The following is a 144,179-nucleotide window of genomic DNA, read 5'->3' as shown; positions in this document are numbered from 1 at the left end:
CTATTTCTTTTTGTTTGTTTTCTTGATCTGCCCTAGACTGAGAGATAACACATTGACTGCCATGTGAGTTCTATTTAATTCATACTAGTTTTGAGCAAAGGGCCTTGTGAAGAAAAACCCTGCAGTTGGTTCATGAAAATCTTACTTATTGATGTTCTTATTGTTACAATTAATATTAACAAATTATTCTAAAAACATACATTAAATGAATAGAAGTCAATAAATTCTGTTTTTCGTTTAATTAGAAAGGATCATTTTGTTTTCAAAGTTTTTATTCTATTTTTTGAAATAAAACACCATGGCCCCAAGGAAAAAAAGTTTTTTCTAGTGTGGCAGTCAATGTGTTAAAATCTCCTGCTATGGACAACAACATACACTGGGGAAAGGAAGCTCTATTCAATAAATGGTTCTGGGAAAACTGAACAGCCACAGGCAGAAGAATGAAATGGGACTCCTATCTCTCACCATATACAAAAATTAATTTGAGGTGGATAAAAGATTTAAATGTAAGTCATGAAACCATAAAGATTCTAGAAGAAAATGTAGGAAAAACTCTTCTAGACACCAACCTAGGCAAAAAATTTATGATTAAGACCCCAAAGGCAAATACAGCAGAAACAAAAATAAATGAGACTTGATTAAATTAAAAACTTCTGCAAAACAAAGGAAATAATCAACAAAGTAAATAGACAACCTACAGAATGGGAGAAAATATTCACGAACTATACATCTGATAAAAGGCTGATATCCAGAATCTAAAAAGAACTCAAACAAATCTGCAAGAAAAGAACAAACAACCCCATTAAAAGATGGGCAAAAGACATGAACAGAAGTTTTTCAAAGGAAGATAAACAAATGGCCAACAAACATGCAGAAATGCTCAACATCACTAATCATCAAGGAAATGCAAATTAAAACTACAATGACATATCACTTTACCCCTATCAGAATGGCCATTATTAAAAAGTCAAAAAACAGTGGATGCGGGTGAAGATGTAGAGAGAAAGGAATGCTTATACACTGCTGGTGGGACTGCAAATTAGTATAATATCTAAAGAAAACAGTATGGAGATTCCTCAAAGAAATAGATGTAGACTTACTTTGATCTAGCAATCACACTACTGAATATCCACTCAAAGGAAAAGAGGTTATTTTATAAAAAAGACACCTGCCCCTGAATGTTTATTGTACCACAACTCACAATTGCAAAGATGTGGAATGAACCTAAGTGCTTATCGATTCATGAGTGGATTAAGAAAATGTGGTGTGTATATATATATATATATATACCATGGAGTACTACTCAGCCATAAAAAGCAATGACATAATGTCTTTTGTAGCAACTTGGATGCAACTGGAGACCATTATCCTAAGTGAAATATCTCAGGAATGGAAAAACAAATACCACATGTACTCTCTAATAATTGGGAGCTAATCCATGGGCACACATGGGCACAAAGAGATGTAAAGTTCTTTGGACACCAAGAAAGTGGGAGGGGAGAGGAGGGGAAGAGTAAAAACCTATCTGTTGGGTACAATGAACACTATTTGGGTGATTGTCACACTAAAAGCCCTGACTTAAACATTATAAAAGGTATCCATGTAACCAAAACATTTGTGCTCCCTTAATATTTTGAAATAAAAATAAATTAATAAAATAAAATCTCCCACTATGTGTGTTATTTAATTTCTTCTGATTTTTCTGGTAATTTTTGCTGTATGAAATTTGCTACTATGTTGACTGGCATATAAATATTCACAGTTCTTACATCTCAGTTGTGAATTACAACCTTTGGCATTATAAAGTATCTTTGACTTGTTTAATAATTTCTTTGACCTGAATTCTTCCTTTCCTTATATTAGTTTCATGACTCCTGATTTCTTCTTCCTGACATTTACCTGGCATAACTTTGCCCCCACTTTTTTCTTTAAATTTTCAGCCTCTCTGGCTCACTTTGTTCTAGGTGTGACTTTTGAATACAACCCAGAGTTGGGTTTTGCTCTGCAAGTCAATCTATTAATAAAATTTTCTTAAGGGGTGAATTTAGCCCATTTACACTTATGGATATGAGAAATATATTTGTTCTGAGTTTTGTCATATAATTTCATGTCATGTTTCTTATATTTACCTTTTTATTTTTTACATTTGGCTTTCTTTTCTTATTCTTTTCCTTTTAGCCTTTTCTTTCTTGTGTTCTTCTCATCTCAGTAAAGTGAATTTTTGTTGTTTTTCTAGTGTTTAACTTTATGATTAAAACTTTAATATCCTTAGCTTTCTTTAGACAGAATAGTTTTTTTTCTATTAACAAGAATGAAAGTAGCATGCTTCCTCTTCTTTCTTACTCCCCTCCCTTTCCTCTACCATGCTACCTTGGTTAATAACAGTATCTTTTTGTATGTCTCTTTGCCATATTAAATATGCACATACTTCTATTGCTCAACTTGTCACCTTTTTCATTATCACGTTACAGACAAAGCAATTAGCAAACTTACTTTATTTCTGATGTTTTTTTACCTGTCCTTTTCACTTAAAAATAATTGCATCAACTATATATTGTGGGAGCATATATTATTTCTATTTTGTGACTCAAGTCTCCATTTTTCTTTTTGTTTTTAGAATCATGCACTAGAGTTTACAATAAACTGCTTTCAAGTATTACACCATTATACTATAGTGTAAGAAGCTCAACACAGTATAATACCATTTCTTCCCTCCATTCTTTATGCTACTATTGTCATGAAATTTTATTTATTGTAAAGAGATTTTTTTTAAAAAGAACAAAGTCTTTCATATTTGCCCCCATCTTTACTATTTCCAGCAATCTTCATTTCTTTGTATGGATCTAAATTTCCATCTGATACTCTCCTGCCTGCAAGACTTCTTTTAACAGTTTTTATAGGGCAGACCTGCTGGTAATCAATTCTCTCAGGGTTAGCCTGAGAAGTCTTTATTTTGCCTTTGTTTTCAAAAGATATTTTCACTGGGTATGAAATTATGAGTTGACAGGTTTTTGTGTTTTTGTTTTTTTTTTCTGCCAATACTTTAAAGATGTTTTTGTAGCTTCTGGTTTGCAGAGTTTGTGATTAGAGGTCTGCCAGAATTCTAATCTTTTTCTTTTCTATGTATGGCTGCCCTCTCCTTTGGTTGCCGTCAAGATTTTCTCTTTATCTTTGGGTTTCAATAGTTTGACCATATGAGCGTAGTTTTATTTTGTTTTTATTTGTCATGGTTGGGGTTCTCTGCATTTCATGGAACTATGGTTTGTTGCTTTTAATTAACTTTGGAAAATTTTGGACATTATATATTCAAATACTTCTTATGTGCCATTCTTTCTTTCCCTTCTGGGATTCCAATGTTAGATAATTGACACACATTCTGCCTCCAGCTTTTGGATACTCTTCTTATTTGTTGTTCTGTTACTTTGCCTCTTTATGTTTCAATTTAGACAATTTCTATTGATTGACCTGTCTTTAAGTTTTCTTTTTCTTTCCTCTGTTGTATACATTCTGCTTATGAGCCATCAAAGAAATTCTTTATCTTTTTTTTTTTTTTTAGCATTTCTATTTGACTGTTTTATAATTCCATCTCTCCATTTGTTCACATATGGTGTCTGCCTTTTCCACTAGGATCCTTTTCCACAAAATCATAATTATTTTAAAGCCCTTGATAGTTCCGATACCTGTGCTATCTGTGGGTCTGGTTCTGTGAATTGTTTTATCTCTTTACAATAGGACGTTTATTTTCTGGCTTTTTTGTGTTCCTTGTAAATGTGTATATGAGTGTGTTTTTGTAGTTTTCTATTGTGTTCCAAACATTGTGTGTAGAATAACAGTAAAGACTGAGGTAAATGGTATTTATACCAGGAAGTAGGTATCCTATATCTGTCAGGCTATTAGTGTGTGGGGTTGAGTCAATATAATCAGTAGTTGTGCTGGATTTTAGTTTTGCAGTTGTTATAATTTACTTCAGTGCAACACACACTTCAAATCCCTTCAATGGTGGGCTGCTGCTACTTTGCATTTCGTATGGGTCCTGGGGTACCAAAAGATTTTTCTCATTGTTCCTACTCCCCCCTCAGCTTTCAGGGGCCATCTATGCCTACACCACAGAGAAAGACCCTCTATATTCTTCCCCAGCTATAGACTGTTATTGCTAATTACTCAGCATGAGGCTCATGTTAAGGGAAGATGGGGTTCTGGGATTTTCTGATTTCATCTTGGTCTTAGATGGGCTTTATGCACCTAGGCCTCATTATTCTTGCCTCTCCTTTTTGTGGCATCCACACCTTGCCTCCTACCTGTAGGGCATCTTGGGCAGGGAAGGGCTTCCTGCCTTACCATGTCCCCAACCCCAGTGATAACAGACCTCTGCTTTGGATCAGTGCAGGATCCTAAGACTGAGTGTGTTTTTTGCCACTCACCAGTATAGTCAGGGAGCAGAAGGGTTTCCTCCCCTCCTCCAATGTCAAATGGCTTTTGCTTCTACTTTCATCTAGGTACAATGGACTTTTGCCTGGACCCTTGGTTTCCTGTCCTTCCAGTATCTTAAGACTTTATCCTAGTAAAAGAGAAGGGTCTGGGAGGTGGCTGGTATTTTGGACCTGCCCTCGAGTGGCAGCAGATTAGCTTTAAGCCTATTGCCTAATGTAAGGTCTTCTGCCTTCTCCCAATCTTTCTCAATAGTACCTGAAGGAGGGTCACGGTGAAGAGTAGTGAGAGCTTCAAGACCGAGCAATAGAAACTTAAATAGAGAATAAGGTATCCACTTTTCAGTGGCACTGGAACCACTAGATATGCATATGCATAAAACAAACAGGCAAGCAAACTTTAATTCATAACTTGCACTGCATCTACAAAATAACTCAAAATGGATCATACATCTAAATGTGATACCTAAAACTATAAAACCTCTGGAAGAAAACAGGAAAATCTTTGTAAATTTGGGGTAGGCCAAGACTTTTAAAAATATAACACCAAAAGCACAACCCATAAAAGAAAGAATTGATAAATATGACTCCTTCAAAATTAAGAAACTCTGATGTTCAAAAGACACTGTTAAAAGAATCAGAGATAAGCCACAGAGTGGGAGAAAATATTTGCAGAGCACAAATCTGATAAAGGACTTGCATACAGAATATATAAAGAATCTCAAAACCCAATAATAAGAAAGCAAAAAACCTAATTAAAAATGGGCAAAAGACTATGATGGACACTTTACCAAAGAAAATAGCTGCACGGCAAATAAACACATCATTAGTCATTAGTTACATGCAAATTAAAACCACTACAGTAAAATTATCACTACATATCTACTAGAAAGGCTAAAATTAGAAGACTGACCACACCAAGAAAGTGGAACTCTTATACACAGCTTGGAGAAATATAAAATATTATAACCACTATAGAAAATAGTGTGACAACTTCTTAAAATGTTAAACATACACCTCTTATGTGACTTAGCCATTGCACTCCAAGTTGTGTACCTAGAGAAATGAAAACATATGTCTGTAACAAGGACTTGTACACAAATAAGCATAACAGTTTTATCTGTAATAAATATCCACCGACAGGTTAATGGATAAATGAATTACAGCATATCTATGCAAGGGAATACTACTCAGCAATAAAAGGGAACGCACATGAGTGAATCTCAAGATAATTATGCTGCATGGAAGAAGCTAAATATAGAGTTCATATTTCATGATTACATATATATAAAATTCTAGAAAATGCCAGCTAACCTGTAGGGACAGAAAACAGATCAATGTTTGCACAGGGATGGGAGCTGGGGAGGGCAGGGAGGAGAAGCTGCAAAGGGGAGTGAGGAAACATGGGGGGAATGATGGACATGTTCATTATCGTGGCTGTGGTGATGGTTATGGGCATACACGTGTGTCAAAACCTATCAAATTGCATACTTTGAGTATGTGTTGTTTACTGTATGTCAATTGTATCTCAATAAAGCTTAAAAACAAAATTAAATTAAAAAGCAGTAGATATAGAAACCAACATGTTTTTGCCAGAAATGGAACTGAATGTATCAGTCATCTCAGTAAATGCAAATGGACTAAACTTGTTAGTTTAAATAGAAATTACTGGATGGTCCGAAAGAAACAAAATTCTGTTATATTCTATTGACAAGAAACATAAAAAACATAAGGACTCCAAAGAAACATAAAAAAACAAGAACTCCAAAAAGTAAAAGGATGGAAAATATATATACCAATTAAACACGAACAAAGAGAAATCTTACACAGTTTCAATACTACCAGAAAAAATAGACATAGCCTAAGAGCATGTAAAAGAAGAATTGACAAATCCATATTCATAGTGAGTTACTTTAGCACATTTAACACATCTCATAATTGTTAGATCATAAAAAAACTTGTAAGGATATAGGGGATTTGAACAGCACCAGTAACATACTTGATTTCAATGGATACATGAAGAATTCTGCTCTCTCCAATTATGGAATACATATTCTTCTCAAATACTCTTAGAATAAATTTTAGCATCTCCATTTCTTTCCCTATATCTGTCCATCTGTCTACCTATCTCATCTATCTATCCATTTATCCATCCATTCATCCCCCATTATACCCATTTATTTATATGGAACATTTACAAAAATTAACTATGAATAAGCCAAACAAGTCTCAACCACTTATAGGATCAGTATCACACCAACTATATTCTCTGACCACAATATAATTAAATTAGCAATCAGTGATGAAAAATAACATAAATCTCCCCATGCACTTGGAAATTAACATACCTCTAAATAAGTCATGGATAAAAAAATCATAATGGAAATTAGAAAATTCTTATAACTGACCTATAGGAAAAATATTACAGTAAAAAATTGGAAAATGCAGCTAAGAGGGAAAATTAGAGGGAAATCTAATATTTATATTACAAAATTAGAATGACTGAAAATTAATGAGCTAATATCCCACCAAAGAATAAGAAAAGGAGCAATAGAGTAAATACAAAAAAAGTATAGAGGGAAAGAAAAAAATAGTATTAGGAGTAGAAATTAATACAATGGAAAGCAAATGCACATTAGTGAAAATCAAGCCCACTTAGGGTTCTTTGAATAGACGAAAAAGACAGTGAAGTCTCTAGCAAGATTTATCGAGGGGAAAAAAGGAGGCACAAATAAACAATATTAGAAAAAAACAAAAATACAGATTTAAAAAGAATTATGGAAATTTCATGTGAATAAATGTAAGGTTTTAGAAAAAATAAACAACATCCCAGAGAAAATGTATTCAAAATATTGTTCAAGGAGAATTATAAAACCTGAATAAACATCTAAATAAATCACCTAATAAAAGTAAGAAGACACTCTCATTAGATGGCTTGATAGGTTCACTCTTCTCCTTCTCCCTGTAAGATTCCAGGACTAGATATACCATTTTAAAAATACAAACTGTCCTAGAGATGAGAAACAGATGAGATGAGCTACTTAACTCATTTAATGAAATTGGCAAAACCTGCCATCAAAACAATAAAACAAGAGAACAGAAAGTAAGAACTAAACATCACTTATGAACGTGAGTACAAAAATACTGAGCAAAATATGAGATAAAGAAATTCACTAATATATAAAAGAAACACTTCGTGACTAATTTGAGCTCAGGATTGTAAGGATGAGTTACATAACCTATTAATATAACTCACTACATGAACAGATTAAAGAGAAAAATATATTATTCTCAATAGATGCAGAAAAAACACTTGCTAAGATTCAATGTCCATTCATAATAAAAATTATTGGCTACCTAGGAGTGGAAGGAAACTTCCTTAACTCAACAAATGGTATCCATCCCTAACCCTAGCCAACATGACAATGATGAAACATGAGAATTCATGTTATAAACAGAGGTGAAATAAGAATGTCAGGTCCTGGCCAGGGCAGTGAGATAACAAAAAGAAATAAAAGCATAAGAAGCAAACAGGAAAAAACAAAGTTGTCATTTTTATAGATAACAGGACTCTGTACATAGAATCTGAGAATAGCAATTATTAGACACTTCAGTGTGTTTTCTTAATATAAAAACTATACAAATGTACACACAATATTTATACACATTTTTACTCACCAGCAACATTGAGTAGAAAAGATAATTTTTAAAAAGAGCCAAAACCTTACCCAAATAGTGCATTACTTAGAGGAAAGGCAATTGCTATATCAGACTTCCATCAGTGGTGCAGTGTAACAGAAATTTTCTTGTTCATGTATTAGGTCAAGGTAGGTGTTCCTGGTTGTTGGTGATTCAGAGACTTGGGCTTCTCTCCTTCTCTACCTTGTGGTTCTACCCTCCCCTAGCACCTTGAAGTCCTCTGTATCCGTGTGGCAGACAGAGGGGAGGAAATGTTTGCTTTTCTAATCACGTTCCATTGGCCACACTTGGATACCAGGAGGGCTAAGATACTCAGCTGCGGGCTGTGCAGCTGCCTCTGCAACAACTGCACACTGTGGAAGAGGGTTAGACTTCTGGTGGACAGCTGTCCATTCTCTTATTCATGGCATAAAAAATAAGAAAAAATGTTTTTACCTAGAAATAAATCTAGAAAAAGTTGTACAAGACTTTTATGAAAAAAAAGTTATCGAAAGGTACCGAAGAAGACATGATAAGTAGAGAGATGCATCATGCTCATAGGTGCATATCAATGTCACGTGCATATCAGGTGCATATCAAGTCAATATCCTAACAACACTAATTATCTCCTAATTAGTCTATATTTTCAATATAATCCTAATAAAAAACCCATTGTTTTTCATGGAACCTGACAATCACTTCGAATCTAATTAGATGAACAAGGACCAAAATTGCACAGGTGTTTGGAAGAGGAATAAGTGAACTCTTCTGACCAGATATCAAGACTTATAAAGATACAGTAATTACAGCAGTGTAGTATTGGCAGATGGATAGATTAATAGTCAGGTAGAAATGTGATGTATTTCAGAAGTGCCATTACAAGTCAGTGGCAAACAATGGTAACATTTGATCATCTGAATGAAAAAAAAAGTTTATTTTTTGCCACATCAAAAAATAATTTTCAGGCCGGGCGCGGTGGCTCACGCCTGTAATCCTAGCACTCTGGGAGGCCGAGGCGGGTGGATTGCTCAAGGTCAGAAGTTTGAGACCAGCCTGAGCGAGACCCCGTCTCTACTAAAAATAGAAAGACATTATATGGACAACTAAAAATCTATATAGAAAAAATTAGCCGGGCATAGTGGCGCATGCCTGTAGTCCCAGCTACTCGGGAGGCTGAGGCAGGAGGATCGCTTGAGCCCAGGAGTTTGAGGTTGCTGTGAGCTAGACTGACGCCACGGCACTCACTCTAGCCCGGGCAACAGAGTGAGACTCTGTCTCAAAAAAAAAAAAAAAAAAAAAATAATTTTCAGATGGATCCAAATATGAAAAGAACTTAAAAATGTGTTGGAATTTTATATCCAAACTGAGAAGAAAAGAATTTTTCAAAAAAGGCAGATGACAAACTTTGGAAAAAGATTGAGAGTTTTGACTACATTAAAATCAAACATTTCTGTTGCTCACAAAACACAAAAATCAAAGCCAAACATAAGCCACACATTGTCTTGAGAATATATTTACAATCCATAATTAATTACAGAATATATAAAGAACTTCCACAGATAAATAACTCCCCAAATGAACAAAAGATATGAACAGGAGAGGAGGCACATCCTCTTTGTGTCCAATGAATGCAAATAAAGACCATGAGATATTCTTTTGCATCAACAGATTAGCAAAAATTTTAAATTCTGACAATACCAAATGTGAGTGAGGATGTGAAGGAAAGATAAGTTAAAGACACTAAGCGTGGAAGCATAAATTGATACCATATTTTTGGAGAACCATTTGGCAATATTTTATAAAGTAGGAGCTGTACATATTCCCTGACCCAGCTATTTCACTTCTAAGTAAATATCTCAAAGAAACTGCCCCTGGGCACAAAGAGACATGAGTGAGAATGTTTCTAGCAGCATTATAGCAAAAAATAGAAACCAACCTAAATGTTCATCCCAGGAGAATGGATAAATTCACTGTAATATATTCATTTACAGCAGTGAAAAAGAATTGGAACATGCCACTCTTTAACATGGATGAGTCTTAATAATACAATGCTGAAAGCAAGCAACAGAAGAATTTATATACAATTTAAAATATGAAAGTTTTACCTTTTGTCCACAGCAGCTCCCTGCTGCCCTCCCCCCGCCCCATCAGGCTACAGAGAGGGTTGGCAAACTTTTTCTGTAAAGGTAAGTCCTCCTGCCCCACCTCTCTCTCCTTTAAAATGTAAAAACCAGTCTATGGTGTCTCTCAGTGGTATCTTGGCCAGGTGTCATTACTTTCCGGGCACTTTTATTACTGGAGCAATATCATTTCAGTATTTTAGATTCAATTCTGCTCATTTTAAAACTCCCCACTCACGGCCAGGTGCAGTGGCTCACGCCTGTAATCCCAGCTCTTTGGGAGGCCATGGTGAAAGGATCACTTAAGCCCAGGAGTCTGAGGTTGCAGTGAGCTATGATGACGCCACTCTAGCCCAAGCAACAGAGCAAGACCCTGTCTCAATCAATCAATCAGTCGACCCATCAATAAAAATAACACCTCCTGAATTAAGAGCCCAACTCCCCCCTGCCCTGCAGGGTGGTCTATGTCTGTGGCTCACAGGTTGGGCAGGTGGGGTGGGATCTGCTCCTACATGTTTCTTTCTCTCTTTGAACTTCCTTCTTCCCTTCCTCCACTCAGACACTTAAAGCCCCCAGGACTTATTCTCTGGCCTCACTGGCCAGGTTCCCAGGGGGAGAACAAGGAAGTTTTGGACACATATCCAGCGCCTCCTCAGTGATAGTGAGGGGTTGTTTCTGGCTTCATTCTGGTTCTGGGTGTTTGGGGCCAATGCTGGGGGTGCTGACAATGTGGTTGTCCCTGCATAAGTTTTCTGCGGCTCGTGGTCAGCTCCCACGGCCCCCTCTGTAGCTGAGTCCCAGATCCCTCCAGAGGACATCTGCATCTACCTTCACCCCTGATAGCAGTGGACACCCATGAATCCCACTCTGGGTTGGGGGCTCTGTTACTGTCCCAGCTGCCACCATGGCTCCTGCTCCCTGCTCACCTCAGCACCCCTTTACATGCACCCCGGGGACCTTCTAGGGTGTTCATGTGGACTCTCTGAGGGACAGAAGAACTGGCACGGGTGCAACTACCTCATCTTCCTCCCAGAAACACCCCATCCATCTCTGCACTCTGAGCCCTGCTGGCGAAGGCCACGTTACCAGGCCTCTGCCATTTGAAATCACTAGACCAGAAGTAGACACTGGTCTCTGGGCCCAAGTGAACCCCGAAATGTCAAGGGAACCTGCTATGCATCCTCTTCTTCCCCATAGTGGGGACACGTGCTCCCAGAATTGCCCAAGGCTCTGGCTCCAGCCCCACAGCTGGCTTTGGGTTCACGGCTCAGTGAGCATCGGCCCAGCCTAGGAACAAGCCACCAACCTCCCTTGTTGCAGATGCTCCAGTAGCAAGGGCGTCTCTGACATTCCCCTTGCCAGACCGAGGGGGAGTCGCCCCTTGCCATGAACCCCATCCTCCCCAGGGGGCCCTGCCTCTTCCAGCACTGCCAGTGAGAAGCCGGGCGTTTGCTGGGAGGCAGCTCCCTCTCCCCGAGTCTGTAAGTGGGAGCCCACACCACGGCAGGTGGATTTCTGAACTCAGAATGGCAGGGTCCTCAGTGCCTTTTACTGTCAGCTTTGGTTCCTGGCTGCAATTCTGGGACACAAGGGACAATCTCACTCCGCAGCCTGTTTCAACACCCAATCCATCATCAACTCGTTCCTGTGTGCCTGACCTTGCCGTCCTGAGCCGTTATCCTCAGCGTGGACGGCAGGCTCGGCGGACCCTGCCACCTATTAGCTGATGGGTAATACCACTCCCCTCAAACTTCGGTGTGAGGAGGAAATGAATTAATATTCAAACAATGCCTGGCACTTTCTAAGTGTTTGCTATTCTTATCATCTTATTCAATAAGCCACTTCATCTCTCTGAGCCTGTTTCTTGCCTGGAAAATGAGGCTCTCACATTCCCAGGAGGAATCTGAGGATTGAGACGCCTTGTGATGAACAGCAGGCTGCCGTGCAGCACGTGCTCTGTAAGGCCAGTTCCCGTCCATCCCTCTGCCATCGGCATGTCAGAGGCCACAGCTTACAGGGGTTGCCTTAGGGGAGGGGGAGCCACATCCCTGGGAGCTACGGTGCCGGGCAGGCCAGAGCCAGGGATGGTGCAAACAGAGCAGGAATCACCTGTGCCTGCCTGGAACCCACAGGAAGAAGGGCATCATTGCTCCTTCGTGCCCTTCTTTTAAGTGGGACAAATCCTGGGCTGGGAGGCACAGGGCTTGGGTTCTGGCCCCAGCATAGCCTGTGAACCATTGCACAAGACTGCGCAGGAGTCTGCGACCCTGAGCCGCTCTCATGCAACGAGGGGGCCAGGCCAGGTGATGTCCGCCTCAGCCTGCTTCTGGCCAGTGCCTCCCTGCCGGACCCCACTCAGCGCCCACTCTCCCTCTGATCCTCATGCTGCTGTCTCTCGTCCTCCTTTCACTCTGATGATTGCTATTTTGCTCACGGCCACTGGCTTTTGTTACTCTCTGGCACAGCCCAGCATATTCCTTCCTCCTGATGCATGTCCCTGCTCTGGCGAATGGTGGTGGTGAGACATCTCCATGGAAACAGATGTTGATCCCACAGTTGCTTAGCGATGTGCTTGCTGCAGGATGATGTAAGCTGAGCTCTGGTTTCCGGAAGGGCTTGGCATCCTTTGATGTGTCTGGACTACTGGGGCTGGGATGAGTAGGATGTTTCTTTCCTTAAATCTACCCTTTTTTTTTTTTTATACAAAAGTAAAAAGCAAAAAGAACTGGAAATTTGCTTTCTTTAGGAGGAAAGCCATTGTAAGGAGACGAAAGGGTTGGAAAGCAGAGAACTGGGATGGAAGCAGAGACAAGACAGGGAAGGGGACGTGTTCCTCTGGAGGCCCACAGGCTGGGGCTGTCTTGGGAACTGCGTCCAGACGTCCAGACGGGGAAAGCTGCCACCCACCTGCCCAGCAGACGGGGAAAGCTGCCACCCACCTGCCCAGCGCACCTCCTCAGCCCCTCCCACCTGCCCAGCGCACCTCCTCAGCCCCTCCCACCTGCCCAGCGCACCTCCTCAGCCCCTCCCACCTGCCCACCGCACCTCCTCAGCCCCTCCCACCTGCCCAGCGCACCCAGAACAGCCATCCCAGGACCTACACTGCTCCCACCAGGGCACCCCCAACATCTGCGGGGCCTGGGGCAAAAACGCAAGTGAAGGCCACGTACTACATCTCCAAATACTTAACATTATTAATATAAACCAAGACAAGAAACTGTTAAATAAAATATTTTTTTCCACTTGGATCATCTTCAAAAACAAAATAGATTCTATCCTCTGACCCTGGCAATTGTGGTTGGCGGCATAGCGCCTCCCCCCAGAGAGGCCCGCATCCTAACACTCAAAGCCTATAAACACAGTAGGTTATGTTAAGGTCGTGGGTGAAATTAAGGTTGCTAATCAGTTGACCTTAAGATCAGGAGATTATAGCCTGGATTAGGTGGGTCACAAGCGTCCCTAAAAGTGGCTAAGAGTGGAAGCTGGAGTAGCAGAGAGGGTCAGAGTGATGAGATGTGAGAACTCGACCAGCCGCTCGTGGCCTTGGAGACGACAGGGGCCACAGCGAGGGAGGCAGGCAGGCAGCCTCTAGAAGCTGGAAAAGGCAAGAAAACGAATCCTCCCTTAGAGCTGCGAGAAAGAACGCCGCCCAGCTGACGCCCAGCGAGGCTTCTGACCGAGAAACTCCACAGTAATACTCTTGTGTTTAGTAATCGCCGCTAAGGTTACAGCGTAACAGGCTGGTGACAGGAGGCCCTGCCGTAAGCCCTGTGTGTGGGGCCACAGCAGTGCCCCAAGCGGCGCAGCCCAGGGGAGGGTTGTTTTTCCTTCTCCTACCACTGGGGAAAAAAGAAGTAATTTCTTCTTCACCCTTCTCCTCCACTGGCCCCTTCAAAACAAAATATAACAAAAAGCAAAACCTAAAACAAACTAGACAAGCCCAAACCGCTCACTCTATAGCCACGCCCAACTCTCCTCCGAGCAGGAGAGGGGAAGGCAGCTCTCGCGTGTCACAAAGACGGTGGGGCCAGCGGCCACAGTGGACCCTGCTTATCCGACCCCAGCACCAACTAACTCCGCCATCCCAGGCAACTCACAGAACGTTGTTGTGCCTCGAGCTCTTCACCCGTGAGATGGAATCCAGTAATGACACGGCCGGCGATACTGTCTCTTCCTTCCCTCGGCTGTCTTTTAGTTTAGCAAATTGTCTTGCTTAGTCCTGAGGGGCGTGTTCAGTCACAAATTGCAAAGGAATTGGCGGTAAATGTTTTCTTCTCTCTGGTCAGTTGTTCTACTGCAGGATCCTGAAGGTCCAGGGCATATCCCACCTCCTCCAGGAAGCCCTCGCCCATGCTCGGCACTTTCTGGGTGTAGCACTTTTACACTCTCACTCTCGTTTCAGCGTACAGTGACCCACAATGCATATTTAGTGTCAACTCTTCTGTTTGACGACTGTTTCATGCCCCAGTTTCTAAGTAGGTGAAGCCCAGTGCTGGGGACACTGTAGGCCCCAACAAATCATTGTTGGTCCGTTGAGTATCCATTGGCATATTCAGGGCCCCGGACAGCTGGTTACATACCTAAGTCAAAGCTGAAATAACCTGTAACCCCCACGCTTCCCTTCTCTGCTGAGTGCAAGGGCTTGTTTGGCTTCATGCTTTTATACCCTCCCAGACCCTTCCCTGGGCTCCTGGGAACACCTGTGCATAGGTGCGTCCCTGCTGCAGTCTTTGGGTAAACCCCATGCTCAGGTGGGGAGAATTAACCCATAACAGCTACTTTTCATTTTTAGCTACTTAATTTAATATGTGCCGTGAGTCTTTCAAGAAGTCCTGGTTGGGATTTCTTCATATCCAGGAGTTGAAGAGGAATTGCCTTTAGTCAGTTACAGTCCAAGAAAAAGGCGAGATTAGTAACGTGGACAACATCACCATCGTGAGTGGTCTGTGCTGGCAGAGTGAGCCGACCTCAGTGAGAATGAGTGTCTAGTGAACACTGTAAATACACAGCACAGTGAGATGGTAGGTGCCATCTTGCAGCAGACATTGCCAAGATATTATTGTTCCTGAACTATAAAGTCAAACTATATATCTGACCACCAAACATTTTAATCATAACAGGGTTACAATAATTACACATTGAAATACAATTTTATATTTATTCTTAGATCCCAAAGAGTATCTATGATAGCAGTATCTGGCTGTAGCTCAGTATTTATTATAACACTTGGCCACTTTTTATTTATCAGGATGTATAATCGGTGCACCTCCTAAAGGAGCCCTTTGAGCCTTTTGTTTTTCTTTCCTTGGCAGATATTTCATCCCAGCTAAAAATAGAGCCTCACATAAAGCTGAAAACATGTTCCTTCCCTAACTGCTTCTTCACGCGGGTTCTCAGCCTCCTCCTGCCTGAGTCACTGTTGTTGATCCAGTTCATCGAGATCTCAAGGTGATGCAAGTCACAGAGGCTCGCATTTCCTCTGGAGAAACCATGCCACTGAGTGCCCACCCACTGGTGCAAACCAGCCCAGATGAGATGTATTAAGCCAGATGGAGCTGCTCCTTCCAGAACCATCTCCAGGTCTTCTGTGGCCTCTATTATCCCCAAGCAAAGAGGAAGGACCCCAGCTTTTGTCCTGGTTAAAAGAACTCTGCAGTCACTCCTGGGTCACTATCTAGGGACAGCCTGTCAACACCAAGAATGGTCCCTGAGCCCTCCCCTCCACTCTGCGTCCTGGGCAGAGCTCTGAACTGTGATGAAACAGTTCACGAGATGTGCCAAAGGAGGACAAAGGAGAAAGTGGCAGGAATAACTGGCAGGGATGGCCAACATCTGCCAACTGAGGTTCAAACTTCCTGTAAAATTATGGTGAACGGGCAATCTATCTTTTCAGGTTGGTCTGGGTTTCAAATGTGTGATGCCTCTTGCCTGATATGTTCATGGTGTTCTTGTGAGCCAAACCATGCCTCCATCTGGGAATCAGAAAAGGTAGTGACAGCCCAGAGAGCCACCCAGCCGAGTGACAGGACAGGTCTCTGAGTTGGCAGGAATTGTTGCGGAAGCATCGTCCGCACTGCAGATAGTAGTGCCACTGATGAAGTTCACTCCACTCTGGGAACCTCCCAAAGGAACTTGTGCCATTCACATTCAGCCGCGTGCATAGTCAATGTCTTCAGTACGGCTCCCATCTTGTCACAGTTTAGAGAGCAGTTTGCTGTATTTGCCCAGTGGGCCGCCTTGGTTATAGATTATAAATAATTTCTTTCCAGAATCTCAAGACTTTCCTTCCACTTCTGGACATTTTATATTTTTCATCTGGTTTGCCTTTCAGAGAGAATGTCCTCGGGTCTGAGTAACTTATTTTGGCTCCTCAAAGCTGCTTTGGTTTGTCCATATGGTCTTCCTTTCAGCCACTTTCCATGTTTTAATGATCCCTTATTCTTATAGAACTTTTTCAAGTGATGCATTTGATTTGAGGTTTTAGGCTGAAACACAATTTTTTTACTGCTAATTCCTACCCACACGCTGGTGTTTCATCTTTTGGGCCAACTGGGTGGAATCTGTACCTAGCTGAGGTCATCAGGGCTCTGTTTCTCAAAGTAGGTCTGTGCAACTTGGATCCACAGTCAGCTGCTTTCTAAGGATGCAGACTGCTGGGTCTGGTTGAAAACACACTGGTTGAAAATTTTGGTGGGGTTGGGGGTAAGGGTGGGGAGGGAGGAGGCCCTGCAATCTTCATTTTCATAAGTGTAGCAAGTAATACTTTTATACCATAGAATTTCAGAATAATGGCCCCAGGAGAAAAAGCAGGAGGAACCTCTTCCTTCTGTCCCCCCAGGCTGCACTTCCCCACATCTCAACTCACAGGCCCACACCATGAGAAGGTCCCTGGCCTTGGTCCTTCTCACCTGTCCTGTGGCCAGGTATGGCTTTCTGTAACCCTCGTATGGTGCAGAATCCTGACCACCGTCCTGCAGGCGAGCCGCGAAATCGAGCTGGACTCCATGGAAAGGAATCTGGCCACAGTGCTTAAGGTGGGGCTGAGTGGGCAGACAGGAGCACCTAGGAGATCAATGCTTCCCAAATTTTCCATGTAGAAGCAACATAAAAAATGATAATATTTGAAATTGCACACTGGGAGTACCAAACGAGGCTTCCTGAGGCTGCAAGATGCTGCTCCGGAGGCCCCAGGCTCCCAAGCCTGGTCTGGCGTCCCGAAGGCTGAGGAAATGGAACACCGACACACCTGTAGCTTGTCTGTTTGGAAGCCTTGTGTTACATGTCCGCTGCTTTGGTCCAGATCAGAGAAGATGGAGGAGAAAATGAAGCCACAGAACTGAGGGTGGGAATTTTAGGACTTAACTACTGATTAGCTGTGGGGAAAATAGAAGGGAAGGTGTCAGAGGGCTCTAGGGTCTGAGCCCCACTGGGAGGTGACAAAAATATCAAGAGCCTGCCCTTGTCGCTGCTTTCATCCGTCCCTGGGCTACTGCCAAAGGCCTGAGACTTCAGAAGTTGGAGAACTATGACACTCCAGGTCATAGTTCGCCTCCCATCACCTGTGCTCCTACAAAGGCTGGCTAGGGAGTGTTACATTTCCCCATTTTATTTCTTAGTTGAGTAAGGCACACACAGGCTATGTACCTTGTTCCATGCGTGGCTTGCTAGGGGCTGCGGAGGGACATTGTCTTGGACCTTATAATCCCTAACTCAATGCTTTGTGTGTTTTTGCAATCACCATGGGCCTTCTCAGGTAGCTGACAGGTAGCTCAAGCTGCGGGCAGGTCAGGCTTCTCAACAGCAGTTGAGAGAGAGGAGGCCTCCCAGAATTATTTGGCTGCACCCAAGTCTTCCAGCCAGCAGGTGGCAGTGCAGGGAACTCTGACTCCGTAATGACGGAAAGTCCCGACTCCAATCTGATCCAACAAATCACCAAATTTAGCCCACAGGGCAATGCCTGCCTTTAACTTGCTCCCCACCCCCCGCCCCCCACTCCGTTTGCCAGCCCTTAATGGCAACGATAGAGGGGGTAGGTTTCCAGGCAGGGAAGACCCAAGAGACAGCGAGACAGCTTGGGTTTAAACCCAGCGGTGGATTAGGCTTTGTAGCGTTTGCAGCTTACATAATTTTGGAGGGCTTCTTTAGGTTAAAAAATACACACACACACTACTTTTGCAAATTTTACAGGAAACACAGGACTGTGCAGTTAAGAGGTCTTGAAGCTTATGCCTTGATAGCTTCTGGGTAAATCTGCCCCTGCTTAAATAGCTAAGGGACAGTTGACAGTTGAGGGCGGGCAAAAGCTTGGATCACTATTCCCCTCTGTTTGCATCTTGCCTGGCACAGGTGCAAAATTACAGTGCCCTCGCATTTGAAAACAGCAGTCATCCCAAGGCCCTCGAGGCCCTTTATAAATGTCAAGCTAATTATTAGATGATTAGATAATAGCTACAGTGTGTGCTGTCTGGGTGAGCTGAGGCTGCCACTACCAAACAGCCGGAGAATGCCGAGTGACGTGTTTGGAAAGGATGGGGGGCTACGTGTTTCAGGCCTGGAGGGTGAAAACAAGCCCGGAGGCGGCCTCTGTCGGGGAGACACCTTAGAGGGAGAGGATGAGGCGGGAGGAGGCTGCGGCAGGTGCAGACCTCTGCTCCAGAGAAAGGGCTCAGGTTGCAGCAGCCATTTCCTGGACTTTTGCTGGGTCATGCTAAGCTCGTTACAAGCATTCTTTCATTTAATCCTCCAAACTACCTTTTAATGTTGGGACTTTTATTATTGCTAAATAGCAGATGAAAACGGAGGCTGGATGCCACACAGCTGGTAAGTGGTGGAACCAGTATTTGAACCTAGAGCTGTCTGAGCTCATGTTTTTAACTCCTATGCTGCTGGTAAGAGCTTTCTGGGCTAGGAACCTCTCCCTCTTCTGGTCTTTTCCGGGAATACCTGGAAGGCCTTGCCCTGGAGTTGTAAATGACATTCCCGCAACCGCATCCCAGATGTGCCTGTAGGCAGGACTGAGGGCCTTGCGGGGCTGGGCAACCCAGACTTCCCTGGGGAAGGACAGTATGGGCAGTATGGGAAGTTATGCCACCGACAAGGTGGTCCTACACATGTGCTCTGTGGAAACCTAGGAAGTCCATGGAGCTTTCTGGGAGGGACGGAGAGGAGGGCTGGGGGGAGGGGTAAGGCAGTGCTAAGGAACCTCCTCCCCCAAATTCAACTGGAGCAGCTCCATCTTTATATGATGTCATGCTGGGCTTCCTGGTTCACTTTTTGTTTGAACAAAAGGACCTGCATTCAAGAAACGTTTGCAGGCCAACCTGGTTCCCTGCAGTCCTGCCCCCACCACACTGGCTGGCTGGGAGAGTTGTTCAAGGTTATGCAGGGAGCACCTTTGTTAAGGCAGGCTGGTAAGGCTTATGAATTCCTCCCGAAGGCAATAGTTTTAAGTGCATGAAACAGAAGACATAGGATGATAAAGGAAACCAATTAAAATGAAATACAGTTATCAAAATATTTTTTCAAAACCTCAAATTTGTGCTATCTCATCACAGGTGCTTCTTTGTTAACAAGTTAAACGAGATCCAGTGACAGATCTAGCAGCTCCCACAATTCGGAAGTCATGAGCTTAAACAATAACTTAAGATATCTCCAACACGTGCACTGTGACAGGAACAGTACTTTTTATTTCTACTGGCGACAAATCAGAGATGCTGCTAAAATGTCTAGGGTTCATTGACAACATTCATAATAGCAGGAAATGCTAAATTTTGGCTAAAGGTTAGTGAAAATAAGAATGTAAAATTTTTCCCCATCTAAGTCCACACACCCCTGGAATTCTGTCCACGGGCCCCACAGCCCCTGTTGTACATCTTGGGCCCAGCATGTTGGCCATTGGAATCATCATTGCGAGTTACCCTTGTTGGCAGGATTTGCTCTGGCGCAGCTGGCATAGTGGCCTGGCTCGGCCCAGCTCCTTGCTGCTCATTCTCTGCTCTCAGTCCTGGTGACGAGTAAGAGGGAGCGTGTCTCCATCTCCACATCTTTTCTCACTGGGTTTTAGCTGAGTGCCTCTGGCCCGGAGCCTGTGCCCCAACCTGTCCTTGCGCTAGGAAAAGCTGCAAAAGGAAACGTGTGGCCTTTCTGTCCTGGGCCATGGGAGTTCATCCATTGCCCCAGACTAGAACCCTTGCTCCTGACCCAGCGTGTCCTTGTGGGCACTCTGCAAGCTCAGCCCTTCATGCAGAAGGTGCCTTCAGGGGGCCTGCCCTGTCCACAGAGCAGGACGGACGTCTCTGTTACAGAGGCAGGTGGGAGGCGGCGGCGGAGCTCCAGAGAGCCTTTTGGGATGAGTGGCTTATTTTTCCCTCCCTCCAGTGGTTTGTTTTCAGACTCAGTCACAGGATGCCACAGAAACCATGAGACCGAAGAGAGGGTGGAGTGGGGGGAGAACAGGGCTCCCCTGCTTCTCAGGAAGGAATTTCCCAGAAACCCCACAGAGGTTTTGAATCCCGTGCTGGGCGCCCACTATTTGGCGGGCTCCTGGTTCGGGCTGGAAGGTGAAGAAGGCAGGCTGGGGCTGGGTGAGCCCAGACAGAACCAAGAAGGTCGGAGCTGGCAGGGACCTGAGAGGACAAGTGGCTCTCTCATTGCCTGGTTAGGAGCCCAAAGCAGGGTTCCTGTGGCTCAGGGTCACTGCCAATATCGGCCAGTACCACCTCTCCTCTGGCCTGACCCGATCTGAGCCTCGGGTGGGAGCCCATGTCCCTCCTGGCCCCACTCGAGAGCTCAATGAACCCTCTGGGCAGTGTGATAGCTTCTGCCATCGTGGCTCTGAACACGATGACCACAGGGCTCCTGCTGCTTGTCCCTGCCGTACGGAGTGACGCATCTTCCTGACTCAGTGCTGGAGGCCTCCCCCTTCCTGCTGGGGACTCTGACCTTGACGACACCATCCCCGCTCCAGCACCACTCAAAGCCAGTGCACGGAAATGGGCCATTCCCAAGGGTGACTTTGTCTTGCGGCTTTGTGGGTTGGGAGCACCCGAAGTGGACCAGCATGGCCTCTCCACCCTGTTTATTAAGCTGGCCTGGGTCGTCCTGAACCATGCTTCACGTTGCTCTTATGCAAGAGGCCCCTCCCCATGCTCGGCTTTGGGTCACCTGCGCCGTCTGCAGGTCTGCTCTCTCAGCTTCCCGAGACACAAAGCAATGGTTCCGACCCCGCCCTGGCAGGTACCTCCCAGCCTTCTCTCCTGCCTGTCCACGTGCCTTCAGACAGGCATCTTCCCTTTGAATCTGGGGGTCTGCGATACACGACCTTTCCCTCGATTCCTCCCAGCCTCTGGAGTGAGGCTGCCACTGAAGTCCCAGGTCCAGTTTCCATCCACAGCCCCCACCTCCAGCTTCAGGGCCCCAGTGTCTTCACACCTTCCTCCCCTGGTCCCATCCCTGAGAACAGATGTGACCAGCTCAGCGTGGAGCTGACCAGGCTCTGGGAGCTTGCCCCAGGATCTGAGCCATAAGCCTCCCAACTCAGGGAGCGGGAAAGGGGTTCTGAGCCGTAGACTTGCTAGAGGGGCAGTAGGAGCTGCTGGCCCTGAAACGGGCCTCCCGTGCAGAGCTGGTGAGCCCAGCCTCAGCGAGATCGCAGACTAGAGCCAAGTGAAGCCCCTGTTCAACCTGGAGCCTCTGGTGGCTTCACAAGGCCATTGAGTGGGGGCTTTGGCAGGGGTGGTGGGCAAGTCTCTGTGAATAAGGCCTGTTGTTCACCCAGATCTCTAGATCCTGTGGGCGTGGCCTGGACCCATTGTTTCTGTTGGCACTGGAGGTGAGAGAGGGCTGAGAGAGCCTCTCTTTTCCTACACGGCTGAGTTGCCTCCTCACCAGCCCTCTGGTCCCTTCCTCCCCTGAGGCTGAAGCTACGTGGAGAAAAGGACCCTCTGTGTGGGCCCCTGAGGGTGGGAAAGCCACAGGAGCAGGCTGACCATATATCCTCCTGCCTAGAGCCCCCATGGCCATCCTATGCCCAGCGTCCCAGCCTCCTCTCTCAACTCCCTTCCGTGCCCTGAGCTCCAGCCGCCCTGCTGGTGACCTTGCCCAAACACACAGGCTCCTCCCTGCCCCTGGGCTTTTGCACATGCTCCTCCTCTGCTTCCATGTTCTTCTTTGGCTCCTGTGTCTCTGGCCTAGCCACCCCTCAAGCCCAAGTCCAACACCCGCTTCTCTGTGGAGCTTCCTCTCGCACCGCAAGAGTGATTAGGCTCCTTCCTTGGCGAGCACAGCTCTGCCCCGACAGGCAGGACACTGGGGAGAAACGTGGTGTCTGTGTGCCTGCCTTTCCCCCGGACCACGTGCTCCGAGAGCGTGGGGACTAGGTAGGTCTTGTTTTTTGAAACCCCAGTGTCTGCCACAAAGCTGGACTCACAGTAGGTGTTCCAGAAATGTTTGCTGGCTTCATGAGGCACGGGCTGTGTTTGTACCATGCACTTTGCACAGTCCAAAGCATAAATGTTCTTGGTTTTGGGCAACTTTATAAGCCAGGAAGAGAAATATGATACTCACTCTACCTGGCAGGAGAGGTGCTCACTAAATTGAACAAATGAATAAGCGAGATTCAAGGAAACAGAAGAGCGAAGATTACAAGTGTAGTTTATATTGTTGGTCTCCAAAGTGGGGTGTGCCCACCAATTCCTTTGTTCCAATGACACAGGAGCGAAAGGTTGATCTTCTGTTTATTTTTATCCCTTTACTTTTCTGTGATTATCTTTTTTGAGACTGTGCTGAATGAGAGCCCTCCAGTGGAGGGATTGTCGGGACAGCTTCCTGGGGATCTGGACCCTTCCCGGTCCCGTTCTTCCCTCATTAAGGACACAGCCCCTCAGGGCTCCTCAACTAACCACCTGCTGCTCAGGCCCTGCCACCTGGTGCCATCACCTTGCCAAGCCCAGGCTGCGTGCAGGCACAGCTTCTCTGGCGACACAGTGCTTGGGCTGCCCTGCCCCCCACAGGGCCTCACCTCTGCCTCCAGGAAGGCTTGGGGGCTGGAATGGGCCGCTGCCAAAGCTGACCTGGGCGAGCACTTCTGACGTGGGGAATGTGGATGGAATGACTTTGTTCAGCTTCCCCAACAAAAATAACTTGGAATTTATGTCTCTGAACACGCTGTTCCATGTTTCTGCTCAAATTCTTCCCACTGCTGCCTAGAAGGCTTCGGACTTGCAAACAGCCCTGTGTTGGCATTTGGGAGGTCAGAGCTATCCATCACCCCCAGGAGGTTTATTCTAACAGGGATTCTTTAAGTCCCCACTGAGAGGCAGGCCCAGGGCTAGGCCTTGGTGGTCCCCGATGAACTCGACACAAAAGGGAAGGAGGGCAGGGACCTCCTTTCACGACTTTGTCTTTATCTTTGTGCCATATTACTAATAGTAACATATTACGTCCTCCCAGCAGACCTGTGAAGTGCAGATTATTATTCCTACTTTACAAATGAAGAAATCGAGGTTTTGTAGGCTGGAGATGTTCACATCCTCATCTGCAAAACCTATATATTGGTTTTCAAAGGGAACTTTGCAGGTGTGATTAGGTTAAGGGTCCTGAGATGGGAGATTGCCCTGGATTATCTGGGGGGCCTCACGGAATAGGGCAGGAGGGCCAGAGTCAGAGCAGATGTGTCTGCGGAAGCTGTTGTCCAAGTGATGTGGGGAACAGGGGCAGCCCCTGGAAGCTGGAAAAGGCAAGGAAATGAGGTCTCCACTGTAGCCAGGAGGAGGACTGCCCTGCTCTTAACCTTGACTTTACCCTAGTGATGCTGATTTTGGTGTCTGACCTCCAGAACTGTAAGATAATAACTTTTTGTTGTTTCAAGCCACTAAGTTTGTAGTAATTTTTTTTCCCAGCAGCAACAGAAACTAATAAAAGAGCATGAATTTTCTTCACACAGAGCAAGGGAGGGGCAGAGGTTAAAACTAAATCCAGTTCTATTTGATTCCAAAAGATATTATGAACTGAATGTTTGTGTTCCCCTAAAATTCCTATGTTAAAGCCCTAACACCCAGTGTGGCTGTATTTGGGCATGGTGCCTCTAAGGAGGTAGTTAAGGTTAAATGAAGACCTAAGGGTGGGGTCCTGATCTGATAGGATTAGTGCCCTTATAGGAAGAAAGGCCAGAGCTCTCTGTCTTCACCATGTGAGAACACAGTAAGAAGGTGGCTGTCTGCAAGCCAGGAAGAGAGTCCTCACCAGAACCCGACCGTGCTGGTGCCTTGATCTTGGATCCAGACTCCAGCACTATAAGAAATAAAATTCTGTTGTTTAAGCCACCCAGTCTATGGTATTTTGTTGTGGCAGCCCGAGCAGATGAATACAGATGTTAAGAAGCTTTTCATCAGAGCTCAGGACCCGTAGCAAAAGGTGATATTGCTCAGCCAGGTAAGAGAGGTGTCCCAGCCCGCAGCTGAGCTGGAGGGACAGGTACTGAGCCTCACCCCAAGGCACGAGAGGGGTGCTCCACCTGAGTCAGGAGCTGAGCGCTCACAACTGCAAAATGGCCCCACCTGCTTCCTCCTGGAGGCTTTGCAACTATCCAACAGGTCTCCTTCCCACAGGGATTAAGGCCCAGGAGCTGCCCTGCCATGACCCAGCTGGCTGGGGCTTCTGCCGACAGGCTAGGCCACACTGGGATGTCAGCAGAACTTCTCACCTGCTTCATGTGGAGTGGCTGGGAGGCAGGAGGACCCCCCTTGACACTGGGCAGAGACAAAGCCCAGCTCTGCCATGACTGACCATGGGATCCTGGATCAATCACCGAATCATTCCCCTCTTCTATCTCTATCTCAGTCTGTCTATCTGTAGAATGGGATGGCCACACCCACCTCTTCCGGCTGCTGGAAGGATCAGTTATGTGTCGGTCTAAGCGGAGCTGATGCCCAGCTGGGACACGGTGCTATGACGGCTATACCTCCCTGTTGGTAGGGGCTGGGGTCCCTTCTCACTGGTAGCTGCCTGTACTGTCCTGGGGGGTCAAATGGTTTTACTGTAGCCCTTGGAGCTATGTCATGTATCCTTATTACCTGCTCCCAGTCAGCACACCTGGTAAAAACATCTCTGTGGGCCGGTCTCGTGTTCTGAGCTTTCTCCTCCATGACAAGGAGAAATGGCCCCTTGAGCTCTTCACTACTGGAGAGACGTCTGGCCACCCAGATCCTCGGGCCACAGCCCCTTTTAAGTAGCCCCCCTGCTTCTGCTACTCTCTCCTTTCCAGAATGCCTAGTGGGAGGCTCAGTCTTCCTCCAGACAACAGTCTGGGGACTCTGGCAGGGAGCGGGGGCCCGAGGGACGCTCGAGCAAGCGGGGAGAGCCAGCAGTAGTACCCTCTTCAAGTGGCTGTTCCCGGATTTGTTTTGAAAGTCTCGTTCAGTGACGCATCTACTCTCCATGCTATATTTATCTGTGAGAGAGGCAGGATATTTTTAAACGGATGTAATTTCTGGTTCTTTCCCTCCAAGAAAAAAAAAAAAAAAACATGTTATTGCTATTAATTTCCTCCTGCCTCCGCTTCTGTCTCTCACACACATCTTCTGTATAAATATACCCCCCCAACACACACACACACACACACACACACGCACGCACATTCGCACACGCACACGCGCAGAAAGGCAGGTACTTCGTTCAACAGCTGATACTCCGTGACTACGGTGGATCGAGACCTATCTAGCAGGATGCATAGACAGGAAGGCAGATTGGCAGGAGGAACAGAGAGAAAAGCAGAGGAAACTGTGGGTTTGGTAATTTATTTTTTACCTTCAAATTCAGAGAACACTCAATTAACGTTAGGGGAAATTGGATGCAGGCAGGACAGGAAGTGCTGAGAGACACCAGTGAGGGCCAGGGGCTGGGGAACCAGGTCAGAACGAACAGTTTGCTCTCTGGCTTCCATGAAGTCACCGAGAACAGACGTGCTGCGCTTGCAGGAGACCTGAGGCTGAGGCTGGGGCGAGGGAAATCAGAGCAAGATTCAGGATGCTCAGAGCAAGCCTGAGAAACACAGTAAGATGAACTCTTACAAGGATGAGCACCTTTGGTCCTGTGTTTACATTAAATAACCAGCAACAAGCACCCCATGAGTGGGTCGGGGACTCCCTGCCGACAGGGTGGGCAGGTGCCATCGCGATCTGGGCGCTGGAGGTGCCAGAGCTGCAAAGGTCTCCGGCAGAGGGAGGGGCTCAGGAAGAGCTTTACTCCAGGTCTCCTTAGCTGAATCACAGATAGATTCGGGGTTCAGGCATCAAAGAAGTGAAGAGAGAGAGAAAAATGGGAGGTGTTTGTGTGTGTGTGTGCGTGTGCGTGCCTAGGAAGAGACCAGACTTGAGACCCAGAGAGTATCTGCGGAAGGCGTCTTTCAGACTCAGGAACCGGAGGCTGAGAGGGGGTGAGGCGGGGCTGGGAGCTGGTACCAGTGGGGCAAGAGTGAACTAAAGACCCAGCCCTGAGGTGCTCAGTGTCCAAGTGGGACGCAGGCCGTGCTGGGGCTGCAGAGCCCAGAGCTGCCTCTCCCAGGAGAGCAGTTCCAGGGGCCCTCAGAGAAGTTACCTAATGTATGGCTGAGTGTGCAAGTGCCCGCCTGCTTGCCTGGGTTTGGGGAGGCCTGCCTGGAGGGGCCACCCGCTCACAGAGGACGCCAGATGGTGTGGGAGTCCCCGGAGACAGCGCCCTCCCTACCAAGGCTTACAGCTGTGGGGTGCAGGAAAAGCACTGTGTCAGAAGTTCTAGGCTTGTCACCAATTCAGGGGGGGGGGGGGCCGGGGGGTGGGCTGTGAACAGCTCTGAGCCTCAGTTTCTTCATCTGTTACATGGGGGTGGTGATTGAATGAGTTGAGGCACGCAAAAGGGCTTTTAAAAAGTGCTTTCTAAACTGTCAAACACAATGCAAGTGCTATTTTATTTTCCTCCTTAAAAAGGCCAAAGGATACTGTGGAAAGAACAGGGGCTTTGAAATCTAACAGACAGCTTGAACCCTGGTTATACCCCTTGTATGCTGTGTGGCCTTGGGAAGATTCTGGAACATAAGTCGACAGGTCTACAGCCATTCCTCCCTACTGTTTCTTAAAAATTCAAGTGTAATTTACATAGAGTGTAATTCATCTTTTTTAGTGTACAGTATTGTGAATTTTGACAAATTAATATAGTAATGTATCCACCACCGCAATCAAGATGCAGAACAGTCCCAAGATTCCAAAAACTGCCCCCATCCTCTTTGTATTGATCCCCTGTACCCAGCCCCAGCAGCCACTTAACCAGTTTTCTGCCCCTACAGTTTTGTCTTTTCCAGATTGTCATATGAATAAACTCATGCAGTGTTTTGAGTCTGGCTTCTTTCACTTCACATAATGCCTTTGAGATTCATCCCTGCTACAGCACATATGGTAGTTTGTTCCTTTGTATCACCAAATAGTGTTCTACGAGTGTACTACGGTGTATCAGTTGCCTAGTTGAGGTACATTTGGGTTGTTTCCAGTTTTTGGCAATTATGAATACAATTGCAATAAACACTCCTTATGGATTTATATATGAACATGTTTTCCCCTAAGGAAAATACCTAAGAATAGAATTACTAGGTCATGTGTTAGATGTATGTTTAAGTTTATCGGAAACTGGTAAACTGTTTTCCAAAGTAACTGTACCCTTTTTATTCCTTCCAGCCCAGGATGAGCGTCCCAGTTGCTTTGCATCTTCACCAGCACTTAGTATTGTCAAGTGGTTTTATTTTATTTTAGCCACTCTCATAGTGGTAGAACAAACCACCATTCCCATGATGGCTTTCATTTGTATTTTCCTACTATGATGTTGCACACCTTTTCGAGTAGTTATTTGCCAAGTGCATGTCTACTTTGTTTCAAGTGTTTGGTCCTTCCCTTTTTAAAATTTGGGTGACTTATTTTCTTATTTGTTATTCTGTTTTCAGGGGTCATTATACATCCTGAATACAAATCATTTGTTGGATGTGTACCACCCTTTCACCTTTTTATTCTCTACACTGAATGTCCCATGTCCCCATGTCGCTTCTCTGTGATTCCACATATTCCTTCAGAGAAGAGCAATCCATTTGTAGGCAGCTGCCTGCAATTTTCACTTCTTTTCTTGAGAGCGTTGTGCTGGCAGGCTGCTTCTAGTCTGCCATATTTTTCTTCTCCAACAACTTCTGTTAGTTATCTAACAAGGATCATTGGAGTTTCCTAGTGTGGATTTGTCTATATCTCCTTTCAGCTATATGAACTTTTGCTTCATGTATTTTGAAGCTCTCACTTTAGGTATACACATATTAAGGATTATTATTCTTTGGGGAAATTACCCTAAAATCACTATACACTGCCCTCCTCTATTACTAGTAATATTCCTTGTTCTCAAGTCCATTTTGTCTAATATTAACATGGCCACTCCAGCTTAATTTTAAATAGTGTTTACGTGATTTATCTTTTCCCATTATTTTAGTTTTATCCTATCTATATCTTTATATTAAGAGACAGAATATAATTTTGTCTTTTGGAAAAAAAATCAAGTCAGATAATTGCATCTTTTAGTTTGTGTGTGTGTTAATCTGCTGGGGCTGCCATAACAAAATACCACACACTGGGTGGCCTAAACAACAGGAATTTATTTGCTTATAGTTCTAGAGGCTGGAAGTCCAAGATCAAGATGTCAGCAGGGTTGGTTTCTCCTGAAGTCTCTCTCTTTGGCTTGCAGATAACTGCCTCCACACTGTGTCCTCACATGACCTTTTCTCTGTGTGCACATCTCTGAGGTCTCTTCCTCTTCTTATAAGGACACCAGTCATTTTGGATTAGGGTCTTATCTTTATAATATCATTTAATCTTGATTATCTCTTTAAAGACCCTATCTCCAAATATAGTCATATTCTTAGGTACTGAGGGTTAGGGCTTCAGCATATGAACTTTCAAGGGACACAATTTAGTCCATAACAGTGTATTTAGGCAATTTACATTTCATGTAATTATTGATATGTTTGGATTAAAACCTACAATCTTGCTACCTGTTTTCTATTCCATTTTTCTTTTTCTTTCTTTTCTTTCCTCTCTCTCTCTCTCTCTCTCTCTTTCTTTCTTTCTTTTTTTTGAGACAGAATCTTGCTCTGTTGCCCTGGCTAGAGTGCAGTGGCATCATCATAGCTCAAGAGTGCAGTGGCATCATCATAGCTCACTGCAACCTCAAACTCCTAGGCTCAAGCAATTCTCCTGCCTCTGCCTCCTGAGTAGCTGGGACTACGGTTGTGTGCCACTATGCCTGGTTAATTTTCTTTCTAATTTTTGTAGAGATGGGTCTCACCTTTGCTCAGGCTGGTCTTAATCTCCTGGTCTCAGGCAATCATCCCACCTCAGCCTATCAGAGTACTAGGATTAGATGCATGAGTCACTGTGCCTGACCAGATTTAATATTTCTTATTATTCTATCTCCACTATTGGTGTATTATATTTATTTTATTTTAAATTTATTTTAGTGGCTGCCCTAAGATTTATAATATAAATATTTAATTAATCACAGTCTACCTTCAAATACTATCATATTGCTTCATTTGTAACATAAGGATCTGACAATAATATACTCCCGATTCCTTCCTCTTATCCTTTGTGCCAATGTCTTCTTACATTTTCCTTTTGTTAATATATGTGCTATAAACACCCAAGACATTGCAACTGCCTTTGCTTCAGTCATTTATCTTGTAGAGCAACTGAAAATTTACCTTCATTTATGCCATTTTCAATGCTCTTTATTTCTTTTTGTAGATCCTGATTTCTGTTTGTTCTCATATACTTTCTTCTAAAGAACTTTAAAAAATATTTCTTGTAGCCTTGGTCTGCTGGCACTGGGTTTGCTCAGTTTTTATTTTTTCTGCAAAAGTTTTTAATGGTTCTTTATGTTTGAAAGATATATGCACTAGGAATAGAATTCTGGGTTAACAATCTTTCTTTTCTTTCTTTCTTTTCTTTTTCCCCTCCCTCCCTTCCTTCTTTCCTGCCATTCTATTATCTTCTGGCTTGCATAGTTTCTGAAAAGAAGTCTGCTGTAATCGCTTGTTTGTTCCTCTATGTGTTTTGTCATTCCTCTATATGCCATTTTTCTCTACCTTCAAAATTTTCTCTTTGTTCTTAGATTTCAGCTGTTTGAAAATATTTTAGATTTCTTCCTCTTCCTCTCCCTCCTCGCCTTTCTCCTCTTCCTCTTTCTCCTTTTTTTTCTTCTATCCTGCTTGCTGTTCTTAGATTGATGGATTTGTGGTTTGGTGTCTGTTATCATTTGTAAAAATTCTCAGCCATCATCTTTTCAAACATTGCTTCTGTCTTGTGCTCTCTCTTTTCACCTTCTGAGAATTCAGTTCCATCCATTTTAGACTGTTTCATATTATCCCACAGGTTTTTGATTCCTTCTGTTTTCTTTTTTGCTAGTTTTTCTCTTTATGTCTCAGTTTGGGTAATTTTTATTGACCTGTCTTCAGGTTCAGCTTCTTTTCTCAGCTCTGTAAAGAGCTGACAGAGCTGATGTCTGATGAGCTTTCAATGAAAGACTGATGAGTCTTTCAATGGCATTCACCATCTCTTTGTTTTTCATTCCTAGCATTTTAATTTTGTTTTTTCTTATAGTTTCAATCTCTGCTGGAATTACCTTATTGTCCATACATGTTGCCCACACTTTTACCAAAACTTTTAACATATTACCTGTAGTTATTTTAAATTTCCTTCCTAATAATTTCAATATCTGTGTCATGGTTGAGTATAGTTCTATTGATTGCCTAGTCTCAACAAGTGTGGTTTTTTTCCTTGCTTCTTTATGTGCTTTATAATTTTTTTGTTGTTGTTGAAAGTCAGATATCTTGTGTAGAACAGTAAGACTATGTAAATAGTATTTATGGCTGGAAATGTGCATGCCTTATCTTTTACTGGGCCTTTATTATGAAGGGTTGAGGCTCTATCCAGTCAGGAGTTGAACTGTGTTTGAGTTTTATTGTTAATTACTATGGTTCCCTTAGTGCACCACAGGGTTTAAATTTCTCTTGTATTACCTTGTGTTTAAAGTAGTAGCTGGTTTGCCAGAGGTTTGTTCTTAATGTCTGTTCCACTGTCAGCTTTAGGACTTCCCTTTGTGCCTACATCTTCAGACAATTTCTCTTCATGCTCTTGATTCTCTTCCAGTGATAGATTGCTGTTACTCATTACTTAATGTTATTAGCCTGAAGGTGGAGACCCAGAAAGTGCTGAGGGGCATTCTCTGCTGTTCTGCTTCAGTTTCAGTCTTGGGCAGAAGCTGCATCCCTGTATCTTGGGGTTGGGAATATTTCAGTGACTCTGCCCCTTCCCTATCTGTAGGAGACTCTATTGGTTTGCACCTATTTTTTTTTTTTTTTTTTTTTTGAGACAGAGTCTCACTCTGTTGCCCAGGCTAGAGTGAGTGCCGTGGCGTCAGCCTAGCTCACAGCAACCTCAAACTCCTGAGCTCAAGGGATCCTCCTGTCTCAGCCTCCCGAGTAGCTGGGACTACAGGCATGCACCACCATGCCCGGCTAATTTTTTCTATATATATTTTTAGCTGTCCATATAATTTCTTTTCTATTTTTAGTAGAGATGGGGTCTCGCTCTTGCTCAGGCTGGTCTCGAACCCCTGAGCTCAAACGATCCGCCCACCTCGGCCTCCCAGAGTGCTAGGATTACAGGCATGAGCCACCGCGCCCGGCCTGGTTTGCACCTATTTTTGCCCTTCACCACAGTGTTTACTCTTCCCTTCTCCCAGCTGCAGTGGGTCTTCACCTATGTCCTAAGGACAACAGAGTTTGCTGCCCTTTTCCCAATAATTTATGTTTTTTCCAATAGGGATTACAGGGTGAAGGATCCGTGAGGAACTTTGTGCTTCCTCTGTAGCACTGTTCCTCTGAACCAAGAGAGAGGTTTTCTCAGGTCTGTCACCTTCTTGTTATTCTTTCTTGTGAGCATCCGGTGTGGTCCATGGAGAAGAGATTGCAATGCGGTGTGGATTTCCCTTTTGTCTGCAGCTCCCAAGGGATCTATACAATTATGTAGGCCCCATATGTGGCCCTTAGAAATTTTTTATAGAGTTTGGCTAAGTTCTTTTCAGTTTGTTTGGAGTTTGACATATAAGCAAGTACTTCTGTCCTGTCTCCCCTTGGAGGTGCCTGTTTCTTCTTATAGTTTAGGTTAGTTTATTGCTTGCATTCCCAGTTCTCTTATGAGATCAAGAAAAAATCATTTTGCAGATTATTTGACTTTTTCTTTTGGTAAGGATGAGAGAAATTCTTTTTGCAAGCTTTCTATACCCTGAGCAGGAACCAGAAATCCAACAGCCTTTAGACTTCAAAAGTCTTGAGTCTTACTTTCTCAAGGAATGTTAGGTAATCTTTAAAAATGGTACTTGTATTTTGAATTTTTGGATTCTTTGAGAGTACAAATCACTCTATGCATAGTTAAAGCATAAGACTAATATATATCTTTGTTTTTAACTCATGCAATAGTTTTCTTTTTGCTATTTATTCTTATAGATTTTTAAATTTAAGTTTTGAATAGGATATATAATCATGTGGTTCAATATTTATTTATTTATTTATTTTTTTTTTTTTTTTTTGAGACAGAGTCTCACTCTGTTGCCCAGGCTAGAGTGAGTGCCATGGCGTCAGCCTAGCTCACAGCATCCTCAAACTCCTGAACTCAAGCGATCCTCCTGTCTCAGCCTCCCGAGTAGCTGGGACTACAGGCATGCGCCACCATGCCCGGCTAATTTTTTCTATATATATTTTTAGCTGTCCATATAATTTCTTTCTATTTTTAGTAGAGATGGGGTCTCGCTCTTGCTCAGGCTGGAATATTTAAAAGATCATGGAATAGAAAGTCTCCCTCCCATCCTCCCGTCCCTATTCCCCTGTCACCTAGTTCTCTATACAGGAAGCCAGTGTTACTAGTTTCTTATTATCCTTTCTGTATTTTACGTAATTACAAGAAAATACCTCTTTATTCTTTCCCCACTTATTATTACACAAACGGTAGTGTAACAGAGTAGTCACCTCTCCTCCCATGAAGCTTGAAATTGAGATTGGGGAATATGTAAGAGGGAATGGCCTGGAAACAAAAAAAAAAAAAAAAAAAAAAGAATTTTCTGTCTCTTTAAAATTTCCCCCACTCTTTTTGGGAACCACAACCTGGCCTTCATCCCTGAGGCAGGTTAAGTCTTTTGTTAAAACTCCCAGGTGGCGCCAGCCCCCTAGGTGGGTGGCTGGCAGAGTTCACAGGCTTTGTTGTTGGCAGAGATGGGAGGATTAGAACAGTTAACCACAGTAATTGCCTGAAGATGAGAACGTTCCCTTTAAAAGCTTTGGGTTTTGACATGATAGTCTGCTTTTTCCTCCCTTTGCTGGCAAAGGTAATAAATCTCTTTCCCCATCCCCAAAAGACTTGTCCTCATTCTTCTGATTTGGCCTCATGGACAAGTGCCAAGTTTTCGGTAACAGTAACATACTTTTTTGTGTGTTTTCCACTGATCTGTTGACTTGCTTTTTTTCAGTTATCAATAGATATTTTAAATATCTTTCCTGATCGATACAAAGAATTTTCTCTTTTTAATGTTTGCAGAGTATCCTGTTGTACAGGCATACCATTAATTTAACCACATACCATTTATTTAACTATTCTCCATTGATAGACATTTAGCTTGTTTACTGCCTTTTACATCGTTTACAAACAGTGCTGTAAGCTCATTTCCCTTATGTGCAGAGATAACCTGTAGCATAAATTCCTGCTGTGAAATTTCTGGGCCTAAGGATACGCACATTTGTACTATGGCTATTGCCAAATTGCCCTCTATGGGAGCTGTACCAATTTAGAGTCTCCCCTACAATGCATACAATTGCCTGTTTCCTATACCTTTGCCAAAATAGAATGTTCCCAAACTTTGGGATCTTTGCCAATCTGATAAAGCAAAAATAGCATCTCAGTGCAATTTTAATTTGCATTTATCTTCCTGAGAGTTAACCCAAATGTCCTTACATTGGTTAAAGAGACATTTTTTTATTTCCCTTTCTGTTCTCCACAGCCCAGGGTGCCTTAGAGATCCCCCTGGGTGTGGGGGAAGATAAGCCCAGGCGTTCTCATTCCCTCTGCCTCTTCCAAAGCCAGCCAAGCAGCTCTGTTTTTACTGCTTTAGATGTACTGGGGTTCCTGCATAACGTTTTATTGTCACGTTTAAATAGTTAGAAAATTATTAATTGAATGCAATGCATTTTTGAAGCACTTTTGATGGCAGATTAGGGTTAAATACGCCCTACTCCTTGCTTCCTTACATGTCCGTTTCCTTAGAGAAAATCCAGTGAACAGAGTGGTGAGGATTTCTATTCTGAGAAAGGAGAAAGATTTCGGTAAGGTTCATTCAGACACATTTCTGAGGAATTTGAAGCTATGGCCTTGTGTGTCTAACGCACAGCTGCCAGGACACGTTGGCTCAGACTCCTGTCTTCGGGACACGGGAGAAGCTAACCTCCACTGTGCTGCTGGAGGAGGATGAGCAGGATCTCCCTGCAGGAGGCTGCTCCTTGCTGACCAGGATGTGTTCCTGGGCTTTGGGCTGAGCAAGGTATGACCCCAGGAAAGGCCTGGAACCCTCTACCCTGAAGAGTATGAGTTTTGTTTTCATTTTTTTTTTTTCCAGTATAGCATGGATATAGAGAAAGGAAACAGGATTCCTTTGAAGGAGCTCAGGAAATTTTACCCCAAAATATGACTCCTTGATATAAAGAGTATTTTGAATTACAGGCCCTTTGAGATCAGAAAAAGCACTGGAGGGGGCTTCCCCTCTATCTGCATAAACTGGACTGACCAATGAAAAGATCAAAGCAGGCAGTTGACTTCTCTTCCTCTCCCTGTTAACTCAATATATTGCAGGAAAGAGGATCAAGAATGCAGCCAGACCTGGCCCAAATTATTTAAATATAATACCTGTCTCTCAGGTTAGTTTAATTTTCTCAGGTTAATTTAATTTGCTAAGAGACTCATTTACGAGTCAATCTTTTTTCTCCATCCATTCGTTCTCCCTAAACAGAATTACCTGTACTCCTCATCTTCCCCCGTCCCCTTTAAAAGGCACGTAAAATATTTGGATCCCACTGGGATATTGGGTAATCACTCTGATTCTCCCCATGCATATGGTAAATAAACCTTTCTCTTATTAATCTGCTTTTTTTTTTTTTTTTTTTTTTTTGTTGAGACAGAGTCTCACTTTGTTGCCCAGGCTAGAGTGAGTGCCGTGGCGTCAGCTTAGCTCACAGCAACCTCAGACTCCTCGGCTTAAGCGATCCTACTGCCTCAGCCTCCCGAGTAGCTGGGACTACAGGCATGCGCCACTATGCCCGGCTAATTTTTTCTATATAGATTTTTAGTTGTCCATATAATTTCTTTCTATTTTTAGTAGAGATGGGGTCTCGCTCTTGCTCAGGCTGGTCTCGAACTCCTGACCTCAAGCGATCCACCCGCCTCGGCCTCCCAGAGAACTAGGATTACAGGCGTGAGCCACCGCGCCCGGCCTTAATCTGCCTTAATTGTGAGTTGATCTTTCAGCCAACTTTCAGGGGAAAGGGCACCTTGACACTATGATTAGGCCAACATCTGGGAAGAAAGGTGGGAACAGCTGCGGAGCCCAGAGAAGAGATACAGAGCTCGGAATCAGGAGATCAGGGCGTGGGCATAAACCCCAGGGAGGGACCCGAACTCCCACAGGGATCTGGAGCCAATGTTATCTCATTCTCAGGGGCAGTGGGAACCCTGTTGATTTGTGGATTACAAACCAATGCTACAACTGTGCTCCAAGTTTAAATAAATTATCCCAGTTCATGGGGCTGCCGGTGCCAGCCTCTCTGCTCGCCCCTGCCACCCACCTAGGCCTGTGGCTTCCCCCTGCCTGGGCACTGCCTTGACCACCCTCTCTGTCCTGGCTGGGGCAGGCCAATTCCTGCCTGGGACCCAGAGCTGTCCCTGCTCAGCCACTTGCCTCTCTGGCCCTGGAGATTGAGCCCCAGACCAAAGGTGGCCACTCCTCGAACCTCTTCTTTATTCAGTGCACCTCCTCACAGCTGCAGGTTCTTGGGCCTCTCCCTAGCCAGACTGTTGATGTGCAGGGAGCCCCCAGAACCTGCAAAGCACACTGTGAGCTTGCCCTGCCGGGGAGCTGTCCCCGCATTGGATCACTCAGCCTCTGAGCAGCTGCTGTCCCTCAGGGGGCCACACCAGAGCTGGGAGAGCTGGGAGAGCTGGGAGAGCTTGGAGTCACCAAGGGGTAGGTGGCAGGTAGATTCTCTAGGTTAACCACAGCGACTGGCTCTGATTGCTTGTTATGTACCAGGTGCTGCTCTAAGCTCATTGGATGTCTGACCTTGGCACGCTCTCGTAGCATCCCTTCGAGGCAGGACTACTGTTATCCTACTTAAGAGAAGAGGAAACTGAGGCCCTAACTTCAAACACTTTCCTCTGAGAGTCAGTTAGTGTGGAGACACAAGGGGGCCGGTGGCCGATGTGCCCTATCCCGAGACCCCTGGGTGGACACCCACGGCTTCACTCTGCCTGCTTTAAAGGGGGACTCGGGGAGGGAGAAAAGCAGAAGTCGAGTGGGACAAGCTGGTGGTCACAGGCAGCTCTGGCCCAGACATGCTGGCCAGAGAGGCCCCAGCATGGACACACGTCTGCACACACAGCAGTCCCAGTGCCGTGCCCAGGGACATTTGGGAAGGGGGACTAGGGGCCACCAAGCAGTAAATGTGATTGCCAAGGGGTTCAGTGGAAGAGGAGGATTAGCTGAGGATTTGGTGGAGGAAGTTGTCCACCAATCCAAAGTGTTCCACTTTGGCTCCTGGTGGCAATGATTCCTTGAGGACCGGAAGAGGTCCTGTAGGGAAAGGCAGAAAGAGACAATGAGACATGGGGTGCTGCCTTCCTGGGGTTCCCAGGTGCCCCCAGAGGCCCAGGCGGAGCCTCACGCCAGTGCTGGGGCCGTGCTGATGGGCCGCTCCCTAGGGACTGGGCTGTATGGGCAGGAGCCCTTCCTGGGAGCCCAAGAACTCGTCCCCCCTTCTAGAACCCCACTCTCCTCAATGCCAGTGAGAGGCTGGGAGCTGCCAGGAGGGCCCAGCACTGCGGGCAGGTGCCCGGGCGGCCAGCAGCAGCGGAGGCAGATTCATTCCTGACTTCACCCCCGTAGCGGTTCCTCCCGCCCGAGCCCTCCTTTCCCCTCGTACACAGCAGATGACCGTGCCCCCTCGTGGGGTCCTAAGGATGAAGATAGGGGGCTTGTGTTAAGTGCCCCCCACTCGCCCAGCATGGCAAGAGCTCAGGTTTCTGTCACCCAAGGGCCCTGCCAGCTCTCATGGTCTGTGAGGTGACAGCTTCGGAAGAAGGGCTCTGGTTCCATGGCCCCATGCTGCCACCTGGAGGTCCCAGGGACAGGAATAAAAACCTCTGAAGATGGCATGAAAATGATAAGCATGAAGATAACAGCCGTTAGCCGGGAGTTCTCACCTAGGCACTGGCCTACCAGGTTACACGGTTTATCTCATTTAAGGATGAGAGTCCTAATATCTCATTAAATAAAGTGGTCCTGCTGTTTCTGTGTCCAGAGACGTGACTTGTGTCATTTCACTTAATCCTTACAACAACCCTGTCAGAGATTTATTCTCTCTGCTAAATAGATACAGGACAAGGTTCAGAGATGTTAGGTAACTTTCCAAGGTCACACAGCAAGTAAATGGCAGAGCTAGGATTGGAACCAAAGCCTATGCTTGTTCCTCCACATCACATGCCTCCCCCAGAGGCTCTGGGCCCGCAGAGGGTCTGGCAGGGAGGACAGGGATGGCTGTGGAAGGATCCTCAAGGCAGGTCAAGGGCGATGGTCTAGGACACATCCACGTTTGTCCTGGCCTCACACTGGCCTCCCTTTGCACGGAGACTGCAGATCGGCCAGCCCTGAACACATCCTGAGGGCGATATCACAGCCGTGCAGTCTTCAGCTACCCGAGCACTTTCCAAACAAGTATTCACGTTAGCAGAGTCTACAGAAATGTAGATTCAAAAGGCAAAGCCTGGGAGGAAATGCACTATCTCTGGGAACTGTGATTAAGGAAATATTTTAATTTTAATTTCCATCCTTATGCTTGTGCATATTTTATATTCCTCCCAGTGCACTTAAACTACATTGCTTTAAAAATAATAGCACCATAGGAAGGACCCTTCGAGATCATGTAGCCCACAGTCAGCACTCAGGGTACTCAGTGAAAGAAGGAAGGGAGGAATCTGGCCTGGGGAAACTGAGGCACAGAGAGGGGAGAGATGTTCCCAAAGTCACACAGTTAGCCACAGAGTTGAGCCTAAAACTCGGGTCTCCAGACAGTAGCCCGTTATCTTTTCACTCTGCTGAAAGGTACCCAGGATGGTGGCAGGGTCGAGCAGAGGGAGGGGAGGCCTGTGTGCCAGGTGGGGTCACTGGGGAGTGGCCCAGACAGGTGTGTGCTTTTGCCAAACAGCCGAGTCCTTTCTCATCCCTTCTGTTGGCTGCTAGAGAGGGAGGGAGGGCCTGATCTTGCAAATCCCAGGCCAGGGCCTGTTATTATATCCAGCCGTGGGCCATATTCACTGTCCTGTCTGCTGATTATTAACAAGGTCATTTGGCCAGTCTGGTCCCCAGTCCTCACACCTGTCCCACTCCCAAGGGCTCCCTGTGGGAGGTGCGGTGTGCTGGACATGAGCATCCCACTTTGCCGTCAGCATCCTTTGGGTCTCAGGAGGGTGACATCTCCCTTATTCAACCACCATGGGCCCCACTGCCTGCTGAAGACCAGGTACGGCCCTTTGCCAACATCTTATATCTTAGGACAACCTGAAGAGGCAGCATCTTTTGTTTCCCTACTTTTAAATAGGCTTTGTTTTTCAGAGCAGTTTTAGTTCACAGGGAAATTGAACAGAGAGCGCAGAGAGTTCCTGTGCACCCTCCCCCCCCCGCCGCCGCCCGCATCAGCGCCCCCCACCAGAGTGGTACATCTCATACAACTGATGAACCCACACCGACACGTTATCACCCAAAGTCCAGAGCTTTTGTTCCCTCTTGCTATTGTACGTCCTGTGGGTTTGATGAGAGGCAGTATTTTAAAACCCGAGTTTTACAGGGGAGGGCAGCCAGGCCCAGAGGTTAGGGCCAAGGTCACACAGCCTGGAGGTGGCAGGGATCTGAGCCCGGATCTGCCTGACTGTACAGCAGGCCACACAGCTTCCTACCGAGGGTGGGCCACGGGACAGGCACTGCGGGCCACTGGAGACCAACCCGAGCAGGGCACAGCTGCTGCCTTTGAGGAGCTCACAGTCTAGTAGGGTCACAGATGCATCTGGGCTTGTTTTGTTTTGTGTTCACAAGCCTAGAGTCAGCTGACACTGAGTTTTCTCAAATATTGTGCTGGTTGAGTAGCATGGCAAGGAAGAGTTTATAGGATTAACAGGCTGGCACTTGAGACATTTCTGAATTTTTCCTGTTCCGAATGCGATTTCACACTTGGCCATTCCTACAGTGACTCAGGAAAATTGGTCAGATATTATAACTTGGATGAGGTGACAATTCCTGTTTGAATGGATCTCTATACAAAGGTGCCAGCCAGGCTTCCTCTCACTCCCTCTCACCCTCATCTCCAGGTGTCTGGGCAGGCTCAGGGCTTGGGATCGGTGTTCCCTTCTCCCCACCGGGACACTCGTGGGCTCTCCTGGCCAAGTTCTGGCCCTCATGGCAGGCTGTGCTGAACCAGCCCTCCCTGGCCCAGGGCAGCAAACACTCAGCCCCTCTTGGGACCGGCCTGGTCCCCCCCAGCAGGCAGGCCCGGGCCAGGAGCTGTCTTCCTCTCCCCAGGGGTGTGGGCCGGTGGAAGGAGCATGGCCGACCCATGCTCTGCCCCTTGTATCTGCACCACTTGGGCAAGACCCTCGGTTTCCTCATCTGACCGTGCTGGTGTTAATCCTTGCAAGAGGCTCTAAGGACTGGAGATAATGGAGCACAATTCCTGTCACCTGATAGGTGCTCAAAAGCTGGCGGCTCCATCCTGAGCCAGGTGGGATGACCTCTGGCGTGCTCCAGCTCTGAAATACCTTCCGTACAGAAAATATGCCTGCAGGGGCTGCCAGGCAAGAGGCCAAGGGGTCCCAAAGCCCAGCCCTCCAAGTTCCCAGCTGACAGACAGGAATCAATTTGCTCTGTTAGAGCTGTTACAACTTCCTCACCCATAAAGCAGATCCATGTGCCCTATTGGATTTTCATTCCAGAAATCAGGTACAATATTGACCTTTCCGTGGGTGCTGGGGCTGGAGAGCTTGTTAGCATGAAGGCCCTCCCCTCCCACCAAAGGCTGGGCTGTGCTTCACTCCTTATTGACTTAGTAGAGAAGGAGGGGCCAGGGGGGTGACCAAAATCTTCCTGTCCTTCATCTTTTACAGCAAGAGGCACTGTTATCTTGGTGTGCAAATGCATACTCTAGAGTCACACACTCGTCCTGTGAACACCAGCTTAGCCACACACTAGTTACATATTCATCACAGGTTACTTCTCCTGCCTTTTAGTGTTTTCCCAACATTAAGTGGAAGTGCTATTAATAATATCTATTTCAATGAATTATGAATGAGATTATATGAGATTAATTAAAGAAGTGCCCAACACAGGGCCTGGCGCAGAGTAGGTATGCCTGTTATCAATGTATTGCCTCTCAACTGCAATCCACCCTTCCTGGCCTTTGTCAAACTGGAGCTGGCACCTGCTAATGGTTCTCCTTTGCAGCTGTTGCAATGTCAGGCTCTATCAGGAGAGGGCACTAGAGGGACGCTGCGAGGCATAGCAGAGGAAAGGCTCTTCCTTCTGGCTCTGGCCTGCCTTTTCTTCTCCCTAAGGTGTGATTGTCCAGCGGTGCTTTCCCCAGCCAGTCTCCCTGGTACACAGCGGCGGCCCCGTGTGTTCTATCTCCAATCACTGGCACACGCGTGAGCCTCTCTACTGCCCAGGGGTCTGCAGCTACACTCCCCCACAAGATCCGAATCTCATCCACAGTCTCCGTGCCTTCTTTGGGCAATTTCCCTCAACCCTAGAGGTCGCATTGCTTACCACATTTACTATTTCTGTATTCCTTAGAGTCCTCTTTTGCCCAATCTAGAAGTTAACCACCTTTAACTAGTTTATAATTCTTTATATTAAATTTTCCTTATTCAAATTGCTGGTGTGATTTTTGTCTCCTAACTGGACTCTATTATGTAATAGGTGTTTTAAAATGGTAGTTCACCTGCTCTCCACCTCCAAAAAAGCCTTTTTATATACACCATTTGATGGTAAAGGAAAATTGCCACACACCACCAGAAACCATGGCAACTCTAAAGTTTGCATTCCCAAACTGAACAAATGACATCCTTCTTTGGAAGGTTGCAGAGTGTTAGCACTGCATATTCCTAGCGGTGGTCAGAGGAAGGCCACAGCGGGTAAAGGGGAGGAAAGCAACACGGCCCCACCCAGCATGTTTGCAGTTGGCATAGGAGAAGGCACCAGCGTCTTCTGTCGAAACCATGCAGAACTGACAGATTAAACTTTGAGGAAAACTAGCCAACATGGACCAAAAATTGGTGATAAGAAGCATGATTCAAGAGGCACGGAGCCCAGTTCTTCTCGGATAAGACTAATACAGAACTCATGGAAGACCCTACAAGCCCGGCTACTACGTCCTTAGCCACGCTAAATTGGGGCGGGCACCTGTGCCCTGGGGGGAGGGTCTCACGCCTCCACCCACAGCTCCCCTGTGGTATAAATATAGGCAGTAAAATTTGTCAAAAATATTCTTTAGGGATATAGGAACCCTATAGTCTCTAGCAGTAGGCAAGATTTTGTTATCCAAAGAGAGAAAAACCGGTGAACTGTTCCCTGTCCCCAGTAGAAAGTTAGCACATCCAGGCTTCTTTCTGGCTGGTTTTGTCACTTTCTCCCCCCTTGGCAGCTGGCCTGGAGTCAGCACCTGTCTGCACCTGGCTGTGTGGTCCTGCCTCATGGCTGTGTGCAGGTGGGTGTGTGGACAGCAATGTGCACGACTGCATGGGTAGAAGCCCCAGGTCTCAGTGCTGAGCTGCTCCTACCTGGTAGGGCTATCCTGTCCCCCATGTGGGCCTAGGACCCCTGACTGTAAACTAGAAGCCACGGCAGAGACTCGGGGAATGAGGGAGTTGGAAGAGAAGGATTTTGGGGTCAGGCCAAACCCCCAGCTGGAGAAACTGACCAGGGTGGGTCAGAGAGGCAGTTGAGTTTCAGGACTGAGAGTATGACCAGGGCCTTGCACTACTCGCGCTGTGGTTAATGTTGCTAGTTTAGCCTTAGGGAGGATCAACTCTGGCAAGCTCACCAGCTGTGCAAGCGGCAGGGTTGGGCGGCGATTAGTAGAGATGGCCACTAGGTGTCACTGTGTCACCATTATCTGTGGCTGCACAGTCGCCTGAATTTACCTGCCAGGGGCAATGTCAATGCTAATGGCCAACCTCAGGTGGATGGAGGGGTTTTAATTTCTATTGTCACAGACATCCTGAGAGGGGCAGCTATACTCAGGCTAAGGGAGCAGAGCACTGCCCAGAGAGCATGGGTCTCAGCGGAGCTGCTGTTGCTCAATTGCTAGCAGCTCTTTTTTTCTGGCTAATTGCTGCCCCTCAATGATGATTGCCCAGTAGAATGTTAGGACCTGGCTCCCCAAGTTTGTGACATGGAAGAGACTTTAGAGATCTTCAACTCCAGCCCTTCACTTTTGGGGAAGGAGGCCCGGAAAGAAAAGGCCATTTCCCCAAAGGCACACAGCTGGGCGGAGGCAGAAGGAGGACGAGAACCGCGGACCCCGGAGTCCTTGCCCAGTGCTCTGCCCACAGCACCTGCTCCCTGTCCTTATGCTACACATGTTCAGCCATGCAGCCTCTTAACATTTACTGAGCACTTACTATCTGCTGTTTTCTTTTCTTTGTGGCTGAACAGAACTGGAAGCTCCTAGACATAAGCTGACATGGCATGTCAGTGACCAAATCAGGGTGACTGGAGATCACAACTGGGGCCAGTTTCCTTCCCCTTGGCCCAGAGTACTTGCCAAGGTCATCCAATCTGTATGCAAACAATGGCAGAAGTGACACAAGGATCCAGGCAAAAATGGAGTCGGACAAAGATGATGGAGCAATTTCACAGACATGGCAGCTCGGATGGTGCACGCCCGGCTGGGCTGCCTGGGGGCTCCGCACACTGAGGCCCACACTGAGTGTCGAGTGGGCAGGAACCTTTGGAAGGTGGAGGATTTGAAGGTGCAACAACTGTGACCATCAGGGGGAAGTGTTTTATCACCTTCTGCTTGGTCACAGAGCCCATTCTCCCAGCACTGAAGAAAGTAAATCCTTTTAAGGGGCCAGAGCGCTGTTTAAAATAAGAGTGTAAGTGTAACAAAGAGAAAGATACATCAGTCCGGACTTAAGTTGTTCTCCCAGAGGCAGTCATTTTATCGTTTTTCCTATCTCTCCCCTTACTTTAGCAACTATATAGTTGACACAGCTGCCAAATTAGAGCATTGTCCTGGTGTCCAACCCCCTTTCATGTGGCCCCCTCCCATGGTCCAGAGTCGTTCAGAGCCTTAGAAACCCCCCGGGGGCATTTGGTGGTCTAGAATCTGGTTAGAGATGCGCCTGTCCGAGCCAGTCTCCCTTCCTCTCCTGTCCTCCGGCAGGCTGCAAAGTCGGGCCCATCGCCCACTCTGCACCACCGTCCCAGACACGGCCATCACCTGCCTTGCCGCAGCCCAGCGCCACTGCTGTCGTCATTATTGACCATTCTGCTGGGATATTAAGCACTTTGGGCTTGGCTGGGGGATTGTTAATCAACAACCTTGTCAGAGTGATGGATTCTTCTGAAAAAATTGCTTAATTAGCTTGTTTAGAGGTAAAAATCAACCAGAACATCAGTTCTCTGGGAGCTGGGACACAGTAGGAAGGGATCTTGGAGACACCCCAGGCAGCAGAGTGTGGCTGGCGTGGGGCCGACGGGAGGCCTCTGGCCCGAGCAGGCCTCAAGCTTGAATTCATGAGGCATTTCGTGGTCACCCTGGTTGCTGCAGCCTAGAGAACTGCCACCTTTCAGTGGACTTGCAAAAGCAATGATGCCTGAAATGTCACCCAATGTCACCCGGGGAGCTTTAAAAATGCAGATTCCCAGCCTCAGCCCCAGACTTTCTGGATCAGAATCTCTGAAAAATTTTTTTACCAAGTTATTCAAGGTGATTCCTGTGCACAAGAAAGTTTGAGAGTCATAGCCCCAGAGGTTTAAGAGAAGAGTTAAGCAACTCTGGTCAGCATTGGGTAAGTCATCATTTCCACTGGGAATGCATTTCCCACGACTGGGCTCTATCTCCAATGCTCCCATCAGCACCCAGAGACCCCAGGCTTCTTCCTTCCATTTTAATCTTCTATTTCTGTCTCATCCTCTGTCTCTCCCATCTTATTTTGTCTGTTTTGCTCTCAGCCATGCCTCATTTGTTGTTCGCCCATCATCTGTCTGAAGTGTCCTTCCTTCTCCAGCTCTGTACCTCCACCTGCTGGTCTTCCCCTCTCTCCCTCCATTTTTCTCTTTTCTCTGTGCTGGCTATTGCCTCTTGGAACCCAGCATCCTTACACCCTTTCTATAGTCTCTGGTAGGGGCTGGAACCCTGAGAACTACCCTTGCCTGATACATTTTAAGTCCTACCAGTGAGATGCACTTGTGGGACATGTGGGAGGCAGAAGAGAGGCAGAAGCCTTATTATTCTGCCCCCGGCAGGGTGGGCAGACAGGTAGGCTTTGGCAGATGTAAGGTTTTTGTCCTCCAAATCACTGACCTTAGGCTGCAGGAAGCTGAGAACACTGCTGGCAGCTCCCTGGAGCACCTGGCTTGGGTGGCAGGAGCACCTTCTTGGTTCCCTGAAAGCTAGAGGTGAGCCTGGAGGTAGTGGTGACCCTCCTGGCCTTCATGCCTCCAGCCAATCCAACAGCTTTGTAAGTGCCTCATTCCTTGTATTAAATCCCTTTCTGCTTGAAATACCTTGAGTAGTTTTTGTTTTCCCGACTAGACCTGCCTGATGCAATCTGTTCTTCCCTCCCACTTCACCTCTTCTCTATCCCATACTCTTCCCCGCTTTCTTATTCCCACCTCCTCCTCCTAACTGGTTATTAAATGGAACTAAAAAGTTTTAAATGTTTAATTTTGGATAAGTTATATTGTCTAGCTTCTTAGAAAACATGGGTGAGTTGAACACTTTTTTAAGTTGGAAAATCCTCCCTAAATTCAGTTGCTTATATCTGAGGCCCTCCGTGGAATCTATCCCAGGGGATCAGGGCCTTGATGGACAGAGGGATGGGGGAAGGGAGGGAGGAAGAGGGAGAGCATAGGTACAAAATCCACCTAAGATTCCCTACTGTGGATCCTGCCTCTGTTTCCCTTGGGCCCGGAGGTGCTGAGGACCAAGTGGGGCAAAGGGACCCATTTCTGCTCTAGGGAGAAGCAAAGCTGAAGCCACCCCCCGCAAACCACTGGACAGGCACATTAGCTGCTTTCTGGGACTCAGCTTCCCTGGTGTGTACGTGTGTGCACACACGTGCTTTCAGATGGCCACTCTCACTAGAAACTGCCAGTTCCATGGAAGTGTCCTGTCCTTTCCTCTCCTCCACCCAGGGCCAACCTAAGGCCCAGCTGCTGCAAAGGGGCAGTCACTGAGTCAGGGACTTGTGCTTCACTCTTGTATCTGCTACCTCTAATGGCATGGCCACCTCTTCTCAGAGCCTCAGGGATCTCATCTGTAAGACAGGCAAGGAGGGCCTGGGCACCCACCCTGCTTCCCTCATGGGGTGACTGTAGCCACAGGAGCTCTAGGGAGTCTGAGGGGCCAGAGAGGTTTGTATCTGAGACTTTGTCATTTGCTCTTTCAGAGCTCCCACCCCTCCTCCTCCCTCTGTTTGGCACCAGCCGTGTTCCTTGCCAGCTCCTCATCTTACAGAGGCAAAGCAACCTGTTCTGGGACCCACAAGCAAGAGGCTGGCAGGGCCAGGGTGTGTCTGAGGCCTTCAGCCCGTACAGCCTGCCCTGCTTTGGAGGCCCACCTTGACCTTGGCGGAAGGGCATGGGGAATCCTGAGAAGGTGCAGCCTGGGGATGAGCCAGCTGCTCTGCCCGTGCTGGGGCTAAGAATCAGGCCCTTCCCTGCCCTGGGGGGACTGGGATAAAGTCTCTCCCAGCTCCAAGCCGGGAAGCCAGGCCCCTCTGCCATGGCCACCTGGAGCCTCCCTTAGCCCTCTGGAGCCCAAGTGTGGCTATGAGAGTCAGTTTTTCAATCGATCAACTCAGGAACCTGCCCCCTTATATCCTGCTAGTTTAAAGAGAAAATTAATGACTAGAAAACTGCTCAGCATCCTGTGGACACCAAACCAGAGGGGGCCCAGCCCACCCCCTGGGCTGCTCACCACTGACCCTAGGCCTGCAAAATTGTCTGTCTCTTCTTGTCTCCCAGGACCTAAGCAGACCCAGAAGAAGCTTGTGGTGACATGTGGTTGGGGCAGCTAAGCGTGCAGGTGTGCTGGGCTTTCTACCTGGAATCCTGCAGGAAATGGCTCATTCTTCTGGATTTCCCCTTTGAGCAGAGCCTCTGTTGACCTGTGGGTCCCAGTTTACTGCATGCAGAAAATCCTATGTAACAGTGCAGTCTGACAGCCCAAGAGTCAGGATCTTCAGACATTAGCTCTAATTCCAAAGCCCCACGCTCTTTACCACAGTCACCGATCTTGTCTAAACAAGCAGGGGACTCGGAGGCAAAGTGACCTGATCCAAACTTTGCTGTGTCTGACCCTCCAGCAACCCGAAGGCCTAAGCAGCAGGGAGTCCACTCCCCAAGCACAAAGTTCTCCTACTCGAAATGACGGTGGACACTCCACAACAGCCCCTGTAGGTGCTGGTCAGCTGGCTGTCTGCTACTTGCAGGCAGGATGCGTTCACTTCCCAGCGCCGACCTTGCTCCTGGTGTGAGAGTGAACACAACAATACGACGCGGCCCTGGCCACACAATCCTGCTCTCCGATGGTGTCCGCTCAGAAAGTCACACTCAGGAAGATTCCCACCTTCCTGCCCTCCTGGCATACAGATTTGCAAGGATTCTCCCACTGGGAGAGATGCTTCCAGAATGAGCTCTCAAAGTGCCATTTCTCCAGAGTGGGGTCTGGCCTGGTCATTCTCTGGAATCCCTTTCATGCTGTAGTGGGCCGTGATCTTTTTGATATACTTGGTGACCACTTCACGGATGAGGAGGGAGCAAGGGTGGTGCTGGCTGCATTTCCCCTTCCCCAAATGTATTTCTGAGCCAGAACTAAGATCCTTGTCACTGAGCAAGAGACCTTTATGGAAAACATGTTTTATTTGGCTATTAGTCTGTGGAACAATCAGGACTCAGACACTGGAGAGTATGATTATTCTGCAAACGCCCAGGGGATGGCTCCCACGTCACTCACAGCACCCTGAGCATGGACTAACTGGCTCATTCTGGCTCTTCCAAGGACTAGATCCAGCTGGTGGGAGCGGGGCGAGAGGGAACATCTCTTGCTTCATGCTCCAGGGAGTCCAGGCTGGTGTCCTGAAGTGCCCAGATGAGCGTAGGCAGCCCTGGGCCTCGCAGGGGCTGAGCCAGCTGAAGACCTTGCCCAGGATCCTGGAGGGCGGCTTGGGCTCTGTTTCATGTAGAGCAGGTTCAGACGTATCACAGCCACAGGGACAGCACAGCCCCTTAGAATGAAAGCCGATTCTTCAGTGATCCCTGGAAGCTTGTCCTAGAGAAAGACAGGGATGCTCAAACGCAGACGGCTGAGGGAGAGTAGGGAAACTCTTCCTTCTTCTGAGTGACCACAGAGGCCATGTCCCATCCCTGCAGATGCTATTCTGGACCATCTCGCAGCAGAGGTGCACAGGCCCCCACATGCCCATGGCCCCCCAGTGGATGGGAACGTCCCCATCCCCATTCCATTCTTCAAAATCCTTCAAAGGGCACCATCCCCACCCACTCTGTCCTGCCTGCCCAAGTCCAAAACACAGCCCATATTAGTGCCTGAAGTGCCGGAGGCAGAGTGGAGGGAAACTGAGGGAGAAGATGCTCCTCCCACACCCTGGGCAGTGGAAGGACCCAGGCTGGGGCAGCTGTAATAACAGCAGCTCTGTTCTGTCCCGCAGTCGAGCTCTGAACAGCTACTGTGGACTTCTGCAGAGGGGTGGTTTTCCCATGCATGTGGCTTGGGTTAAATTGACATTCTTGCATAGACATTTTTTTGCAGTGATAACTAGCAAACTGCCCTGCCCACAGGGAAAAGAAGCCACCCAACTCTTCTTCCCTGTCCCGCTCCTCCTCCCTTCAGTTCTAAACTCTTGTCTTTCAGACTATTTGCTAGCTTGCTTATTTATATTTCCAAACGATTCAGTCCAATGCATATAATTCAAAAATCCAAATAGTACTACAAGGCACAGAGGAAAAACAGTAGTCCTCTGTCCCTTTTCTACCCTAAATTCCTCCCCACAAAACTCTTTCTTCTGATGTTTCCCTCCATATTTCTAAATAATATGCTTCCACAGTTATTCCTTGATTTGTCAATTTTAAAAGCCTATTGCCTTCATATGATGGAAGACAGGGCTGGGTACTCCGAATCCACGTTCACATCTATATCTTCTCTCCCTCCGTTCTTCTAACATATCACATTTTTGTTAAATCGATATTCAATTTTTATTTCATTACAATTATGTATGTACTGTTCACTGCTGAATGAAGAAATATTCTAGGATCACATTTCCTTTCTTCTATAACTCTTTGTTCTTCCAGGAGTTAATAATTACCTCATTTTTTTTTTGTCTGCTTAGTCTAAGCGATTATCCTAATAATTCTTCCGAAGCTCTCTAGCAGAATTTCAAAACCCCTCTGAACACTCTCTGTCCTATAATTAAGCAATCTGATAAACTACTGGTTCCATTTTTCCCAAAGGTCATCCCTCCCGCTCCCCTTGGAACTGCTCATTCTCTTGTTCTGCTGCACAGCTCTGGCTCTTGGACTTCCTGCCTCTCTCTCTAGTGTTGGATCTTCTGTTTCCTGGATTCCAACTCTTCCTCCTCCTTGGTTTATGCCCTTGGAGTATACATGTCAATTTCCTAGTTGGGTACACTTCTCTTCCAGAGCCAGCTCCAGCAGGCTGACACCCTGGCACCAGGAGGTGCATGTTTGCCAGTGGTGCTGGGAGTGTTCACATATCCAGAGGCACATCCAGGATCCAACCAACTCTCAACTCAACCTGCACAAGAGCACTTGATTCAAACTCCGATAGTCTCATCTGCCAAACGGTGCCAGTCTTCAATGCAAAGTCTAACCAGGTATCACCAAAAAACTTTCTTTCATTGAAAAGAATGGAATGGGAGAGAGGAATTTATTGGGCTAGAAGCAGATCCACTGCTCCTGGTGAAAACTGTTGTTGGTAACCAGCAGGACTGGGCCACTGCTGCCATATTTCTTTACCTTTGTGCAGATTAGGAGACAGTAGCTCTTTCTTCAAGACATTATATTTCTGTACTATGGAAAATTGTTATAAATACTAATTTTGTCAGAAAAAGGTATTTTACTGCCATATTGACAGTATATCAACATGGATGTGGATGGCATTAGCTAGAGACAAACGCTTGGCAGGGTGTGATTTGCTGTGTATTGACCCTCTAGACTCTGAAATCAATTAAGACCAATATGGCCTCAAATGTCAAAGGAGCATAGATCAGTGCACTGAGTATTAGCATTTTTTTTTCAAGTATTAACTTGATACTTTAACGTATTGGCCTGCAATGTGTCAATGAGGCATATGCTTTGTTCAAAAGGAAATAGATAGGATGGGAGGGGAGGAAGAGGAGTTCAGCCTGGTCGTACATACCTATATCCCAATCCACTACGTGAGAGGAGAGCCGGTGTGTTGAAGGTGAGACAGAGAGAGGAAGTGTACTCTGACTTGCCCACTGAGTGCAAGGGCAGATAAAAGGCCACTAAAAATTAATCTTTTCAACAAGCGGTGGTAATCTTTTCAACAACTGGGATATCTGCATGCAAAACAATCAAGTTCGACCCCTACCTCATACCATATACAAAAATTACCTCAAAATGAACCAAATCTAAATGTAAGAGCTAAACTATGAAACAGGAGTAAATATTTGTGACCTTGGCCTAGACAATGGTTTCTTAGATACATCACCAAAAGCACAAGTGACAAAAGAAAATATATATATATATATATATATACACACACACACACATCTCGGACTTCATCAAAATTAACACTCAAATGCTACAAATATATATAATTAAAAAAACTGAAAATACAATCTGTAGAATGGGAGAAAAATTTTCCAAATCACATAATGAGAAGGGACTAGCATCTGGAATATAAAAAGAACTCTTATAATTCAATAGTGAAAAGATAAATAACCTAACTTCAAAATGGACAAAAGGTTGAGTGGACATTTCTGCAGAGAAGATATACAAATGATCAGTCAGCACTGGAAAGATGCTCAACATCATTTGTCGTCATGGACATGCAAATCAAAACCACAATGACATGTCAAGATGACAATAAGTTTGGGGGAAGATATGGAGAATCTGGAACCCTCATTCACTGCTGGAGAAAATGTGAAATGGTACACCTGCTTTGGAAAACAGTTTGGCAGTTCCTCAAAATGTCACACGTAGAGTTACCATATGATCCAGTGATTCCTCTCCTAGGTATATACCCAAGTGAAATGAAAACATACGCCCACCCACAAACTTGTATGCAAACATTCATAGCAGGATTATTAACAACAGTCTGAAAAGTAGAAACAACCTAGATGTCTACCAACTGATGAGTAGATGAATAAAATATGGTATAGCCACAGTGAAATATTTGGCACTAAAAAGGAAGCATTAATACATGCTACCACATGGATGAACCCTGAAAACATGCTAAGTGAAAGAAGCCAGGCACAAAGGATCACATGTTGCATGATCCCATTTATATGAAATAGCCACAATAGACAAGTCTATAGATTAAGAAGATAGATTAGTGGTTGCCTAGGACTAGAGGGTAGGGGAGTGACTGCTGTGGGCATGCTTAGATGGCCATGGGGTTTCTTTTTGTGGTGATAGCAAATGTTCTAAAATTATATTGTGGTTATGGTCACACAACTCTGTGACCATACTACAAACCATTGAACTCTGTACTTTAAGTGAGTGAACTGTATGGTGTGTGAAATTATATCTCAATAAATCTCTCTCTAAAAAAAGGAAGGAGTGAGCATAACAAAAGAGTGTGTTGAATGTTTTGGCTGGGAAAGGTGACATGTGAGTAAATAATATGGGAAGCCAACTGGGCTAAGACATGAAGGAGCATGAGTTTGGTGACTGACACCCAGGGTGGAGAAGACAGTAAGGTCAGAGACCTGAGGCTGGGAAAGGCATGGAAAATAGAAGGAAATAAAGGTATGCTGGCGTGGTGGGAGCAGAGAGCGGGAAGGAGAGGCTCAAGGTGTGGTCAGGTGGCTTGGCAGAGAGAACCCAGATGATGCAGGCTCTTATGGTGCATGTTAATGACTCTAGATTTTTCCTGTAGAGTGATAGGAAAACATTGAAGGGTTTTAACCTGGAGAATGCAATGACTGGATTTGAATTTTTAAAGATGTACTCTGGCTGCAGGAAATTGATTTGAGGGATAGGAATGCACAATCAGACAGGAAGCCAATCCAAAAGTCAAGGAGAGAGATGATGTCTAAGAAATCAAAACTAAAGTAGTTGAGGGGAGAGCAGGAGGTGAGGACATGGAAACAATTCATTCTATGAAGTTCGGCTGTAATGCGAGGAAAGAGATGAAGTTGTAGCTGGAAGGGATACGAGATGGAAGAAATTTAAAAGATACACATGTTTAAATGGGAATGGGAAGGCTCTGGAAGAGAGAGAAGGGTTTATATTCAGAAGACAGAGGAGAGAATCCGTGTAGTCAGACAACAGTGGAAGGGACTGAGATATAGAACACCCTGAGTGGGATATCCTCTCTAACATAAGGGGGGAAGGGAGGATATGGTTACAGAGGAAGCTGGGTTTGCAGATTTGGAGGCAGAACTTTCTCATCCTCCTGCCTTCAGTTTTGCAAAGCAACCCATGAGCCAAGAGCTAGTGGATCTGCTTTAACAATGTGCTGTCGGGGGTGATTAGTGAGGGAGCCCTCTTAGGGGTGATGATAGGCGTTCTCGAAGGAGACTGAAACGTGCATAACCATGCATCTGATATTGTACTTCCTTTTTATATAATCTTCAAATGAGGAAGGGTGGAAACAGGAGTGAAGAGAGAATTGGAACCCTGAATGGAGAAAAGATAGTGAGAGAGCATCCAGCCATTTCATAAGTTCAAACCTTTCAGCCCTGTGTGTTGAATGAACTTAAAGACACAACTGAAGAATCATTCTTGATATTAGAAATCATGTAGATTGGAATAAGCACAATAAAATTGGAAATGATCACATGTCCTATTTTTAAAGAAGAGCTAGAGAAGAATTCAAGAAAATATAGTTGAGTGACATTGACTATGATCTCTGTAATATTCATTAATTTATAATTAGGAAGCACCAGTGTTCATCAAGAAATATTTATGCTAAAATATTATTTCTTTATGTGAACAGTGTCTATTTCTTGATTTCAAAGAACATGATTGGGAGATTAATACTATTTAGAAAAACAATAGCATTTCAGAGGATACAGATCACAAGTCTGCCACATGGAAAACTGTGTACTTCAAAGGGACATTGGCATATAGAGAACGGTCACCAGGAGGTCCCAGATGAAAATCAGCAGGAATAACTAAAGAAGAGAGCTTTGGACAAGGCAGCAGAGGTATCCTCAAGTAGTCGAAGGCCTGCCATGTCCAGTCTTTTTTCTACAGTGGTCCAAAGAGTAGAGCTAGAAGCAAAGTTCCAGAAAAGTAGACCGTTGCTTCTAGATAAAGAATAGCTAACACCTACGGATATCCAACAATGGGGAATCACAAAATATTGAGCTCCCCAGTCCTGGAGGATTCTAGAAGACTCTGTTGGGGCTTCTGCTATAGCAGGGTAGGGGACTATGTAACTCTAGGGTCTGTTCCATGAAAATAAACATAGAGGCAATGACGTGGGTGTTAATTCTTCAGCAGTCACACTGGAGGTGTGAACACTGATGCCTACAGCTGCTGTGATCTGGCTGGAGCTGCCCGGCGAGGCAATGGTAGGGCTGGAACCGACTCTCCTCTCCCCAAGACCTATTTCTGTCGCTCCACACCATTCTGTTTCCACCATTTCTACTGCCTTTCCTGTGTTTCTCTGGAACTTCAATTAAGAATTCTAAATCCCTCATTCATGACCTTCAAGCCACATCCTTCCATAAACATCTACTGGTCTACGTGGCCTGGCTAATGTCCACAGCATTGGCCTTGACACTCAAGGGCCCTGAGCAGCTGACCCTTGGTTCCCAGATAACGGCTCCATAATCCCAGGGAGAGAGTCTCCTGTCGCTTCCTGGAGAAGGAGAATCATGCTCCCAGGAGGAGGTGGTTCCGAAGCCACAGGCCTTACCTGAACCGTGAGGTCAGCTCTACATCTCGCCTCAGTTGTACATGACCAGGTTCATCCACTGAAAAATAAGCATCATCATTACAACCAATTCTTCAAGTCTGTTAGCTCAGTACAGAGCAGAGCAAGTGCCACCCTCCTCCCTCAGGTCTCAGTCCAGTCCCATCGCCCCTCTCCAGCTAATTCCAACCGAGCAGGAGGTCTCAGCCCCTTGTCCCGGCACATCTGCTGCTCCCTGAGCAGCCACAGCGAGGGGTGGCGGAGGTCCACCCGCTGGCTGGTCAGGAGGCTCTAAAACCCGGTGGGAGTCAGTTTAACGCACAGTGAGCTCCGCGGCTGAACGTTCTTCTGCTCCCTCCTGGATTTATGACTCCCACATAATCCTCTGCTTTATTAAGCTATTGGAAAAAAATAAAATCTGTCTGCCAAGATCCTAAAGCGGCCTGGCAGCCAGCGATATATAAGGCAGTAATTGGAGTCGGGGTGGAGGGGGCACAGCAGATGGCCGGCCTCTGACGGACTGTTCAATGCCCTCGGAGAGAAAAATGCCCCTTGGAATCAGGTCAGGAGAGGCGGCCTGGGACTGTGCCTGTCCCAGGGAGGGAACAGTGCCTACCTCCTCCTCTGTCAGGTAGAGTCCTTTTCCATCCTTGGAGAGGTTACGGAAAGTCTCTAGGGTCAAGAAGGAAAGGTTTGACTGATGGAGGAGGAGGGAATCAGGGCAGGTGAGGGGCGGGCCTGGCCCACAAGGAGCTGAAAACAGTGGATATGGGGATTCTGTGCAACCAGCTCCTCCCTCCGCTCAGAGCGTGCCCCTCCCATCCTCGACCCTCTGCAGCCACGCTAGCCCCCTGCGCAGCTCAGGTGCACCTCCTCAGCACAGCTCCCTGGGGCCCGCCTGCCCCACGCCCGCCCTCCTCCAGCTGCTTGCACTTTGCACCCCTGCACTGGGAAGGTGTGGGCTTGTCTTTCTTTCACAGGCACAATTTGGGGGCCTCTCCTGTCCAACTGAGAACTCTCTGGGAGGCAAGGTTTGTGCCTCGGGTTTTCTCTCACCCTCCCAGGGCTCCAGTCTTTCAAGCTTCTTGCCCAGCTCAGAGCTGTGGGGTTTGCAGAGGAGCCTCATAGCGGGTGGTGAGGATCACAAGGGTCTGGCCTTTGCGCTACCACAACCGCAGCTGCGCCATCGTGTGCTTTGTTGGGGCCTGGGCTTGCACACATGGTTTCATTGAAAACAAAGGGTGATGCTGCTAGAAAGTGTGAAAACCTCTGGCCTACACGGTGGATTTCTGTACCCCAGGGAGGGGCCTCCTGCCCACACCTTTTCACTTGTGTGTGTAATTCCTTCAGCAGAGATTCACACCCGCCATCGCACGACTGAAGAGCAGGTTTCAATTATAAACAACCCAGAGAGGGGCAGAGTGATTTAGAGTAACTGTGTTTCTGAGAGAGGAGCCGACAGGGAACGTGCTGGGGAGAAGCGTGCAGAAGGGAGCCGCCGACATCACCGGCTGGCTCTGTCCCCTGGGAGCAAGGGCACCTCGCGCAGGACACCAGCTCACCCAGCCGTGGAGGCCCCGCCCAGGCCTGGGGCAGGAGTGGGCTCCGGGTCCTCTCCTGTGCTCTTTGGCCACTGCAAAGGTCTCCCACGTGTCCCCCGGCGACACTTACTTGCCATGGCTTCCAGCCGCATCAGGAAGCAGACCAGGCTGGGGAAGCTGACCCTGTGGGCCCTGTCGCTGTACCGGAGGGTCATGAGACCCAGCAGCTCATCGCTGATGGAGATGCCTGCGAGGAAGTCTGGGCCGCAGGGCGAGTGTGTGAGCGGAGAGGCGGCAGCGGGCGGGCCGGTCCTCTGCCTCGCCAGGTTTGAGGGACGCATTCAGGGGGGCCACGGCCTTCCACCAGCTCCTACTCAGCCTGGCTTAGCAGCGGGTCCCCCTCACTTCAGCGTCTTGTCTTTTTTGTTGGCTGCTGGGCCCCAGTGACACAGTTCTGGAGTTTGGCCAGAGACCAACTCACGCTCAAGAGACACTGACTGTCTTGGGGACACATTGGCCTTCACAATCATCTAGTAATTCCCATGAAGTGTGGGAGCTGCCAGGACACCTGGGGTTTGCTTCCAGCCCTGCCCCTGCCAGGCCTTTCTCTGCTGGTGAAACAACCTTCCTCCTCCAGCCTTGACAGCATGTGGGTCTTACGTGTGGATGCTGCCAGTGTGGGCAGGTGTGGTCCCTGGAAGAGGGGCACACCTAAGTCAGCCATCCAGGAAAAAGGCTGGTCCTCAGAGACCAGAACTCAGAAGATGGCATCAGGTGGACAGGAGATAGGCACATTGTCATCTTGCTTGTCTAGTCATAAGCCCCAGGGAGGCACCAACCACACAGGGGCCAAGTGCAGATTGGCACAGTCAGGCCTGCAAGCGCTGGGGACCACGCAGAACCTTGTAGGCCAAACTATCCCTCAAGGGACAAGCCTGGTGGCCTGTGGGCCCCAGGCAGCCAGAGACACTGGTTTCTCCAGCAGAGTTAAGAAAGCGTGAATGTAAATGCCTTTAGACAGGGCATGCACGCTCCAGCCTGCCACATTCTCAAATCCCCCATTTTCTTCCAGCTAGCTGCACTGCCCTTTGAGTTACCTGCCTGGCTTCCGGAGTCTTTTGAGTTGAATTTGAGTTAGTCTCTATTTTTCTCCCTTTTATTATTCTGGTGTCATGAATGAGGTCTCCTTTAGAGATGTCATCTTTAACTGGCCCTTCAGTGGTTGTCAAACTGTGGTCCCCAGACCAGGGCATGCACATCACCTGCGAGCTGGCTGGAAATGCAAATTCTTGAGCCCCACCCCAGACCTTCTGAATCAGAAATGCTGAGGGGGGGGCTCGGCAATCTGTTTTAACAAGCCCTGCAGGGGATGCCGATGCACGCTCAGGTTTGTGAACCCAGCTCTACGTCATGAAGAACTACAGGGGAGGGTGTACGTTATAGGAGAGCAGGGGTGCAGCAGTCCCATCTTCCCCGCCCCCCAGGCTAGAAGCCCCGGGGAGAGAATTATGGAGACTTTCCTTCTGGCGTTAACCTGGGGGAACCTGATTTTACATTTTATTAAGGTTGGTGGCCATTCCCTTGCATAATCTTTTTATGATTATTCTCCCCATCAGCCGCTATGGAGATAATGATCCCTGCCCTTCCCAGTGCGCAGGTAGTCGAGACGGTGGAATGAGAGGACGCCAATAGAAGCGCTTGGTGAACCATGAAGCACTTATGCACCCTAAGGTATTGTCATCATTATCCCAGGAAAGAAAGCTTTTGCCTCCTTGAAGCAGACAGATGCCGTTTGATTGGATTTAGCCCAGACCCTCTGTGAAGAGGGAGAAGAGAGCTCCCCAGCCTGCCCGCGGGTATTTAACCCTGATGGCCCAGACACTGAGCCGGAGCGGCTCTGAGGCGGCTCGAGTCCTGGAAGGGCAGCCATCCTGCAGGGCTACTTTCTCACAGTTAGCGCTGCGCTGGGGCAAAGGCAGCAGGGGAGATTGGCTGGCGTAGGGGAACTCAGGCAGGGAAAGGGTGTCTGAGGCCAGAGCCCTGGAGGCCCCGAGGGCAGCGTGACCCAGGGGAGGACGCAGGAGCTGCACTCTGTCCTCTCCTGACTGCGCATTGCTGCGCGCCGGCCTGGCCTGTGGCGTGCTCAGGGTGGGGGCACCCACGGCCCCCGCCATCCCAGCTCAGAGGGTGCCCATCTACCTGTATTCGCTACGGCCGTCCCCAAGTCTGAGCTCCGGAGGACTCCAGGGCTCTTCTGGGTGTTCTGGAAAACACGCTGATGTGGGAAAAGAAGCAAGAAGTCCATGTGAGGACCCGGAGGATGCCCTGGACAGCAGGGGGTCCCGGGGTGGGCATGAGTTTATTGGGAGTAATGAGGAGTCTCAGCTGGGATCTGAAGGAGAGATTGGGATGAGTGAAGGGGGCTTCTCCTGGACCCCGAGTAGGGGCCCAGCTCAGAGGGTCTCGTGTGCTGCTCTGATGCTTCAGACTTCATCCTAAGACCAACAGGGAGGCCACACAGGGCCCCAGACCACATCTGCTTTGACAGATCCTCTGGCCCATGGATTGCAAGGGCTTGAGAGGGGCTGGAGGGCCAGGGTGTGTATTGGGTGGGGGGGTGGGGGGGAGAGGAAAATGCTACCTGGCAGCTTTAGCTACAGTCCCCAGGGATGTCTTTCTCCGCCAACCTCCACAGCACCCCCCACCCTGCCCCTGATCCGCTGGGCCTTGTGCCCTCTGGGCTGCATGTTGGTCTCCCCAAACAAAATGTGAGCACTCCCGGAGGGCAGGGTGAGGTTTCCTCTCCTTTCATACCCCTCAGCCCCAGCACAGGGTAGGACACCCGGTAAACATTTGCTAAACTGAATGGAATAAGAGCGCTAGTCATGGAGAGCATGCCCATACCTGGCAGGTGACAAGGCGCCTCCATAGTCTCGTGAACTCCTCTTGGTTGAGCCGCCCATTCACTTGCAGCTGGATGGGGAGTTAAGAGTTAACAGCCCGGCGTGCAATGAGCAGAGGGGCCCTGGTCCTGCCAGCAAAGCCCGAGCAGCTCCATCCATCACTAGTAACACAGTTGGTCCAGCACCACCTAGATGTGGCCCCACACCAGCTATCTCCCGCAAGTCTGAAAGGGACCTGGCTTAGATTTGTTTTACACAGAAAAATGGACAATTGGAAGAAGAAGGAAGCCCTGAGAAAAAGAGGCCAATGTCACTTGCATCCAGGGGAAGAGAGCGAGCCCAGGACATAGGCTTACCAGTCAGAGGGGGCTCTCTGGCAGGGGTGAGGGGGAAGGGGCAGGAGGGGTCACTGCAATTCCGGAAGCATCAGCTGCAGGTAAGCATGTGGGCCCCACACGCTCGAGTGCAGAGGGAATGCTTTCCGCGTCCACACTGAAGCCAGACCTGGCCACTCCCTGCAGTGGGTTCAGTGATGAGCACAGAGAGGAAGAGCACTGACCTCTGAGCACTGGAAGGGGAGCCAGTGGGTGGGCAGGAGGAGGCTAGGAAAGGCCCGTCCCCTTTGCAGGGGTCCAGCAACATGACCTCCCCTGGGCCATGGGGCTGCGTGGACCGTTTCGGTTCCTCTGTGGGAGATGGGCAGTGTCTCAGCGATTCCAAACCACAGCCAACAGAGACAGGGCCTGACTTATGATTCCATCAAAAAGCCCTCTCGTTCCACAGTGGCCGGCTTCGCAGTCCCGATCCAGCCTCGTTGGCAGTGCAAGAGCGGGCGGATCTGCCTGTCTCAGGAGACAGCTCCTGGCCCAGTGAGAGGGGCTGGCCAGGCAGCAGCTGGGGCGTGCACACGTGGAGTCAGCCTCTCCTGCCTGCTGGGACCGGGGGTGTCCGGGGAGAATGGCTCACTGGGGGTGAAATCAGGACAGTCAGGAGCCCAGGGTCGGGTTCGTGTTCCTGCCACTTGTCGCCATTGACCTGGGGTGAGTCACTGACTGGCCTCCACCCAGCCGCCGCCTCTGCTAACGCAGCACAGTCGCAGCCATGGGGTGCAGCTGCTGTGCCCACCAGGGAGTTTTCTACGTTCTGGTCATTCTCCTCTTTACTGAGTCGGGGCCTTGTTAAGAAATTTAAATCGTGGCGACTCCTCCAGTGGAAAGGGGAGGGCTGGGAGGGAGAATGGTCCCCACGGGTGCTCTAAGGAGGCAGCATAGGATAAGGTCAGAACGTGGACTTTGGGGGCTGAAAACCCCAACTTCAAATCTGGGCACAAGTCCTGACTAGCTGCGTGATCCGGGCAAATTAACATCTCTGAACCTCTGTTCCTTTCATTGTGTGATGAGATAATGGTTCCTATATCACACAGTTGTTGTAAGAACTAAAAAGGAAAAAAAATACATATATATATAAGCCAGTACAATTTTCAGCACACAGTAGATGCTCGCTCGATGGGGCCTATTGTGTTGCTGTGGTTGGCCTGGAGAGTTAGTGAGTTAGTAGCGAATCCATGGAAACTCGGGGCCAAGAAGGAGAGAAAATACCGAGTGAGAAAGGTTTCTTGCTGTCCCGACTGGACCCCTGGGGAGAGGGGCTGTCAGAGAGAGGGAGGGACGACTGCAAAGGATACGTCCATCAGAGCCAGGATGCTGCGGCTCTCGTCCAAGGAGAACGTGTCCCCCGGGGGTCCTGAGGAGGGAAGGCCAGGAGGGACTGACGTGTTGGGGGGCAGGTGCCAGAGGGGTCGAGGATGGGCCAGCAGGCCGTGGGCTGCTCCTACCTGTCAGGAGTTCCTGGTTGAGCAGGCTCTGGAGCTGGGTGGCATCTATGTCCAGCCCCTGATCCAAGCAAGGGAGGAAGCACTTCAGTGCCAGGACCCAAGAGGCACGTCCGCCTGGCCCCGTCTGTAAAAGCACTCGATTTCTGAGCACTGAGTTCCTGCCACATGTCCATCTCACCTCTGTCACGAAGCCTCCCCTGATGGCTCCCAGCCATGGCGGTCACTCCCTCCCCTGAGCATCTGCAGTGCTGGCCACGACGCTGGCCCTGGGTGTGGGACGCCCTGCGTTTCTCTCTGCATTCATTATGGGACTGAACGCCGTGTGTGCCTCCTCCCCGCCGTCCCCGCACGTGGGAGCCCCCAGGGAAGGTGTTGAATGACTCAACTCAGCCCGTTGGGTGTTTTCCCCATCTGCTTCCAGAAAGAGACTGGGGGCAATGTGACTACTGTGTCTGTGTGTGTGTGTGTGTGTGTGTGTGTGCACGTGTGTGATAAAAGGAGTTAAAAATACCAGAAACGTGGGCTAAGAGAAGCTGCTCTAGCTGAACACATTACTTAGCACTAACTAGTCTTCCCAGCCACTGAAGCGAAAAAGGGAGATGTCATGTTTTCCTTGGACTAAGAGTAGGAAGCAATTGAGGTTGAGGGGAAGGAGAAACTTTTCCTGGCCTCGACTTCTGGAGGAGTTAACTGCATTCTGTTTGATACTGGGGACATTGGACAGCTTGACAGGCAGCCTCAGAGATGCCGAGAGTTCTCCGTGCGGCCGTTCCTCACATGCAGCCTGGCAAGGGCTGAGGGGACGGTGTGCGCTGTCATGCTGCGGACGCCTTTCTGCGGGGAGCTGGCGCTGGAGTGAGGTTTCTCAGTAGGGCTTTGTAGAGTGGCACTGGCCAGGTGGCAGAACGTGCCTCCTGGGGGTCTTCTGAGAACCGGCACCTCACAGATGACAGACGCAATGCCCCTTCCATCTCCTGGGGCTGAGAGCACAGACAGCTGTGCAGCCTTCGTGGGGTTCTTCGCCGGGAGGATGAGGCCTCAGAATGCTCCCTGAACAAACATCCTGCCACCGTCTGAAGTGGGTCCTCGGGTCATTTCTCCAACACCTCACTTTCGGTTATGTCAGGGAAGTTGGTGTCGTGTATCCACCATCAACGGAGTTGCTCTTCCAAAGCATCCTACCACCTCCATTTGGACAGCAGCTGGCGTGCTAATGAGGAATCCTCCACTAGATCATAAGCAGCTCTGGGGCGTGGTCACGTCTTCTTCCCTCTCCGCGTCCCCACAGAGCCTGACTTGGACCCTACACTCCATAACCAGCCAAAAGTGTTTAAGGAGGTGAGGGTAGGAATGGAGATGAGGATTTCTTAAACAGAGCCCCAAAGATTGCATGTTTGCCTCTCCCACCACAATGTAAGTCACCCAACCGCTATGCTTTGGTACGCCCAAAGCTTAGGGTGGCACTTGGGACGTCCTAGGTGCTTGGCAAATGCCTGACAATGGAATTAACGACAGATGGATGGATAGACCTGGCCCAGCCCAGAGTCCAAGTGTACACTTCCTTTCTCACGGGCAGACCCTGGGTAGCAGCACCATCACCTCCAGCTTGGCTAATAAAGGGAACTAATGGTAGTGGTAGTAGCAAGTCGTTGTAGTAGTTTTAAAGTTAGTTAAAGCTACATAAGAGATCAGGAGAGAGGACAGAGTGAATTCATGCATTAATATTTTGCTTTCTTGGGAGGACACAGTCTCTGAGGATAGTTTGCAGGTTGTGCAGAATAAAGCCGGTGGGGCCTGCTCGAGGGTGCCCGGCTGAGAGGTGAGAAGGGGCTGGAATCCAGCCTCTGCTCTAGCCATGCAGCTTGGCACGATGCTGTATCTGAGTTTTATTCTAATTCCCACAAAGGCCCCATAGGGGCTGCCAGCCACCCTCTGTGAGGAGGCATTTGGCTGCTGTTTGGAAAAGTCTTGATTAGGAAATCTGTCCCATCTTGTCATATGACAAATTTTATTTTGATCTTAAAGGTACAGGTGCACGGACCATGTGGGAGAATTTGCCACCTGTCCTGAAGGAAGCTGGGTCTCAAGGCATCCTAATCAGGCCCTGTTAACCACCTCGGGGCAGCTAACCTTAGCCTGGGCATCTGCTCCGGGGGAGCTAATCTGTCTTAATTGAATTCAAGGGAAATGATTGAGCACCTCCGCTGTGCCAAGGACAGTGATCAGTGTTGGGGACGAGGGGTGCGTATTATACCATCCCTGCCTTCGGGAGCCCACAGACTGAGGACAGTCATCCTGGCTGGCCTTGTCCTGCATCTGAAGTGCCTTCAGAATCAGCCGAGATGGCGGCCTGAATTCTGGGCTGACACTGAATTCACGGAGGTTCACATTCAGCTGCTCTTTGCAGTATGTGCCCCTCACTCCAGCCACATTCTTCGGTTTTCATTTCTGTTCTCCCCTTGGGCCCAGGCTGCCGCTGGGTGACCACCACCCTGTTGGCCCTCTGAACGCAGAGGCAGGGCCTGGCATCCTTCCTGCCTTTGGCCTCTGCCTGGCTCAAGCCGGCACTGTACCCACGGTCATCGGCATCACTTTCTGCTTCTCACACCAACGTGATTATTAATAGTAAAAGGCCCATCGTGCAGAGCCCTTGGCAGCTGTTTTATCCTGACAAGTCAAGGAGTTCTTCACAACAGTTTATTAAACCATTAAGAAAATCCCGTGTGCACATAGGTGGCTTGGCAGCAAGAACGCTGTTGCCGCTCTCTGAGGCTGGCCAGCTCCCGGGAGGAACGATGCCAGGTTGGTGGGAGGTGGCCGAGTGGGAGAAGGAAAGATTTCAGGGGGTACCGCCAATTGCTTGCTTTAAGATTTAAAAGGCAACACACCCCATACCCCCCCCCCCATAATTATCCCTTCCCTTTCTAAACTCTACATTCCATCGGATGTCACCAAGATGACACCGGGTACACTCGGCTTCCCTGCAGAGTTTGGCAGCCAGAGCAGCTCTGGAGGCGATCCAGGGAGACAGGCTGATAAAATAATCCGTCAAGGCCCTTCTGTCTGCATCCTGATAAGGGCCTGGGAGGGGCCCTCCATCCCCCGTCCTGCTAAGGCCCCTGGGGGAGGTACCGTACCTGCTGAGCGTATCTGTAGAAAACGCTTTGCTGGGAGCTGGTTTCTGAAAGACTTTCCTGGATCAAAGGGAAAACAGCCCGTGTGAAACTTCGGGGGAGGGAAGCCACCTGTCTGGGACAGCGAGGGCGCAACAACCCCAACCTAGGTCTGAGGTAGAGATTTCATCGGGAAGTTGGACAAAACCGTTAGGGGAATAAAAAAACCCGAAGTTTGTGGAAGGAAGATGGTCGAGTTGAGCCTGGCCTTGGAGGCTGGTCTCCTCCCTCTCCCCCACCCCTTTGAGCCATCATCAGCCCTTCGGGGTGTCTCTGTCTTTATTGGTCAGAGGACAGGTAAGGAGGGGGACAGAGCTCTTCGGGATGGGAGGTGGGCAATGAAGCTACCCAGCCAAACCTTCCTGCATACCTACCTTCAGTGCTCTGAGGCTGAAATTGCTTCTCTGGCTCCTGGAAAATCAAGAGCACAGTGTGACAAGGACAACCTGCTCACCACTCGAAAGGACCTGCATATGGAGGGCACTCAGATGGCACTGGACACTGCCAAGTGCCTGAATGGGGAGCCCTTAGCACTATAGGGCATGAGGTGGGCAGCCAGTCAGTCAGCAGAGAGACAAGCACCATGGCCACGTGCCCAGCCTTTTGGGTGGACGCAGAACTGTCTAGTAGATGTTCCTTTTGCAATCAGATATACACATACCACGACCCCCATTTCTGGGTTCGCAGATAAGCTGTGTCTTATATTCCACCTCGAATTGGAGGTATGATGGCTGCCTGCCATGCTGGACTGAGAAGGCCTCCCCCACGCTCAACCGCAAAGACCATCCTGATGACAGTGATGTTTGCTTTGGGCCCAAGAGGGGCCCAGTGGGGTGAGCACTTGTTGATCCCACTCTTGACCCGTTGACTTGGATGCAAGACCCTCCACACTTGGACTCTGTCATTCAGGCCTGTCTTTCACTGTCTCCCCACTATAGCCCACATTCTGGCCACAGTTCAGACAACGTGACAGGCTTGCCAGATGCCACCTTCCTGTACAGATGCTGACACCACCCACTCTCCAACCAGCCTGTGCTCACCCACTTCCCTGCTGCTGCTCACGCTTTTTTCCTCCGTCTGCACGGAACCATCAAAGGACCAGCTCTCGTGCTGGTTCCTCTGAGACGCCTTCCTCAGGCCCTCTTGCCCCAAGTGCGTCCCTCCACTCAGCCCTCCCACGTGACTTTGCATTTCCCCCTCACGAGGGCCTCGGCCAGTCTGTGGTCTGGTTCTTGGTGAGTTGCTCGAGAGCAGGGCCTGTGTTGTGTCCCCCACTAACACAGCACGCGCTGCATAGACAGACCACTGCCCATGATGACACCACACATTTTTATAAAATTAAGTAGAATAAGACATTTAGAATCCCAGAGGTTCTGTACCTGTCACTGTCTGGCGTTTTCAGGAAGATTCGGAGCAAGAACTTAGCTGCATCTCTCTGTGTTTTAGGGACCACGACATAGGTCCCAGGGCTCAGATGGAAGGACGTTGTGAGGTTGCGCTTGGTTTGATAATTTATACCCTGGACAGCATTTCTGAATGGGGAATAAAATGTGGGTGGCAGACTCTCCCGGAACTGCTGGAACTAGAAGGAACATGATGATTGTGAGAACGGCCCCTCTGTGCATGGGCCCGGCCACTGGGAGAGACCCACCACCTTCCAGACCCTCTCTGTTCACCAAAACAGCACAGCAGGCCCTGAAAAGGGAGACAGTGCCTACCTAAACTCTCACAAAGCAGTAGGTTTGGACTGTTATTTCATCCAGACCCTGACACTACAGTGAATGCAGAGCGATATGACACACAGTTTTATCTCACTAAGTCTAACAGCACCCTGCGTTTCTGGGTTTTCTCTCTCTCTTCTTATATGTAGAGAAGACTTCCATGGAAACTAGTGGCATTGTTTCAACACTGATTTTCTTTTGGGGTCCCTAAAGCCCCTTCTCTCCTGAACCTTTAGAGAAATACTCTGGACGGCTATAGCATTACAGAATTGAATTCTATTCACTTCCTCTGTTGCATCTTGCCAGTAGAGCCCCAAGATTTCTTCTCATTGGAGAATAATAGGCCCTGATCATTTTCCTTTTATTTCAATATTTTCTTAGAGATAAAACAATAAATATAATGCAGTTCCTATTACTAGATGTCACATACATATTACATAATAAAAACCCCTTGCTAAACAAATTTTCCCCACTACAGCCAAGCAAGGGGATTCCATTTAGAATGGTTACGGAGCAGGAAATGGTTATTTATGAGCTCTGCCTAGGGGAAAAAGCAGGGGGAAGGGGAGAGTTTCTTTTCAGGGTGTAGGGACAGGGCTGGGCTCCAAAGTGAGACAGGAGACAGGCCACTGCCCCAAGTGTATGGCAGGGGCTCAGTGGAGTCTCCAAAGCGATTCTGCTGACATTAACAGCAGCCCTGGTGGGTTTGGGAGCCTGATTTGCTTGGGCCCTTCTGGAAAAAGCAGTGACGGAATCAGTTCTTTTCCAGGGGGTCAGCAATGCCCTGTGGCTCTGGGTATTAGAGTGTGTGTGTGTGTGTGTGTGTGCGCGCGCGCGTGCGCGCACACGCCCATGTGTGTGCATGCATGCGTGTGCGCGGGGGCGGGGGGGGAAGCAGTGTGCGTGCAGAGGCGTGTGGGTGGCGTACCTCCTACACACTGGAAGGTAAGGACCTCCCTGCTTACCTGCTCGCCTGCCCTCCTGCCTTTGTGGGCCCCTTGCACCCTGTCCAGGCTGCTGATCCTGCAGAACAGCCCCGCTCAGTGGCAGCGAGAAGCGTGAGTGTGGGGGTGTGAGGGGAGGTCTCGGTCCGGTGCTCGCAGGACCCAGCATCACATTAACACAGGGCTAGTCATGCCCAGGCCTGACTCGGCAGTTCTCGAGATGGGGCTCGTGCCTTTTCCTGGATTAAGTCTCATCCTGCCCTCCAGCTCTGACAGTAGAAATGCTGACCTGTTCCTTGCACCTGAATGTTTCCCTAGTAGCCCTTCCAAACAGGCCACTTCCATGGTTGGGGTGCTGGGGGCCAGGGTCAGATCCTGGCCCCCAGCTCTGTGGCTAGGGTGCCGCTGTCACAGACAGGTGTCCTTGCTGTTAGCTTGCTGCCTGGACTTCTGAGTAGCCCCTGTTCTGAGCCTCCCTGCCCTGGCCTCTGTCAACCTGTTGGGGCTTCCCTGAATGCCTGGAGGTGTTGCAGTCACCATCTGTTGGGTATGGCCATGTCCTGCTCCCCACTTCCGTCTGCAGTCCCCAGGAAGATGCACCTCCCTCTTGGAGGCTCAGAGCTCCCAATGATGGGAGGGGTCTGAATGCCCGTGAGGATTGGTATTCCAGACTCCATCTGTCCTCAGCCTTTCTCATAGTCCTAAGTCACCTTTCACTAATACTGAGCCAGATTATCTGTTAGGAGGGGTGGCAATTTGCTTGCAAGAGGAGCTCAAGAATGTGCCTTGAAGCTGCCTTTGGAGAGCACGCACCCTATCTGTGGTGCATTTGGGGGCTAATTCAGGAGGCTGAAGATCCTTCCAAGGTACCCCTTAGTGCTGCTCTCATCTTAAATAGCAAGGAACTGGCTGCATCAATCTTACCTCTGTCAAGGGCCACATGCTCGAAAATGTTTCACTTGAACATTAATCAAGAAAACAGCCTAAAGGGTCCAACCTTCAGACCAGGACAGCTAAACATTTTCCTGCTTTTTTGACCTGTTTGGAGATTCTAAGCTCGTATCTGATATAAGACATAGCAAGACTGAATTTGTAGCCACGAACACATGAAGGCCATGGGCGTTGGAACAGGTGTGGCACTTCAGGACTGGGCAGCAGCAAAGGCGTGGGAAGCCCAGTGAAGGCGACTGGGAGCCATACCTAGGAGTCACCTTGTGGGGAAGAGGAAAGGCAAGTTCAGGAACCGGAACCCAACAAAAAGGCAAGCAGACCTGAGCAGGCTGCTCGGCCCTGCACTCCTTCCTGTACGGCCAGACTGTTTGCTGGCACGCCTGGGGGTGAACCAGGACGATTACTCGCTCCCTGTGTGGGTTGTAAAAAAGGAAAGCTACTCAGTTGTACAGAGCAGCAAGAGGAAGGACACTGAGGAGGGCAGAAGGTGTCTGAGAGGAGGAAGGGTTCCCTTTGCCAGCTCGGCAAGGTGTGTTACTATTCACAGCAGTGACGATGACACTGGAAGGAAGAGGGACATACTGACAGGGCCTTGGATGAGACAGAACCTGAGCAAGTATAAATTCCCTGACATCGGGTGCTTCCGTGAGAAGTCGATTTCTTTTATTCCATCAGATAGAATAAAATAGGATGGGAATTTGTTCTAGGCCCCCGCCCCCGGCTTGTAGGAATGCCTGTATGTAGACAATGGGGATATACTCAGGTTCTAGTCCCTCCGGGCAGTGGCTCTGAGGATGCAGTTCCATTTTTAAGCCACTCTACAGTTCGCAAAGCACTTTATGCAATGTGTTGGAAATTCACAATAATCTTGTAAGGGACACTAGGCTTCCTATTTTTTGGATGTGGAAACTGAGGCTCAGCAGTTTAAGTGGCAGAGTTGAGGATTGAGCAAGCTGTGTTGCTTCCTTTGTAATCAAGCCCCAGATCCAACCAGCAGGCAATGTCCTCCCCAGTGGGTGTGGGTTTTGCTTCTCTTCCACTGTTGAGCCTGGGCCCCACCCGTGTGTACAGACCTCTTATTTGCTGGGGCAGACTTTTCTGGAGGCCAAGGGTGAGCTGGGTGGGAGGTGGAAAGTCTTGGCTTACGGGAGGAGCTTTGGGGTGAGGATGAAATGGCGCCTCCACTCTTGTCCCTCGCACTGTCCTGTCTTCTCCCTGCTGTTCATACACCACCAGTGTTGGTTTGAAGGAAGGCACAGCAGTGTGTCCACAGCAAGTAGGGAGTCACGGCCCAGCCAGGGCTGGACCATGATATCAGCTGTGTCAGCACTGCAGCCACAAACACCGTTAGGGCCCAGTGACTTCTGAGAGCCGGGCTGCTGGCACGTACCTAGCCTGTTTCTCAGCTGAACTGTGAAAGGAACCCAAGTGTCTTTTGAGATGTCAAACCCTGGACTATTCTTCAGTGTTTAACTCAATTAGGATCCTGCAGGATCCTCTGGGATCTTCAGGGAGCCCGAGGAGCTCTGGGTCTAAGTGCTCCTTCCCCAAAGCGGGGAATGCTGAGAAATGATGCGTCTCTGGCTGAGCAGTAAAGAAGGGGCTTGGTATCACGTTAAAAATGGTACGGTTACAATCTTGATGGGGTTCCTGAACTGTAAGACTTTGGGCACATCAACACAACTTGCTCATAGTGTGAACGGCAACCCCAGGTGTCGTGTCCTGGGAGGCTCTGAGAGCCTGTCTGGGTTTTTGAGACAAGGAATGTGAACACGCTTATAATTCTGAAGTGCAGGTTCAGCATCTCTAATCTGAAAATCCAAAATGCTCTGATGAACATTTTTTTTTGAGCATGATGTTGGTGTTCAAAAGTTTTGGAGTTTGGAGTATTTTGGATTTTGGATTTTCACATTAGGGATGCTGAACTGATACATATATAATGCCAATATTCCAAAATCTGAAAAAGACCAAAATCGGAAACACTTCTGATCCCTGGCATTTCGGACAAGGGATACATAGCTTGTACTACATCACTGCGAGATCTCTTCTTATTAGTGTGAGCCACAGCCAGTGCGCAGGACTGTTCAGCCATGAGTGGAGGGCCCAGGAGCCCTGCTTGTCCATAAATGGGCTAAGACCCAAGGCTGCCAATTTTGCCTTCATCTCAGTGAACAGAAACTGGAATCACTCCTAGAAATATTGTAATCAAAGCTCCAGCCTAGTCTGTAAATGGACCTCTGATATCCAAGATGTTTACAAAGGTGATTTGTATGTTTGACTGAAGGCTTTGGGCATCTCTGGTACCCAGTCCCAGCTCTGCCATTAACTCTGACTGTGTCACTTTACCTCCTTGGGTCTCAGTTTCTTCAACTCTAATATGAGGAGAGAGGATCCCAGCGTGTGATGGGTGCCGGACCTTAATTATCCACGTTAGTGCAGGCATGTATGATTTGAGAACCATCCACTTTATCTCTGGGATGCATTAAATTGTTTGGGGGAAGAGGAGTAGAGGTTTCACATTTTCTTTTGTAACTTTTTTCTTTTAAATGTATTTTAAAAGACGAATTCCCTGATCCCCTACTCTTGGTTGGTTTGTGTGATGGCATCATGGTGGAGGGGGCATGCCCCTGGGAGCTGAGAAGCTGGTTGGGAGAGCCATGAAGGGAGAGGCCAGGTAGAGGGGAAAACCTGGTCTGGGATGAGTGGCCACACAGACGCTTGCATGCTGGCCACCAAGCTATGACTGGATTTTGGTCTAAACATAAGAGAAAAACATACCTCCTAGATTTATACCCAGGGCTTTTTTTTCTTAAATTGCTCCCAAAGTTTAGCCCATGATTCTCAAACCTTAATGTGCATAAGCAGCCCCTGGAGAGCTTGTTAAAATGCAGATTTTCAGGCTTCAGAAGGTCTGGAGAGGGCCCAGGAACCTGCATTGTTACAATAGCCGGTGTTGGCCCACACCATTTTTCGAGTAACAAGTACTAGATTGTATAGCATCCCAGGAAAGGCTGACAAGTGATACAGGCAGGTGAATCCCACTGTAAGCATGGTCAAGTCTCATCTCCTTCCTGGTCTCAGGTTTTCTCGAAAATTTAGAATTTGGATGAGAGGTATGCTACAGCCTCTTTGGGCTTTATCTCCAAGCCGTGGTGCAGTCAAATCTCCCAGCCTGGCTGGCTGCTCTCCCCAGGCCAAGGTTTAAACAAATTGCCAAAAGAGCAAGGCCTGAAGCAGGCTGTCTTACCTTGAGCACCTGGAAGTCTAGTGGAAATTCCTCGTTTTCTGCTTTCATACTTGGTGGCATGGCAGTGACTGTGAAAGACACGACGACGTTGGTGCCTTCGGTGTGCTCTTGCACAGAGAAGGGGTAGTGAGCATCACTCTGAGGTCCTCCTGCAAGAGAGAGAGCTGTTACCAGCGCTGAGCCCCACTTCTGGGACTCCCAGCTGGGGCCATGTCCAGTTCAGAGGGCCCTGCAGGGTTGTATTGTGAGCTCTGGATTGGAGACCAAAGGCCTGGGTCCCGATCCCCGCAGTTACTAGTTATACTACAGCTTTCTTTACTTTCTAAGCCTCAGTCTCCTCTTAAAAATAGGGAGGGGAAGTATAGTCCCCGCTGGGTGAAAATGTTTCTTAAACTGTGAAGCCAAGGGCTGTCTTTATGACAAGTGAAATTCCAGAGTCCCCGGATACACATGAGTTCACGCATAGGCAGTCACCATCAGAGCCTTGAAATAGCGTCAACCGCCCAAGCACCACTGGGGACAGGAAAATGCAGAGAGATGGCAATTCATGGTACTCTCCTACCCGAGCATGCTCGTCAAAGCCAGAACAAGAGAGAGCGAGCTAATGTGAAAACTGCCAGATTCAAATTCATGAAAGGATGGAGATAAGCTAGAGATGAACTGATCCACCTCAGAAGGTTTGGGTTGCAACCGGGAAGGTCTGAAGGGGAGTGGGGAGATGTAGAGGCCCAGCATGTCACAGGCTTTCTGTGAGGGCTGAATAAGACGATGCATTAAAATGCACCTAGCGGCATGGCAGGTATTTAATCGCAGGCTCCCTTCCCTCTCTCCTTTGTAAGGTGCTATCAAAAATGGTCCCGATGATAGTTTTGGTTAGTTCATTGACATGCATCATATCCAGGGAAGAAGGCTTTGGCCCCACAGTCAGACAGGTGCAGCTCAGGAAGGTGAATTGGTAAATGTGCTGCCCCGGAGTGACCCGGCAGTTCCTTAGGGTCTACACGTGGCCTCCTGGGGATGAGGTTCTCTGAGCAGCAGAGTGGGAGATGCACTAGAGCCTGGAGGTGGGAAAGAGGAACACCCTGGGGTACACGGGGTCATTCGAGCAAACCATTCTCGACAGGCAGGTGCCCAGCAGAAGAAGGCACGCGTACCTCTCGGTACAAACACGTACATGTGCACACTCGCACGCACAAATGCGTTGTTTACAGAACCTCTTTTATCAAGAATATAGGCACACTCAGATTCATCTTCACAGCAGAATATCTCACTCATTAGTGTCACAAATAGGGAACGGGAGGCACAGTGGGGGAATGTGACTCTCCCAAGGTCACGGTCAACAAGATTCATCTCAGGAGAGCCCAGAAATAGGCTCAGAGGCACTGACTTCTGGGACCTCAGCAGGCTGCCCAGGTTACAACCACCAAGATAGGGCAGGAATTGTCCACCTTGTGTCTGGTGGTGCTTTGTGGGTTGAAGGGACAGGCAGGGATTGCTGACTCCACTGGTTGTAGTTGGGAAGGCTGAGGACAGAGTGACCAGTTATAGTCCCAGAGTCATGAGGCTAATGTGTGGCAGAGATGATGATGCAATCTGGGCTCTGCCTCCTGCCCAGTGTTCTGCCCACAGCCCTCCCTGCTGTCCTGGACACTTGCTGAAGGGCAGGGAGCTGGATCTACTCCAGGAGGTGGAAGTTAGTGGGAGGACAGCAGTACAGTATGGAGGGCCAGGGGAGGCGTGTTGGAGATTTTCCCGCCCACCCCACTAGCAATCATTTCCCTGGAGAAGCAGTCACTGTCCCTTCAGGCTGATGGTTCAGAATCAAGGGCCGGAGAGAGCTGGAGCCAGGGCAGGGCTGGGCTGCCAGCTTCCGGCCAGGTAAGGTGGTCATAGTCATAGGTCATAGGTCATAATTACCTGCAGTGTTTCTCAGGATCACTTGGTTCATAAACACCTTTGGGGACCATCTTTCATGGAGCGTGTTTCCATGGTCCAGGGTGATTGGAGTTTGGGCACATATAAACAGGCAGGAGAAGTTCTCTTGGAAGTCTTGGTGTGACATCCTGTTAAAAACAGGTACATATCACTAAATGGCGACTGCTTGTTCCCACAGTGGTGGTTCCCATCACTTCAGTGTGCCTTTATAGTGTTAGCTAAAGAATCCATTGACTTGGCCACTGTCCTACCCAAAGACCAGAGTCAGATTCTGGTTCATTCACTGTCAGACACCCCTCTGTTTTTTCCGTCCCTCTCCTCTAGTGGCTGGGAGGTCAAGAACAGAGTCAAGTTCTGCATGTCACCTGGTAGGAGCTTTATCACTAACCACCGTCTCCTTATTGATCCAGCTGTGGGCCTTTTCATGGCCAGTGGGATGACCTCTACGATGCGCCCTCCACACTGCTAGGGAAATCGCCTTTCCCCAGGGCCCTTTGCCAAGTTCATTGTTGAGGTCGTTAGCAGAATAAAATAGGTTCCACACCCAAAACCCCACCTCCTACAGTGATTAAAGTAGAGAGAGTGGGACTATTTTCCTCCTAATTTACATTTGTCCCCCATTGTTAATTACTTAGACCCAGGCTCCTCTCTACACATGCTAAATTTCATTTAAATATGTCACTCAGCAAACCAGACAGCACCTCTGAGAAATGCCCGTCTCATCCTCTAAGATGTGAGCATACACTGAGAACATGTTTTTAAAACATCTAGTCCTGCATGACATCTGGGTGATGACACCAGCATCTGACCCAGAACTGCAGAGTCAGGGCTGGGAGACGAATGTCCTGCTGCTCTTTGGAGACGGGGGAGCTCCCAGTCCCAACAACATGGCTCAGAAGATACAGGCACGACAATCACGCATCCTGGTTTCCAGGAACCTGTTGATTTCAAACCGTGGGTGCCAATATTCCCTCTTGTCATTAAAATGTCCTGGAAAGTCCAATATTTCAAAACTGAAATGACTTTCCCTCAAAGAGAGAGTGCACAATAACTCCCCACCTCCAGTTTTGCATCTTGGTAGAGAAAACAGGCTCCCTCTAAATAGCTCTCTGCAAAGCTAATTCCCATCCTCATAAGAGTTTAGGGAAAGGGGTAGGGATTGAGGCCTTGGGAAATAGTTAAAGATCTAAAACATCATTTTATAAGATGGATAAATACCAAAACTCGCCATCTTCCTTGTTTTCATACAGCTGGCTTTTCCTCGGATCACTGGTTTCCTGCCACTCCCGAGACCTGAGCATGGAGACATGAACCAGAGGGTGAGATTTCCCAGTAGATTTTATCAACTATGTATGGGGCCCGACAGGGGCTCTTTGCATAGGCCGCCAGTAGTTCCTGGGGAGCGAGTGGAGAGTGTCATTCTACCTAGGGACAGGATTCAGTCACCCTTTATCTGCTGATGGCATCCAAATACCTGTTCCTTCCCAATCCTCTTTCCTGAGCTCTCGATGGAGCTGTGCTTCAGTGTCCTGCTCATCTCCACTGGAGTCCCCACAGTGATCACAAATCGCCTTGTTCCAGACCCTGCCCTCCTCCTCTTGCCTGAGCAAGAAGAACATGAGGAGTCCCGCTCTTGGACCCCCCATCCAGTCACCAAATATTCTTCATTTATTGATTCCACCTCCCCACCCCCTGTCAGAGCCATGCACATATTTTCTTCCCTACTGCTGTCATCACAGTTCAGGCCACCCTCCCCTACCCCTGGGTCTTCTAACTTTCCCATCCATTGGCCATGCTGCTATCCAAGTGATCTATCCAAAATATAAGCTTGATAACGCTATTTCCCTGCTTAAAGCAAATAGGTGCTTCCCTAGTACTCTCAAGGTGAAGCTCAAACTCCTTAAAGAGAACCTTGGCCTCTGCCGATCTCTCCAGCTTTGGCAGTTCCCTGCTTCCCCACCCCACCCGCACCCTTGAATTCTATACTCCAGCAATAATAGTGTCTTCATTTCTTCGAAAATACCTGTCTCCCCCAGCCCACCGGCTTTGCTCTGTCCACCTGGAACGCTCTCCCTGCGCTCAGTTCTTTAACCCGCTAACTCCTACACATCACCCCCCGCCCCCCGGGAAGACTTGCTTGGCCCCTGCAGCCCACCCACTCCACGTCCTTGGAGCTCCCGTGGCCCTGGTCCCACTGCTGTCTCAGCAGCTGTTGTCACTCATGCTTATGTATTGGTTGCTGTCTCTCCCTGGACTCCAAGTGCCAGCATGTCATCACAGGTGTGTCACCCACACCTTGGCACGCAGTCAGCACACAATGATTTCTCACTTGCTTGTTTATTATTAGTGCTGTCTGCTTCCTTGGAATGATGTTCCTGAAGCCAGTCTTAGGGGCTGTGGTGCAGAGGAGACCCTCACAGCAGAAGGGAGCCCCTCCTATGGCCCACTCTTCAAAGTGGAGGCATGTTCCTAGGCAGTGGGCCCCAGCGGCACTAGAGTTTAATGAGATCTTTTCCTGGAGGGGCTTGCATGGGGAGCCCAGGTCACCTCTGTGCTGCAAGGCAGGGACAGCAAGGCAGCGACCACCACTCAGGCTTCCGGCTACAGGCTGAGGCAGTCAGATGTGTTATTGTAAAATGGCAATTTTATAATTAAGCGATAATTACATTTTCTGCAGTGTGTAAGGGAAAATAAATGTAGTGTAAATCAATATGCTATCGATTCATGCAAGTTTGCCTTTAAGTGTGTGCGACTGAAATTTCAATTATGGTGGAGATTAGACCGTCGGGCTCTCTCCATCCATCTCCATTTCTGAAAAGTCGGGAAGAAATCGACCACCTGCATGGAGACAGTGATTATGCGGTCCCCATCGCTTCCTTCCAGCCTGGTTTCTGGTGGGAAGTAGGTGACCCTCAGCACTCAGCAAGGTGCATGGTCCTACAGAGCAGGTGCTGCTAGATCCATCTCCCCAGCCTCTGTGCTGCACACGTCCCTCCCCTGTTGCAAAGCCTTCGTTCCTGCCCAGGACCGCAGGGGAGACGTCCAAACTGCTAAGCTGGCATCGGGCTCTCCAGCGCCAGCTCCCAGCACTCTCTCCTCACTCCCTCTGCCCGAGGCGGGCTTGTTGGCCCTGAGCAGACTATGCATGTTCCTGGCCCAGCACCATGGTCTATGCTTCCCCTCCCACCTAGTCATCTCTGGAGTGAATCACACTCCCTCCCCAACAAGGCCAGCTCAAGTTCACTCTCATCCACGAAGCCTCCCCGGAACAAACCAGGGCATGGGAAGCATCTCTTCTCTGAGCTCTGGTGTCTCTTGTTGCTTCACTGACCACTTGATATCTGCATGGGGGATGTGGGCAAAGCTTGCCCACCCAGGGAACCCACCACTGCCGTTTGCTTTCCCTGTACTCCTAGCCCCAGCAAGCGACCCCAAACCAGGGATTCTGGCTCATCATGTCAGCCCCTGGGCCACATGGGGCAGCTTGGAGGAATGACTGGGAAGGAAAACTGGCAAAGGCCAGAGGTCACTAGGATTTACACTGGACAGTACAAAGGATACTCCTGGGAAGAAGGAAAGAATAGAGGCAAGAGAGCAGGAGAAAGGTGGTGAGTGAAGACGTTGTCCAGGCTGGGCTGGTTCATGGTTTTGCAAGGTCATTCCCTTCCTGGGGGGCGCGATTCAGCTGCCCTGTTCTCCAGGGAGCTTTGGACGTCACAGCCAGGTTTATTCTACAAATTCATTTTGCTGTTTCTACCTTTCCTCCCCCATCCTCCACTTTCCTACTCCTCCACCCCAATCGTGCATGCACCCCACATTTGCAGAGTGCCTCGTGTGCAGGCTCACAGAGGATCGGAGTGGTCCTGCCACGGCCTCATCTGAGGCATGGAGCTGGGGTCTGGGTGGCCTGGAATCGGCCTGGAACACAGCCTGAGCCTGTGTCTGCCTTCCAGAACATACCATCCTGGCTGCACTGATCTTCCCTATGCACTGGGCTGTTCTGTTTGAATGCGCTACATTCCTTTCAGCTCATGTCTCCTGCCCCTACCCCTGCTGGCAACCACTGTGGCCGCTGTGTGTCGCCACTTTCCTTGGAGCTACACGGACCCTCAGAGGAATCTGATGGGAGCAGCCTTACCAGCTGCCCAGAGAAGCAAGTAACCTGTTGTGCCCCCTCTATCCTCTGAAAACCTCCATCTCATTCTCCATCAGCAAGGGGGTGGGGGCCGAGGTCAGTCCCGCTGGCTACTGGGAAATGGCAGCCCAGCTCCCCGGGGAAAGCACCGACCACACACAGGACCCCACAGGACATGCGCATCGGGGGCATCTGAGACCCACTTAGCCCAATCGCGCCCGTGAGCAAGGGCAGGTGCAGCTGTATCACTTACACTCCAGGCACTGGGTCTAGGCAGAAGCCCAGATCAGTAGGGCAAAGCTGATGATCTGAGTAGATTCAGTAAAAAGATCATCTGGATCTTTGCCTCAGTTTCCCCAGTTGCCCCCAGATATGAAGCCTTTCTTCTCACCCTCTCTCTCCCTGTCTTTGTGTCTCTCTCTCTCTCTTTCTTGCCAAGTGGGGGCTTGGTTCCTGCCCTGCCTCCCACCCCTTTTACTAATTCTGGGCATGTGGGCTCCCAGCTCTAGACTATAACCTTCTGCAGAACAGACAGTGGGTCTTGTCATCTCTATATACCCCATAATACCCACCCAACACAGTGTACTTAGTACAGAGCATACATAGTAGGTGTCTAATAGATGCCCAGCAAATGGCATCATGGGAGCATGAGGTAAACCAACAGCCATAGGTAGGTGTGACCTGGATAGGCCTGCAGTGAGACCCTCATGGGCGAGGGCCTCATGAGCTCTCCATGAAGGATAGAGAGAAGTTTCCAGAAGCCATACCCATCACTCCAGCGCCCTCTCCATTCGGTTTTGCCCCAGGGGTTCCACAGGCAGATGATTTCCTCCTGGCCCCTTCTGTACTGAATCTGTAAAGAAAAGAAAAGGAAACTGTCAGTGCTCTCCAGCAAAAGTCAGCAGAAAGAGGGAATATGAATGAAGCTGCTTTTTACCTCCAAGGACTAATTTAACTTCTGACCTCATTTGGCTGCAGCCAGAAAAAAATTGAAAGGAAAAAAAAAATCAATGTGTCTCTGCTGGCTGCGTGGAGCTGGAACGAGATAGGGGAGAAAATGGCCCTCTCTCTGCTCAGCCCCTCGCAAGGGCACGTGTGACTTTATCATTCCCGGTGACTGCGTCCCACAGGCCGAGCGAGCTGAGATTTAATAGCAGATAAATAGCAGGGGAGGTTGCTTCGGGCTGCAGAGGAGAGTCTTTATGGGTCCCCAGCCTCCCCCAAGCCCTGTCACCATCGGCATCTCTATTCCACAGACACACCTGCTTCCCAGGCAGCAGCCCGGCGGGCGCTGACAACACCATCATGAGTGAGGAGGGAAGCGGAGGCCGATTGGAGCAAGACTGGGACAGCCTGGGAGCCGAGATAGCCGAGGCTCATCCTGCATCCTGGTGCTGACCCGGCACCTCTGTCTGTGAGCAGATGGCCCACGATGGCCTCAACCAACCTCCCTTTCCTACTTTCCTTTCCTCCTTCCTTCCTTCCCTCCTTCCTCCCTCCCTCCCATTCTCCTTCTCTCCTTCCTTTCTTTCCTTGATTCCTTCCTTCCTTCCTCCCTTCCTTCCTGGTCAGCACCTTTGCTCCCTCAGACCACTTAACCAGAGGGCAGGACCATGGGAAAGACAACACCACAGCAGCAAACCCTTGAACCTACATTCCTGGGAGCCAGGAGCCCTCAGCCTGGTGAGAGGAATTAGAATAAGTTCACGTTGCGGCTGCGATATTGATCTGTGCTGATGTCGTCTGAGGAGGCAGAGGCCCGGGGGTAGGGGACGGGGGTGCACTTGTTCAATGATCCTTGGCCAGAGGAGACAGAGAAAACTCAGGATGGACTAGAACACGGCCGTGTGGCAGGGGACCCAGTGTGGCAGAGGAGGCAGGCTCAGAGTTGGGTGTCAGCTACCACGCTTTCTGTCCTTCAATTCACTGACATGGACGCTGATATAATCCCTGTCTTGCAGAGGAGGAAACAGCACCAGAGAGGTCGAGCAGCTTTCCAAGGCCACAGAGTAAGTGGCAGAGGCAGAATTCCAATCCCAGCCACTGTCAGTCTCCAAAGCCCAGGGTCTTCATTTTGGAATTGGAGGTGGATAAAGGCCCATTTTTGGATGCGGCTGTGACCTTAGCCTTGAATATAACGCTTGAGCCACCTGGCCTAGGCCCTTGATCGTCAACAGGGCATTGCCATGAAGGACTGACACAGTCACACAGGGCCCGAGAGCTTGGCTTGGATAAGGTTCCTTCCCGTTGCTTTCCTTGTCTGCTCCTCTCTCTGGCGGGCACACGGTGGAAGGGGCTCAGGCTTTCAATGCCCCTTCTGGGGTGGGGGGTCCTGGCACAAACCCAGGTTCCCACCCCCCTCTGCCCCACCCCGAGACCCTCCAGGCCTTGCCCACAGTTTATTGTTAACTGCCAGCACCTGACAGAGTCCCTGGAGCGGGACGTGAGAAATGGTCGCCTGGTGGCCAAAAGAGCTTAATGAGCCACCCTCCGTGCCTCTCGGGTAGTCGGGGGCTCCACTGGGCCCGGGGGCTGACAGCAGCCAGCGATTCAAAGGGGCTGAGAGCAGGGCTAAATGAGGCATGCAGATAAACACTCACCCCTGTGCCCAGGGGAGTCACCGACTGAACTAGGTGCATAATAAAAAATGCCAATTTCATTTATCTTCCTGTCTGCGTCTTGCCTAGAGGGCCGATGAGCAGATTAAAAACATGCTGCATTTATGGGCTGGTTGAATCTTAGCACTTGTGGTTCAGAGTTATAACCTCCTCTCTCTGGAGGGAGAATCTTGGTCCCCTGTGTCCCTCCTGTGTGACAGTGACCTACTGGTGATCGCATGGGCCTTGGCCAGGAGGCATGCGTGCGTGTTCAAGGCCAAGGTCGTGGCTGCCTGCAAAAGTGGGCTGGCTCACATGCGTCACTCCCTGGCTGCTGGCCGGCTCCCTCAGGAAGGGGGCCACTGGGTGCTGGCTGTCTACCCTAGAATAGTATTTCCTCAGATGTGTTCTCCTGAGTGCTAGTTCCACTGGCCAGTAATAGTTATTCCTAGAAAAAATGGTTTCATGGCTAACAGCAGATTAAAACCGAGCAGTACTTGTTCTGTTAATACAGGCCTTCCTGGATCCTTTAAAGCGCCAGTGTGCACTGTGGAGCTCCAAGAGGCGGATGTGGTGAGCTGCAGCTTCCAAATGTATCTGGGAACCTGTTTTCACAGAGGCTCTCGCCGGGCCAGTGCTCCTGGGAGCACACTCTGGGAAGCGTCAGCTGCATGGAGTGCAGAGCAGGGCTGGATCACACAGGACACGTGACCTTGATCACATGTCATTGCAGGTCGGGTGTCGTGCTCAGCTGCAGGGTAGGCTGTGTGGGCACACGCGTGCGGGATGTGCCGGGCCCTCAGCTGCCCACGCTCCCACTCCCGGCATCACCTGCGTCACTCCACGTGTTTACACAGCTGCCTTATGACCCAGCCATCACTGCCACCCACAGCCGGCCTCTGTGGGGACTCACGCTAACTGGCCACCAGGACCTCTGGGCACACGAGTCCCTTCTGTACTATGTTCAGAGGTGAAACAAGGGCTGTCTCAATGTCTAAAAAGGGTCTCGTCCAAGAATGGCCAACACATACCATAGGTACCACGGCTCCCTCATTCCGTGCCCCAGACAGATGCCACGCATTGATCACAGCTCTGTTTCCCCAGATCTGGAAACAGTATCCTGATGGCATTGGTTGTCCCCACTTGTGAGGGTGGGGCAGAGGGCATGGTGCGCAGTTCAGAGGAAGAGGTCTGGCACTGCCGTGACGGGATCTCTTCTGGCCTGGGTATACCAGGGCAAGCCCTTCGTGCTGTGGGACGTGTCTTTGGAGCTCCTCACACATATGCTATGATGGGAGATCAGTAATGTCACCTTCCCGAGCCAAGGGCCAATGCGCTCATTCACTCACGCGTTAGGCCTCGCCCACTGATCCCGCAAGCATGGATTAGGGAGACAGCAGGCACCTAATGCAGAGGAAGCGTCTTGTTGCTGATATACTTTAGGGAGACTGGGAGGGGACAGGAGAGGTATTGTCCCCATCTGGTGACTGGGACACTCACCAAAACATGAAATAAAATGTTACAACTGGCCTAAGGCCAATGGACAGGAGGGCCAGGTTGCTGAAGAGAGGCAGGGCGGGTGTGACAGAGCCACACGTGGAACCCGACACTCTGCGTTCCGTGGTCTTTAGGGACGTGTGATCAACGTGCCCTGGAGTTCGGAGCTGTGTCTCTCAGGGCCTACAGGACATTATTAGATCACAAGAGTTGTGGGAAATACAGAGATGGGGGGACATGTGCAGGAAACCATGGCAAGGCCAGGAAGCACTGTCACCACTCAGCTGCCTGACATGCACAGACAGACACTGAGGCGACGCGTCCGGGCCACGGTGTCACAGGTAACTAACTGTCTGTGTAACCTTGTGAAAGGCCTCAGCTTCCTCCTTTATGGACAGAGGAGTCTGGGCTTGGGTAGTGTTTTCTAGCCCAAATCAATACTGCACGTAGTCATTGTGTACATTCTGTCCACCAAGGTCCGTTCTTCCATCGAGGGGAAACACTGTCCTCCAATGCCGTGCTCCCGCTTCCGTGAGAAGGAAGTTTCATCTGGGCACGTGGCGGCCCAGCCACACAGCGCATCTCCCAGGCTCTCCTGGGCCTTGGTGTGGCCCTGTGATTAAGTTCATGCTAACGGGATGCGAGAGGAGATGACACACGGCTTTTCCAATTCACGCCTCCTATACACATGTGTGAGTGTCCCCTGGCCTCTGTCTCTCCCCCTGGCTGGGAGCTGGGGGAACCTGCAGCAGCTGTCTTGGGCTCACGGGTGGAGCCCACGCTGGGGATGGCAGAGCCACCTACCAGCCCTGCACCACCTGCTCGCCTGGGAGAGAAACGAGCTTCGCCTTGTTTAGGCCCCTGTGTTTTAGAGTATCTTCGTTACAGCAGCTTAACTTGTATATGACAAATAAAACCCCTTTCCAGGCAAAACATTCCCCCTACTTTTAGGGCTAGTCCCTTAGTCTACTTAGGGACGCAGACCTGCTGAGATCAGCACAGGGACAGCAAGACCTCCGGTGGGTTCCCGGAGGAGGAGGATTCTGGGTGCCAGAACTTCTGGATGAACAAAGGAAATTGTGGCTGTCCCTGGTGGGCGCCACTGTGGGGGCAAGGGTCAGAAATACTCATTTCTGCTTTGTTGGGCTCGCTGGAGGCACCCGGTTCTGGCTCTTGCTTAGAGGAACAAGAATGCTGGTTGCTGGGCAGAAGCCAGGGGAGAGCTGGCCGGGACGGGGCGGCCTCACCTGCTCGGCTCGGGTCACGGTGTAGGCGTGCTGACACACCAGCCCGTTCACCATCACCTCCTCCTGGTCTGTGGGCTGCAAACAGACAAGCAGACCAAGCCTTAGACATCCACCGCTTCTTCCAAGAGACAGACACACACACAGCTCAACACTGACTCACTTGGGGATAGCGAGGGCCTGGAGCTCTTTCTCAGAGAGGAGTGGGAGGGTCACTGGGTAGACGAGGCACCAGGGATTCCATGCCTCAGGAGACCACCCCCATGATAGAGCCTGGCAGGGTCCCAAGGACCCGCTGCTCACTCTGCCAACCACTTGTCCTCAGTGAGACACAAACATGCCCACTGGGTCATTTGCAGGGGTCAGGAGTGCCCAACCCCTGCGCTGCAAGTAGTTGGGGATTAAAGTGCATCTTGGATTTCTGGTGGCACTTTGGATCAAGGACACGTGCTGCAAAGCCCACATGTTTCAAGGAAGCATCCCCATGGATAAGGAGCCCGATCCAAAGAACAGACTCAAATAATTGGGAGGATCATCCAAGCTTTCAAAACGGGACAGCTGCCCTTGGGGTGTGCCTTTAGAGCCAGAGAGAATTGGAGGGCTCCCAGGGCCCCTTGTAAACTTAGGGCAAAATGACCTGCCTTCTCTGGTGGATGGGAAAGCCTCCACCACTCTGGGCCCTACGGCTCCTGGTCACCAAAGTGCAACTGGTTGGGCTTTGGCATCAGCACCACTGGAGGCCCTGCCCAGCCACTTACTGGCTGTGTGACAGTGAGCACTTTACATAGCCTCTCCGAGCCTGGTTTCTCTTCTATGAAGTGAATCCTGCCATCTCTGTCCCCGAGGGAGGCTGTTGCAGTGTTTAACGAGGTACCTCGATAAAGCATGCCGTCAGTGCTCCAGAGCGGCCACTGGCCACTTCCCTCTCTAGCGGAACGGGCCCCTGGCTGAGTGTAGAACACGCAAGCCAGTACGAAGGGCCTCCTTGTCTACTCACCGCCTTTGGGGTGGAACAGGTCATCAGGGAGCCTTCCGTGGCCGCTGTCTTCACCACCATCAGCAGGTGGGAAGTGGAGGAGGGCAGGTCGATCTTGCTGACCACGCCTCCCGTGAGGTCCACCAGGGCGTCCGGGAGGTAGCCTTGGTGCAGGTGGGAATAGGATCCGAGCAGCCTGGGACGGTGAAGCTGGATTAACCCTTGGGGTGCCTTGGTGAGACACTCAGGAAGGGAGGCTGTACACTGACCCTGTGCGCATTTCCCAGGTGAGGGACTGCCTGACCCACTCCGGACCATGGCCACCAGCCTCCCATTCACCTGCATGGAGATTCCAGCAATATCCACACATCCAGGGACTTGTACTGTCCTCTCCATCTTGGACAGCCCCCCAGTGGCAGCATTGTGAAGAGATTGGGAGTGCAGGTGCCGGAGCCACAGACCAGGGATCAAATCCCAATTTCATCACAAGTTTAGCTGCTTGACCTTGGGCACGTGACCCACCCTCCCAGGGCTGTGCTCAGCGTGGAGCCTGCCACATGGCCAGCCCTTAGGGAATCCTCGATGTTGTTATGAGGAGTATCTACTGCTCCCTGTTCCACTTAGCAACAGTGTGGTGTACTGACTGTGGGCCAGGGACAATGCCTGGTGTGTGTCCAAAGACGAGCAAGACCCCATTCTTGCCCTCAAAGAGCGTCACAACCCTGTGGCCATGGGCACCTTCTGCTCTCACTCTGTGCAAACCTTGATCCAGAAGTCCCATCCCCAGAGTTACCTACTTATCCCCAAGTCATTAGGGAGATAAGTTGACTTTACTGAAGGTAACGTAGGTAAGGATAAATCTTATATAACACACCCCAAAAGCCAACCACTTAAAACCCTCCTGCCTATTCTCCAAAGCTCCTCTTCCTGCCCTCCTACCTGCCCGTGGGGTTTCTGCTTCTGGGGAGACAGGCAGGGCAAGACCAGGAGGCCCTGTGCTCCCTGGGAGAGGGGGTGGCTTCATCAGTCACGATGGAACCACTGACACAGGGGCCCAACAGTCAGGTTTGCTTTGACAACTCAAGTTCCTGTCAGTGGGGTGAACTGGGAGGGCTCTCATGGAACCCTAAACACAGATAGGACCAACCCACAAAGGACGTGGAACTGAGGCCAGGTCCAGCAGGACCCCGGGGCTGCCTCCTCGCATCAGAGCCACCCCGCGGGGCCAGGCTCACTGCTGCCTCTGCCAGGAGGGCTTCTCATCGGGGACCTGTGTTCCTGTCCCGGGTGGGCAGGCGAAAGCAGAGCCCTTCACTGGGCCATGGGCAGCAGGGAAGCCCCTTCTGTGGCTTTGGTTCCGGTGATGCAGTCACACAGGGGCAAGGCCCTGGGTCCTCCCCACTGCTCTCTCTAACGGGGTCTCAATCTTGGACAAGATCCTCCCCCTCCCCGACCTCAGTCTTTCTTCTGGAAACAGCAGGTCGACTGGATCAGCTCTAGAAGCCCTTCAGATACTCCTTTCTCTTCCTGTTTTCCCCTCTGTCATTCTCTCCTCCTGGAGATCACCCAGAATTCCAGAACGTTCACTGCAGCAAGTACATAGCAAGCAGCCACTGTAAGCAGGACACTGTCCCAGGCATGAAGGAACAGCTTAGAAAGCCCTTTATTAAAGAAAGCTAAGGATACCACAACAAAGGGGCAATTCTGCAGGAAATACCGTGTGACAGATTTGCCTCCACTTGTCTTAACACTGGTTCTGATCTTATCACCCTGCTCCCTCGCTCTGACCCGGGTTAAGACGGGTGCTGGACTCTTATCCCTGGAGTGTTTGCTCAGCGAACCGCAGAGCCTGCCTTTGGCTGTGGGTGTGCTCAGCAGGGTCCTGGTGCCGGACTCTGTTGATGTCCCATGTGCATTCTGGCTCCTGTTCCTAAATGCAGAGGGCTTTGCTGAGGCGCTGGAAGTGCACGAGGACAGGGGTTCAAGGACATTCTCCCCCAGCGCCACCGCCTGCTCACTGCAATAGCTCCTGCCTGGGGATACACTCAGGTGTCCTCCCTGCCTTCAAACGGGGCTGTGCCAAGTCACTCCAGAACAGCAGCAGTGGGGACAGTCCCCTCCCTCACTCACGGCCACATGGCCACTGTCTCAGTGTCTGTGGGCCTTGCCTGCTGTCTGGCACCCACAGCACTCTGCAGTCACCACCAAGACACCCGGCCCAATGGGAAGGACTCCCTCAACTCGCAGCCAGCAGTCCCTGCTGGGTATCTTCCGGAGCCTTCTCTCACTGTCCGCGATGCCCACAAAGCCTGTCCCAGCAGCAGCTGGGTGTTTTGACAAGGAGCTCTCTTTCTGCTTTACAAACACGAGCTCACGGAGCCTGCTGATGCTTCAGGAACGCGGCAACTATTCTTAGCCCCCCGTGCTGACAGGAAATAGAAAGGAAAGGAAAGAAAGAACTGTGTTCACCACAGCTGTCACTATTCCTTGTCACCTGAACCAGGAATTCTGAGAGAGCCTGTCCTCATCCCCCTGCTTCAGCCTCATTTGGGGGAAATGTCTCTCTGCTCGGCAATGATGTGAAAGAGGGAAGGATTCCGATGTCTACTCAGTGCCAGAAAGGACGCTGCAAAGCCGCAGGGATCCCATGAGGGACAGCTTGCAGCCTGCCAGATCTTGTCCCTCATCTCCTCTCTATTTCATGACCTCTGGGGAAAACAGAACCACAAACATAGTTTTCTGTTCTCTACATTCAAATGACTTGACCAATTCATTTTCAGACTCCCCAGCCCCCAGGATAAGGGAACGTGCACTCGGCTGTCGTCCACACCCTTGGGGGAAAGAGGACCTGTCTGTGTGGACAGTCCCCACGCGCCAGCACTGAGTTCAAAGGAAGCAAAGACACGTCCTTTTCCCACAGGGCTGGCAGCACCGATGGCTGTGGGAAAGCACGTGACCTGGGAGAAGCGGGCTCGCCCCCTCCTGGCCTCAAACAGGGCGTGGCCTTGAGCAAGTCACTTCACCTCTCTGAGCCTCAGTTTTCTTAGGGTGCAATGCTGACAGAGGTCCCTCTCAGATCTAAAATGCTATAATTCTATTTCATTCACTCCTGCGTGCCAGAACTTCCTTCCTTAGATGGGGGAGGGGGGCTTAAATAGGTTTAATAGTTTGCAACATTTTATTCTCTGCTGGGTTTCTCCAGGGGGTGCAATGTGGATTCTGGGTCCACTTTCCCATTTCTATTCAAGCTGAACGATTGCTTCAGGTCATCTGTTAACAAAATGGGGTCAAAGTCATCATTTCATCCTGCAAGCTTTCTAATTCTCCCAGCGAGCCACCATGCTACCTCCTTTTACGCGAGGAAAACACGAGACCCTGAAGTGATGAGGGCTGAATTTATACTGGGAAGATAACAGCAGTGTTTGTGTAAGTAGCTTAGAAGTGAATTAACCTCCCAAGCACGTGGATTGGCTCAACAACCTTGGCTGTTATCTGGGCTTCATTCTCAAATGCTAATGAATAGCTATTCCTGACACTGGAAATAAGCAAAAAATGTGAGGTTTTCATGAGTTGCCTCAAAAGACAGAATGCACAGAAAGAGGTCTTGAGGCAACTTGGAGACTTCCAGAAGGACAGGGTCTGGCCAGACTGTAGTGTTCTTACTACCCCTGGGGGCCAGGACCAGACTCAGCAAGGGCTGGTTATGGAACATCTGAGCATCTTGCTAAATGATGTCCCCAGCCAGGTGACTCAAGATCCAGGCTAACCACTCACGCCTGCCTTCCCATCACTACCTGGAGACTCAGCATCCCCACATGTGAGATGGGGCCTGGGTAGGATGGTCTCTGGAACCTTCTGCCTCTGTGACTCTTACACGTTTTACCCTGGAGGGTGTGGCCTTCTGTGCTTTCATCTGTCAGCGATGACTCCAGCTCTGACGTGTCCCCCTCAGTGCAGTTTCTGAGGAAAACTGTCCCCTCCTCAGCTCCTGCCCACACAGCGACTGCCCTGGCCGCCATCTTTATAGCCACTCAAGCCTGGTCATGGCTGATGGGACCAGGGGGGACCCGACCTGAGCTTGACCAGTCAGACTCTGACCCTCTGGAATTGGAGTCTGGTGGGGCACCGGGTGAATAGCAGCACAGAGACACAGAGGGAGGCCACAAGGGTGGTTGAAAGAAAGTGAGAGCACTGAGGAAGGCGAAGAGAGGAGGAGGAAGGAGAGGAAAGACCACAATAAGGACAGGCTACTGGGTGGGAGGAGGGGAGCCGGCAGGCCACAGACAGGTCTCCTGTTTCCCTGTGTGCATCTTCCCCCTTCCCAGGATATTTTCACTGTGAGGTCCTGCTCTGGGTTTTTTTTTACCCCCATCTCATGAACTTTCTCTGTCTTTCTCTTTCTCCTTTCTTTCCTTCCTTTTCTTTCTTCTTTTTTCTTTCCTTCCTTTAATCCCCATACTCCTTCCCCTTCACCCCCGGACAACTCTGTGGATGTCAACATGCACCTTTTTGTTTGTAGGTGCTCTGTTAAGATGCATGTTACAGGGCACACGGCTCCCACTTCAGGGACTAGCTGTGTGTGACCTTGCTCAGGCTTCCTCGTCCCTTCCCTCAGCACCCTGCCTCTGGGGGCCACGGGGCTGCTATGGCAGATGGAATCCATGGCTCTCCATGGAGGGCACCTACCCTATCACACCTGCCCACCCTGGCGATGGACACCCCATGCCACCCTCATTGCACTGCCAGGAACATCCTCAGATGCGTCCCCTCGGGGCCCCTCCAGGCTGCCTCGGTGCACACTCCCCCCAGTGCTGTTTGTGGATCGCTGGACCCCCACATCCTGGCAAACACTTGGCATTATCCAGCTTTCTGATGTTTGCAGTCTGACAGGGGAGAGAGATGTTTTATTTGCATTTTTTTGATTATGGAAAGCTTAAGCATCTCTTTATCATCTGTGTGGGTCTTTGTGATAGTGTCCTCTTCCAGTGACACACACACACATGCACACCCATAGCCCTACACGCAGCCACTTGAGCCAGTTCGAGAGTGTCTGTCCCAGTGCCAGGCACAGTGCCTGGCATATGGTTAAATGCCCTATAAATAGCTGTCAAATAACAGCAACCCAAAAAGTCTAAGTAAAACATGTGAATTGGGATGTGTGTAAGTCCTTGAGCTTGTCAACACCCAAAGGTAGTCCCTGAGTCACGATGATTTGACCATATGAGAATGAGCATATTCTGTCCCTGTCCCTACACATAAATGCCATCTCACAGCAGCCACACCAGGCCCCCCACTGCCTGGACCTCAGTTTGAACTGTCCCACCCTGACAATGCCTCCTCCCACCTACTCCTCTGCCCCTGCTGAAATTCCACCCATCCTTCGGGGATGGTAGAATGCCGCCTCCTCTATACAACTTCAGTCTGACTGTGAGTCAGAAAGTCAGGGCTGTTTACTCTCCTCTGCTCTCTCATCAGGCTTTGACCTTGGTGTTATATTTCATTTGGACCCATACATCAGCCTTGCAATAATTCCATTGTCAATGCATGTTTCTGTCTAGCCCCTGCCCTGCCCACCGAACACTGGCCCTGGCACACAGTGACTGTTTACAGAGGATGCCCAGCCAGGTGGAAAAGACTGCTATGCTCTGAGAGGCATGGCATGTGTTCAGGAGAGCTGCTGGGAGCCCGAGGCCAGCCGGTGCAAAGCATCTGTCTGCATGCTGCTGGGCGGGCAGGGCTGAGGGGCGGGCCCCTACTTACTTGGCATAGGCTTTCTCCAGCAGGCAGGGCCAGAACTCTTGGTTGTCTTTTCGAGGATGCACAAAGAGGCATTCTTTGCCCATGGCAGGCAGGCGGTCGTCAATCACCACTTCCACCCACTGGCCACACTGCCAGAACTGGAAGAGAGCCAAGCATGTGCCTTAATAGCATTGGGGCGGGAGGGACCCTCCAACCCAAGCCAAAAGCTAACCACACTGGCAACATGACCTCCACGGTACAACAGTGAACTCTCTCCAGAACAAAATCCCAGCCCAGGTTGCTGGGCCAGGGACAGACATGTCCTCTCCACTGGCAGGTGGAGAAAATGAGTCACAGACCAAGTTAGTCAAGGAAAATGCGGGTAGGGAAGAAGGAGACTTGGGTTCTAGCTTGACTTTGCTACTAACTATGGCCCCTCTTTGGCAAGTCCTTTGTGAGCTTCAGAGACACACATGAGACTCTCCAGGTACTTCTCATGCACAGGAGGCGTAGGGAGCAAACGCTAATGATAAGGGCTGGCATGAGGGAGGCAGAGCCACCAGCAGCTGAAGGATTTAAGCAGGTGGCGAGGAGATAGGGAAGCATCCCAGACCGTGGGGACAGCGTGGGCAAAGGCCTGGAGGCGGATGACACGGATGGCTTGGAAGGACCGAGCAGTGACAGACTCGTGCTGGTCCTCCCCTCTCCTGTCAAGCAGGCCCTGCCGTTAGAGCAGCAGAAAGGAAACTGGCTGGCACCGCTACTGCTAAGAGCGCAAATGAACCAGATGCTCCTCTCCCAAACAGACTGTTTTAATCTTTAGCACTCAACTCTAAATGGTTCACCCGGGGACATCGCCAAATGAGGAAAATTCATAATAAAGCCAGCCTTTTGGAGTGTCCCTTGTGCAGGAGGAGCAGCAGGGCTTCCGGCTTCAGGCCTGAGCCCCGATGAAGGCAAGTGTCCACCAGGTGGGCTCTGTGGAATGCTGGGTGCATGTGATCTCTCATCCGCGTGGCCTTTCCGCCACTGGATGCCCCAGATGTCGGGCTGTCTCATCCAGCCGAGGACACACTTTTAGAGCAGAGGTGGAGACGGAGACAGAGATGTCAGTGGAGACAAAGAAAAGAACAGGGTCTCACAGTCACTAATGAGCCAGTGCACTGTGGCAGGTCCCGCACAGCTGTGGATTTGTGCTCCTATTATAGTGAGTGAGCAGTAAGAGGCACAGGCAGTGAGGCTGAGGGGCCACAGGGATGTTATTAAGAGGGAGATCATAAAACACATCTGAACACTGAGCAAAGCAAAATCCAGCCCCCAGAAGGGGGTACTGGAAGGACGATATGGATTTTGTGCTTAATTGGGTAGCAACATAAAATAGACAGTGTCCAGTTGGTAGAATTCTGCTTGAATTCTGGTTTTGCCTCTTGTTACCCAAACAACAGATGTTGAACAAGACACTTAATTCTCTGTGACTCAGTTTCCTCATCTGTCAAATGGTAGGAAGAAGAAGAACTGCCTCATAGGCTGTGATTGGGATCAGATGAGATTGTGAAAGTGAGATCATAGTTTTGTGAGTAGAGACTGTTTTTCAATAGTTGTTTTGTTCAGCACCTAGGATAGCTCCCGGCATACAGTAGGCCATCAGGAACGAGTGAGTCCTGGCTTGAATGAACTCTTCTGGTTAGTTCATCTTAGAAGTCACCCTCACCCTTATCTTCCTGCCAATAAATGCTGACCAAACTTGCTCTCCCTATACAAAGGGGACATCAGATAAGAGTGTCACTCCCAGAGAGGATGCAGGTGGCCTGATTGGTGGTTAAGAATGAGGCCTTCGACCTGCATTTATTTCCTGGTTCACATCTCTGGGTGAGAAGGGCTGGCATTTGGACAATGTCCGTACTCTCTAAGAACCATGCTGGTACCATTTTGCAAAAACTAAAGAGTCTGACAGGGACATCCGAAGTGTTTTGGGCAAAGCGTCAGAGGTGCCCCAGGCTAGGTGCCCCCCTGGGTGCCTTCCAGAGATCAGTGCCTGAGCTCACAGTGATGAGATCTACAGAAGTCAGCCCCACTGCAGCTGCTTCTGAGAAACTGTGTGACTTTCTTTGTTAATCGAAAGGGCTACTGTGTCCTGGGTCTCAAGTTGTCCTAATCACCTAACTCCCACCAACACTCGTACCCCGGGGGTGAGCCCAGACACAGCTCAGTCCTGGATCCACTAGCTCACTCCTTGTTAGGGTCCTTGGGCCAGCAGCAGTAGCATCACCTGGATGCCTGTCAGGAGACCTAGTATGCAAATAGTGGGATGTCAGGAGGCAAGAACAAGATAAAGGAGGGGGCCTAGCAATAAGAGAGGGGAAACTTAGTTGAGCAGAAGGATGTAGCTTTTCAGGTTGAAAAAGATCACTGAATTTCAGGCAAGATTGATTTTTAAAAGGCATATATCTGGATATATTCTAGAGAAATGTCTGAACTCCAAGGAGAAAGTATGCATCTTGTAGACTTGTAGTTTAAAAGAACATGTTGCATACAAAGTCAAGAAAATACATTAACATTGAATTTTTCTTCTGCAACATTGGAAGCTACAAAACAATGGGACAATGTTTACAAACTTTTCAGGAAAAGAAATATGATCCAAGTATCCTAAACTGAACTAAACTATCATTCTTAAATGAGAGCAAATAAAAAAACTCATGTATTCTGAGAAAATTATTCAAGGAACTACTTCTATCAAATGAAGGTTAAACTACAACAAAAATCTTAAGGAGAAATGAAGGGTGGAAGAAACAGTGGTAAACAATGAGTTTTAAATATGCTTTTTACAAGAAACGTATACCTATAAAAGTGAAAAGGAAATTGATCATAAAAAGATGAGCAAAGATAAAACAGGGAAATACAAACAGCAGGAAGCTGGAGTGGCAGTATGAATATCAAATAAAAAGAAATTCAAGGCCAGAAGCATTAAATATAACACATAGGGATATTATACAAGTTTTATTGCAACAAGAAGACAGAAAGATCATAAACCTTTGGGCACCAAAGGACATACAGGAGAAGTGTAAAGCCACAACATCTGAAAGCTTAAGAAGAACTCTCCAAATAATAGCAATGGGGAGGAACTTCAATTTACCTCTTTTACAATTTGACAAATCAAGCAAACAAAAAATAAGCGAAGATAAAAGAAATAATTGCAGATAATACAATCTGCAAATAAGAAAGCTTGATTCAATATGTAAAACTCATAACCACTGGATAATATGCATTCTTGCATGTCCATGAACCATTTATAAAAACTTCCACGACTTGTCCATAAGTAAAACTACTTTAATAATTTCTCCAAATGTAGACATTTTATGAATTATATTCTCTGACCATAATTTAATAAAACTAAAACTTAGCAACCAAAAGATTACTCCTTGCAAAACTTAATCACTTGAAAACTAAATAGGTTTTAAAGAAACAACCCTATATGGAATAATCAAAACTAAAAATATATTATCTTAAAAATGAATAAAATAAGACATTTTATATCAAAATTTGTAGATACAGGTAATATTGCAGAGGAAAATTTATATTCTTTAAAGCTTTTACCATTAAAAAAAAACTAAGAATATTAAGTGTGCAGTTTGAGAAAATTAAAAAACAACAAAATTAACCAAGAGAAAGTAAAAAGGAATTAATAAAGATAAAATTGAAATTAATGATATAGAAAACAAAATCTCAAAAGAAAAAGAATGAAAGAATAATGAAAATCAAAAGTTGATTTGTTTTAAAAAAAAAAAACCAATATAACAGATTGGTTAAAGAAAAGCTGGATTAAGAAAAAAGGGAAAAATAAAAACAGTACTGGGATTGAAAGAGCAGATTTAGCCACAGATTAGAAGAGATTAAATGTATTATCAGAGAGTCATATGAGTAACTCTATGGCAATATATTTGGAAAAACTGAAGAAACAGTTGATTTTTCTAGTAAAGTATAAATTTCAAGAATTAATTCCAGTAGAAATAAGAGACCCAGGCAGATCAATAGCTATTGAATACATTGGAAGAGTTAAAGAAATCACATTTAAGAAGAAGGCAGGCCCAGGTAATTTAAGTATTGTCTATTTTACTTTCAAAGAACAAATAATCAATGATTAGTAATCATTATTCAAATTATTTCAAATCAAAGAAACATGTAGAGGTCAGTCAGTTATTTTAAAAAGCTAGCATAACTCCAACATGATAAAAATAACATAAACTAGAAACCAATTTTACCCATGATATAGACTCAAAAATTCTAATAAAATTTATAGCCACTTGAATCCAAGTGTGTACTAAAAGAATAGCATATCAGGATAGCACATTATTAAAATCAAGAGAGGGTAGGATTTAACTCTTGTCACTCTCATTCACAATTGTGAGGCCCTAACTAACATGACAAGGCAAAAAGAGCAAAATAAGTTCTATGAATATTAAAAGGAGAGACAAAATTATCTTTATTTGAAGATATTAAGTAACTAAAACAATCCAGGTTCTGCTAAAGTAGAAAATGAGAAGTAATAAAAGATTTGGTAAGGTGGCTAGATGCAGTTTAATATGTAATAAGTAGTAGCTTTGCTCTTTCCAGCAACATCTAGTTAGAAATAAGGGGGAAAAAACTCATTTACATCAGCCACGAAATTGTAAAATATTTAAGAATAAATTTACCAAGTAGAGTACAGCACCATTATGAAAATGAAACTATAACATTTTATTGAAGGGCATAAAACTAGTTCTGAATAAATAGAAAGGTATACCATGTTTCTGGAAAGGAATCATTAAAATAATAAAAATGTAATTTTTCCAAATTAACTCACAAATTTAGGTCTGCTCCATTCTGTATCACAGGGGATTTTCTTTTTAATTAGACAAAATGGTTTTGAAATGCTCATGAAAGAAGAAATGTGCAAGAATTGCCAAGATAGTTTTGAGAAAAGAATAATGAATAATGAAGGATAACTTATCCTACCAGATGTTGCCACTGCCTATTAAGCTACTGTAATCAAAATAACACAATATGGCACAGGAATAGATACAGAGGCAAAAACTCAGTGACAGTCACAGTGTTCTCGATCAACGCCTCTCATGCTGATTGTGTCTGCCATTTTTATTTACATGAAAACATTTTAATTTTCGTCTTTCCTGTGTGTTGTCAGATCAAAAGCTTGAATTCTTTTTTTGGAGGTAGGCCGGGTAACGTGAGTGTCCTTCCACATCTCAGGCTACCAGGCCATGAGAAAGTTCAAGACTCTCACCTCACCTCCCTAGTGCTCACAGAGAACCCCATCAGATAAGGAAAATCACAGCAACGCACGTACCCGGAAACGGAAAATCCCTGCATACTGGTGTGAAAAGCTCTGGACCATCAGGATCTTCTGCAGACACTGTGGGTTCTGAGTCAAGGAGCCCAGCGCCGCCAGGAACCAGCAGTCTCCTGTGAGGGGATATGAGCTGGGGGAGGCCGACTGGACACATCTGGAAGTCCCATCCCATAATTTCACAGGTCCTTGCCTGTAGAGTCTGCACACTTCCTTCTGAATAATGTGTTTTGTTTTGTTTTTTCCTCTGAGAGAGGAGAAATCAGGAAAGGACTCACTGAGGCCAGTTCTGGGCAAAACAGAGAAGGGGCTGGTGTGGCCGTGGTGGCGGTGGTGGCGGTGGCGGGGCGCATGGCTGGTGCGGGAGGGCAGGGAGTTCCAGCCAGGCTTTGGCAGAGCCGGGAGGGTCAACCTGCCCCCGATCTTTTTGGCAGAGGTGCCCACAGCTAAATTTACGGCGAATTTCACTGCCAGCCTCGGTGGCAATGGGGAAAACCAATTTGTGTTTTTTGTAGATGAAACTCTAATTGGGGGGATCACTGGCTGTGACCAGCCAGGCTTTTATCGACTTGTCCAAGACACAGTGATTCCACCAGGTGACGTCCAAGGACAGGTATATATCATTTGTAAGCCCATATTTTGAAGGCTTAGAGTGTTCTCTGAGGGGTTGTAATCTTTGCTGGTTTCTCCAAGTCCTGTCCACTTCCCCCTCCCTGGCCGGCAGCCCTGCCCTTCCACTCCTAGGCGTCTCCCTCCCGGGCTTCTCTTGGCCACACCTGGGTCCGCCCAGGGGCCTCCTCCCAGGCAGACCCTCGTGTGTCCCCGTCCACACCCTCTGGCTCTGAGCAGCTCCTTTGCTCTGGGACGGTCTAGTGGGGTGGGAGTCAGGCATTCCTGGATTCTAAACTCTGCCGCTTACTTATTATGTGACAGTAAGTAAATGATTTTTACCTCCTGGGCTCTCCATTTTCACATGTACAAAAGGGGGACATTGCAAGGAGGAAATGGAACCACACGTGCAAAGTGTCTCATGCAGCGTTGTGGAACCTGGATGCGCGTTTTCTTCCTTTTTTTCCTGTCCCCTTTCCTTCCCCTGTCCCAGCAGCTGATACCTCCCTGTGCTCAGCACTTAGACTAAACACCAAGCTCCTTTCCTCTCTTCCTTTGGGAATCCCTCACCCCAAACGGCCCTGCACACCCACTGCTGAGCAGGCGGGCGTCTGGGCACAGGAAGGGGGCTGCAGGCTGCAGGGGTGGGCACAACGGCACCGGGGAGCCAGCCTGGCCCCTCAGAACCTGGCGCAGAACTCTGTGGGCGGACACCGCCCTCCACTGCCCCCACCCAGGGCCGTGGCTCGGGGCAGCCTGACCTCATCCAGGGCTGGGAGGGAGGATGTTGAGTTCTCACCTGCCTCTCCTTGTTGGATGTCAAATCTGCTTGCACCTTCCAGGATGAAGTGAGGGGGGCCGTTGGATAAATCCTTTGTGGGAAAGAGGGAGAAAACCTATGAGTGTCTTTCATGTCTTTTTGTCCCAGTGTGTGCCTAAAACAGCATTCACTTTGTCTTTGAGGGGTAGAGGTTAATTCTTAAACAGGTGCTTAAAATCCGGGAAACTTCCCCTCCTCCTGCAGGCTCTGCTGCTGTCGGGACGGCAGGTGACAAGGGGGTGTAGATGTCACCGACAAGACAGGCCCTCAGTGCATGAGCAGAGCACACGAGGAGATAACATAAATAAGGACCCGGGATCTTTGGAGCAAATAGCCACTCCCGTCCCTACAGGCCAGTGTTATAATCAGAGGTTATAAACAAATCACCAAAAATAAATAGAGTATATTTATTGGAGGAGACTTTAATAAATATAAGAAAGTACTATCGCTTTTCATAATAAGGCTTTTCTTGGGAAATGGTCTCTCTCAGAAATCAGCTTAGACATCCTGGACTCCAGGTTCAAGTCCTGCCATCGGGACACGAGGTGCTCATGAGTCACCTCTGTGGCCACTCCCAGACTAAAGCACAGTGTGAGCCTGGAGGCCTCAGCCCCTATTCTCAGGAACTGTGACTCAGTGCCTGGTCCTTCCCCAACCCCCAACACACACAGCACCCACCAGCCACAGAAAGGGCCCTGCTGCCAGGTCTGGGGAAAGTGGGGGGCGATCAGCAGGCATGAGGACTGTGAGTCCCTGAAAAGCATCCCCGGGCACCTTGGGAGAGCACTGGGCCGGAGGTCTGGCTCCCGCCCCCACGCCAGCGGCTCTCTAGACTTGCCCCCACCAGGAGCCCACAGGATTATGCTCCGCTCTGCGCAGCTCTTGCTGGGTTTCTGTGTGTAAGCTTGTGTAATTTGGTAACTGGTCCTGTATCATTTCTTTTCACATTAACAAATAAGTCCCTAGAGAGCAGGCCTGCAAAGTGGAAACGGATTCATTTGCTCAACAGCTTAACGAACAGTCACGCTCCTCGTGGAACCTGCCAGCTCTTTACAAACGGCCAGTTTCCTGGTGGAGACGCAGAGGAAGGTGCAAAGGAAGCTGTGCCCGCCTGCAAAGACACTGGTCCAGCTACAGGCGACATCTCACCAGGCTTCCTCCCAACGCTTTCTCCAGCAGTGCCTGACCCTGCCAGGTGCCAGGAGAGGCGCACTCAGGCCCAGGCCCTCCCAGTGAAGGGGACCATGGGGCAGCACCAAGCCCGACCCCCTGCAGAGCCATGATGGGCAGGACGTGGGGTCTCCCCGAACACAAGCAAGTGGGGAAGGACCCCCAGGGAGGGGCTTTGGCTGTGTGTGCAGGGCCCCTCGTGGACCCAGTTTTAGCACAGCTCAGGGCACTTCCACAGCCTTTGTCTCCTCTTCTACTGGAAAAACGGACTCAAGGTCTCAAAGGAAGCCTATTGCCACGAGCAGGACGCTTAAGGTCCTCCACGCACAAGAAGTGAAGAGGAGGTGGAGGCCATGGGGTTTTTGGACCAGGAGTAAAGACAGCTTTGCTGTTTCCTTGCCCCCAGCTGCGGTTCTTCTTCTTCCCTCCGGGGGTCCCCAGGGAAGGGGTAGGAGGCGGTGCTTGGAGGGCCTGTCCAACAGACCCGGTGTGGAATCCTGCCCAGGCATGTCTCCCTGGGTGACCTTGAGACCTTGAGCCATTTCCTTTACTTTGCTGAGCCTCTGTTTCCTCATGTGTAAAATGGGAACAATAACACAAAATATAAGGGCAGCTGGGAGAATCCGATGACGAGACAACCAGGCAGTGGTGGCCATTCATCAAAGCCTTGCTGAGGGCCGGGCGCTTGGCCCTGGACTTTCTCTGGCAGTCTCCCAACGGCCTTGCCAAGCAGGACAGTCCCTCCATTTACAAATGAGGAGGGCTGTGAAATGCTCGGTGCCGCCTCTGACAGAGTATGTGTTCAATAAATATTGATTCCCTTCTTCTAAAATATTTGCAAAATTTAAAAGGCTATACTCAGACAAACCCATAGCCTCAAATGCATTCATTATTAAACAAGATAGAATAAAAACATGAATTAAGCAGTCAACTCATAGATCTTAGAAAGAAAAAGATGAAAAAAAAGCCTCACAAAAATAGGAGGAAGAAAATAATAAAGAGAACAATTAGTGAATTATAAAATAAACCAGAAAACCGGCAAGATTAATAAAGTAAATAAATTGTTCTATTTGGGGGAGTGGGTTTACATTGATCCAACCTTTGGCAGATACAGTAGAGAAACTCAAAATTAGAAATAAAAATGGGGTTTTAGAAATATAAAAACATGATGTAGAATTCTATGCCAATCGATTTAAAAATACTGTTGATTTTCTGACAAAAATGAACAGGGCTGAAAATGAATCAAGTTAATAAATAACCTGAAAAGATTTATAACCTTGTGATAGTGTTTTAAAGTTATCAAAGAATATCTCCCTAATATTCTCAAAAGGCTCCTAGGGATAAGGGATTTTCCTGTTCTTCAAATTTTCAGGGAATAGACAATTCCCATGTCATTTATAGTTTCAGTGTTAAAAAAATAATAATAATTCTTCCACCATTTAAGAAGCCAGCATAGTCTGCCGTCCAATCTGAGAGAAAACACACACACGCCCAGGAATAATGTCGCCCAGTCTATCATCACCAAGTAGGCCTTGCTACAGAAATGCAGCAGACAACGTCTGTTTCATATCAGGACATCTAATCGTGTGAAATAGCACTTAATGGGCCAGAGGGGAAAATATTTATATCCTTTTAATAAATTCTATGAAGGCGTTTGATAAACGTAACTTTTTATAGTTTACTCAAATACTAAAAGTTAAAATTAAAACAAAAATTTTAGCTAGTTAGAAACAGAAAGGTGTTTTAACACGATGAAAATTAAATGGCAATTATTTCAAAACACAAATCAATAGTCAACATCAAGTGTATGGGGAAACACTGGGACAGTCTGGATCAAAGGTGGGAACAAAAGCAGCACCTGTGTCTCCTGTACTCTCAGCTGCCTGTTCCTCCCCCACCCCGGGCTTCAGAGCTGTGGAAAATAGTCCAAAGAGAGGGAAAGTAGGAAGGGATGGGAATTATACCAGGAGCATTTTAGTCTGCAAGGTTGACTTCTTGAGACAAGGTCCATTAGAAAACAGATAAAGATAGCTGAGAAGATGGAAATGCTCTGGCTCTGGGCGAGTCACCTGTTACTAGGTGGGCCAGGCACATCAGGACAGCAGTGAAGCCGGAGTGACAAGAACCTAAATCAGCTTCCTGCGGTCTCCAGCTGCTTGTGACTATCTGCTTTGCAGATAGGGAGACTGCCGTGCCCGCCTCCTGTGACTTCAGTCAGTAGGTCAGCCAGAGGAGGCCTTCAGGATTTACACAGCTCCTGGGGCGATTCTGAGGCCCAGCTGGGGCGAGAAAGCAGTTTAGAGAAGCTGAGCTATTTGTCCCAGGTCACACAGGGTGCAGGCTATGAATCAGGTGTCTGCCTCCACAGTGCCTCTCTCTTTACCTCTGACCACACCGCCGGTCAGAGTCTTCCCAACTTTAGTGTTTTCTGACTCTGGGAGAGGGACTGGGCCTCGGAAACATCGTTTGTATAGAAGGAAGCTGTGACGGTTAATTTTACACATCAACCTAACTGCATCAATGAAGCACCCAGACATTTGGCTAAACATTATTTCTGGGCATGTCCATGAGGGTCTTTCTAGATGAGAATAGCCTTTGAATCGGTGCATGTAGTAATGTATATCACCCTCCCCATAGGCGTGGGCGTCAGCTAATCCACGGAGTGCCTGGACAGAACAAAAGATGGAGGAAGGGAGAATTTGCCCTTCTCTGCCTGGCTGCTTGAGCTAAGACATCAGTCTTTTCCTGCCCTGACACTGGGAATTACACCATCAGCTCCTCTGGTTCCCAGGCCCCTGACCCCAACTTAACTACACCCCTGGCTTTCCGGGGTTTCCAGATTGGAGATGACATATCAGTCATCTCAGCCCCATGATCATGTGAACCAATCCCTCATAACAAATCTCTCATAATAAATATATCAATAGGATATATATTAGGATAGATATTATCTATACATAGAGATAATACATTATCAATAAATATATCAATAAGACACATACATAGTAATACATATATGTATACACACACACAGACACACACACACACACACACACACACACATATCACTAGGATATATATTATTGGTTCTGTTTCTCTGGAGAATCCTGAATAATATAGAAGCCATCAGCAACAGTCAAACTAAGTAATCTCGGTAGCTTAGTTCTAGATTGTGGAGCCCTTTCTCCAGGTAAAGTTTGGAGATAATCTCTGTTATATTAGGTATGTCAGAAGCTCATATAATGCAAAATCCCTGGAATCATTGAAAATGCCCTTTCTGAAGTGGTACTAAACTAGCCTCCAATTGCCTCTCGAGGTGTGTCTTCCAATGTGACAGCACTTTGCATATTCCTGCGTTCTCTCCGAAGGCTATTCACACACCTCGTCAGACTGCATGCTGCCCTTGGAGGAGGGAACACTATATTTAGCATCTTGGCATTCAGCCCATTCAGATGGTGGCCAGAGTTCAGGCTGGGACAGGTGGCAACGTCACTCCCTTCTCTGTTTTTGCTGAAGGGCTTTGGTTTATTGGCATCAAAGTTCTCTGGCACAATGGCAATTAGCTGTTGGCATGGCCACTTTCTGTCATTTTCTGTTACCTGTAGCCTTTGGTACATCTTCACAACCTCACTGACACTCGTATCTCCAACTTGTTAACCTCTTCCTTTCCTGAAGAACACATTTTGGTCCCAAGGTGGATCGTTTCTAGTGAATGATCCTTTCAGAAACTGCTCTGGCTGCAGGGAAGATGAAGGTTGTTGCCTGGATAGGCAACGCTTCCCTCTGGCATGGCCACAGGGGAGAGTCCACAAGGGGGCTGCATGCTGAGCTCTGAGCCCCCATTGGGCAACATGCTTTGGGCACATAGGCCATTCCTCAGCTGAGAGGTGAAATGTTCTTCACTATAGAGTGGGGATGCAGATGAAGTTTTAATCTCTCCATCGGACACACATTGGCGACTGCTGTGAAGATCCACCACCTACAGTTCTGCACTGTCCAATATGGTAGCCTTAAGCCATATGTGGATATGTACATTCAAATTAATAAATTAAATAAAATTAAAACTTTTAATCCCTCAGTCACACCAGTGACATTTCAAGTGCCCAGTAGCCACAGGTGACTAGTGGCTACTGTATTGAATAGTGCAAAAAAGAACATTTCTATCATCCCAGAAAGTTCTGTTGGACAGTGTTGATCTACCTAATGAGGATAATAATATTATCTACCTGAGAGAGCCAGGAAGGGGTGGAACTGGAATTTTAACAAGTCTATGTGGTTCCGAAACCCATACTTTTCCCACTGCAGTTATTAAGACCTCAGTCTGAGATCTTACATTCGGAATAAACATAGGAAAACAAACTGACACAGAATAGCTAGTTCTGGAGGTCCAGGAATCCTGGAGCAGCAGAGTTGGGAGGTTCTGGCTCAGGGTCTCGCATGAAGTTTCAGTCAAGACATCAGCTGGGGCTGTAGCTATTGGAAGACTTGATCAAGCCTTGGGGAATCTGTGTCTAAGATGCTGACCCACAAGGCTGGTGGCAGAAGGCCTCAATGCCTTGAATTTCTCCATTAGGCAGCTCGAGTGTCCTTTCAGCATGGCAGCCAGCCTCTCCTAAGGCCAAGAGTATCTGTGACATTACAGGCACCTATGTAAGGACATTGGACTGTAATAACGCACCATGGCATATGGTCTGCCAAGAAAGAACAAGGTTTTGCGGGGCAGTTGTTACACGGTACAGGAACCATGGGATCTTGCACTACTTACGAAGACTTTGTACACTAAACTACCCAAAATCAAGCTGCCTTTCGTGGGAGAGATTACATTTGGGGGCCCCGTAAAGCTCACAACATGTAAAACCCTTAAGGATGGTCTGCTCCCTTCAGCAGAAGCCACCCAACTTGAAAGGGAGTATGAACTGAAGCACCTAAATAAACTTAAATGTGAAGAAAATAGATCTGAGGAACTGCAACTTTTGCTAAGGGACAGGCAAGCTGGTTTGAGGAGACCTCTTCCACCTTAGTGACAATCATGGCATTATCAAATCTGTACTCTGTTTTCTGCAGCCGAGGGGGATGAAGGTCTCGGCAGCTTTCGCTGTGTAAAGTGCAGTGCGGACATACAGACACCCACTGGTGGACCAGTCAGTGCCCGTAGATGCGGGTTAGTGGACAGTTCGGACGGGTCTTCTGGGTCCCCGCCGGGCCCTTGTTCCTTTGTGTCACGAGCAACGGCATTGTAAGTAGAGGAAAATACGTTAGCAGTCGAATCATTTGTGATATTCATTTTGATTTTTATAAAATTACACTGAAGGAAGGGAAAACTCCTTGTCAGAGGCATTATTTTAAAGAGACATTTTGAACTTGTATCTTTTAGATCCCAAGGAGGGATCAAAGGGAAGGTGACAGAGAAACTCTCTTAAAAATGATAAACTGAACCATTTTGTTTGGTTAAGATAAAGGGCAGATTTTATTTTAGTAACTCTCTCTTTTCTTATTTTCAGTGAAACATTCATTATTCACATGTAGTATTTTAAAGTGGTAAGTAGAGCTTACTTTGTTTTTGTTCTAAAACATTTTCCGTCTTTTTCCTCATGCCTAATTTCATATTTTCTGTCTGGAATGACCCGGAAGCATACGGAACATACATACATATGTGAAAGTGACATGAAAACACACAGAAGGCCTTATGAGGAAAATACGGAGTAGCTGGGGCCTGGGGAATTGATTCACTGGAAAGTACTGGATTTAGATCAATGAATTTTCCTAGCGTTTGAATCCAATAAAGTATACTTGGATATTAATGTTCTATTTAAGCACAGTTTAGTGTTTTTTAGATGATTCAGTAGGTGTTTTAGGATCTTCTTAAATCTTATCCTCTTATGAAATGCCTTGTGGCATGGTGTTTAAGAGTACAGACTTCAGATCTGTCTGCCTTTCTTCAAATCTCAGCTCAGTTGCTTATGGTTATGTAACCTGGGATAAGTAACTTCATCTCTGAGCTGAGCTTTGCTTTTCTTTTCTTTTCTTTTCTTTTCTTTTCTTTTCTTTTCTTTTCTTTTTTTCCTTTTGAGACAGGGTCATGTTAGGCTGCCCGGGGCTGGAGTGCAGTGGCACTACCATAGCTCATTGCAGCCCCCAACTCCTGGGCTCACGCAATCCTCCTGCCTCAACCTCCTGAGTAGCTGGGACTACAAATGCATGCTACCACACTTGGCTACTATTTTTTAAAATTTATTTTGTAGAGACCAGATCTCACCATATTGCCCAGGCTGAGTTTAAGTTTTCTTAGGTGTGAAATGGGCGTAATTCTGGTGTACCTACTTCATAGAGCTGTCATGAGGATTAAATGAAAACTTCCAGGCACACAGGAGAATTATTCTAGGGTTAGCTAGTATCAGTAGTATCTAGTATCACTAGTCCGTACCACTATAATCTGGGTATAGAAAATGTATAGTATTGAGCTGACTCTATTGACCTTTGTAGACACCAGAAGTCGTGAATTTTCAAAAATTTGGTTTTGTTCTTGTCAATCCATATGTACTTGCCAAGCCATCTGACCTAATTGTTTTGTTCAAAATATGGACACTGTACCTATGGCAAATCCTGATCAATTCTGTTTAAGAACAGTAGTCCCCAATAATCAGCGTCTCACTTATGACAATTGATGACAAATGTCTTTCTCTTAAAAGTAGCATCAAGAATTTGTGTGCAAAAATGTGACATCCTGATGTCTCTACTGTGTCACCTAGGAGCATAGATATCGATTATGGTTGGCCCTCAGGAGCCATCAGGGAACCTGAAGCATTTCACACTTCATCTCAGAGGCTTGCACTTCTAGTTAGTGACGTTAATTGGGGGTACAACTTATATACTTCCATTCTTCCTCACAGCTATTGGGAAAGTGAATGAAACGTGTATCTGTTTGCAAAAAGCTTGCCAGAATAAAACATTTTAATATTCTTTGAGAAAAGGTGGAATTTGAGAAAACTTTAGTTCCTCATCATTTTCTTGAGAGGGAAGTGCCTGCTTGCAGCTTTAAGATTTTCCTATTATGTTATAATTTTAGGCAGATGTTTCTGAACCTCTTAAAACCACACATATTGAAATAAAATTACACTGCAAAATTGAAAAAAAAAAAATAATAATAATATTATCTACCTCACAGGACTATTAGGGTAATTAAATTAAACATTGCATGTGAAGCATTTAGGATAATACTTTACACATGTGCACACTTGATAAATGGGATTTATTATTTTCCATAAAATAAAAATTCTTCTAAAAGGGAGCCACTCTAAGCATGAAATTTAGTTCAGGAAAATATCACTCAGATGCCCTGTGCATAAGTGTAATTCTTAGCATTGTCTCTTGCTGAGGCTGGGCATTGCAGGGAGCACTGAGGAGTGGCGTCCTACTCAATGAACGGCCAAAGCTGCTGTGGAACATGACTGGGGGAGGGAGGGTTGGAAACTCCCTAAACAGAGACGCAGAATGAAGCAGGATGTGAAGGGGGCTTCTACCTCAAAGAAAGTTTCAGCAGAAAAATGGATTAATTTAATTGTTAGAGGGAGGAAGGAGAGGAGGAAGAGGAAGGAAAGGGTAGGTAAAGGTGGGGGGAGGGAGGAGAGAGAGAGAAAGAGAAAGATGAGTAGGTATAAAACACAAAACAACTTTTCTGCACCAAGCATAGAAAGTTGAGCCTGGTTCTTCTGCCTCAGACTCTTGAGCTATTCTTGAACCTACCAAGCTGGGATGCACATTCAAGGTACAATTATGTCCATCATGGAATAACAGTTACCTAGAGTAGGAGCTTCCCCATTGTCTGCAAAAGCCTAGAATGTAGAGAATGCCCACAGAGCCTTGGTAGCCACCTCAGCCATTATGCAGCGGGAGTTTGAGGAGCGCCAGTCCAACCTCTGAACAGGCACTGAGCAAGCTGTATGTTGGGAGTCAAGCTTCTAAAAGTAGCGGTAGGAAGAAGAACATGAGAAGAAAGGCATTTTTCACATTCCCTGCCAGCATCCCCTTGGCCCCCAAATGGTTTTCTCTGAGCCGCCTTTCTCCCTGAAAGTATTTGCTGAAACTGGCCGAGGGCTAAAGCTGAGATGACTGTGAAAGCCTGAGAATCCCAGGGGGTAGCCCTGCAGATCCCAACCTATGGCCTCTCTCCCAAATTAGCCACAGTAACAACAGCTAGTGTTTAGTAAGTGCGTATAATGTGCTAGACACTATTCTAAGTATTGTATTTATTTTTCCTTAAAGTAATAATATACAGTACAGGTACTATTTTTATCTCTATTCTTTTTTTTTTTTACCTAAAAAACAGACAAAAGGGCAGAACATAGACAGGGAGATCTACTTCAAAGAGTGATTGATTTCCTGGTTATCTACATGAGGCAGGAGATTCTATGGGTGCATAAAATATTATTATTAGTGGCAAGCAGGAGCCCAAAGTATGGCATGAATTTATGAAGAGGCCTTACGGGGGTGCTAGGAGTTCCAGTCTTGCAGCCAGACCCCAGGGTTCAAATCCCTGCTTTGCCACCATCTAGCTGCATGACTTTGGGCAGATTGCTCTACTCTCTATTTCTGCTTCTCATCTGCAAAATGGGGCTAGTAATTGTACCTCATCCTGGAGATATTGTGAGGATTCGGTGAGTCAAAGCCCCTGAAGTCAGGCCTTCCATATGGTCAACACTGTGTGAGTGGTAGCCATTTACTATTAGGACTGGGCCCAGCTGGCCATGGCTCCTCTTTCAAGGCTCTTTGCTGCGACAGCTGTGAGCTGTGGTAGTCAAGGACATCGCAGTGCCGAAGGGGTGAGGACATCGGCTCTTTCCGCTGCCCTCCTACTTGGAAAACAGGTCAACCCAAGGTTTCTCTACCACACATATGAGTTTGAGACCTGCAGCAGGCACCCGTAGATAGAGTCTTTCATTCATCCACTTACTCATTCATTCATTCATCCAAATTTGGACAGAGTCCCTACTAGGCACTCAAGTCAGTGTGAGGAGAAGTGCAGCGTGTGGAAGGGATCTCAGTGCAAATCCTGGCCCCCTCCCTCGCTAACCGTGTCACTCTGGCAAATCTTAGCACCTGTCTGAACTTCAGTTTTCTTTCCTACAAAATTAGGACAGAACAAAGGAGACAAGGTAAGAGAAGACGCACGGAAAGCTCTGGAAAGTACTATACAAATGTAAGCATTGCTAATTCTGATACAGGACACAAAGAAATAACAGTGTTTATAAAGAAATGCTGGAACCAAAAGTGACACCCTGGCCGAGTTCGGGTAAGGCTTTGGACGAGGAAGAGAAGGGGAAATACGTATTCGGCCCCTGGCTGCCTGTATTTTGGGCTCCTGGCATGATTCTGTATGAGTTGTTTTACCTCTGTTTGCCTCAGTTTCTCCTTGCCCTGAAAAGCTGTCACAAACTGAAATGTCACTGGCATTAGATAATAAGAAACTCTCAACCTTTTCTAAATAGAAATGTTATAAATTCTTTAACACTATAGATGTGGTCTCACATCTTATGGCTCAGCACCTTGTGAGAAAAGAAGAAAACACTTTCCAAAAGAATCTCAGCTTCCAAAAATAACAAAGGAAAAGAAAAATGACCCTTTGGAACTTCTTTAAATAGAGTTCTCTGCCTTGGCTCTCCTCAGGAGGTGAAGCCAGAAGCAAGAGTTTTTGGGGACTTATTGCTGAAGGCTGGAACACCCCCATCTTTCTCTAAGCAGTGCCCCAAACCCCACCTGATTCTCACAACTCTTCTCTACCCCAAAGCCACAAATCTCTCCCAACTTAGCGCAAGAGGATGTCACCGCCAGAGCTTGATGTCTGGAGTTGTCCTTCCCATGGGCAGAACTGAATTAGATTTCCACAGACTGGCCAGATACTGTAGAGGACCTCAGAGCCCCTTAATAGACACCATCAGAAAACACCTTTTCTGTATGACCTGACCTGTCTTTGTGGAAAGTGCTCAGCGGAGTGCTTGGCATTTCATTAATGTCCAGTAATAGCTGCTGATATTGTAATCATTAGCTTACTACACATTATATTATTTTTTCTTGTCCTAGGTCCTGCTGGCACCTTTTGGAAACATGGACAGAAGTTCGGGCATCGGGATCCTCAACGTGGTCCTTACCCAGGTCCTTTGCATCAGCAGTGGCCCTGATGAGATTATAAGATTGTTGTGTCTGCTGAGAAATTTCCCATGGAGCTTCATGCCCTAAAATTGAGACAGTTCTAGAAAAACCAACAGGGCTCACCTTGCTGCAAGGTGGAGTTAGTGGCCATCTGCTGGGGTGGGAGAGTCAGGGTGGTTTGAACGTTGTCCTGCAGTGTCTCCCTAATTTTACAGCTGATGTCTGCAATCTACATACAGATGATCAAGCCTTTATAAGATTGAGAGTGTGAATATGAAAGAGAGAGGCAAGGCAATCATCTAAATTCACCCTATCGTATAAATGACTGACATGAGATCTTCCCTTTGTGCAAGTTCTAACAGGGAAGGAAAAAAGAATATAAAGATACTGACACATGACGAGAATAAAGGGTGACAGACTGACAGACGGGCTCAGTTGTGGAGGTGGCGAAGACTCTAGAGACTGATTACTACAATCCTCATGGCTTCCCATTTTTCAGATGAGAAAACAGAGGCATTTTAATCTCATGATGTGCCTCTCACTGTGTGGATATATAATAACACTGTAGCAGAGAGACAAGATGAATTTCCCTCTCCTTCCAGTGCGGTTTGGGCCATCTGGGAAAATCAGGGCCGAGGCCCACCTTCCTTTCAGCGGGAGGTACCGGAGCAGGCAGCTCTGAGGGCCTGGGGCCGGGTGTGTTCCTGGGGGCTCACTCACCTGGGGGCGCTTCCACTCCAGGTTGGAGAGACGTTTTCCCTGGAGCAGCTTCTGGCCTATGGAAGAAGCCAAGGGAGGGAACGTCTCATCCTCAAAAAGCCAACCCCTGCTTAGGCAACGATCCCGCAAGGAGTTAAAGTCCTGGTCCTTGAACTTGATCACATTGGTCTCTGCTAACAACTCCTGGTTATGCGCCATGACTTTCCTTAGAAGACTTCTGAGGTCCTTTCCTTCTGGTGAGAAAAAAGGGATATTCTTAGGGGTGAACCATCAAGCCCTTTGTACCATCAAGATGCGAGACCCAGAAGGGTACCCTGATGTGTGCCCCTTTACAAGTGGGGGCACTGAGACCAGATCCGTGTGGTCCCTGGCGACACAACCAGTTGGTGGACAGGCCTGAACTAGAATCAGGCACCCTTACCCCCAGTTCGGCTCTCAATCTGCTGCACGCTCTTATGTGCATGAGGGGGTACAGGGGTACTCGTACCTTCGACAAACAGTTTTATTGCACACTGACCTTGTGCCAGGCACTCTTCTGAATGCTGGCAATCCAAAGATAAATTCCACATGATCTTTACCCCTTTGGGGCTGATTATCAAGCGAGAAAGATGCTATCATTCAATAGAATAGCTCAATTAAAAACGTGTATATAGTCCCGCGGACGCTGAGAAGAGCAGCTATGAACTGCCATGGAGGGTCTGGAATGACTCTCCTTTGGGCAGTGACTTTTGAATTGGGCCTTGAAAGAAGAAGAGTTTGCCAGGCAGAGAATGAGTAGATAGATTTGGAAAAAAAAGTTCCCACAGCTGCCCTGAGTAGCTGGATTGGAAAGGTTGCTGGCTGCTGGAGGGAATGGGGAGCGACTGCAGGATTTGGTGGGGTGGGGACTGGGGCTAGGGAGTGCTCGAAGAGACGGCCAGAAAGGCAGGATGGGAAGCTGGATGGTGACATGTTTCATACCCTGCAAGCTCTGCATGGCATTGAAGAGGCGGGCACGGCCAGATCTGTATGTAGGATTGTGCTGCAGGTTGGGGGGCAGGTTGGGAGGCAGGCAGAGGGGCTGAGCAGGAACAGGAAGCAGGGAGGAGGCTAGGAGGCATCTGTCCATGGGAGAGACGGTGGTAGAGCAGCAGAAGAGAAGCCGGAGGGGAGACAGATTCGAGTCATTTTATAGGTGAAGAATTGAAGACGAGGGTAGGGGAGGAAGAGGAGTGTGGTGATGATCTCATATGTGTATACACATGCCAAAACTCATCAAAGTTTACACCTTAAATAAGTACAGTTTTCATATGTCCTAAATAGAGTTGTTTTAAAAATTAAATACAGTATATAGTTACACAGTCTTCAGTAACTTGCTTGCCCCCACCATAGGTAAAAATGTAGCTGAATGTCATTCATTTTCATAGCTGCATAATACTTTATTCTACTATTTATTTATGCTGCTCCTCGTGATGGACATTTAGCGTTCTCCTCTTGGTTTTAATAAAAAGTATGCTATAGGTGTTCTTGTGCACCACCTCTTGATAAACATGAGTAAGATTTTTTGTAGCTTATATTCCTAGAAATAGAATTTCTGGGTTTAAGATATGCACATACTCAATCTCACTAAGCATGCCAAATTATTGTCCAAGGTTGTACCAATTTACAACCTCGCCAGCAACGCGAAAGAGCTCCCATGGCTGTACATCCTCACTAACTCGGTATTGGCAGCCTTCTCATCTGTGTCCATCGGTGGGAGTCAATGGCCACTCCTTGTGGTCTTAATTTGTTTCCCTAATTACGGACAAGACTGAGCACCTTTCAATATGCTTATTCTTCATTCGTGTTCCCTCTCTTGAGAAATGAATATTCATATCTCCTGCCCATTTGTCTGTTGGGTTGTCTTTCTCTTATTGATTTGTAGGAATTCTTACTTACTCTGGATGTTTGTCTTTTGTTAGTCCCGTGTGCTGTAAATATCTCCTCCCAGTGTGTGACTCATCTTCTTAATGCCCTTACTGTGTCTTTTGATGAACCTAGATATTCTTCACTTTACACAAATATGACTGTTTTACAAGGATTTGCTTATATGTTTGAGTATCGTAAGTTGTCCTAAATGTTCATTCTTATGGGAATTTAACATAAGAAGCTTTGTGAGAGATTCTTTTTTAAATAAGAAATTTGTTTGTAACTAACACATACATTCTTCCAAAATACTGATTTAAAATTTTTTATAGCTCTGTAATAATATTTTTAAGAAGTCTGAAATTTATAGGAAAATTCTGAAATGGACTTGCAAAGACACAATTTGAGTACTCAGGAAATAAAGCTGGTATTTCTAAAAGCAAATGTAGCCTTACTAAAGCCAATTACTTAACTTTCCCTCTCGTTTTCTTTCTCCCCTCCCCACTAGAGTCCCTACTTTGGATGAAGAGGAGAATTTTGTATATACACACACACATATACACATACACACATATATGTATATTTACACACATATGCATATTTTGATTTTTAGAAAGAGTTTGATAAAACCACTACCTATTCCCTCCATATAGACTAGTTTAGACTATATGTATACCTTGTAGTATTGTATACCCTGTAGTATAGATTGTATACCCTGTAGTAAAGGGTAGCACAATGTAGCACAGTACAGTATAGCACAGAAATAGACTTCACAGTTTGACCCAGAAATTATGGACGAATGGTTCTGGATTAGCTCGGAATCGTTGCACTATGATAGTCACAGACCTCTGTCCTGTGTACTGTCCTGTTTAATATTTTTATCTTGATCCTGGAAGAAGATGTTGAAATGAAAGCAAAGATCCTTTTCCACTCTTTCATCATTTTTAGTACTAGAAAGGAAGGAAGAACAATTAACCAAGCAGATACCAGAATCAAAATTCTAATTGACCTCAGAACCAAGAAGACGGAATTTAACCAAGGAAACTGAAAACCTGTCTTCACATTTCAATGTTAACTGTGCAAGTAAATAGTGAACAGGGTCCAAAATGGCATTTTGAAAATATTTTGTCTGCCTTACTTGACTTCCTATTAAAAATGAGGCAAAACTATGAACGATTTGACAGGATCTGAATGTCTGAATGGCCTCGATAGCAGTACGGTGCTGCTCTAGACGGAATAGCCCAGTCCCCTGTACAAAGCCACTCTTGACCCCACGTGGACATCTGCGTTCAGCTCTAGGGGCTGTGTTCTCAGGGGCACGTCGACACTGGTGTCCACAGGAGAGTGTTTGAGCAGCGCTGGCCGGGGAGGCGCGCACTCTGCTCGCAAGCAGGGGCTCCTGGCATGCAGTTATCACCACCGGAAAGAGGTGGGGACTTTTTCTAATGGGCATGAACATGCCACACTGGCTGGAGACACTCCAGCTAAGTATACGAGGAGCCTGGAAATCCCTTCCTGGGAAGGAGAATGAGAGATCTAGAGACATTTATCAGGAGAAAGGCAGAGTGAGAGCCCCACGGTGACCATCAGACTTGGCCCCTGCAGCCCCGCTGCCCAGCCCTGCAGAGAGCAGGGATTTAACCACCTCTGGTCCCACGACTGGGCTTCCCACTCCTAAGCATCCCTGGCTGCTTCTCTGGCCCCCAGGGTTATGCTCCAGTTTGGAAAACCAGGCCCTGCCTCATCCCTTGAGAAAAAGAGAAAAGACAAGACAAAGAGAGGCAGCGTGGAACGGTGGTCAGAGCACGCGGATCAGGGTAGAACTTTGGTTTGAGTCCAGCTGTCACTGACGGAACGATCTCGGGCAACCCCCTCAGCGTCTCTGCGCCTCTTTCCCTTACACATAAAATGGGCTGGAGGTGGGGTAATAAAACCAGGCTCACAGCTGTAGGTGGGTATTAAATGAGAAGATTCTTGTAAACGGCTTGGCGTGGCACTTAGTAAAAGCCTGTGACTGTCACCCTAACAGGAACTCCCTGAACTTGAGCCTAGTGTCTGGGGCCCTGTACCAGGTGGTGGGCACCGCAGGCACTGGCCCGTCACCTCTGCACTTTCACCCTCAGGGCTCTCCAGAGTTGTGTTCTTCCCGTGTGTCCAGACCCTTGATACCCCTTTCTGCCTGGAGGAAGCTCTGAGTACGCATCTTCATGAGCCGTGCTGTAAACCACGTTATCCTTCAGCACCTGCGGCTGGGCCAGTATCCCACTGCCTCCACACCCCCCCTGCCCCCCTGCCGTCCCCTGTCCCCTGTCCCAGGGGCTTTGTCCTCTCCCTGCCCGCCCTGTCCTGCCATCATGGTCAGGTTGGCTGAAGCCAACCACATGCCCAGTGGAAAGGATTTGAAAGCAAAGGAAGAACACATGACCTGTGTGGTCCAGAGGGTGAACTAGTCCCCAGATATTTGGGGAGGGGTGGTTTTGATCAGAGAACTTTTCAATAGAACCCTCTGTGATGATGGACGCCTTCTAGACCTGTGCTGTCCTATTGAGCACTTGACATATGGCTAGGGCAATTAAGGAACTGAATTTTAATTTTTATTCCATTTTAATTCATTTACATTTAAATGTATATACCCTCCATGCATCCCTACTGGCCAGGACAGAAGAAAAGAGCTGCTAATGACAGGAATTACCACGGAACAAGCAAGGAAGGGCATGAGCACTTCCGTGGAAATGGTGGCGCAGAGGCTAGATGACAGCAAGAGGGGGGCGCAGGAGGGCCTTGAACAGGGCAGGTCACTTTCACTTCCACCTGCCAGGTTCTCTCCACTCAGTTGCTTTTCTTCAGCATCGTACTTTGGCGACCAAACTGCTCATTCACTTTCTGCCAGTGATACGACGGCACCTCCTCACCCACCCCCAGCCCCCACAGTGACAGACGCTGGAGTGGCCCTGGGGTCCCTGCCTGGAGGATCACTCAGCATGTTCCAGCAACAAAAGGGTGATTTTGTTTGCCTCTTTTTTTTTTTTTGCAATCATCTAAGAAACAGGAAGCAGCACTCAATTGTTCCCTGCCCAGGAGTGCTGCACACAGCCCTCTCCTGGCTGGTGTTTTTCAGAACAATGGAAATAAATCTGATGTAATGTAGCAGAACACGACAAGGGACGGTTTCCCCCTTAACAAATACTCATTTGAAATGGTGCCCAAACCCTGCACGAGGAGCGATCTATTTCCCACAACAGTGTTCCAGCAAAACCCATTACTAATTCCACAACTCAAATTAAAACTAACAGAGCTTGAAGGCTGGGGCTGACACTCTGCTGACAAGGAACAGGAAGGGTGGGGGAAGGGGCCCGCACACTTGTGCGCGTGTGTTTAATTACACTGCTTAACACATCGAGAATAATTTAGCTACCCGAGTGGAGAAAATAAGGCACTTAACTGCTCTCTGGTGGAAAGAAACCCCGTGCAAACCACTCTCAGCTATACGCCACCTTGGTACACCTCAGGGCTTTGCAGGCGGCAGGGAGAGGGGGGAGGCGGGAGAGGAAGAAAGAGAATTTTCTATATATACAAATCTACTGCGAATTGGGAAAATATATGACTATTTCTCAAGGAGAGCTGATAGGAGATGGGGTAAGTGTGAGAATGAACACAAATGTCAGATTTCAAAGATGGAACTTAACCCCCAGAGCAGCGCTGCCCTGGGCCGTGCCCGCACTTCAGAATCATGGCAGAGTGTCCATGCCTTTGTGGCCTGAAGGCCATAGGTGGGGTTTGTGGCCTCTAGAAAGTCAGGTCTCAGGGGAAGACTACGCAGGGCTTACTTTGCAGAAGGGGAAACTGAGGCTCAAGATCAAACAGGAAGTTTATGCAGTGCTTGGACTCAACTCCTGTCCCACTCTCAGCTCCAAGCTGGTGGTCTGGCCTGCAAGCAGAGCACGCCACTGTCCCCATCAAAAGGCATCTTGCTTCCAGCTTAACCAGGGCTGGGAGTGGTACCAGGTAAGCAAGTGTTTCTTATCCTTTGAGATCATCTTTAATCCACCAAGGGCCATGGAAGAGGGAGAAATAAAATGAAAGAAGCATCTCACAGCTTCAGATTTAGACAGCTACGAAGCTTCCCAGATCTGGAACAGGTGCCAGAGAAGTAAGTGCTCAGAATAGAACTATCCATCGCCTGCCAGCGACTCCGAGTTCAGCATCAGGGCTGACTGCCAAGGAGATCAACAGCTTGGCACGAGAGAGGCAGAAAGCAGAAGCCACTTTCTGTGGTTCCATAGTGAGGCCAACCCCAACCCTGTCTCGCCCTACTGCCCCAGCCACGCGGACCCATCATTTTCCTAGACGTGCAGACTAAGGGAGCCTGAGAGCTCAGTGGATGGGTCCCTCCCAGGAGACCCTGCAAAGTAACAAAGAGAACGTTTGTCCAGCAGAAAGAATCTGTGCAGCTTCGCCAAACTCTGTGAGTCTTGGGCACATGGCTCCCTCCTCTAGCCTCAGTTTCCCACTTGGGACACTAAGAAGGTTGGACTTACTGTTTTAAGCGATTTTCACCTGTAATGTTCTCTGTTTCTGGAATTGAGAATATGGGTTCTTATGTACCCTAAATTATATCGTTAGACAATAAAATAGAAAGCCACAGAATGATTATTCCTTCAATTAAGTTTAGGTTCATCCTGTGACAACATTAAAAAAATGAAATTTGTTTTTACATGAAAGGATCCTCCTCTCCTATCCCCAAAGGGCTTTGATATGTGTCATTCAATTATGAAAGAGGCCTAGAAAGTTCTTGGGTAGACTGTCAACTGTATTCTATGGACAAGGTAGAGTATTCTTTCTGGGTTCTACAATTAAATGTGTCTGAGAAACTGTGTAATATTTGATATGTTCTTAGATTTATGAGCATGGATTTTTTTGTTTTGCATCCATGAAGAAGAGATGTGCTTCCCACTTAGCTGATTGAAATGTTCTCTGAAGCGAATGAGGTGGACTTAGGAAGTTGGGACCTGCCATGTGTCATGTTAAAATCCTGGGTCTTAGGAGCCACCATCTCAGGCCAACACTCCCCAGGCAGATCCCAGACCCCGGACCTGCTCATGTCCCAAAGGCATGAGCCAGACAGGACTAGGTTTAAGGTCTTTTTTCTTTCCTTTTTTTTTAAAGGATCTTTAGAAGTTGAGGCCACATTTAGATAATCCATTTATTCTTAAAGGATTTCCTCCCGGACTATCTTAGGATTTTCATTTAAGTGAGACAAAGAGAAACAGAAAACATATGAGACAGCAACAAAGACAGAGGGACCACACAGAGAGACAGAGTGGCAGGAGACCCAGACAGAGAAGGGGAGGGACAGAGAGGGGCAGGGACATCCAGTCTGGGGGGGGGAGGGGACTGAGGAAGAGGGTGGGAGGAAGGGAGGGCGAGACACAAGGAGGGCAAAACCCACTGGTTTTTGGCATTCTCACGCCATCCCAGCATCCTACGGCACTGAAGTTGTATCCAAATATCGCCCTGCTTTCTTATGCCTCACATGTGAATACTCAAGGCACAGCTGGAAAACAGAGATGCAGTTTCTGTGACTCCCAGATGGAGCCCGTGAGACACCCCCACCCCCAGCACCGCTATGGCCACACACAGGGGAGGGAAGAGGGCAGTGGAGGCTGCAGTTGGACCTCTGGCCGGGCCACTGGGACATCCCAGTCTGTGCCCGGCCATCCTGGGCATCCCAGGCCAGTGGAGGCCACAGAGGTGAGTGGGCCAAGCCCTGGACTGGGGGCCTGGTTCTGGCTCTGCCAAGGGCCCCTCCCACCGTGGCGTGGGGGACGGTGGTGGGGAGACAGACCCTGGAGCGCCAGCCACCAAGCACACTGGCTAAGGGAGCCAATGACTTTCCTGACCAGGAACTCAGGGAAGGCTCCTGGGAGGCCCAGGCCAGCTTCCTTGTTCTGAGAGCAGGCTTCCATCCAAGCAGGTGGGGTCCCACCCCTGGGGTCAGGGACAGGGCATGGACCAGTGGGAGGAGAAAAGTTGTCAGAAAACAAGAGCTTTCTGTATTAACCATGTCAAAAAGCCGCATGAGAGAGAGTGTGCGCAGAACGCAAGCCTGTGTGTCAATGTGAGTACAACGTGTGCACAAGTGAGTGAGTGAAGCAGAGAAGGCAGGCGGGGAGGGGCCAGGCCTCTGAGGTGTCCCCTGCTCCCCCCATGCCCTCCCCCACCCCTAGAGCACCTGCAGGCGGGGCTGGAGGGAGAAGGAGGGGCAGTGGGGGGAGAGGAGAAAGAGCCGGCTCTGAGGCCTGACGTGGAGGCGGTGGGAAGGCCAGGCCCAGGCAGGGGCAGGGCTGGGGGTCTCCACCTCAGAAAAGGTGGAGACGCTGTCACAGGAAACCTCCACCCCTCCGCTGCCTGGGCCACCTTCTAGAACAGGGGAGGCAGGCAGGGAGCTGTGGGCAAGCCCGGTGCCCATCTGGGGAAAGTGACCTGGCTGAGCGGAAAGGTGGCTTGAGGACAGGTCCGGGGGGATGTGGCACTGGGTCAGGATGGCCTCTGAGTTGACAGAAAGTGCCTGGGGCGCCTGCGGCCAGAGGCCCCGGAGCCAGCCCCCTCGCCTCTGCCCTCACCGCTCCCTCAGGCTGTGCCCTCTGAGTTTAACTTTGGCTCCTGCCAGGAGGCTACAGCTTTCTGAAAAGGAGCTTAACGGTGCAGTTCAGCTGGTCTGGCAGCCACTTCTGGGCAAGGATTAGACTGGGCAGAAGACAGAGTGTTTGACGAGGGGAACGAGGGCAAACATGCCTAGGACTCAGGACCCTGTCACCTCTCCTGCCCCAGGCACTTGGGAGCAGATCCCACGTGGGCCATCAGCTGCGTCTCCTGGAGGCAGGGGTGTGGCCAGTCCCGATGGAGACCAGCCCCTCAGCGGCTCTGGCCACCCGCTGTCATGGGGTCTGCCTCAGTCCTCTGCGCTGGGTGAGGGGCGCTGGTCAGGAAGGTGGGCACGGCAGGGCTGACCCCATGGTGATCAGAGGCCAGAGTGCTGCCCAAGGGACATTTCTTTCAGAGGGAAGGCAAGAAAAGGTCCTGGCCACTCTCAGTTTCAAAGGTCCCTTGGGGCTTATTTGGCCAGAGGCAAGACATTAACCCCAGAGCCCTGGCTCTCTTCCAGCCCAAGCACTTAGAAGCAGCCCATCACCCAGGCCACGGACGCGGTCTGCCTCTCGGCCCACGTGCAGCTCCATCAGAGGGGGCAGCAGTGAGCAGACCTTCCCTTCATACCCCTATGCCATCTCTTAAAAATTTCCATCTGTTTATTGGCTAGAGAGTTCATCTCTGAGGCTATGCAGGAGCTATATGGGGTGGTCGTCAGCTGCCTTCCAACATCACAGATGGCCAGAGGCTGGAAGACCCCGTGGGGATCACCTTGTTCAACTCTCTTTGTTATTAAGATGAGGGAACAAGGCTTGGCCGGTTGTTTCCTGGGAGAATCACCCTTGCAGATTGGTGAGCTTTCCATGCACTGCACAGCCTCCTATTATATTGCAAACTTTTTAATTCAAAATGGTTTGTGCAAAGCAAAAGTGGTGCATACCAGAGAAGAATCCACAGAGAATTCAGGGATCAAGACAGAAAAGAGGCTGAGCCCAGGGTTGCTATGGTCCAAAGCAGCGTTTCCAACCAGTGTTCAGTACGGGAAGGGCTGGTGCGTTCAGTTCGACCAGTTTCTTTCTTTTGGCCTCCTCAGAGCCTTTACGTGCAAACCTGAATCATGACTCTCCAAGGAGGGAAGAGCAGGGAGCAATATTCATCCAAACATTTTATCACAGTATCTTTATATCAAGGTGCTCCCAGCAACAGCCCCCAGAATTTGTGTTCTATGTACCATGCTACGGGAAACACTTGCTCAAGAGATGGAGTCCCAAGGATGGCAGAAAACCAACATCCCCCCGTTCATTTTGCTCTGGTCTTTTGCATGGCCTTGGCTTTCTTCCCGGCTGTCGGTGGCATGCCCACCACATGAGGTTGTGAGTGCTGGAATGCACCCAATCTGACTTCCTCCAAACCCTGGGGAGAGAGGGAGGGACCAGCCTACCTGAGGACTCAGGGGACGTGCCAAGCCTCAAGGATTTCCCAGTGGCTGCTGAGGGGGTCAGATGACACAGCTAGAAGCGCAGGGGGCAAACTTTGAACAATAAGAGCTAGGAGACAGAGGGAGCTGGCATGTAAACGTCCTCTCCACGCTCTCTCTGCTGCACTAGTCCAAGGCGCAATGCTTCTGTAAAGCCAGTCCAGAGGTGTCCTGCTTTGGCCAAGTGGCCGGCTATGTCTCTTTGTGAAGAGAGGCAGGTGGGTGACATGTCGCCCTGTATTGCTTTCCGTCCTTCTCTTCTCAGTTCCCACTCGCAGTTCCCGCTCCCCTCACTTTCCCCGCCCTGGTACCGCACTTCCTGATAGGCAAGTGCATCAGCACTTACGCTCTGCCTCAGGCTGTGTTTCATAGAGAACCCGGGCTAAAATAATATCAACAGTAATAGCTACAATTTCGTGAGCACTTACCATATGCCAGACACTGCTAAGTACTTTACATGTACTATCTCAGTTAATCTTTTCAGTAATCTTATGAGGCAGATACTGTGGCTACCACATTTTAGTGATGAGGAAACTGGGACCCAGAGAAGTTAAGCAACATTCCCAAAGTCACACAGCTAACACATATGGCAGTAGGAAGCACAATGCTCAACACTGAGTATGCCCTCAGTGCCAGGAGGTGGGTCATTCATGTGTGTATTTCTCGGTAGCACCCCTTCTTCTAAGGTGTTCTTTCAAATAGTTCCCTGAATGCAACCAAGTAACCAGGGTACAAGACAGGGTGCCAGGAACAACAGAACTCTAGCGCTGTCATTGGCACCTGGTACGAGCAGCTTAGTAGCAAGTCATTCACCAGATATCCCACTTTTTCCATCTACAAATTGGAGATAATGAGCTCATGCTACATATAACTCTTGCCTATTACAAAACTGGTAGGTTACATAATATTTTCATCAATGAATGTACTAATAAGTGAGCCTTCCTCCAGCTATCACTCTCCCACCTCATCAGAAAAAAAAGTAACCGAGGTCAAGCTGGCTATAAAGTAGGGCAATGCAAGAGGATGTGCTGACTAAAGATTCAGTTAATGCTACGTGGGGGTCAGCAAAGTTCTGTTTGTGCCCCAAGACAACAGGGCAGTCACTAGTTCATGACCCAACTGTAGCTACAGAGGGAAAATATCTGACTTACTCTTATCTGGTTAGCTTGGGTTCAAGCTCAATAGCTGGAACTGTCTCCCAGAGAACAGCATCACATCCCAAAGATTACACAATTTTAGCAGCCACAGAGACGCATGTATGTGACATATGATGCAGCTGGAAGGGTACAGAACTGTCTGAATCTCTAAAGGGTTAGTCATCTGTCTTTCGTGATTAATCGGATTTTTCAACTTCATTCATCTAACTATTAGGCTAGATCGTTAGAAAACAAAGGGCCTGTGACCCATTCCTTCTTTTAGCAAATATTTATTAAACCCCTACTACATGTCAGAAACTATACACCAATGAACAGAGAAGACACGATTCCTGCCATCAGGGTATCCCTTATGGTGAACGTGGCCCTCAGGGTCGTGGCTTTGAATGAGCAGAAAGCAAAGGTGATTCAATGATTAAGAGATCCTCTCTGCATGAACCATGCAAAGTTTACATTAGCTTCTCTTAGAAAATCAACTCATCCTTTGTCCTAGTTTTTCTTACAGCATATCCTTGGCCCACTGCATCAAAAGTACCCAGTTTCCAGAGCTACTGAGTGCATACCTCTGGGGTGAGGACTCAGAATCAACAACTAAGAAGCTCTCTGGGGACATTCACCTGCTCACTAAAGTTTGAAAGACTGTCTCGGTCCAAGGCCCTGAGAAATGACCACTCACACCTTACCTGTTTCCTGGACCGGTGAGTCCAATGGTGTGTCGTCAGCAGTACGGTGTGGGCGGGTCCCACAGGCTCCTCGGCAGCAGTTCCGCAGATCAGAGAGTGGCGGAGGGGACTGGTGGAAGGGACTGGCGGAGGACAGGGCCGTGTCCTGGTGAAAGGGCTGCAGCCGGCAGTGCTGACATCTGCTCCCTCCTCTCCCAGGGCTCTTCCTTATATGGGTTCATCGGGTGTGGCTCCACCTTGGTTAAACAGTGACTCCAGCTCTGGGCCCTGGTGCCCCAGGAGAGAGAGAAGATATTGCCGTAAACAGCAAGACGTTCCAGATCCTCCACCCCCAGTCTATGTCTTCCTGATCCCGTCTCACTTCCTGGGCCCCCGAGCTGCCCATTTCTTGGCTGCTTGCTTGTGGTTTTCATTGTTTCCAGATACTTCAGTTTCTTTATTCTGCTTCAGGGAATTGTTGTTTTGTTTTGTTTTACACCCCCCCCCCCCCCAGGAGCCCAGAAGTGCTGAGGAAAGACCCGGCAAAGCAACCTTCCTTCAGACCTCGCTTCCACGCAGGGAAGTGCAAGCGCCGCGTCCTCCGTGTCAAGAGTGGCCACTCGAGGGCCACCACATGGCACGCCCTTTCTACTGGAGAGCATCTTCTTTCTACAAATCAGCTGCACGGTTCTAACCCCTGGGCATGGGGAGGCCGGGGGAGGTCTCCGCATCGCCCCTGCTTAATGGATCAAGAGAAAGAGATGAGACATGTGGAGCACGTGCTTCCTGATTCCAGAACCCCCGCAGCACAGCTCGCCCTGTGTCACGGGAGGTAGTGATAAAACAGGGAAAGCAAGGAAACAGCGTGGAAATCACCAGAAGCTGATAGGACCGCGCCATCCCCAAACTGAGGAGTAGAAAGAGATGAGTTGGGAACGTGGAAGGAAGAATCAGAGCACCTGGGAAGCGTGGACGGGGGTCTTAATCCCAGCTCTGCCATCTTTGGCTGTGTGACCTGGGCGAGTCCTCTCCCTCTGAGGCTTAGTTCACTAATCTGTGGACTGAGGATTAAGATGCTCGCCCTGGCTGCCTCGTGTTCGTTCAGTGGGGTGCCTGCACCCCAGCAGACACCTTTTATTAGAACTTTCACTATAAATACAATAAACCATACACACACACTATTATATAAATGGAATTAATGAATAAATATGCATATATTTGTAGTACATGCTCAGAATGATTTTACTAATAGGATACGTAATCAAAAATGTTTGAAAGCCATAGTTTCATAAAAAATTGTGAGAGAAAGCTTTAGAAAGCCCTACCCACAGGAATATATCTTAAGATGGCGCCTCAAGAAAAATAATTGAGAGTTTTCCTGCTTACTGATGATGATTTTGTCTTCTCCCAGCTCATATTTCTTTTTTCCACTAAGAGCAGGAACTCCCAGAGCAGTGTCCAGAGCAGTCTGAGGGAGCACTGAGCTAAAAAGGGAGATATCGCTCAATGGGATGTTCTTGGTGCCAGGGTAGGTGCGGGGCCTTATAAAGACCTGTTCACAGGTCCAAGGGGCTGTTTTCCTTTTTTGGCTTCTTTGGTTCTTGGTGTTTCCCGTCCCCATTCATATGTTCCAATGAATGGGGAAGGGAAAAGAAGGGCTTCTTTAGAAGCCAATTCTCGGTGATTTACATTTTCCAGAAAATTCCAGCCTAGGGCTGTAAACTGGGCAACACTTAACAGGAAATTCCTAGCCGTACTTGCTCCAGCTCTGGAGGAAGCGTGGCATACCCTGAAATCCTTCCCATGCCTTCTTGGCATTGCCCGCTGGGCACTTCACATCTGCCCTGAGATACAGCCCGTTGGTCCCACATGGTATCCACCACGGCCCTCCCCTGCCACTGAGCCCCGTCCTCCCACACTGCGTACGATGGCACCTGCATCATGGGGGCCCACTGAGTCCTCCCTGTCACTCCCTGTGTCTACCAAATGCACAGGTCCTGCTGTGGCTGCCCAAGCCTGGCCCGCCAGGGTAGGTGCCAACAGTGGGTGCGGAAAATGCTGCTGTGGCCATAGTGCCACGGCCATACCCCACCCTTCTTTTGCCACACCATGGCTGCCCCTGCTGTGGCTGGCCCCTGCACTCACGCTGCTGACATGTCATGCTCAGTGTCCTACAGAAATGACAGAGAAATAGCTTTTCTGCAGCCTCCTCTGAGCCAGAAGAAAATCGGAGCCACACTGGGCACGGGGGCCCCACCCTCCTCTTTTGGACTTGGGATACCGTCCTTGAGCCAGTCTTGCCCGTGTGAGTCCCCCTTCTCTTGGAAAGACGTCTGTCTCAGCAGACTCTTTGCTCATTCACGTCAATACACTCCTGAGTGTCCCCCCACTTGCCACCATCTAGCCATGCCTTGAAATACCCAGATCTTGAGGGACACAATGCTTCACCCTCCTCCTTTCTCCTTCTCCTCTGCGTCTCCCACCCCTCTATTCTGCCTGTCTCCCTCTCTGCCCGCTCCATCATTCCTTTACAAGCTGTTTCTTGTACCAGCATCTGTGCCAAGCGCTGTGCCAGGCACAGGGGACCAAGCAGGTGACCCCATGGAGACAGCAAGCCTGGTGGTTTAGAGTCTAGTGAGAGACAAACATGAAACCCATAACCACAAAAGCAGCCAGACAATTTCACCTGTGATCAGTGCCGTGAAGGGGAGTTGCAGGCTCTGTGAGACCCCAAACAGAGAACCCAACCTCACCTCGACTGAAGAGTCATGGAGTGCAGCTTCCCAGGCAGTGAAGGATGCTGGGAGCTGGCCAAGAGGAGGGGGTGGTGGAGGTGGTCCAGGCAGGGGAGAGAGTGGTGAGAGATACAAACCCTGTGTATGGCTTGATAAATTTGCACAAAGTGAAACCCAAGTTCCCGGCATCCAGATTAGGAAACAGCATTGCCGGGACCCAGAAGCCCTCTGTGCGCTCCTCCCCGTGCTGTCCTCCAGGACGCCCACGAGGTACCGTCCTCAGTCCTGTTCCTTTTGATAAGCTTCATCCTCTTTGCCTTTATGAGAAAACAAACCCTGTGTTGACTTAGGGAATTAAATCAAATAATCCTGTAAAATATGACAAAGGGCACTATTTTGGGCAGGGTAAACAGGTATACAGAGCATTTGCCACGTAGGTAAACGGATCATCGAACAGATTTCATGTATTTTTACATTCCTCCGTGGGTGGAAATAGCAAAGGCAACAAAGCACTGTGATTTTTGTTAGTGCCAAAAAGTATGAAGTTCCTGGAGGTCACCCAGCTTGAGCTTGCTGTGCCGGGGGCTGCGTGCCGGGAGGATTGCCAATCGCCCAAGTCAGGCCCGGGTCCGTTCCACTCCAATTTCTTCTCCTGCCCCGGGGGACAGAGCCCCAGCAAAGGCCAGGGTTGCCATCCTCATGCACAGAAGAAGAAAGTGAGAACGTGGAGCGTGTTTGGGGGTGGGCAGGAGGTGAAGGCTGGAGGAGCAGAAGGAACCCAGGGTTGGTTTAAAAATGACTGGTATGCCTGATTATGAAATATTCATAACAGAAACATTTGAAAAACTATTGAAAAGTTTTTAAAAAAACCATAGATATCCAGAGATAACAACTATTTCCTGTCTTTTTTTTCTAGACATACCTACACATAACTCAGACAAATCGGTCATTAGAGCCTGCAGATGCCTGTGAGAGATGTCAACCTGTTACCCATGTCCCTAATGTACTGGCTCAGAGCCTTCTCCCTGATGATGCAAAGTTTCCTCCAGGAGTTCTAGAAAGCCCTGGGAGTGTCTTCTGGGTGTCCGCAGAGCATCGTCTGCTCCTCATTGGGCATTATGGTCTCTGGGGCATCCTATACCTTCTCTAAGAAAGCTCTGCCGTGGTCAGGATTCTGGACTCTTGATTGATTTGTCTCTATTGTCTCTAGCCCACTTCTTCCACTCCCAAATTTCTTCTTGGGACACTCTTCCCATGCAAATCACTTGTGCAAGTATATGCCACTGAAGGGAGGTGTTGAGAGTATCAAGTCTTAGCCAGGCATGATGGTGCACACCTGTAGTCCCAGCCACTCAGGAGGCTGGGGTGGGAGGATCACTTGGGCCTAGGACTTTGAGACCAGACTGGGCAACATAGCAAGATCCCATCTCATAAAAATAAAAAAATTAAGAAAATAAATAAATAAATTCAACTTTTAATACTTAAAAAAGAGTATCATCTCTAATCTAAACTTATTCTCAATAGGATCACCCTATTTCTTTCTCTCTCCGTCCCCCACGTACATCTTTTCCTTATTTTTTTCACAAAATCTAGATTACACTATAGACTATTTTGTATCCTACCTTTTTCACCATACATTAGATCATAAACATTTTTCCATGTCATTATATCATCTTCAAAACTATGATTCTTAATGACCGCATAGTATTTCAATACTTTAATATAATATTGTTTAACCAGTCCTGCATTTTTGGACATTTAGATTATTTCTAACTTTTGGCCATTACAAATCCTTGTACATGAATCTGTCCAAATAGTTCCAATGAATTTCTTATGATAAATTCCTAAAAGTAAAATTACTAGGTCAAGAGCTATGAACACTAGAGGATTTTGATTCGTAATGCTGAAGTCCAAAAGACTGCCCCAGGTTACAGCCCCACCGGCAGTGTATAAATGCCTTTCTCCAATCTATTATAAAATGGGGTCACTTATCTAGGATGGGGAGGCGGAGCACTGGAGAGCAGAAAAGTGAACTCCAAACCCTCAGCGAAGCCTGTGAGTTCTGATGCCCTCTAGATATCTCTAACTATCACTTTTCTTTCTGGCCTCTTCCTTTCCCTGATACCCTGTGTTCATGCTACCAGAGTCCTCAATAATCCCCAGACACAGTACACACTTCCATGTTTCCATGACTTCAAATGCGCTAGTTTTTTATCTAGAATTTCTCGTCATCTCTTCTCTGCCCAATCAAAGCTTTCAAAGTCCAGTTCAAATATTACTGCTATACTTACTACTTACCAACAGCAAATGTTCAGTAAATGTTAGCAATTGCCACTAATATTACGACTTCTTAATGGAGTACTGTGTGTAGGTTCTGGGAAAACATTTTACGTGACATACATCATTATTTTAATCTTTATAACCCTACAGGAAAGGTATCATTGTTCCTATTTTACATACAAGGGACTGGCTTTGAGAGGTTAAATAACTTGCCCAAGATCACTGAGATTTGAACGCAGTCCGACGTGACTCTAAAGCCTAGGTTCCCATCCTCTACGGAGCTTTCCCCAATCTCACGGCTTCCCTCACATCTCTGTACCATACAATCTCTCATTCTCTCACTTAGGGTATCGTAAGCTTGATCATTTCCCAAGTGGTTCAGGAGCCACTTACAGGACATGGATAATGTATCCTCTATATCCCCAACTCCTAGCAGACACATGGCCCCATAGTAGGTGCTCAATAAATCTGTGTGGAATTCAGGCAGTCGGTAAATCAAGTGAATTACCTGAATGTTGAAGAAGGAGGCTATTAATTTCGCTTGAGTTGTAATAATTATTCTACTCAGGCAAATGAACTATAAGTTAGAGGGAGTCCTCAGACTAGAATCTGGAACTAATGTGGAAGGCCCAAGAAGGTACCACTGGAGGGAGGAGGTGTAAGTCATTTGCCCTGAGAAAGATAGTTCCTACGGACTTTTATGGCCTATGGAAAAGATGGGTCTTATCATGCTCTTAAACGCAGAGCAATAGGTGATAAGTCCAATATTACCTTCTAGAGAAGTATTATAAACACTCAAGTTTTACAAATCAAACTGTCCTGGCCCCACCACTTACTTATTATGGAGTTTTTGACAAGTTATTTAACTCTAAGCCTATTTCCTGAACACCAAAATCCTTATGATAACAGATTCTAACTCATCGGGCATCATGAGAATGAGAAAAAAAAGCAAAGGCAGGTAAAGTGTTAATACTGAGCCTGGTACACAGTAAGTATCTAGTGAGTGATGGCTATTCTTAAGTGAAATTAGACCATTACCTAGCTGCTGGAAGTTTAGGAGAACCAAGTTAGGAGGGAGGCTGGGACTTCCAGGGTGGAAGCCAAGAACACTTTGGGAAGGATGAAGATGATAACCCAGGCTGAGCAAGTCTAGGAGAAAGTCCAGAGTGGGAAAAGAACTCATTTTCATTTGTTTCTTAAAGTTTCTATTTCGCCAGGTGCGGTGGCTCACACCTGTAATCCTAGCACTTTGGGAGGCCGAGGCGGGCGGATCGTTTGAGCTCAGGAGTTCAAAGCCAGCCTGAGCAAGAGCGAGACCCCATCTCTAATAAAATAGAAAGAAATTATATGGACAACTAAAAATATATAGAAAAAATTAGCCGGGCATGGTGGCGCATGCCTGTAGTCCCAGCTACTCGGGAGGCTGAGGCAGAAGGATCACTTGAGCCCAGAAGTTTGAGTTTGCTGTGAGCTAGGATGACACCATGGCACTCTAGCCCAGGCAACAGAGTAAGACTCTGTCTCCAAAAAAAAAAAAGTTTCTATTTCAAGAACAAGTAAGTCTGTATGCTGTGAGTATTGTCTGAGGAAACCAAGAGATGGGCAACATACGTTTGTCTCTGGCGTTGCCACATGTTGCTGTACCTATAAAGGCAGGAGAATTCAGCCAACAAGAGATGAGCTCAGCTACTCTTGTGGAAACCTCAGTAATAGAGGCACTGAAAGGAAATGAACCCCTTCCTCCCTGATGTGGTGGAGTCCTTGTGTTGGAGGAGCAGGAAGCAACACTTGGAGAGGGGTGCGTCTGCACCAGGGCAGGGTTCACTGGGTGCAGCTCTGCTCCTTTCCATGTCTTAGCACCTTTCATGGAGAGCACCTTTGGTGGACACCAGATCCATGAAAGCAAGGTCCAAGGGTGGTCACTGTCACTGCAGCCTGAGGAGGATGCATGGACCAGAACCCTATCCCATCCTGGGACTAGAACCCCAGGGGAGGTGGGGAAAGACAGGATAGAGATTGTTCTTGCTAATTCCTTCTGTGGTTGCATCTCCCAACAGAGGTTCTAAGAAATTTGAGGCAAGAGGGCTTAGGTCAACCAATGCGTGTGGTGGGCTTATGCGCCTGGTGTAAGCTTTATTCCCTGCTATCATCCTTTAGCTGTTGTCGAAAGTCTGGCACTTGCCCCTGAGGCCGCACCAGAACAAGGACAAGAGGTCTGAAGAGAAAGAAAGGGAAGTTTATTAATTTACCAGCAAATGAGGAGAATGTCAGACTCTCATCTTAAAGTACCATTGTTCTCCCTATGAGCAGAAATACAGAGCTTTTAAAAGGACTTTTCAGTTTGGGGCTATTGCTGTTTAACTGTAGCTGATGGTCCTGATTGACCCCATCTCCAGAGAAGACAATCTTGTCACCTCTGTTCAGACAATTGCACTAAGCCATCTCCTATGGAATAAAGAACAAAGGATACCCTCCTGCCCCTCTGATTACTGGCCTCGGGCAGGGATGCAGGTTTTAATTCCTAAAAAGAGTGTATGTGGGGGTGGGGGGGTTAAAGAGACAACTTGTAAAACACTTTACCCTTGTTCAGGCCATTCCCTCTGTTACATAGCTAACTCGGGGGCCTCGTGAGAACACTTCCTTCTTCCTGAAAGGGGATGAATGGGGTGGGAGGGACAGGTACAGATAAGAAGTGTTCAGAGTTGGTGCAGAGTGGCTTGAAGACGGAGGAAGGGCATTTGGGAAACAGGCGGGAAACATTTCACAAGCTCAGAAAAGTCAAAGTGACCAATGTGGTCGGAGAGTAGACCTCAGGGAGGAAGAGGCAGGTGGCCAGAACAAAGGAGTGCTGAGCAGGTTCTAGCAGAGACTGGTGCCAGTGCCAGCCCATATCCATGGGGGACTATGGTGTGACAGCTTTGCTTTTGAGTCAGTCACCCGAAAAGAGCTTCTCGGTCCCAACAGGAGAGACCTCCAGGTACTCTCTAACTAAATGACCCTGGAGAGCAAGGGTGGGCCAGAGAAGCAGCTTCTGTGGATTCCTGGGCTCACCTCTCTGATCCCCAAGGTGATGATCAAGAAAACTAATTTAAATGATGTCTGTGCTCATTTGGGGGGACGGAAAGAAAGTGATGTCCTGAGGAGACTATTTCCATCAATAGCCAGTCTTGGGGGTGACCAAAGCAACTCCAACAGGGCAGATATACGAATCACCATGAGAAAAGAGGAAATCAGGGGGACCCAAGAGAAGGGAGAACGGGGGAGCCCTGGGCATGGACCAGCAGAGGATCTGCATGCAGACCCCTCATGTGGCTGCTAAGTGCCCCTGACACACTATCTATGAAAGATAGTCCGGATAGTGTCATTAATATGGATGCTGGCACCATCACAAAGTAATTAAATGAGGAAGTTAAAACTGCCAAGTACAATTACGGATGAGGAATACAGAGATGCCTGAAGGAGCTTGGGAAATTTTACCCCAAAATTTGACTCCTTGGTATAAAGAGCATTTTGAATTAAAGGCCCTTAGAAATCAACAGGCCTTGGAAGAGGCTTCCCTCTTTCTTCATAAAAAACCAAACCCATCAAAAGGAACAATTAACTTCCCTTCCCCTCCTGTTATCTCAATATATTACAGGAAAGAAAATCAAGAATGCAACCAGACCCGGCCCAAATCATTTTAAATATAATACCTGCCTCTCAGTTTAATTTAATTTCCAAAGAGAATCATTTACAAGTTGATCTGTTTCCCTCATCCATTCACTTTCCCAAGTATCTATTCATCCTCCCTAGTTACCATTTATTGCCCCTAAAGAGAATTACCTATATTCCTCACCTCTCCTTTCCCTCTAAAACAAGGGTATATAAATTTCTGGATCCCACTGGGATGTTGGGTAATCGCTCTGTGATTCTCCCTCTGTATACAGTAAATAAATCTCTTTCTCTTATTAATCTGCCTTACTGTGAGTTGATCTTTCAGCACACCTTCCACAGTAAAGTTCCCCCCGATCCCCACATGCCTCATGAAGATCTGGCTTCAATCACGCTCAGATACACCAGTTATGATTATAAAAAGCCAAGATGAGTGGCCAAAGAAACCTTTGTGCTTCCTTGGTAAGATGCTGCTACTGAAAAGGTGTGTACAAGTCTATTAATATCTATTTTTATCCATCTGAAAGCCATTCTTACATCTTAAGAGGACCCTCATTAGACAATGGACCAAGCATGAAGATAAGACAATGAGCTCAGTTGCAAATACTGCCTCTTAACTGAACAGTCAGGCTTTATTCATTTCTTGTTTGGCTCATTATGTTAACATTTTATTATGCAAAACTGTCAATGCAATTGTGAGATGATAAAAAAAATATTTGAGACAATTCACAAGAGATGTTTACCATATCTGCTAAAAGGAAAAAAACTAACTAGAAAAGATTTGCTGAAGAGGATTCTCGTGCTCTTCTCAGATCCTCATTGACAAGCTGACTTTTCCATCCAGGAACCTGCATCTACTACCGAGTGTGCTTTAGAAAACACGGGAGCAGGGAGGGCTCCTCTGCTACACAGGGAGCAAAGCTCTCTTATACGTGAACTGGTACATATGAGAAAGGCTGCCCAGGGAGCTCTCAGTAGCAGTTCTCAAACTTACGTGCATAAGATTCACTCAGGGAGTTTGCCAAACAATGTGGATTCCTGGACCTCACCCCAGAGATTCCAATTTAGTAAGTCTGGGCTGGGGCCAGAGACTCCATGGGTTAAACAAGCATCCCGGATGATCCTGCCTTGAGAATCCTTGCACTCACCCTGGTTGTGGCTGGTTCACTATTTGGAAAAGACACCCCCCCCCCACCACCCCTTACATATGCTATCAGAGGGTCATTTGGCCTCTGAAGGGCCAGGAGATGGGGCTTCCCTCTGTGAGCACTGGCCCTGGGGCCCAGGAAGGGGTCTTCAGTGGTAAACCAAGACCTGTGGTGGGAGAATGAACTTGTGGAGCAGATGTTAGGGGACATGTCAGCCTTTCTTGCCTGCCCATCTTTGTTGGCCCATTGACTCTCAGTCCTGGCTGCACATCAGAATCACCTGGGAGGATAAAAAATGCTTGTGCCTGGGCCCTACCCCAGATCAGTCAAATCAGAATCTTGGGGGTAGACCAAGGGTGCACCCGGCAATAGTAGATCCCAAAGGTCCCCAGGTGATTGCCATGTGCATCCGTATTGAGAACCACTGGGTAGTCCTGGGTCCCTTCTCTCCTGCCTCTCAGGGGTGGGAGCCCCTCCAGGAGCTCTGTGCTTGGGCCACACCCTCTAGCTGCCTAGACACCCCAACTCGGCCACCCCATCCATCACCACCTGCTCCCTCCTCTCCTTTCTTCCAGAAAAAACCCTCTTCCCTCAGTGCTGTCAGTGCTAGGGGGGCAGGTGGATTTGCAGGAGTCCTTGAGGGGTGGTGTGCATTTCCATGTATAAGCTCTATTCACAGTACGGAAATGACTAATGGTCTCAGGTCAAGTCACCTAAGAAGCAAACACAGAGAAGGAGGTTTATGTGCAGAAGGTTCACTGGGAGTGCTGTTGGGCTCAGCACCTAGGAAGGAACGAAGACAGAAGTTCTAGACAGAGGGAGGAACTGGGTAGACCTCACAATAGAGTCTGCTGCAATAAAGGCCTCAGCTGATCCATGGGCAGCTCTGGAGTCCGGAGACCCCTCAATCGTCCCACCGTGAGGCAGGGGGTGAGCCTTTTATAGCCCCCCACAGACTAGTAATTGGATGTGGCTGCCTCTGGGAAGGGGTTGACCTTGGATGGGGCTCTTCTCTACAGTTGAGGGAAACTGAGGCCATGGCAGGAGGAGCCATCAGTCCTTACATGCGAGCCGGTGGGGAGCAGGTAGCCAGCCCTGCACGGGATCCACCCGCCATTCCTCATCATCCACAACACCAAACACACCCCCGGGGTCTTTATGTTTTGAGACAGGCTTGCCAGTATGGATGAATATCTGATGTGTTACCTTGGGCACAGGAGGCTTCTCAGTGACCTTGAGAGGCAACTTAGGTGTGGTATAAAGCCTTTTGGATTTGGATTGGAATCCAAGCTTGGCCCCTTACTGAATTTATTACCTTAGGCCAGTCACCTAAAACCTCTAACCTCAGTTAACTCATCTTTCAAATGGGGCTGATGACTTGGTACCTTGCAGAGTGGCTGAGGATTAAATGCCACAGTGTGGGCAGTATCTGGGGTGTTGGAGAACGTGTGAACACGGGCTCCCCCCAAGCTAAGCCTGGCCCGCCTGGGTTCTCACTTCCATCAGACCCCACAGGACACGTAGGACAGGACTGAGCCACTTGTCTCCAGTTCATGCCACTTGTCCTGGTAGCCGAGGTGCTGAGAGAAGGTTGGTAAGATCCCTGGTGGGATGTTTGGTGCTGGGCTGGATTCTCAGATTTCTACTTCTCCCACTGCAGTACCAAGAAGTCTTGGCCAATTTTCCCTTAAGTGGTGGCCAGGCAGGAGGTCTTACAATGAAGGGAAACATTGTGATGGTAAACAAGACCCTTCCTGGGCCTGAAGAAATCCCCAAATCAAAGTGGAGGACAACCGCCAGTGGGGTTTCTGCTTCACCAATAGGGTGCCAGTCTCCCAAGTAATATTCATGATGAGGCTGATTAATGACCAGCCTTTGCAAAATGCTGTGGGAATATCAAATATCAAATGCAAAAAAAAAAAAAAAAAGTGGGACTCAAAATAATATATTCAGTGTGATTTTGACTATGTTATATAATGGTTTAGAAAAATTCTGGAGGCAAAACTGCCAAGATGTCACAATAATTGCCTCTGTATGGTAAGATCGTGGCTGATTTTTTTCGAATGCTTTCTTTACACATTTCTATAGTATTATTTCTACAATTGAGTGGGGGTGGGGTAAGAAAAGGGAAAGGAAAACAGAAAATGCACTTCCCGCAGGGGCAAGGGGCACACACGCCAGTGCCCCCCGCGGGTCCCTCCCCCAGACGACGATGGCCTGCAGAGGGACGTGGTGGCACGGGGTGTCCACCCGACTCACCCCACGTGGCAATGTCTGCCTGAGGAGCCGTGAGCGAAACAGGCGCTGGCACTAATCATCGTGCGGAGCTGGGCTGCCGAGTGTTTTCTGGGAGGCGCGCTGTCAGCTGAGGGCTGCCCGCCGCGTGGGGTGGATTTCCCAGCCCTCGCAGGATAATTTTATCACGAAGGACAACATTTGTGGTTCTGCATGAGCAGCTCTCCCGGCGAGACACAGAGGAGCCCGTGAGCCGCGGCTGAGAAGGCTGCGTGTGTGCTGGCTGTGGGGACTGGGAGCTGTAAACAGCACAGGGGCGCAGAGCCCCATGGGGCAGAAAGCGGGGCTTGAGGGGTCCTGGCCCTCCCCCTCTGGTGACCCCCTGTCCCCTCAGTTCCTGTGAGCCTCACCTTGGGACGTTTGGGGGCATAGGCCATGCCACTGGCCTCAAGAGCTTTTCAAATGTTACTGAGAGACCCATCAGTAGACAGCCAGGTGCACGGGGAATGGACTGCAAACGGGCAGGTTTTCATGAAGAGGAAGAGACATTTGCAGACCAGGAGGTTTGAGAGCCAAAACACAGTCTTAAGGTCACCTTGCTATACCCCCAGTTTTCCAGGGGAAGAGCTGAGCTCTGGAGAGGTTCCCAATGAGCCAGGATTGGACCCATCTGAATCCAGACGAAGATCCTGCAACTACATACTGCTTCCGTGTATATGGGTTGAATTGCATCCCCCCTCACTGCCCCTGAAGAAAAGCTATGTGGGAGTCCTAACTCCCACTACCTCGGAATATGGCCTGATTTGGCAAGACGGTGAGGTCATCAGGATAGGCCAGAAGCCGACCCGACTGGTGTCTTAGGGGACTTTCCATTTAGACAGAGGCAGGCACACGCACAGGGAGCATGCCAGGTGAACACTAAGGTTAACGCTGCCACGAGCTTCCTGCTAGACATGTGGAGAAAGGGCCTGAACACGTCCTTCCCCAGCGCCTGCCGAGGGAGCACGGCCCCGCCGCCACCTTGATCTCAGACTACCGGCCTCCAGAACGGTCAGACCACAAACTTGCACTGTTTATGCCACACGGTTTGTGGTACTGGGCTATGGCAGCCACGCGAAGTTAACACAGAGAACTGTCCTGTCCGAGGACGGATTTACAACACTGGCCCTGTTAGAGGAGGCAAATCTATGAATCCGAATAATCTATGCCGTCCCTGCACCTCACGATCGTTAATAACTGAGACTGGAAAGCTCGTAGACAAACTAGAGCTTCTGAAGCAAATCTGGAAACTCAGCTGATACCCAAGGACCTGAGAGGCCAAACCCTGAGGTTTGGTACAACTGGGCAGAGCAGCACTTTCAGGAGGCTGCGCGGGCTCCCTGCAACGTGGCTGCCTCCGGAACTCAGGCCAAGGTAGAGAAACAAAAGCAGGATTGTACCTGTTTTCTGTTCCTTCTTATATTTCAAAGACAGGTGTCATTCAGAGACCTGACAAGCTCCCAAGTGCCATTAACTAAGGAATCAGGCTGGACTGGCTTGACTCAGTGACTGGGTATATTAGCACGAGACATAGGAGAGGAGCTTAAGGAAGGCAGATGACAGATCGAATGAAAGAAACATAGTTCCTTTCCCTTTTTCAATCAGAATTTTTCTTAAATCCCTTCAGTTCAGCACTTGAATTCTTTTTTATTAGTATGAAGTGGGGCGGAGGGACGCCTTGCTGTCAGAGATGCTATCTGGCCAGGAGCAATCTTGGGGACAAGGGGTTCAGGCCACATGTGTGATGTCTCTCCTTTCCTCCCTTAGCTGGCACATCTGTGGTCCAGAAAGCACTAAGGGGACCATGGATTAGAGCTGCCATTGTCCCAGATACCTTTGACTTCAGGAAAGGGGTCTGAAATTCAAGTATGTTGACACAGTGCCAAGCACAGTCATTTAGCTGGCAAAATGCCATATCACAACCGTGGGAAAGAATTAGCTCTAATGATTGAAAAGTAACATGGAACTTGAGGGTTTATCTCCATGAAAAGGCACGTGTGGATAAGCCAGTGCAGAGCTCTCAAAGCTGACTTCTGCGCCCAGCTGAAGGGCCCCGGCATGTAAAACGGGAGGTGGAATAGATGTTTAAATTTTTTCCCTCTTTTTTAAATCAGTGGAATTGTTTCTTCAAATCTTAGTTGGAAACCCAAATAAACAAAAAATAATAATTTTTAAAAATGAGTTGCCCTGTTTAAAAAATGGGCAAAGGACTTGAATAGACATTTCTCCAAAGAAGATATACAAATGACCTATAAGCACAAAAAGATGCTCAACATCACAAGTCATTAGAGAAATGCATATCAAAACAACTAGATCCTACTTCACACTCATTAACATGACTATTCCCCAAAACAAAACAAAACAAAAACAAGAACAAGAACAAAAACTAAAAACAGAAATGACAAGTGTTCGTGAGGATTTGGAGAAATTGAAATATTTGTGTCCTGCTGGTGGGTGTGTGAGATGTGAGGGCACTGTGGAAAGCACTATGGTAGTTCCTAAACAATTAGGAATAGAAATACCACATGATCCAGCAATTCCACTTCTGGGTACACACCCAAAAGAATTGAAAGCAGAGACTCAAATATTTGTACAATTCGTGTTCATAGCAGTAGTATTCACAATACCCAAAATATGAAAGCAATTCTAGTGTCCATTGATGGATAAATGGATAAACAAAATGTGGTATATTCAGACAGTGGAATATTATGCAGCCTTAAAAAGGAAGGACATTTTGAATGTGCTACAACATGGATGAATCTTAAATATATAATGCTAAGTGACATAAGCCAGTCACAACTGGGTAACTACTATGTGATTCCATTTATGTGAAGTACTTAGAGTAGTCAATTTTATATATATATGTTATATATATATATATATGTTATATATATATGTTACCACAATTTTTTTAAAAAGAGGTGCTTTAAAGGGGAGGGGCAAGATGATGGACTAGAAAGAGCCGGTGTGAGCTGTTCTCAGGAAGAGGATGGAAAGTGGCAGGTGGATGCCCACCTATGGATGGGCCTTCTTAGGAAAAGCATCATCAATCACTGAAGAAGCTATGGGGCACATGCAGAATGAAGGAGATGGGGATTTGAGCAGAAAGGGCACCACAGACACCACCTGAGAAGCCTCGCAGTGACTGCCTCCATGGGACCTGGACTGGGGAGAGCCCTGGGTGCCCTGGGCCTGGCCCCGCAGCCCCACTCCCGTGACCCACATGCTGCCATTCAGCCCTATGTGGCTCCACCTCCATGGTTCCCACACTGCTGTCCAACCTGTGGCCCTGCCCATGCAGCTCCTGCCTTGCCTCCAGGCTGCTCTCCAGCTCCCTGGCTCCATCCCCAAGACTCCAGTGCTGACCCCAGGCCACGAGGCTCCACTGCTGTCCCTGGGTCTGCAGCACCACCCCCGAGCCTCCAGCACTGCCACCAGGCCCCTGGCACCAGTTCTGAGGCTCCCAGCTGCTATTGAGCCCTACAACCACAGTCCCAAAGATCCCACTGGCCATGTGACAGGCACTGCCAGCACAGTCCAACACTCCACCAGCGATCTGCCAGTCTCAAGCCACCATCAAACCTGGACCCGGGTGGAGCAAACACACACAGCCCAGACACCCATGACCACTGCCTAGATAACCTCAGCCAGCTGCCACTGTCACTTCCATAGGGAGACCCAGGCAGAGCAATGCCTTGCAATGCCAGCCTGTGTGGAGAGGGTCTAGCCCAGTCCCCAACTTGAGCTTCTAACAGTAGTCTGGAGAACAACCCAACACTCCACACAAAGATCACCCAGCACCAGCTTGAACTGTGACAATAGAAGAAGGATGGGACAAAACAGAACTGCTGCATTACATGCTTTCTGTGTGCCCACCCATTCCCTGTCAGGTCAATCTTCCACAGTAAGTCACAAAAGTGCCATCCAGGGAACTCTCCTTCTTCTCACTAGGGAGGAGAGTTCCCAGCAAAGGAGAACAAGTGCACTGCAAACCTATTGGCCCTGAACTGAGAGGAGAGGATTTAGTGAGAAGAAACCAGAAAAAGAACTCAGATAACACACACACACACAAACAAACAAACAAAACAGTTCAACACCATTAAGGGATCACACTGAATATTCAGCAATGGACTCCAACCAAAAAGAAATTGTTGAAATGTCAGAAATGGAATTCAGAATGTTGGTGGCAAATAAGATGAATGGAATTGAAGAGAAAGTTGAAAACCAACAAAAAGAAGCCCCCCAAATTTTCAGGATATCAATGAAAAAATGAAAAAGTCATTAAAGATCTAGACAACATAAGAAAGGATATAATAGAATTCTATCAGACCTACAAAGAAGAACAGGTACTTATTCTACAAAAATTATTCCATAACATTGAGAAGGAGGGAATCCTTGCTAACTCATTCTATTAATATGAAGCCAGTATCACCTTGATACCAAAGCCAGGAAAGAACACAACAAAAAGAGAAAACAACAGATGAATATCCCTTATGAACATAGATGCACAACACAATACCAGTAAAGTGAATTCAACAGCACATCAAAGAGTTAATTCATCATGATCAAGTGAGTTTTATCCCAAGGGTGCAAGGATGGTTTAATATACACAAATCAATAAACATGATTCACTATATAAACAGAAGCAAAAACAAAGATCATATGATCATCTTAATAGATGCAGAAAAAGCATTTGATAAAATCCAGCACCTTTTCATGAGAAAAAGCCTCAAACTTTGGCATTGAAGGAACATACCTCAACATTGTAAAAGCCATATATGACAAACCCACAGCCAACATCACAACAAATGGGGAAAAGTTAAAAGCATTCCCCCAAAGAACTGCAACAAGACAAGTGTGCCCACTGTCACTGCTTCTATTCAGCATAGTACTGAAGTTCTAGACAGAGCAATCTGACAAAAGAAAGAAAAGTTATCCAAATCAGGAAAGAGGAGGTCAAATTATTACTTTTCATGGATGATATGATCTTCTATCTAGGAAATCCCAAAGACTCCACCAAAAGACTCCTGGAATTGATAAATAAATTCAGCAAAGTCTCAGGTTACAAAATCAATGTACACAAGTCAGTAGCATTTCTACATACCCATAACAGTCAAGAGGAGCATCAAATTAGGAACTCAATACCACTTACAATAGCTACAAAGAAAATAAAATGCTTAGGAGGTGAAAGATCTCTGTAAAGAGAACTACAAAGCACTGATGAATGAAGTAAGTGGAAAATGAATGGAAATATATCTCATGCTCATGTATTGGTACAAACAATGTTGTTAAATAAATGGAAAAACATCTCATGCCTATGGATTGGTACAATCAACATCATTAAAATGTCCATACTGCCCAATGTGATTTACAGATACAATTCAATCCCATCAAAATATCAACATCACATTTCACAGATCCAGAAAAACTAATGCTACACTTCATTTGGAACCAAAAAAGAGCCCAAATTGCCAAAGCTATCTTAAGCAAAAAGAAGAAATTTGGAGGCATCACATTATCCAACTTCAAATTAAACTACAAGATTATAGTACCCCAAACAGTATAATAGTAGAGACATAGACCAATGAAACAGAACAGAAAACCTAGAAATAAAATCATCTACCTGCAACCAACACAGGTAACAACATACAATGAGGAAAGGAAGCCCTATTCAATAAATCATGATGGGAAAATTGGATAGCCACATGCAGAAAATGAAACAGGATCCCTATCTCTTGCCATATGCAAAAATTAATTCAAGATGGATTAAAGACTTAAATGTAAGACATGAAACAGTAAAAATTCTAGAAGAAAACCCAGGAAAAACCTCTTTTAGACATTGGCCTAGGCAAAGAATTTATGACTAAGATCCCAAAGGTAAATACAGCAACAAAAATAAATCAATGGGTTATTGTATTGGGGTCTATATCTCTCTTTAGGTCTGATAATATTTGCTTTATATATTAATATTTGGGTGCTCCGGTGTTGTGTGAATATATGTTTAGAATTGTTATGATCTCTTGCTGAATTGACCCCTTTATCATTGAGAATGACCTTCTTTGTCTCTTTTTACAGTTTTTGTCTTGAAATACAAGGGCTGTCCAGAAAGTATCCAGACATGTAATATGTTCTTGTTGTATTAACAATGGCTGTATACTTTCCATAGAGCCCTCATATATTTTATCTGATAGAAATATAGCTACTCCTGCTCTTTTATGATTTCCATTTGCATGGAATATCTTTTCCCATCCCTTTTATTTTCAGTCTATGTGTGTCTTCACAGGTGAATTGTGTTTCTTGTCGACAACATATGGTTGGGTCTCGTTGTTGCTGTTGTTGTTTAATCCATTCAGCCTCTCTGTCTTTTGATTGGAGAATTTAGTCCATTCACATTCAATGTTATTATTGATAGGTAAGGACTTACTACTGTCATGTTGTTACTTGATTTTTGGTTGTTTTGTGGTCCTCTCTTTCTTCCTTCCTGCCTTCCTCAGTTAAAAGTGATTTTCTGTGGTAGTGTGTTTAGTTTCTTGCTTTTTATTTTTTGTGTATCTGGTGTAGGTTTTTTGATTTGAGGTTACCATGAGGCTTGCAGAAAAGATTTTATAACCAATTATTTTAAACATGTGACAACTTAACTCTGCTCACAAACAAAAAACAAATAAGCAAAGAGAAATCTAAAAGAAATTCTACACTTTAACTCCATCCCACTCCTGCTTTTAAAATTTTTATTGTTTCAATTTAAAACTTTTATATTATCTATCTCTCAAAAATTTGTTGTAGTTATTATTTTTGATAAGTTTGCCTTTCAGTCTTCCTACTGAAAATATAAGGGGTTTATACTGCAATTATAGCAATAGAGTATTCTGTATTTGTGTATTTCCTGTTACCAGTGAGTTTTGTACCTTCAGATGATTTCTTATTGTGCATTAATGTCCTTTTCTTTCATATTGAAAACTTTTTTTAGCATTTCTTGTAGGACAGGTGTGGTGTTGATGAAATCCCTCAACTTCTGTTTGTCTGGTAAAGTCTTTATTTTTCCTTTGTGTTTGAAGGATATTTTTGCAGGATATAATATTCTAGGGTTAAGATTTTTTTCTTTCAGAACTTTGGATATGTCATGCCACTCTCTCCTGGCCTATAAAGTTTCCATTGAAAAGTCTGCTTCCAGATGTATGGGAGCTCCTTTGTATACTATTTTTTTTTTTCATTTGTTCTTGCGTCCCTTAGGATCTTTTCTTTATTCATGATTTTGGGAGCTTGATTATTAAATGCTTTGACGTAGGTCTTGTTTGGGTTAAATCTGCTTGGTGTGCTGTGACCTTTTGTGACTGAATACTAATATTTTCCTCTAGATTTGGAAAGTTCTCTGTTGTTATTTCTTAGAATAAATTTTATACCCTAATCTCTCTCTCTACCTCCTCTTTAAGGCCCATCACTCTTAGATTTGCCCTTTTGAGGCTATTTTCTAGGTATATAGAGGTGTTTCATTCTTTTTTTATTCTTTTTCCTTTTTTCTCTTCTGACTGTGTATTTTCACATGGCCTGTTCTCAAACTCACTAATTCTTTCTTCTGCTTGATCACTTCTGCTGTTGAGAGACTCTGATGCATTTCTCTGAATTTTTCATCTCCAGAATTTCTGCTTGATTTTGTTCTTAATATTTTCAATCTGTTTGTTAAATTTCTTTGATAGTCTTTTGAATTCCTTCTCTGTGTTGTCTTGAAGGTCACTGAGCTTCTTCAGGATAGCTGTTTTGAATTCTTTGTCTGAAAGGTCACATATCTTCATCACTCCACGATTGGTCATTGGTACCTTATTTAGTTTGTTTGGTGAAGTCATGTTTTCCTGGATGTTCTTGATGCTTGTGGATGTTCATCAATGTTCAGGCATTGAAGAGTTAGGGATTTATTCTAACCTTTGCAACCTGGGCTTGTTTGAACATGTCCTTCTTGAGAAGGCTTTCCAGATATTCAAATGGAATTGAGTGTTGTAATATAATTCTTTGGTTACTGCAGCCAAATCAGCACTGGGCGTGCCCCAACTCCATTAATGCTGTGACTCCTGTGGACTCTGGTGGTACCACGTTGGTGGACTTGGGTAAGATACAAAAGAATTCTCAGGATTACCAGGCTAAGTCTCTCACTCTCTTTCCTCACTGTCTGTGCTGGGCTGTTGGAGTTGGGGGAGGAATGATGTGGCACTCCCTCATGGCCACTACAGCTAGGACTGCACCAGCTTACACCTGAAACCAACCCAATCTCATCCAAAGCCCATAGTGACTGTTGCCTGGTTACCTCTGATGTTTATTCAAAGCCCAAGGGCTCTTTAGTCCGCAGGTAGTGAATCCTGCCAGCAATGAATCCTTCCCACAGGAGGTTTTCTTCTGGCCCAGGGCAGGTCTATAAATGCTGTCCAGGAACTAAGGCCTGGAGTCAGGGGCTTCAGAAGTCTACTTGTACTTTATTTACTGTGGCTAAGCTGGTACCCAAGTTACAAAATAAAGTCCTCTGAACTCTTCCCTTTCCTTTCTCCAAATGGAGGGAGACTCTCTCTGAGCTGCACTGCCTGGAGTTGGGGGAGACATGACACAGGCACTGGCTTGGCCACCACTGCTAGTGTCTCACTGGGTCATGTACACCTCAAGTCTACTGGATCCAAGCCAGCACAGCCACAAGACTGGCCCTTTGTGGCATGAGTGCCTTATGAATTTATTGCAGGCCCCAGGCCACGTTTTGTCAGTGAGTTGGGGGAGCAAACTGAAACTTGAGTTTAGGGATTGAGGATTTTCCTCTAGCCAGGCTGGTCTAGTGTTCCCTCCATGGGCACTGGCAGAATTCTGCACTGTGCTTGTGCTGTGTTCCTCTGTGACAGTGCAAATTCTCACAGTCACTTCACTATCCTTCCCCTAGGAACATAGATTCCCTCATGCTGGCACAGCACTGCCGGGCATGGGGGAGGGGTGGCATACGGAATGCGAGACTATCTCTTTTTGCCCTCTTCCATGCCTCTTTCCTTGATATAGTGTTAAAACCAGGTGATCGCTCACCTGGCTTTTGGGTCTTCTGAAGGTGCTTCCTTGTGTGGATAATTGTTGAATTTGGTGTTGGTGCAGAGAGATGATCACTGGAGGTTTCTATTCAGCCACCTTGCTCTGTCTCCTCCCTGTTTGAATTTTTAAATATTTTTTTTATGTATTTGGGCTTCCAAATAAAGTTTTCCCCTATTTCTCCCCTACCCGGAAGTACCTCAGAGGAATCTGAAGGAAACTAGGTACACAGCTTACAAACTTCTGGACTCCAGGACCCGGAAGTTCACACAAACTCTGACCTCACAGAAGTTCAAGACCCGCAGCAGAGCTTTCCCTGCCAAGAGCTTGTTGCCTTCTGGGATGTATCATCAAAAACTGTAACCAGGAACTTCTGTTCTCACTCTGTCCTGTCTTTCCTTCTTTTACTAAATATAATGTTTTATTTTTTCAAGTACAAAACAATATGAAGCATTATAAAGTAAATAAAGAATTCTTAAGAAATTCACTACCTACAATGAGTCCAAAGTTTATCACAAGACTTATGTTATCATGCAAACAGCATCAACCTTAAAAGCAGTTGTATCCTGTTCCTGAGAAATACTTGTTTGTTCATTAGAGATGTATTTCTTTTTGAGTTCACCCACCATTTAGATAAATGTTATCTCAGATTACCAGATTGATTGCAGCCGGACCTGCAAAGAGTTCAATCTTGATCATTCAGGGACTGGTATGATTTAAAGTTGCCTTTTTTCCCTGAGATAAAATTGTGTATGGACTATGGGGCGGAGGGGCTTTCTCTTGGTTTCAAAATTTTATGTGAGAATGAAGCTTCTAGAAGGTTTCATATCAAAGATCTTTTTTTTTTTTTTAAAAAAAGGAATGAGTCTAAACTTGGTGATCCAAAGATCTGTGATCTATTCATGTAAATCCTTTTGAAGGAAATTATTTTATTTTGTTTGAAAAGATCTTATAAGATTTTGTTAGACTGAATTTGGATGCAGCTTGGAAACTGGTCTATTATGTTTTGATAGAGATATAATATTCATATTTCCCAATGGCATTGTTCCATTTCTGAAACTTCTTTGTAAATGTGATTTTTTAATCTACTTGGGTCCTACAGAGAAGAATATGCCAATAATAAGAGAGAACATTGGTTGACATTCAGGGCTGTCCCCTTCTAAATGATATATTATCTTCTCTGGTGATGATGCCAGGTGTTTGGGAGGCTGCCCACATATACAATCCCTTAAATGGAGATTCTATCAATGAGAGCTTTGTTTTGGAGCACACTAATTTGAAGGGAATTTGTATTTCAGGAATATAGACTCAGTATTGTGTGTAAAATTTATCCTGAAATTTGATTCTCTGTTTATAATGTGTCTCTGTTTGTGTGTATATTTAAATGCTAACTGGATTGGAAGGTGTGTAGGTGAGTTGTGTCAAGTGGGATCAAAGAAAGCTTCCAAGAGGAGAGAAAATACATAGGCAGTGATTTCAGGAGAAGAGAGACATGGTTCAGCAGGGAAGAAAGGAGAAGTACTTTCTGGAAAGTGTGAAAGCCCATAGAAATGGATAGTAAATCAGTTCACCAAAATCAAACAGACCCTGAATCAAACAGGGTTCAAAGGTAGGTAAATATGACACATGCCCTCAGGGTGATAGTATGAAGTCATTACAATTAATTTTACTAAGACTGAAGTATGGCAAATACATATATAGTTTGATAACAATTAGGCAAATAATCATATAGTTTTATAACAATTATGCAAAAAGAAAAAAGAAACAATAACCTAGGACTTGTAAAACAAAAGCTATTGTCTTTTCCTTAGATATCACGATGGTAGGTTATTTTCTCCTTATTTTAAAATTTTCATTATGTATCTTTTCAGGATGAAAAGAACTATTTTATTTGTTTTTGAATCAAAGAGGTAGGGGGTACAGATGTTGGGTAGATGCTTTGAGTTTTAGAAAACCCAAAATCTTTTAAAAATTTGGATATTTGATTAATTTTACATTCTTAAAAGTGTCATGGAACTTTTCTATAAACGAAAGCTAATTTTATAGAAGAATAAATCTTAATAAACACTTTTAATGATCTAATTAACTATGCCCACTAAATAATAGTACATTTATATTGGAATATTGTATAGTCGTTCACACACACACAACATTTAGCAATAGGGGGAAATGTTCATAGTATAATATGGAGTAAGAAAGTCAATATTATATGGACAGAATAATTCTGTTTGAAAAACAAAAGTAAATCAGGTAAAGCCATAAACGTAATGTTATGGAGAGAAAGAAGATTGGACAGAAATATTTCAAAATGTAAACACTGGTTATCTCTGAATGGCAGTATTATCAGTAATTTATTTTCATCTACAGGCTTTTCTATATTTTTCAAATTGTTCATAAAGCATGTGGAGTTACCCTTAAAACTAGTGAAAAGAAATTTAAAAAAAATTTGCCACTGTGAAAAACAGTATAGTGATTCCTCAAAAAATGACATATAGAATTACCATATGATCCAGCAATTCTACTTCTGCATACACACACATACACACACACACACACATCCCCCAGAGAACTAAAAGCCGGGACTCAAATAGATATTTGTACACCCATGTTCATAGCAGCATTGTTCACAATAGCCAATGGTGGGAATAGCACATATGTTTATCTATGGACAAATGAATAAACAAAATGTGGTATATGTACACAATGGAATATTTATTATTCAGCCTTAAAAAGAAAGAAAATTCTAACACATGCTTGAACATGATTACATCTTGGAGACATGCCAAGTGAAATAAGTGAGTCACAAAAAGGCAAATACACTATGATTCTACTTATATGAGATATTTGAGTAGTCAGAAGCACAGAAACAGAAAGTGAAACGGTGGTTGTCAGGAGCTGGGGAGAGCAGAGATCAGGGAGTTAATGTTTAATGGGCACAGAGTTTCAGTTTTGAACAATGAAGAGAGTTCTGGAGACTGTAAGCATGGTGGTGGTTGCACAACAAGGTGAATGTACTCAATGCCACTGAACTACACACTGAATAATGGTTAACATGGTAAATTTTATGTTATGTATGTTTTACCACCATTAAAAAATATTTCCATCTGATTTTAAGTAAACTTCAGATAACACCAGGGTCCCAGAAAAAATGATAAAGTTGGTGAGAAAGTTGGAAGGTGGTGGACCTTGGCCTCGCAGCTGAGCTGTTGGGTAAACAACCCAGGGAAGAGACATGGAGAGAGGCAGCTTCGTGGGGACCATCTGGCCCCGTGCTCAGGATGAGTCAAGCAGGACTAGCAGGTGAGGAGAAGGAATGCTAGAGTTATCTAAAGCCTTTACGTCCTGGATGCTCTACCTAGGCCTCCATATTTAGGGCTAAGGAGATAGGAAAAGTGACTTGCCCAATGTCTCAGAGCTAGCACATGGCAGAGGCCTGTCTTGAGCTCAGATGCATGTGACCCCACATCTCTGCCTGTTCCTACGTACCATGCTCCCTCCATGTATTGTAAACAAAAGAAAAGGGGGGACATGGTGGGAGAAGAGATGACAGAGAGAAGGGGAAGGAAGTAGAAAAAGAGAAGAAAGTGAGGGAGCCAACAGGAAGATGAGGTTCAAAGCTGCAAACAAGAACAAACTTTTAAATAATGCCATGAGTCTGCATTGAACTTTGACGATTATGGTTTGTCAGCGTGGTAACCGATTCATAATTATTTTATGGGAGTTTAGCAACTCTACATGTAACCGGCGCAGAGCAGTTGCAGAGCTGTTAATCCTGAATGCTTACTACCCACCATTCAATAAATAGCTTAATAAATCTAAAGAAGTCCAATTTATGGGGATGGTTATGGCATGCATTCAAATTCCAAGCAATTACAATAAAACCATATCTATTGAGGGTAGAGGAGTTTTGTTTTTTTAATTTGATATATGAGGATGCCTGAGACTTGGCATTCCTTTAAGCTAGTTTTTGCTCCCTGTCTGGGCCACAGGGGGTGGGGATAGGACAGGGATCAGA

At 47.5% G+C, this 144,179-nt stretch overlaps 1 protein-coding gene and 1 pseudogene across 1 annotated transcript; one reads left to right on the top strand and one right to left on the bottom strand.

Moving 5' to 3' along the window:
• Positions 1-53,994: 53,994 nt before the first annotated feature.
• CAPN13 (calpain 13) lies at positions 53,995-119,098 on the bottom strand. The gene is made up of 22 exons (XM_069494758.1): positions 119,050-119,098; positions 107,204-107,436; positions 95,147-95,219; positions 93,739-93,854; positions 88,419-88,555; positions 82,680-82,854; positions 81,686-81,760; positions 77,112-77,197; positions 73,428-73,502; positions 72,192-72,337; positions 70,275-70,423; positions 66,106-66,117; positions 64,791-64,987; positions 63,786-63,822; positions 63,376-63,432; positions 60,239-60,296; positions 60,089-60,147; positions 58,406-58,474; positions 57,701-57,776; positions 55,632-55,760; positions 54,577-54,632; positions 53,995-54,021 (listed from the first exon to the last, which is right to left on the bottom strand). Exons 2-22 carry the CDS (start codon positions 107,399-107,401, stop codon positions 53,995-53,997), a joined length of 2,007 nt encoding a protein of 668 aa, XP_069350859.1. The 5' UTR covers positions 107,402-107,436; positions 119,050-119,098.
• On the top strand, positions 101,017-101,358 carry LOC138400073 (uncharacterized protein C4orf36 pseudogene; annotated as a pseudogene).
• Positions 119,099-144,179: the final 25,081 nt, after the last annotated feature.

The sequence above is a fragment of the Eulemur rufifrons genome, chromosome 19, assembly GCF_041146395.1.
Source record: "Eulemur rufifrons isolate Redbay chromosome 19, OSU_ERuf_1, whole genome shotgun sequence".
Classification (NCBI taxonomy): Eukaryota; Metazoa; Chordata; class Mammalia; order Primates; family Lemuridae; genus Eulemur; species Eulemur rufifrons.
Note: the sequence above shows the minus strand (reverse complement) of the source record. Positions and strands in the feature narration are given on the sequence as shown.

What these genes read in the sequence shown, in the direction of transcription:
- CAPN13 (XM_069494758.1), bottom strand. Translation starts at nt 107,401, where the DNA reads ATGGCGCATAACCAGGAGTTGTTAGCAGAGACCAATGTGATCAAGTTC. An exon ending in CAGGGATTTTCCGTTTCCGG is followed by an intron (nt 88,556 to 93,738) that starts GTACGTGCGTTG and finishes GCTCTCTTCCAG; the next exon opens with TTCTGGCAGTGTGGCCAGTG. An exon ending in GACGGCCGTAGCGAATACAG is followed by an intron (nt 55,761 to 57,700) that starts GTAGATGGGCAC and finishes CCTGCGGCCCAG; the next exon opens with ACTTCCTCGCAGGCATCTCC.